Here is a 143,639-nt window from a genome sequence, read left to right as displayed (position 1 = left end):
TAGATGCTGATCAAGAATATATATGATTTGTGGGGTCGGAAATGGCTCCTTCACTTATTTTTAAGCTTCTAACTGAAGGTCCATTACCATTTTTATACCGAAATTAACAATATTTTTATATGCAATTTTTCGACAAATCAAAATTTAAAAATTTCATAACTCAGCTAAAAACGCATTAATTTCAATTCGGAAAGCGGCAGTACGTTTATTTTTAGCAGGTTAACAAAACTGCATACTCAATTTAAAATGTGAATTTTTGGCCGATTTTTGCAAATTTTCATGATGTAACCCCTTTCCTTTTTTCCGAAAAATGGGAAATTTCTGAAAAAATTTTTTTTCGGCCGGATAAAGCTAGAAAGAAAGGCCAGTAGATGCTGATCAAGAATATATATGATTTGTGGGGTCGGAAATGGCTCCTTCACTTATTTTTAAGCTTCTAACTGAAGGTCCATTACCATTTTTATACCGAAATTAACAATATTTTTATATGCAATTTTTCGACAAATCAAAATTTAAAAATTTCATAACTCAGCTAAAAAGGCATTAATTTCAATTCGGAAAGCGGCAGTATGTTAATTTTTAGCAGGTTAACAAAACTGCATACTCAATTTAAAATGTGAATTTTTGGCCGATTTTTGCAAATTTTCATGATGTAACCCCTTTCCTTTTTTCCGAAAAATGGGAAATTTCTGAACAAATTTTTTTTCGGCCGGATAAAGCTAGAAAGAAAGGCCTGTAGATGCTGATCAAGAATATATATGATTTGTGGGGTCGGAAATGGCTCCTTCACTTATTTTTAAGCTTCTAACTGAAGGTCCATTACCATTTTTATACCGAAATTAACAATATTTTTATATGCAATTTTTCGACAAATCAAAATTTAAAAATTTCATAACTCAGCTAAAAACGCATTAATTTCAATTCGGAAAGCGGCAGTACGTTTATTTTTAGCAGGTTAACAAAACTGCATACTCAATTTAAAATGTGAATTTTTGGCCGATTTTTGCAAATTTTCATGATGTAACCCCTTTCCTTTTTTCCGAAAAATGGGAAATTTCTGAAAAAAATTTTTTTCGGCCGGATAAAGCTAGAAAGAAAGGCCAGTAGATGCTGATCAAGAATATATATGATTTGTGGGGTCGGAAATGGCTCCTTCACTTATTTTTAAGCTTCTAACTGAAGGTCCATTACCATTTTTATACCGAAATTAACAATATTTTTATATGCAATTTTTCGACAAATCAAAATTTAAAAATTTCATAACTCAGCTAAAAACGCATTAATTTCAATTCGGAGAGCGGCAGTATGTTAATTTTTAGCAGGTTAACAAAACTGCATACTCAATTTAAAATGTGAATTTTTGGCCGATTTTTGCAAATTTTCATGATGTAACCCCTTTCCTTTTTTCCGAAAAATGGGAAATTTCTGAAAAAATTTTTTTTCGGCAGGATAAAGCTAGAAAGAAAGGCCTGTAGATGCTGATCAAGAATATATATGATTTGTGGGGTCGGAAATGGCTCCTTCACTTATTTTTAAGCTTCTAACTGAAGGTCCATTACCATTTTTATACCGAAATTAACAATATTTTTATATGCAATTTTTCGACAAATCAAAATTTAAAAATTTCATAACTCAGCTAAAAACGCATTAATTTCAATTCGGAAAGCGGCAGTACGTTTATTTTTAGCAGGTTAACAAAACTGCATACTCAATTTAAAATGTGAATTTTTGGCCGATTTTTGCAAATTTTCATGATGTAACCCCTTTCCTTTTTTCCGAAAAATGGGAAATTTCTGAAAAAATTTTTTTTCGGCCGGATAAAGCTAGAAAGAAAGGCCTGTAGATGCTGATCAAGAATATATATGATTTGTGGGGTCGGAAATGGCTCCTTCACTTATTTTTAAGCTTCTAACTGAAGGTCCATTACCATTTTTATACCGAAATTAACAATATTTTTATATGCAATTTTTCGACAAATCAAAATTTAAAAATTTCATAACTCAGCTAAAAACGCATTAATTTCAATTCGGAAAGCGGCAGTACGTTTATTTTTAGCAGGTTAACAAAACTGCATACTCAATTTAAAATGTGAATTTTTGGCCGATTTTTGCAAATTTTCATGATAACCCCTTTCCTTTTTTCCGAAAAATGGGAAATTTCTGAAAAAAAATTTTTTCGGCCGGATAAAGCTAGAAAGAAAGGCCTGTAGATGCTGATCAAGAATATATATGATTTGTGGGGTCGGAAATGGCTCCTTCACTTATTTTTAAGCTTCTAACTGAAGGTCCATTACCATTTTTATACCGAAATTAACAATATTTTTATATGCAATTTTTCGACAAATCAAAATTTAAAAATTTCATAACTAAGCCAATAACGCACTAATTTCAATTCGGAAAGCGGCAGTACGTTAATTTTTAGCAGGTTAACAAAACTGCATACTCAATTTAAAATGTGAATTTTTGGCCGATTTTTGCAAATTTTCATGATGTAACCCCTTTCCTTTTTTCCGAAAAATGGGAAATTTCTGAAAATTTTTTTTTCGGCCGGATAAAGCTAGAAAGAAAGGCCAGTAGATGCTGATCAAGAATATATATGATTTGTGGGGTCGGAAATGGCTCCTTCACTTATTTTTAAGCTTCTAACTGAAGGTCCATTACCATTTTTATACCGAAATTAACAATATTTTTATATGCAATTTTTCGACAAATCAAAATTTAAAAATTTCATAACTAAGCCAATAACGCACTAATTTCAATTCGGAAAGCGGCAGTACGTTAATTTTTAGCAGGTTAACAAAACTGCATACTCAATTTAAAATGTGAATTTTTGGCCGATTTTTGCAAATTTTCATGATGTAACCCCTTTCCTTTTTTCCGAAAAATGGGAAATTTCTGAAAATTTTTTTTTCGGCCGGATAAAGCTAGAAAGAAAGGCCTGTAGATGCTGATCAAGAATATATATGATTTGTGGGGTCGGAAATGGCTCCTTCACTTATTTTTAAGCTTCTAACTGAAGGTCCATTACCATTTTTATACCGAAATTAACAATATTTTTATATGCAATTTTTCGACAAATCAAAATTTAAAAATTTCATAACTCAGCTAAAAACGCATTAATTTCAATTCGGAAAGCGGCAGTATGTTAATTTTTAGCAGGTTAACAAAACTGCATACTCAATTTAAAATGTTAATTTTTGGCCGATTTTTGAAAATTTTCATGATGTAACCCCTTTCCTTTTTTCCGAAAAATGGGAAATTTCTGAAAAATTTTTTTTTCGGCCGGATAAAGCTAGAAAGAAAGGCCTTAGATGCTGATCAAGAATATATATGATTTGTGGGGTCGGAAATGGCTCCTTCACTTATTTTTAAGCTTCTAACTGAAGGTCCATTACCATTTTTATACCGAAATTAACAATATTTTTATATGAAATTTTTCGACAAATCAAAATTTAAAAATTTCATAACTCAGCTAAAAACGCATTAATTTCAATTCGGAAAGCGGCAGTACGTTTATTTTTAGCAGGTTAACAAAACTGCATACTCAATTTAAAATGTGAATTTTTGGCCGATTTTTGCAAATTTTCATGACCCTTTCCTTTTTTCCGAAAAATGGGAAATTTCTGAAAAAATTTTTTTTCGGCCGGATAAAGCTAGAAAGAAAGGCCTGTAGATGCTGATCAAGAATATATATGATTTGTGGGGTCGGAAATGGCTCCTTCACTTATTTTTAAGCTTCTAACTGAAGGTCCATTACCATTTTTATACCGAAATTAACAATATTTTTATATGCAATTTTTCGACAAATCAAAATTTAAAAATTTCATAACTCAGCTAAAAACGCATTAATTTCAATTCGGAAAGCGGCAGTACGTTTATTTTTAGCAGGTTAACAAAACTGCATACTCAATTTAAAATGTGAATTTTTGGCCGATTTTTGCAAATTTTCATGATAACCCCTTTCCTTTTTTCCGAAAAATGGGAAATTTCTGAAAAAAAATTTTTTCGGCCGGATAAAGCTAGAAAGAAAGGCCTGTAGATGCTGATCAAGAATATATATGATTTGTGGGGTCGGAAATGGCTCCTTCACTTATTTTTAAGCTTCTAACTGAAGGTCCATTACCATTTTTATACCGAAATTAACAATATTTTTATATGCAATTTTTCGACAAATCAAAATTTAAAAATTTCATAACTAAGCCAATAACGCACTAATTTCAATTCGGAAAGCGGCAGTACGTTAATTTTTAGCAGGTTAACAAAACTGCATACTCAATTTAAAATGTGAATTTTTGGCCGATTTTTGCAAATTTTCATGATGTAACCCCTTTCCTTTTTTCCGAAAAATGGGAAATTTCTGAAAATTTTTTTTTCGGCCGGATAAAGCTAGAAAGAAAGGCCAGTAGATGCTGATCAAGAATATATATGATTTGTGGGGTCGGAAATGGCTCCTTCACTTATTTTTAAGCTTCTAACTGAAGGTCCATTACCATTTTTATACCGAAATTAACAATATTTTTATATGCAATTTTTCGACAAATCAAAATTTAAAAATTTCATAACTAAGCCAATAACGCACTAATTTCAATTCGGAAAGCGGCAGTACGTTAATTTTTAGCAGGTTAACAAAACTGCATACTCAATTTAAAATGTGAATTTTTGGCCGATTTTTGCAAATTTTCATGATGTAACCCCTTTCCTTTTTTCCGAAAAATGGGAAATTTCTGAAAATTTTTTTTTCGGCCGGATAAAGCTAGAAAGAAAGGCCTGTAGATGCTGATCAAGAATATATATGATTTGTGGGGTCGGAAATGGCTCCTTCACTTATTTTTAAGCTTCTAACTGAAGGTCCATTACCATTTTTATACCGAAATTAACAATATTTTTATATGCAATTTTTCGACAAATCAAAATTTAAAAATTTCATAACTCAGCTAAAAACGCATTAATTTCAATTCGGAAAGCGGCAGTATGTTAATTTTTAGCAGGTTAACAAAACTGCATACTCAATTTAAAATGTTAATTTTTGGCCGATTTTTGAAAATTTTCATGATGTAACCCCTTTCCTTTTTTCCGAAAAATGGGAAATTTCTGAAAAATTTTTTTTTCGGCCGGATAAAGCTAGAAAGAAAGGCCTTAGATGCTGATCAAGAATATATATGATTTGTGGGGTCGGAAATGGCTCCTTCACTTATTTTTAAGCTTCTAACTGAAGGTCCATTACCATTTTTATACCGAAATTAACAATATTTTTATATGAAATTTTTCGACAAATCAAAATTTAAAAATTTCATAACTCAGCTAAAAACGCATTAATTTCAATTCGGAAAGCGGCAGTACGTTTATTTTTAGCAGGTTAACAAAACTGCATACTCAATTTAAAATGTGAATTTTTGGCCGATTTTTGCAAATTTTCATGATAACCCCTTTCCTTTTTTCCGAAAAATGGGAAATTTCTGAAAAAAAATTTTTTCGGCCGGATAAAGCTAGAAAGAAAGGCCTGTAGATGCTGATCAAGAATATATATGATTTGTGGGGTCGGAAATGGCTCCTTCACTTATTTTTAAGCTTCTAACTGAAGGTCCATTACCATTTTTATACCGAAATTAACAATATTTTTATATGCAATTTTTCGACAAATCAAAATTTAAAAATTTCATAACTAAGCCAATAACGCACTAATTTCAATTCGGAAAGCGGCAGTACGTTAATTTTTAGCAGGTTAACAAAACTGCATACTCAATTTAAAATGTGAATTTTTGGCCGATTTTTGCAAATTTTCATGATGTAACCCCTTTCCTTTTTTCCGAAAAATGGGAAATTTCTGAAAATTTTTTTTTCGGCCGGATAAAGCTAGAAAGAAAGGCCAGTAGATGCTGATCAAGAATATATATGATTTGTGGGGTCGGAAATGGCTCCTTCACTTATTTTTAAGCTTCTAACTGAAGGTCCATTACCATTTTTATACCGAAATTAACAATATTTTTATATGCAATTTTTCGACAAATCAAAATTTAAAAATTTCATAACTAAGCCAATAACGCACTAATTTCAATTCGGAAAGCGGCAGTACGTTAATTTTTAGCAGGTTAACAAAACTGCATACTCAATTTAAAATGTGAATTTTTGGCCGATTTTTGCAAATTTTCATGATGTAACCCCTTTCCTTTTTTCCGAAAAATGGGAAATTTCTGAAAATTTTTTTTTCGGCCGGATAAAGCTAGAAAGAAAGGCCTGTAGATGCTGATCAAGAATATATATGATTTGTGGGGTCGGAAATGGCTCCTTCACTTATTTTTAAGCTTCTAACTGAAGGTCCATTACCATTTTTATACCGAAATTAACAATATTTTTATATGCAATTTTTCGACAAATCAAAATTTAAAAATTTCATAACTCAGCTAAAAACGCATTAATTTCAATTCGGAAAGCGGCAGTATGTTAATTTTTAGCAGGTTAACAAAACTGCATACTCAATTTAAAATGTTAATTTTTGGCCGATTTTTGAAAATTTTCATGATGTAACCCCTTTCCTTTTTTCCGAAAAATGGGAAATTTCTGAAAAATTTTTTTTTCGGCCGGATAAAGCTAGAAAGAAAGGCCTGTAGATGCTGATCAAGAATATATATGATTTGTGGGGTCGGAAATGGCTCCTTCACTTATTTTTAAGCTTCTAACTGAAGGTCCATTACCATTTTTATACCGAAATTAACAATATTTTTATATGCAATTTTTCGACAAATCAAAATTTAAAAATTTCATAACTCAGCTAAAAACGCATTAATTTCAATTCGGAAAGCGGCAGTACGTTTATTTTTAGCAGGTTAACAAAACTGCATACTCAATTTAAAATGTGAATTTTTGGCCGATTTTTGCAAATTTTCATGATGTAACCCCTTTCCTTTTTTCCGAAAAATGGGAAATTTCTGAACAAATTTTTTTTCGGCCGGATAAAGCTAGAAAGAAAGGCCTGTAGATGCTGATCAAGAATATATATGATTTGTGGGGTCGGAAATGGCTCCTTCACTTATTTTTAAGCTTCTAACTGAAGGTCCATTACCATTTTTATACCGAAATTAACAATATTTTTATATGCAATTTTTCGACAAATCAAAATTTAAAAATTTCATAACTCAGCTAAAAACGCATTAATTTCAATTCGGAAAGCGGCAGTACGTTTATTTTTAGCAGGTTAACAAAACTGCATACTCAATTTAAAATGTGAATTTTTGGCCGATTTTTGCAAATTTTCATGATAACCCCTTTCCTTTTTTCCGAAAAATGGGAAATTTCTGAAAAAAAATTTTTTCGGCCGGATAAAGCTAGAAAGAAAGGCCTGTAGATGCTGATCAAGAATATATATGATTTGTGGGGTCGGAAATGGCTCCTTCACTTATTTTTAAGCTTCTAACTGAAGGTCCATTACGATTTTTATACCGAAATTAACAATATTTTTATATGCAATTTTTCGACAAATCAAAATTTAAAAATTTCATAACTAAGCCAATAACGCACTAATTTCAATTCGGAAAGCGGCAGTACGTTAATTTTTAGCAGGTTAACAAAACTGCATACTCAATTTAAAATGTGAATTTTTGGCCGATTTTTGCAAATTTTCATGATGTAACCCCTTTCCTTTTTTCCGAAAAATGGGAAATTTCTGAAAATTTTTTTTTCGGCCGGATAAAGCTAGAAAGAAAGGCCTGTAGATGCTGATCAAGAATATATATGATTTGTGGGGTCGGAAATGGCTCCTTCACTTATTTTTAAGCTTCTAACTGAAGGTCCATTACCATTTTTATACCGAAATTAACAATATTTTTATATGCAATTTTTCGACAAATCAAAATTTAAAAATTTCATAACTCAGCTAAAAACGCATTAATTTCAATTCGGAAAGCGGCAGTATGTTAATTTTTAGCAGGTTAACAAAACTGCATACTCAATTTAAAATGTTAATTTTTGGCCGATTTTTGCAAATTTTCATGATGTAACCCCTTTCCTTTTTTCCGAAAAATGGGAAATTTCTGAAAAAATTTTTTTTCGGCCGGATAAAGCTAGAAAGAAAGGCCTGTAGATGCTGATCAAGAATATATATGATTTGTGGGGTCGGAAATGGCTCCTTCACTTATTTTTAAGCTTCTAACTGAAGGTCCATTACCATTTTTATACCGAAATTAACAATATTTTTATATGCAATTTTTCGACAAATCAAAATTTAAAAATTTCATAACTCAGCTAAAAACGCATTAATTTCAATTCGGAAAGCGGCAGTACGTTTATTTTTAGCAGGTTAACAAAACTGCATACTCAATTTAAAATGTGAATTTTTGGCCGATTTTTGCAAATTTTCATGATGTAACCCCTTTCCTTTTTTCCGAAAAATGGGAAATTTCTGAAAAAATTTTTTTTCGGCCGGATAAAGCTAGAAAGAAAGGCCAGTAGATGCTGATCAAGAATATATATGATTTGTGGGGTCGGAAATGGCTCCTTCACTTATTTTTAAGCTTCTAACTGAAGGTCCATTACCATTTTTATACCGAAATTAACAATATTTTTATATGCAATTTTTCGACAAATCAAAATTTAAAAATTTCATAACTCAGCTAAAAACGCATTAATTTCAATTCGGAAAGCGGCAGTATGTTAATTTTTAGCAGGTTAACAAAACTGCATACTCAATTTAAAATGTTAATTTTTGGCCGATTTTTGCAAATTTTCATGATTTAACCCCTTTCCTTTTTTCCGAAAAATGGGAAATTTCTGAAAAAATTTTTTTTCGGCCGGATAAAGCTAGAAAGAAAGGCCTGTAGATGCTGATCAAGAATATATATGATTTGTGGGGTCGGAAATGGCTCCTTCACTTATTTTTAAGCTTCTAACTGAAGGTCCATTACCATTTTTATACCGAAATTAACAATATTTTTATATGCAATTTTTCGACAAATTAAAATTTAAAAATTTCATAACTCAGCTAAAAACGCATTAATTTCAATTCGGAAAGCGGCAGTACGTTAATTTTTAGCAGGTTAACAAAACTGCATACTCAATTTAAAATGTGAATTTTTGGCCGATTTTTGCAAATTTTCATGATGTAACCCCTTTCCTTTTTTCCGAAAAATGGGAAATTTCTGAAAAATTTTTTTTTCGGCCGGATAAAGCTAGAAAGAAAGGCCTGTAGATGCTGATCAAGAATATATATGATTTGTGGGGTCGGAAATGGCTCCTTCACTTATTTTTAAGCTTCTAACTGAAGGTCCATTACCATTTTTATACCGAAATTAACAATATTTTTATATGCAATTTTTCGACAAATCAAAATTTAAAAATTTCATAACTCAGCTAAAAACGCATTAATTTCAATTCGGAAAGCGGCAGTACGTTTATTTTTAGCAGGTTAACAAAACTGCATACTCAATTTAAAATGTGAATTTTTGGCCGATTTTTGCAAATTTTCATGATGTAACCCCTTTCCTTTTTTCCGAAAAATGGGAAATTTCTGAAAAACTTTTTTTTCGGCCGGATAAAGCTAGAAAGAAAGGCCTGTAGATGCCGATCAAGAATATATATGATTTGTGGGGTCGGAAATGGCTCCTTCACTTATTTTTAAGCTTCTAACTGAAGGTCCATTACCATTTTTATACCGAAATTAACAATATTTTTATATGCAATTTTTCGACAAATCAAAATTTAAAAATTTCATAACTCAGCTAAAAACGCATTAATTTCAATTCGGAAAGCGGCAGTACGTTAATTTTTAGCAGGTTAACAAAACTGCATACTCAATTTAAAATGTGAATTTTTGGCCGATTTTTGCAAATTTTCATGATGTAACCCCTTTCCTTTTTCCCGAAAAATGGGAAATTTCTGAAAAAATTTTTTTTCGGCCGGATAAAGCTAGAAAGAAAGGCCTGTAGATGCTGATCAAGAATATATATGATTTGTGGGGTCGGAAATGGCTCCTTCACTTATTTTTAAGCTTCTAACTGAAGGTCCATTACCATTTTTATACCGAAATTAACAATATTTTTATATGCAATTTTTCGACAAATCAAAATTTAAAAATTTCATAACTCAGCTAAAAACGCATTAATTTCAATTCAGAAAGCGGCAGTATGTTAATTTTTAGCAGGTTAACAAAACTGCATACTCAATTTAAAATGTGATCTTTTGGCCGATTTTTGCAAATTTTCATGATGTAACCCCTTTCCTTTTTTCCGAAAAATGGGAAATTTCTGAAAAAATTTTTTTTCGGCCGGATAAAGCTAGAAAGAAAGGCCTGTAGATGCTGATCAAGAATATATATGATTTGTGGGGTCGGAAATGGCTCCTTCACTTATTTTTAAGCTTCTAACTGAAGGTCCATTACCATTTTTATACCGAAATTAACAATATTTTTATATGCAATTTTTCGACAAATCAAAATTTAAAAATTTCATAACTCAGCTAAAAACGCATTAATTTCAATTCAGAAAGCGGCAGTATGTTAATTTTTAGCAGGTTAACAAAACTGCATACTCAATTTAAAATGTGATCTTTTGGCCGATTTTTGCAAATTTTCATGATGTAACCCCTTTCCTTTTTTCCGAAAAATGGGAAATTTCTGAAAAAATTTTTTTTCGGCCGGATAAAGCTAGAAAGAAAGGCCTGTAGATGCTGATCAAGAATATATATGATTTGTGGGGTCGGAAATGGCTCCTTCACTTATTTTTAAGCTTCTAACTGAAGGTCCATTACCATTTTTATACCGAAATTAACAATATTTTTATATGCAATTTTTCGACAAATCAAAATTTAAAAATTTCATAACTCAGCTAAAAACGCATTAATTTCAATTCGGAAAGCGGCAGTATGTTAATTTTTAGCAGGTTAACAAAACTGCATACTCAATTTAAAATGTTAATTTTTGGCCGATTTTTGCAAATTTTCATGATGTAACCCCTTTCCTTTTTTCCGAAAAATGGGAAATTTCTGAAAAATTTTTTTTTCGGCCGGATAAAGCTAGAAAGAAAGGCCTGTAGATGCTGATCAAGAATATATATGATTTGTGGGGTCGGAAATGGCTCCTTCACTTATTTTTAAGCTTCTAACTGAAGGTCCATTACCATTTTTATACCGAAATTAACAATATTTTTATATGCAATTTTTCGACAAATCAAAATTTAAAAATTTCATAACTCAGCTAAAAACGCATTAATTTCAATTCGGAAAGCGGCAGTATGTTAATTTTTAGCAGGTTAACAAAACTGCATACTCAATTTAAAATGTGAATTTTTGGCCGATTTTTGCAAATTTTCATGATGTAACCCCTTACCTTTTTTCCGAAAAATTGGAAATTTCGAAAAAAAAATTTTTTTTCGGCCGGATAAAGCTAGAAAGAAAGGCCTGTAGATGCTGATCAAGAATATATATGATTTGTGGGGTCGGAAATGGCTCCTTCACTTATTTTTAAGCTTCTAACTGAAGGTCCATTACCATTTTTATACCGAAATTAACAATATTTTTATATGCAATTTTTCGACAAATCAAAATTTAAAAATTTCATAACTCAGCTAAAAACGCATTAATTTCAATTCAGAAAGCGGCAGTATGTTAATTTTTAGCAGGTTAACAAAACTGCATACTCAATTTAAAATGTGATCTTTTGGCCGATTTTTGCAAATTTTCATGATGTAACCCCTTTCCTTTTTTCCGAAAAATGGGAAATTTCTGAAAAAATTTTTTTTCGGCCGGATAAAGCTAGAAAGAAAGGCCTGTAGATGCTGATCAAGAATATATATGATTTGTGGGGTCGGAAATGGCTCCTTCACTTATTTTTAAGCTTCTAACTGAAGGTCCATTACCATTTTTATACCGAAATTAACAATATTTTTATATGCAATTTTTCGACAAATCAAAATTTAAAAATTTCATAACTCAGCTAAAAACGCATTAATTTCAATTCGGAAAGCGGCAGTATGTTAATTTTTAGCAGGTTAACAAAACTGCATACTCAATTTAAAATGTTAATTTTTGGCCGATTTTTGCAAATTTTCATGATGTAACCCCTTTCCTTTTTTCCGAAAAATGGGAAATTTCTGAAAAAATTTTTTTTCGGCCGGATAAAGCTAGAAAGAAAGGCCTGTAGATGCTGATCAAGAATATATATGATTTGTGGGGTCGGAAATGGCTCCTTCACTTATTTTTAAGCTTCTAACTGAAGGTCCATTACCATTTTTATACCGAAATTAACAATATTTTTATATGCAATTTTTCGACAAATCAAAATTTAAAAATTTCATAACTCAGCTAAAAACGCATTAATTTCAATTCGGAAAGCGGCAGTACGTTAATTTTTAGCAGGTTAACAAAACTGCATACTCAATTTAAAATGTGAATTTTTGGCCGATTTTTGCAAATTTTCATGATGTAACCCCTTACCTTTTTTCCGAAAAATGGGAAATTTCTGAAAAAATTTTTTTTCGGCCGGATAAAGCTAGAAAGAAAGGCCTGTAGATGCTGATCAAGAATATATATGATTTGTGGGGTCGGAAATGGCTCCTTCACTTATTTTTAAGCTTCTAACTGAAGGTCCATTACCATTTTTATACCGAAATTAACAATATTTTTATATGCAATTTTTCGACAAATCAAAATTTAAAAATTTCATAACTCAGCTAAAAACGCATTAATTTCAATTCGGAAAGCGGCAGTATGTTAATTTTTAGCAGGTTAACAAAACTGCATACTCAATTTAAAATGTTAATTTTTGGCCGATTTTTGCAAATTTTCATGATGTAACCCCTTTCCTTTTTTCCGAAAAATGGGAAATTTCTGAAAAAATTTTTTTTCGGCCGGATAAAGCTAGAAAGAAAGGCCTGTAGATGCTGATCAAGAATATATATGATTTGTGGGGTCGGAAATGGCTCCTTCACTTATTTTTAAGCTTCTAACTGAAGGTCCATTACCATTTTTATACCGAAATTAACAATATTTTTATATGCAATTTTTCGACAAATCAAAATTTAAAAATTTCATAACTCAGCTAAAAACGCATTAATTTCAATTCAGAAAGCGGCAGTATGTTAATTTTTAGCAGGTTAACAAAACTGCATACTCAATTTAAAATGTGATCTTTTGGCCGATTTTTGCAAATTTTCATGATGTAACCCCTTTCCTTTTTTCCGAAAAATGGGAAATTTCTGAAAAAATTTTTTTTCGGCCGGATAAAGCTAGAAAGAAAGGCCTGTAGATGCTGATCAAGAATATATATGATTTGTGGGGTCGGAAATGGCTCCTTCACTTATTTTTAAGCTTCTAACTGAAGGTCCATTACCATTTTTATACCGAAATTAACAATATTTTTATATGCAATTTTACGACAAATCAAAATTTAAAAATTTCATAACTCAGCTAAAAACGCATTAATTTCAATTCGGAAAGCGGCAGTATGTTAATTTTTAGCAGGTTAACAAAACTGCATACTCAATTTAAAATGTTAATTTTTGGCCGATTTTTGCAAATTTTCATGATGTAACCCCTTTCCTTTTTTCCGAAAAATGGGAAATTTCTGAAAAAATTTTTTTTCGGCCGGATAAAGCTAGAAAGAAAGGCCTGTAGATGCTGATCAAGAATATATATGATTTGTGGGGTCGGAAATGGCTCCTTCACTTATTTTTAAGCTTCTAACTGAAGGTCCATTACCATTTTTATACCGAAATTAACAATATTTTTATATGCAATTTTTCGACAAATCAAAATTTAAAAATTTCATAACTCAGCTAAAAACGCATTAATTTCAATTCGGAAAGCGGCAGTACGTTAATTTTTAGCAGGTTAACAAAACTGCATACTCAATTTAAAATGTGAATTTTTGGCCGATTTTTGCAAATTTTCATGATGTAACCCCTTACCTTTTTTCCGAAAAATTGGAAATTTCGAAAAAAAAATTTTTTTTCGGCCGGATAAAGCTAGAAAGAAAGGCCTGTAGATGCTGATCAAGAATATATATGATTTGTGGGGTCGGAAATGGCTCCTTCACTTATTTTTAAGCTTCTAACTGAAGGTCCATTACCATTTTTATACCGAAATTAACAATATTTTTATATGCAATTTTTCGACAAATCAAAATTTAAAAATTTCATAACTCAGCTAAAAACGCATTAATTTCAATTCGGAAAGCGGCAGTACGTTAATTTTTAGCAGGTTAACAAAACTGCATACTCAATTTAAAATGTGAATTTTTGGCCGATTTTTGCAAATTTTCATGATGTAACCCCTTTCCTTTTTTCCGAAAAATGGGAAATTTCTGAAAATTTTTTTTTCGGCCGGATAAAGCTAGAAAGAAAGGCCTGTAGATGCTGATCAAGAATATATATGATTTGTGGGGTCGGAAATGGCTCCTTCACTTATTTTTAAGCTTCTAACTGAAGGTCCATTACCATTTTTATACCGAAATTAACAATATTTTTATATGCAATTTTTCGACAAATCAAAATTTAAAAATTTCATAACTCAGCTAAAAACGCATTAATTTCAATTCGGAAAGCGGCAGTATGTTAATTTTTAGCAGGTTAACAAAACTGCATACTCAATTTAAAATGTTAATTTTTGGCCGATTTTTGAAAATTTTCATGATGTAACCCCTTTCCTTTTTTCCGAAAAATGGGAAATTTCTGAAAAAATTTTTTTTCGGCCGGATAAAGCTAGAAAGAAAGGCCTGTAGATGCTGATCAAGAATATATATGATTTGTGGGGTCGGAAATGGCTCCTTCACTTATTTTTAAGCTTCTAACTGAAGGTCCATTACCATTTTTATACCGAAATTAACAATATTTTTATATGCAATTTTTCGACAAATCAAAATTTAAAAATTTCATAACTCAGCTAAAAACGCATTAATTTCAATTCAGAAAGCGGCAGTATGTTAATTTTTAGCAGGTTAACAAAACTGCATACTCAATTTAAAATGTGATCTTTTGGCCGATTTTTGCAAATTTTCATGATGTAACCCCTTTCCTTTTTTCCGAAAAATGGGAAATTTCTGAAAAAATTTTTTTTCGGCCGGATAAAGCTAGAAAGAAAGGCCTGTAGATGCTGATCAAGAATATATATGATTTGTGGGGTCGGAAATGGCTCCTTCACTTATTTTTAAGCTTCTAACTGAAGGTCCATTACCATTTTTATACCGAAATTAACAATATTTTTATATGCAATTTTACGACAAATCAAAATTTAAAAATTTCATAACTCAGCTAAAAACGCATTAATTTCAATTCGGAAAGCGGCAGTATGTTAATTTTTAGCAGGTTAACAAAACTGCATACTCAATTTAAAATGTTAATTTTTGGCCGATTTTTGCAAATTTTCAAAATTTCCTTTCAAAATTTCAAATTTTCCTTTTTTCCGAAAAATGGGAAATTTCTGAAAAAATTTTTTTTCGGCCGGATAAAGCTAGAAAGAAAGGCCTGTAGATGCTGATCAAGAATATATATGATTTGTGGGGTTGGAAATGGCTCCTTCACTTATTTTTAAGCTTCTAACTGAAGGTCCATTACCATTTTTATACCGAAATTAACAATATTTTTATATGCAATTTTTCGACAAATCAAAATTTAAAAATTTCATAACTCAGCTAAAAACGCATTAATTTCAATTCGGAAAGCGGCAGTACGTTAATTTTTAGCAGGTTAACAAAACTGCATACTCAATTTAAAATGTGAATTTTTGGCCGATTTTTGCAAATTTTCATGATGTAACCCCTTACCTTTTTTCCGAAAAATTGGAAATTTCTGAAAAAATTTTTTTTCGGCCGGATAAAGCTAGAAAGAAAGGCCTGTAGATGCTGATCAAGAATATATATGATTTGTGGGGTCGGAAATGGCTCCTTCACTTATTTTTAAGCTTCTAACTGAAGGTCCATTACCATTTTTATACCGAAATTAACAATATTTTTATATGCAATTTTTCGACAAATCAAAATTTAAAAATTTTATAACTCAGCTAAAAACGCATTAATTTCAATTCGGAAAGCGGCAGTATGTTAATTTTTAGCAGGTTAACAAAACTGCATACTCAATTTAAAATGTTAATTTTTGGCCGATTTTTGCAAATTTTCATGATGTAACCCCTTTCCTTTTTTCCGAAAAATGGGAAATTTCTGAAAAAATTTTTTTTCGGCCGGATAAAGCTAGAAAGAAAGGCCTGTAGATGCTGATCAAGAATGTATATGATTTGTGGGGTCGGAAATGGCTCCTTCACTTATTTTTAAGCTTCTAACTGAAGGTCCATTACCATTTTTATACCGAAATTAACAATATTTTTATATGCAATTTTTCGACAAATCAAAATTTAAAAATTTCATAACTCAGCTAAAAACGCATTAATTTCAATTCGGAAAGCGGCAGTACGTTAATTTTTAGCAGGTTAACAAAACTGCATACTCAATTTAAAATTTGAATTTTTGGCCGATTTTTGCAAATTTTCATGATGTAACCCCTTTCCTTTTTTCCGAAAAATGGGAAATTTCTGAAAAATTTTTTTTCGGCCGGATAAAGCTAGAAAGAAAGGCCTGTAGATGCTGATCAAGAATATATATGATTTGTGGGGTCGGAAATGGCTCCTTCACTTATTTTTAAGCTTCTAACTGAAGGTCCATTACCATTTTTATACCGAAATTAACAATATTTTTATATGCAATTTTTCGACAAATCAAAATTTAAAAATTTCATAACTCAGCTAAAAACGCATTAATTTCAATTCAGAAAGCGGCAGTATGTTAATTTTTAGCAGGTTAACAAAACTGCATACTCAATTTAAAATGTGAATTTTTGGCCGATTTTTGCAAATTTTCATGATGTAACCCCTTTCCTTTTTTCCGAAAAATGGGAAATTTCTGAAAATTTTTTTTTCGGCCGGATAAAGCTAGAAAGAAAGGCCTGTAGATGCTGATCAAGAATATATATGATTTGTGGGGTCGGAAATGGCTCCTTCACTTATTTTTAAGCTTCTAACTGAAGGTCCATTACCATTTTTATACCGAAATTAACAATATTTTTATATGCAATTTTTCGACAAATCAAAATTTAAAAATTTCATAACTAAGCCAAAAACGCATTAATTTCAATTCGGAAAGCAGCAGTATGTTAATTTTTAGCAGGTTAACAAAACTGCATACTCAATTTAAAATGTTAATTTTTGGCCGATTTTTGCAAATTTTCATGATGTAACCCCTTTCCTTTTTTCCGAAAAATGGGAAATTTCTGAAAAAAATTTTTTTCGGCCGGATAAAGCTAGAAAGAAAGGCCTGTAGATGCTGATCAAGAATATATATGATTTGTGGGGTCGGAAATGGCTCCTTCACTTATTTTTAAGCTTCTAACTGAAGGTCCATTACCATTTTTATACCGAAATTAACAATATTTTTATATGCAATTTTTCCACAAATCAAAATTTAAAAATTTCATAACTCAGCTAAAAACGCATTAATTTCAATTCAGAAAGCGGCAGTATGTTAATTTTTAGCAGGTTAACAAAACTGCATACTCAATTTAAAATGTGATCTTTTGGCCGATTTTTGCAAATTTTCATGATGTAACCCCTTTCCTTTTTTCCGAAAAATGGGAAATTTCTGAAAAAATTTTTTTTCGGCCGGATAAAGCTAGAAAGAAAGGCCTGTAGATGCTGATCAAGAATATATATGATTTGTGGGGTCGGAAATGGCTCCTTCACTTATTTTTAAGCTTCTAACTGAAGGTCCATTACCATTTTTATACCGAAATTAAGAATATTTTTATATGAAATTTTTCGACAAATCAAAATTTAAAAATTTCATAACTAAGCCAAAAACGCATTAATTTCAATTCGGAAAGCGGCAGTATGTTAACTTTTGCAGGTTAACAAAACTGCATACTCAATTTAAAATGTGAATTTTTGGCCGATTTTTGCAAATTTTCATGATGTAACCCCTTTCCTTTTTTCCGAAAAATGGGAAATTTCTGAAAAATTTTTTTTCGGCCGGATAAAGCTAGAAAGAAAGGCCTGTAGATGCTGATCAAGAATATATATGATTTGTGGGGTCGGAAATGGCTCCTTCACTTATTTTTAAGCTTCTAACTGAAGGTCCATTACCATTTTTATACCAAAATTAACAATATTTTTATATGCAATTTTTCGACAAATCAAAATTTAAAAATTTCATAACTCAGCTAAAAACGCATTAATTTCAATTCGGAAAGCGGCAGTACGTTAATTTTTATCAGGTTAACAAAACTGCATACTCAATTTAAAATGTTAATTTTTGGCCGATTTTTGCAAATTTTCATGATGTAACCCCTTTCCTTTTTTCCGAAAAATGGGAAATTTCTGAAAAAAAATTTTTTCGGCCGGATAAAGCTAGAAAGAAAGGCCTGTAGATGCTGATCAAGAATATATATGATTTGTGGGGTCGGAAATGGCTCCTTCACTTATTTTTAAGCTTCTAACTGAAGGTCCATTACCATTTTTATACCGAAATTAACAATATTTTTATATGCAATTTTTCCACAAATCAAAATTTAAAAATTTCATAACTCAGCTAAAAACGCATTAATTTCAATTCAGAAAGCGGCAGTATGTTAATTTTTAGCAGGTTAACAAAACTGCATACTCAATTTAAAATGTGATCTTTTGGCCGATTTTTGCAAATTTTCATGATGTAACCCCTTTCCTTTTTTCCGAAAAATGGGAAATTTCTGAAAAAATTTTTTTTCGGCCGGATAAAGCTAGAAAGAAAGGCCTGTAGATGCTGATCAAGAATATATATGATTTGTGGGGTCGGAAATGGCTCCTTCACTTATTTTTAAGCTTCTAACTGAAGGTCCATTACCATTTTTATACCGAAATTAAGAATATTTTTATATGAAATTTTTCGACAAATCAAAATTTAAAAATTTCATAACTAAGCCAAAAACGCATTAATTTCAATTCGGAAAGCGGCAGTATGTTAACTTTTGCAGGTTAACAAAACTGCATACTCAATTTAAAATGTGAATTTTTGGCCGATTTTTGCAAATTTTCATGATTTAACCCCTTTCCTTTTTTCCGAAAAATGGGAAATTTCTGAACAAATTTTTTTCGGCCGGATAAAGCTAGAAAGAAAGGCCTGTAGATGCTGATCAAGAATATATATGATTTGTGGGGTCGGAAATGGCTCCTTCACTTATTTTTAAGCTTCTAACTGAAGGTCCATTACCATTTTTATACCGAAATTAACAATATTTTTATATGCAATTTTTCGACAAATCAAAATTTAAAAATTTCATAACTCAGCTAAAAACGCATTAATTTCAATTCGGAAAGCGGCAGTATGTTAATTTTTAGCAGGTTAACAAAACTGCATACTCAATTTAAAATGTTAATTTTTGGCCGATTTTTGCAAATTTTCATGATGTAACCCCTTTCCTTTTTTCCGAAAAATGGGAAATTTCTGAAAAAATTTTTTTTCGGCCGGATAAAGCTAGAAAGAAAGGCCTGTAGATGCTGATCAAGAATGTATATGATTTGTGGGGTCGGAAATGGCTCCTTCACTTATTTTTAAGCTTCTAACTGAAGGTCCATTACCATTTTTATACCGAAATTAACAATATTTTTATATGCAATTTTTCGACAAATCAAAATTTAAAAATTTCATAACTCAGCTAAAAACGCATTAATTTCAATTCGGAAAGCGGCAGTACGTTAATTTTTAGCAGGTTAACAAAACTGCATACTCAATTTAAAATGTGAATTTTTGGCCGATTTTTGCAAATTTTCATGATGTAACCCCTTTCCTTTTTTCCGAAAAATGGGAAATTTCTGAAAAAATTTTTTTCGGCCGGATAAAGCTAGAAAGAAAGGCCTGTAGATGCTGATCAAGAATATATATGATTTGTGGGGTCGGAAATGGCTCCTTCACTTATTTTTAAGCTTCTAACTGAAGGTCCATTACCATTTTTATACCGAAATTAACAATATTTTTATATGCAATTTTTCGACAAATCAAAATTTAAAAATTTCATAACTCAGCTAAAAACGCATTAATTTCAATTCGGAAAGCGGCAGTACGTTAATTTTTAGCAGGTTAACAAAACTGCATACTCAATTTAAAATGTTAATTTTTGGCCGATTTTTGCAAATTTTCATGATGTAACCCCTTTCCTTTTTTCCGAAAAATGGGAAATTTCTGAAAAAATTTTTTTCGGCCGGATAAAGCTAGAAAGAAAGGCCTGTAGATGCTGATCAAGAATATATATGATTTGTGGGGTCGGAAATGGCTCCTTCACTTATTTTTAAGCTTCTAACTGAAGGTCCATTACCATTTTTATACCGAAATTAACAATATTTTTATATGCAATTTTTCGACAAATCAAAATTTAAAAATTTCATAACTCAGCTAAAAACGCATTAATTTCAATTCAGAAAGCGGCAGTACGTTAATTTTTAGCAGGTTAACAAAACTGCATACTCAATTTAAAATGTGAATTTTTGGCCGATTTTTGCAAATTTTCATGATGTAACCCCTTTCCTTTTTTCCGAAAAATGGGAAATTTCTGAAAAAATTTTTTTCGGCCGGATAAAGCTAGAAAGAAAGGCCTGTAGATGCTGATCAAGAATATATATGATTTGTGGGGTCGGAAATGGCTCCTTCACTTATTTTTAAGCTTCTAACTGAAGGTCCATTACCATTTTTATACCGAAATTAACAATATTTTTATATGCAATTTTTCGACAAATCAAAATTTAAAAATTTCATAACTCAGCTAAAAACGCATTAATTTCAATTCGGAAAGCGGCAGTACGTTAATTTTTAGCAGGTTAACAAAACTGCATACTCAATTTAAAATGTTAATTTTTGGCCGATTTTTGCAAATTTTCATGATGTAACCCCTTTCCTTTTTTCCGAAAAATGGGAAATTTCTGAAAAAATTTTTTTCGGCCGGATAAAGCTAGAAAGAAAGGCCTGTAGATGCTGATCAAGAATATATATGATTTGTGGGGTCGGAAATGGCTCCTTCACTTATTTTTAAGCTTCTAACTGAAGGTCCATTACCATTTTTATACCGAAATTAACAATATTTTTATATGCAATTTTTCGACAAATCAAAATTTAAAAATTTCATAACTCAGCTAAAAACGCATTAATTTCAATTCAGAAAGCGGCAGTATGTTAATTTTTAGCAGGTTAACAAAACTGCATACTCAATTTAAAATGTGAATTTTTGGCCGATTTTTGCAAATTTTCATGATTTAACCCCTTTCCTTTTTTCCGAAAAATGGGAAATTTCTGAACAAATTTTTTTCGGCCGGATAAAGCTAGAAAGAAAGGCCTGTAGATGCTGATCAAGAATATATATGATTTGTGGGGTCGGAAATGGCTCCTTCACTTATTTTTAAGCTTCTAACTGAAGGTCCATTACCATTTTTATACCGAAATTAACAATATTTTTATATGCAATTTTTCGACAAATCAAAATTTAAAAATTTCATAACTCAGCTAAAAACGCATTAATTTCAATTCGGAAAGCGGCAGTATGTTAATTTTTAGCAGGTTAACAAAACTGCATACTCAATTTAAAATGTTAATTTTTGGCCGATTTTTGCAAATTTTCATGATGTAACCCCTTTCCTTTTTTCCGAAAAATGGGAAATTTCTGAAAAAATTTTTTTTCGGCCGGATAAAGCTAGAAAGAAAGGCCTGTAGATGCTGATCAAGAATGTATATGATTTGTGGGGTCGGAAATGGCTCCTTCACTTATTTTTAAGCTTCTAACTGAAGGTCCATTACCATTTTTATACCGAAATTAACAATATTTTTATATGCAATTTTTCGACAAATCAAAATTTAAAAATTTCATAACTCAGCTAAAAACGCATTAATTTCAATTCGGAAAGCGGCAGTACGTTAATTTTTAGCAGGTTAACAAAACTGCATACTCAATTTAAAATGTGAATTTTTGGCCGATTTTTGCAAATTTTCATGATGTAACCCCTTTCCTTTTTTCCGAAAAATGGGAAATTTCTGAAAAAATTTTTTTTCGGCCGGATAAAGCTAGAAAGAAAGGCCTGTAGATGCTGATCAAGAATATATATGATTTGTGGGGTCGGAAATGGCTCCTTCACTTATTTTTAAGCTTCTAACTGAAGGTCCATTACCATTTTTATACCGAAATTAAGAATATTTTTATATGAAATTTTTCGACAAATCAAAATTTAAAAATTTCATAACTAAGCCAAAAACGCATTAATTTCAATTCGGAAAGCGGCAGTATGTTAACTTTTGCAGGTTAACAAAACTGCATACTCAATTTAAAATGTGAATTTTTGGCCGATTTTTGCAAATTTTCATGATGTAACCCCTTTCCTTTTTTCCGAAAAATGGGAAATTTCTAAAAAAATTTTTTTCGGCCGGATAAAGCTAGAAAGAAAGGCCTGTAGATGCTGATCAAGAATATATATGATTTGTGGGGTCGGAAATGGCTCCTTCACTTATTTTTAAGCTTCTAACTGAAGGTCCATTACCATTTTTATACCAAAATTAACAATATTTTTATATGCAATTTTTCGACAAATCAAAATTTAAAAATTTCATAACTCAGCTAAAAACGCATTAATTTCAATTCGGAAAGCGGCAGTACGTTAATTTTTATCAGGTTAACAAAACTGCATACTCAATTTAAAATGTTAATTTTTGGCCGATTTTTGCAAATTTTCATGATGTAACCCCTTTCCTTTTTTCCGAAAAATGGGAAATTTCTGAAAAAAAATTTTTTCGGCCGGATAAAGCTAGAAAGAAAGGCCTGTAGATGCTGATCAAGAATATATATGGATTGTGGGGTCGGAAATGGCTCCTTCACTTATTTTTAAGCTTCTAACTGAAGGTCCATTACCATTTTTATACCGAAATTAACAATATTTTTATATGCAATTTTTCGACAAATCAAAATTTAAAAATTTCATAACTCAGCTAAAAACGCATTAATTTCAATTCGGAAAGCGGCAGTACGTTAATTTTTAGCAGGTTAACAAAACTGCATACTCAATTTAAAATTTGAATTTTTGGCCGATTTTTGCAAATTTTCATGATGTAACCCCTTTCCTTTTTTCCGAAAAATGGGAAATTTCTGAAAAAAAATTTTTTCGGCCGGATAAAGCTAGAAAGAAAGGCCTGTAGATGCTGATCAAGAATATATATGATTTGTGGGGTCGGAAATGGCTCCTTCACTTATTTTTAAGCTTCTAACTGAAGGTCCATTACCATTTTTATACCGAAATTAATAATATTTTTATATGAAATTTTTCGACAAATCAAAATTTAAAAATTTCATAACTAAGCCAAAAACGCATTAATTTCAATTCGGAAAGCAGCAGTATGTTAATTTTTAGCAGGTTAACAAAACTGCATACTCAATTTAAAATGTGAATTTTTGGCCGATTTTTGCAAATTTTCATGATGTAACCCCTTTCCTTTTTTCCGAAAAATGGGAAATTTCTGAAAAAATTTTTTTTCGGCCGGATAAAGCTAGAAAGAAAGGCCTGTAGATGCTGATCAAGAATATATATGATTTGTGGGGTCGGAAATGGCTCCTTCACTTATTTTTAAGCTTCTAACTGAAGGTCCATTACCATTTTTATACCGAAATTAATAATATTTTTATATGAAATTTTTCGACAAATCAAAATTTAAAAATTTCATAACTAAGCCAAAAACGCATTAATTTCAATTCGGAAAGCAGCAGTATGTTAATTTTTAGCAGGTTAACAAAACTGCATACTCAATTTAAAATGTTAATTTTTGGCCGATTTTTGCAAATTTTCATGATGTAACCCCTTTCCTTTTTTCCGAAAAATGGGAAATTTCTGAAAAAATTTTTTTTCGGCCGGATAAAGCTAGAAAGAAAGGCCTGTAGATGCTGATCAAGAATATATATGATTTGTGGGGTCGGAAATGGCTCCTTCACTTATTTTTAAGCTTCTAACTGAAGGTCCATTACCATTTTTATACCGAAATTAACAATATTTTTATATGCAATTTTTCGACAAATCAAAATTTAAAAATTTCATAACTCAGCTAAAAACGCATTAATTTCAATTCGGAGAGCGGCAGTATGTTAATTTTTAGCAGGTTAACAAAACTGCATATTCAATTTAAAATGTGAATTTTTGGCCGATTTTTGCAAATTTTCATGATGTAACCCCTTTCCTTTTTTCCGAAAAATGGGAAATTTCTGAAAAAAAATTTTTTCGGCCGGATAAAGCTAGAAAGAAAGGCCTGTAGATGCTGATCAAGAATATATATGATTTGTGGGGTCGGAAATGGCTCCTTCACTTATTTTTAAGCTTCTAACTGAAGGTCCATTACCATTTTTATACCGAAATTAACAATATTTTTATATGCAATTTTTCGACAAATCAAAATTTAAAAATTTCATAACTCAGCTAAAAACGCATTAATTTCAATTCGGAAAGCGGCAGTATGTTAATTTTTAGCAGGTTAACAAAACTGCATACTCAATTTAAAATGTTAATTTTTGGCCGATTTTTGCAAATTTTCATGATGTAACCCCTTTCCTTTTTTCCGAAAAATGGAAAATTTCTGAAAAAAATTGTTTTCGGCCGGATAAAGCTAGAAAGAAAGGCCTGTAGATGCTGATCAAGAATATATATGATTTGTGGGGTCGGAAATGGCTCCTTCACTTATTTTTAAGCTTCTAACTGAAGGTCCATTACCATTTTTATACCGAAATTAACAATATTTTTATATGCAATTTTTCGACAAATCAAAATTTAAAAATTTCATAACTAAGCCAAAAACGCATTAATTTCAATTCGGAAAGCAGCAGTATGTTAATTTTTAGCAGGTTAACAAAACTGCATACTCAATTTAAAATGTTAATTTTTGGCCGATTTTTGCAAATTTTCATGATGTTACAAAAACGCATTAATTTCAATTCGGAAAGCAGCAGTATGTTAATTTTTATCAGGTTAACAAAACTGCATACTCAATTTAAAATGTTAATTTTTGGCCGATTTTTGCAAATTTTCATGATGTAACCCCTTTCCTTTTTTCCGAAAAATGGGAAATTTCTGAAAAAATTTTTTTTCGGCCGGATAAAGCTAGAAAGAAAGGCCTGTAGATGCTGATCAAGAATATATATGATTTGTGGGGTCGGAAATGGCTCCTTCACTTATTTTTAAGCTTCTAACTGAAGGTCCATTACCATTTTTATACCGAAATTAACAATATTTTTATATGCAATTTTTCGACAAATCAAAATTTAAAAATTTCATAACTCAGCTAAAAACGCATTAATTTCAATTCAGAAAGCGGCAGTATGTTAATTTTTAGCAGGTTAACAAAACTGCATACTCAATTTAAAATGTGATCTTTTAGCCGATTTTTGCAAATTTTCATGATGTAACCCCTTTCCTTTTTTCCGAAAAATGGGAAATTTCTGAAAAAATTTTTTTTCGGCCGGATAAAGCTAGAAAGAAAGGCCTGTAGATGCTGATCAAGAATATATATGATTTGTGGGGTCGGAAATGGCTCCTTCACTTATTTTTAAGCTTCTAACTGAAGGTCCATTACCATTTTTATACCGAAATTAACAATATTTTTATATGCAATTTTTCGACAAATCAAAATTTAAAAATTTCATAACTCAGCTAAAAACGCATTAATTTCAATTCGGAAAGCGGCAGTATGTTAATTTTTAGCAGGTTAACAAAACTGCATACTCAATTTAAAATGTTAATTTTTGGCCGATTTTTGCAAATTTTCATGATGTAACCCCTTTCCTTTTTTCCGAAAAATGGGAAATTTCTGAAAAAATTTTTTTTCGGCCGGATAAAGCTAGAAAGAAAGGCCTGTAGATGCTGATCAAGAATATATATGATTTGTGGGATCGGAAATGGCTCCTTCACTTATTTTTAAGCTTCTAACTGAAGGTCCATTACCATTTTTATACCGAAATTAACAATATTTTTATATGCAATTTTTCGACAAATCAAAATTTAAAAATTTCATAACTCAGCTAAAAACGCATTAATTTCAATTCGGAAAGCGGCAGTACGTTAATTTTTAGCAGGTTAACAAAACTGCATACTCAATTTAAAATTTGAATTTTTGGCCGATTTTTGCAAATTTTCATGATGTAACCCCTTTCCTTTTTTCCGAAAAATGGGAAATTTCTGAAAAAAATTTTTTTCGGCCGGATAAAGCTAGAAAGAAAGGCCTGTAGATGCTGATCAAGAATATATATGATTTGTGGGATCGGAAATGGCTCCTTCACTTATTTTTAAGCTTCTAACTGAAGGTCCATTACCATTTTTATACCGAAATTAACAATATTTTTATATGCAATTTTTCGACAAATCAAAATTTAAAAATTTCATAACTCAGCTAAAAACGCATTAATTTCAATTCGGAAAGCGGCAGTACGTTAATTTTTAGCAGGTTAACAAAACTGCATACTCAATTTAAAATTTGAATTTTTGGCCGATTTTTGCAAATTTTCATGATGTAACCCCTTTCCTTTTTTCCGAAAAATGGGAAATTTCTGAAAAAAATTTTTTTCGGCCGGATAAAGCTAGAAAGAAAGGCCTGTAGATGCTGATCAAGAATATATATGATTTGTGGGGTCGGAAATGGCTCCTTCACTTATTTTTAAGCTTCTAACTGAAGGTCCATTACCATTTTTATACCGAAATTAACAATATTTTTATATGCAATTTTTCGACAAATCAAAATTTAAAAATTTCATAACTCAGCTAAAAACGCATTAATTTCAATTCGGAAAGCGGCAGTATGTTAATTTTTAGCAGGTTAACAAAACTGCATACTCAATTTAAAATGTGAATTTTTGGCCGATTTTTGCAAATTTTCATGATGTAACCCCTTTCCTTTTTTCCGAAAAATGGGAAATTTCTGGAAAAATTTTTTTTCGGCCGGATAAAGCTAGAAAGAAAGGCCTGTAGATGCTGATCAAGAATATATATGATTTGTGGGGTCGGAAATGGCTCCTTCACTTATTTTTAAGCTTCTAACTGAAGGTCCATTACCATTTTTATACCGAAATTAACAATATTTTTATATGCAATTTTTCGACAAATCAAAATTTAAAAATTTCATAACTCAGCTAAAAACGCATTAATTTCAATTCGGAAAGCGGCAGTATGTTAATTTTTAGCAGGTTAACAAAACTGCATACTCAATTTAAAATGTGAATTTTTGGCCGATTTTTGCAAATTTTCATGATGTAACCCCTTTCCTTTTTTCCGAAAAATGGGAAATTTCTGAAAAAAATTTTTTTCGGCCGGATAAAGCTAGAAAGAAAGGCCTGTAGATGCTGATCAAGAATATGTATGATTTGTGGGATCGGAAATGGCTCCTTCACTTATTTTTAAGCTTCTAACTGAAGGTCCATTACCATTTTTATACCGAAATTAACAATATTTTTATATGCAATTTTTCGACAAATCAAAATTTAAAAATTTCATAACTCAGCTAAAAACGCATTAATTTCAATTCGGAAAGCGGCAGTATGTTAATTTTTAGCAGGTTAACAAAACTGCATACTCAATTTAAAATGTGAATTTTTGGCCGATTTTTGCAAATTTTCATGATGTAACCCCTTTCCTTTTTTCCGAAAAATGGGAAATTTCTGGAAAAATTTTTTTTCGGCCGGATAAAGCTAGAAAGAAAGGCCTGTAGATGCTGATCAAGAATATATATGATTTGTGGGGTCGGAAATGGCTCCTTCACTTATTTTTAAGCTTCTAACTGAAGGTCCATTACCATTTTTATACCGAAATTAACAATATTTTTATATGCAATTTTTCGACAAATCACAATTTAAAAATTTCATAACTCAGCTAAAAACGCATTAATTTCAATTCGGAAAGCGGCAGTACGTTAATTTTTAGCAGGTTAACAAAACTGCATACTCAATTTAAAATGTGAATTTTTGGCCGATTTTTGCAAATTTTCATGATGTAACCCCTTTCCTTTTTTCCGAAAAATGGGAAATTTCTGAAAAAAATTTTTTTCGGCAGGATAAAGCTAGAAAGAAAGGCCTGTAGATGCTGATCAAGAATATGTATGATTTGTGGGATCGGAAATGGCTCCTTCACTTATTTTTAAGCTTCTAACTGAAGGTCCATTACCATTTTTATACCGAAATTAACAATATTTTTATATGCAATTTTTCGACAAATCAAAATTTAAAAATTTCATAACTCAGCTAAAAACGCATTAATTTCAATTCGGAAAGCGGCAGTACGTTAATTTTTAGCAGGTTAACAAAACTGCATACTCAATTTAAAATGTGAATTTTTGGCCGATTTTTGCAAATTTTCATGATGTAACCCCTTTCCTTTTTTCCGAAAAATGGGAAATTTCTGAAAAAAATTTTTTTCGGCCGGATAAAGCTAGAAAGAAAGGCCTGTAGATGCTGATCAAGAATATATATGATTTGTGGGGTCGGAAATGGCTCCTTCACTTATTTTTAAGCTTCTAACTGAAGGTCCATTACCATTTTTATACCGAAATTAACAATATTTTTATATGCAATTTTTCGACAAATCACAATTTAAAAATTTCATAACTCAGCTAAAAACGCATTAATTTTAATTCGGAAAGCGGCAGTACGTTAATTTTTAGCAGGTTAACAAAACTGCATACTCAATTTAAAATGTGAATTTTTGGCCGATTTTTGCAAATTTTCATGATGTAACCCCTTTCCTTTTTTCCGAAAAATGGGAAATTTCTGAAAAAAATTTTTTTCGGCCGGATAAAGCTAGAAAGAAAGGCCTGTAGATGCTGATCAAGAATATGTATGATTTGTGGGATCGGAAATGGCTCCTTCACTTATTTTTAAGCTTCTAACTGAAGGTCCATTACCATTTTTATACCGAAATTAACAATATTTTTATATGCAATTTTTCGACAAATCAAAATTTAAAAATTTCATAACTCAGCTAAAAACGCATTAATTTCAATTCGGAAAGCGGCAGTACGTTAATTTTTAGCAGGTTAACAAAACTGCATACTCAATTTAAAATGTGAATTTTTGGCCGATTTTTGCAAATTTTCATGATGTAACCCCTTTCCTTTTTTCCGAAAAATGGGAAATTTCTGAAAAAAATTTTTTTCGGCCGGATAAAGCTAGAAAGAAAGGCCTGTAGATGCTGATCAAGAATATATATGATTTATAGGGTCGGAAATGTAACCCTTTATATTTTTCTACAAAAATGGCCAAAAAATATGTTTCTTTTTTTGTACCCAGAAAGATTCGCCTGTTTGTGCTGAACAAGAGTATATATATTGCATATAAACTAAACAATAATGTTGAGGAATGGCCAAAATGCGATTCGAAACTCATTCGAAATGGATTTGATATGCAGCACGCTTGAAGGACAATGGTGTCCTGCGCCAAACAAAAGCCGGAGAATCGTAAATTACTAATTGAAAACGTATTTGGGCCATTGTGCACTTTTCACACGTAAAGATCGTTGGACAATGGCTGTTTTTGTTTACCGAACTCGGGCATTGTCTTGGCCTGACCCCTATGCATTTTCCAGGGAAATGCCAACGCGTGTCAACCAGGCCAGGGAAATCAACAATATATGATCTTTATGGATTTTTAGGGGACTCTCTGTATATAGGGATTTCGAAGACTTTGTTCGCGCTTTTCCCTGGCATTTATTGGGGATTTTGTTTAGGGTTTCGGTTTTGCGCTGCTCCTGGCTCCTGGTTACCGGACATCCGGACATCCTGGCCCATGTATCTGCACAATTAAGTCTGCAGCCCAAGTTTGGTGGCTCCCTCGCCCTCGTGTGTGGGATCATGGCCATTGAGCAGACTCATCATTATGCCCATTCCCTCGATGTGGCTGACAATTCAATTATTTCTCATCTCGTGTTTTTATGTACATGTTCTGGCCGGAAACCCCGACAGCGGACTTCCTCGGGTCCTCAGGTCACTGCCTACTTATGCAATTCATGGTCGTGCATTGTCCTTTGAGCAGCATATGCTGCCTCAACTCCTGGCTTTGGTCCTGGTCCTGGTCAAGGACCACACACTGTCCGCCGCCACCTCCGCCTCGTTGCATCGCTCCTGCTGAGCGGAGAGAGAGAGTCCTTTGTGGCAGCAGCATCATAACCGAAACCCATTATGGTTCCCACAGAGGAAGCAGTGGCCTTTAATGATGATATATACAAAAAAATAAGCAAATAATATACGAATTAATATATTCAAATAACTTTCGATGGGAGTTATTTATTTAAAATATAGAATGTAACAATTGCTCCTGCTGTAAAATGAATCGATAAACGATAGTCTTTGGTTGTCGCACAAATTGTCAACACCATCGATAAGCCATCGATTGCCGGGGATGGAGCAGTGTGGAGTGGACTGGAGCCAATCAAGGCCTCCTCCCAATCCAGATCCAATCCTGCCCAGCTCCCTTTTTGTCGTGCTGAACTGGCATCAATTAAAGCCGCACCAATGTTTTCGCACCCGCAAATCGATTAATTCTGCGCCTAAATGCGATAAGACCGCCGCTTCCCCGGGGAGTGGGATTGGGATTGGGATTGGGATCGGGATCGGGATCGGTTTCGCCGAAGAAACTCTCCTCCAGCTTTGGGCTGGTCAGTCAATATTTAACTTTGAACTAATTATTTCAATGGAAAGGCAAATAAGTTGATTTCGCTGTTTGCAGAAGCCCTCAGCCGAAATCCAAGCCCAAGTCCAAATCCTCCGAAGTCGTCCTGGTGACGGGGGGCAGGTCTCCCCCCCTTCCCTCCATGCTCCTTGGGCATGTTTTTTTTAATTATAAGCAACACGCAGGCGGCCCAGGGACTTGGCCAGCGGACTCAAGACTTCATTCACTGGGCATGCGCGTGGTCACGTCGACGGTTTGCCCCATTCCATTGCCCATTATGCACGGCGAGAAATGAGAGTGTATTCCGTATTATTATTCGGGAATATATATTCGAGATGGGGATGCATTTATTTGCCAGTGTTTGGCCCATTCCAAAAGCAGATCGCCAAGCCCAAAGCCCTGGCTTGTCTTCGACTTGATGCGCGCGCGATTTTTGCCACTTAATAGCGCTTAAACACGAACATTTTGAATTGTGTGTTTGGAAAGGAGCGGGGCATCCGCAGCCGGGAGAGAGATCCCAAGGAGCTGGGAATCAAAGTGCAGCGCGTAATTGCAGCAGCAGCATCAGGAGCAGTGGGATAGAGATGGGTCCAGGGTCCAGATCGGGGATTGGGAATCGGGAGCAGCCGCAGAAACAAACAAACAAACAAACTGAGCTCTGTATATGGAGGACCCGGCACAAATTGCGGTGTGAACCAGCCAGGAATGCCATAATGAATGTCTGGGATATTTCGACCCAAGACATACCTGTTATCAATGCGACACCTAGCAGCGAATGTTCGATAATATCCAGAAGATATTAACGCTAGAAATATATCTAGTTTTGATACTAGATAAGAGGCACAACAATAATGAAGTAGGAATAATGGGGTAAAATAATAACATATAACAATATTTCCAGCAGAGATATATACAAATTAGAAGAAGCTTAGTTAGGATCAATTTCCGATTCGGTCCTTCAATTCGATTGCAATCTTGGGCTTTCCTTTCTGGTCTTAATAGAATCTTAGGGTACAATCTTCGCTGATCGAATTTCTGGCTAATCCCATGCGCACTGCCTCTTGCAAAGTACCTGCAGGATGCACTCAAGTTAGACTCGTGCACTTCTCTCCTGCTGGTGTTGAGCTCTTTAAGTGCGGCTCCATCGCAGGCTCACATAAATTAATTTGGGGGCATAATGCACCTTAGAGTCCTGGTCCTCGTCCGATCCGAGAACTTTGCGTGGCTGCAGAGCATTCATCACTAGGGTCTCGCATTTGTTTGCTGACAATGATTTGCACACTCTCCGGCGTTGGAGTTGGGAGTCCCCATCCTCGTTCTCGTCCAAATTAAAATTCAACTGGCGAACCGAATGCCTAATGAAGTGAGTCCCAGTTAGAGTTAGATGCGAGGCCCACATTCGAAATCGAAATTAATTCACAACCAGCAATAAGACCAATATATCAATGTGGGCAGTGACAACTGCGGCCACGCGACTCCGTCTCGGACTCCTGGCAGGATTTATGCTCCAGAGGAGATTGGGAGAACTGGATGCCACAGACCGCAGAGCACAGACCCAGGACAGGACAGGAGGGGAGAATGAGCCGCTCTAAAGCCCTGTGAAAGGTGCGCTCTATATAATTGCCCGTCATTATCGCTGATGAGCGAGCGAACACATCATGGAGCAGGATGGAGCCACTTCCTTGGCAACACGTGCACCATCACCATCAAATATCGCCTCCAAATCAAACACACTCCCAGTCCCAGTCCCAGTCCCAGTCCCAGTCCAAGTCCCAGTCAAAATTGTGTTTAATGAGTGAGTCGGGAGGGCAGGGCCCAGATTCCGCAGCAGATCGTGGAGATGTGTGGCGGCTGCTGAGGTAGCTTAGCCCATTATTCAGGCTTTATTTATTTTGCGGCCGTGGCGCTGGCTGGGATCCAGATCCTCGGACTCGCAGGTCCTCGGATGCCAAATTAAAAGTTCGGTGCGCCCAAGTCAAAAGTGCAAATTTTCGCAGCCGCATCAGACGTCATATTAGCGAGTCAACTGACAAAGCATATGAATATCAACACAGCGTTTGAACAAGTGGATTAAGGACGGATCGGATCTGATTCATAGCGACTACGAATGGCTCTCCAGCTTCAGACAGACGGGACTCAAGCCCGGATCCCACGTCTTTCAGCTGCTGCCGTTCTTTATAATTAAAACAGGAAAAAGGAGGCTTCTCTCCACGAAAGTGACTGAAGTATGGATACTCTACAGGGAGATGTTATTCTCAATGTTATTCTCAATTTATATAATATAGTATAGGGGGGATCAGACTTAATTTTCTCCACCTTTTATTCAATAAACTCATGTGGTTTTTTATTATTTCATTCACAGGGAACCTGGTAGTGATTGGACTCTCCTGCAAGAGGCCCCACTTAATGCTCTGAGCTGCAATTCCAGTTTTCGCTGGCAATCGGGTTTCGATGCGTTTCATTCATGGACTGCGACTTGGACTGCGACTTGGCGGTACCTAAGCCGCTTAAGTTCTCCAGACTCCCGACTCACGGCTCTTTAGCCGACTTTTGTGTATATATATATTTCTCTTTCCCTTTGACTAATGTGCAGCTTACACTTGACTGGCGCACAATCAACACCATCAACGGGAGCAGGAGATTCGCGCGGCTTTAGTTTTCGGTTTCTTGCTGCCATTTCGAGGCCCCATCACCACCATCATCATCATCAACATCAGTTGTGAACACACGGAAATAAATACTAAACAAATTCCATACATTACATTCCCTTAAAACTTAATTTAGAGCGTAATTCAGTTTACTATTTATATTTATATTTAGCAAGTCTATCCATTCGTCATGTTATTATATATATTTTTGTACATTTTATGTAATATATTAATATATTAAATGTCTGAAAACAGCACAAGTTAAATGTTTTTCTCTCTATGCCCCGAAACGATCCACCTCGATTACTCGTATTAAGGGAACGCGTGTTGCCGCAGCGTAAAAATTCACAAATTTGCTGATCCCTCTGTCGATAGCCGATGATCTCTGTCTGATGGCAGTCACTCTTCCCTGGAGACGGACGGATCCTCCTTCCTGCGGGGCATCTTGCTGGGCACAGGTACCGTTTGCTTTATTTGACTTTGACTACGCCCAGGCCGAGCCAGGAGAAGGCCCCCAGGAAATATCAGGTTTGAGGGGCTTCCTTGGGCCTAACGGCGCTTTAGATTTGCCATCGCTTCCCCGGGCTTCCCAGGAAAATCATTAACTGGACAGGGGGAGAGGGCCAGCCGTAAGAAAGCCAAATTGAAGCTACCGTTTTGGCCATATCGCGATCAACGGAAATGAAGTGCACATTGGTGGGGGCCAGGGCAAACAGTAGCTCATGCTTATCTAGGGATAAATGCTAGAGGAAATTTCCTTTCAGGAGTTCCATCTCCATCCAACTAACCATAATGAATACCTGAATTTGCTGAATTTGTACGCAATATAAAGTGAAAAGAACAGAATTGAAATGGAATGAAGGAATATAACCTGCAACGGAAGCCACTGGACATTCCCCGTCGTGAACGCAAGTTGACCATCCCGAGACCATTATGTTAATGATATAATCGAACAGTCGCCTCTCTGGAGAGTTCTTGTGGCTTGAACTTCGATTTGAATTGGCCAAAAAAAAACAACGGAGAAACCAACTGGAGCCACAATCGATTGAACCAATTTAAAAGCCATTAGCCAAATGACACTAAATGCTCGCCATGGGGTAGACTCTGGCGGAGATTCTGGGATTTGAAGAGACCATTTCCCCAAAGGGAAGGCATTTGCAGCTCGTAAATTAAAACATTAAAGGAGACGAAGGAGCTGCAACAGGCAGACGGGAGTCAGTTGATCAAATGCAAATTGAAAAGTCCTTGTAGTCCTCCACGACGACAGCACTTAGCCAAGTATTCGCCCGCAGTAACTATTTAAATACGCCAAGGACCTCAATCGCTCCCCTCTCTCTCCTTTTCGGGATAATTGCGAAGGGGCACCAGCATAAATGCGCATTGGGACAGGACCAATGGGGGGTTTCCTGCTCGTCTCTTCGGTGTGTGGAGAAGGGTCTTGGGGCATGGGCTTGGGAACCAGTGGAAAATGGCAAGGCACAGGAGGAGGAGGAGCACAGAGGAGGCACACGCAATAAGATGACAACGTCATTATTCACTGCGGGTAGATTGGGATTTTGGTTAGATTAACAAAATCTGAGAGATTTGTGAGGTAAGTAGATTACTTGCAAATAGCTTAGTTGTAGATAAGCAGCTGAACAGGATATAAAATCAACTTAGAGAAGGCAAAGTCAATCATAACTAAATTTAACACATTTTCTAAATAGATATTTATCAATAATTTTATGTAACAATTTGTCAGACAAACCAAAGCTTAAAAACGCATAGCTAAGCCAAAAATGTATTCATTTTGACACAGAATCCAGTTCTGTGATAGTTTTGATAAGGTTAATAAATCTGCATACTCAGTTAAAAATGTACAAAATTAAAATTTTTATCAATTTTTTGAAATTTTTAATGATGTAACCCCTTATAATTTTCTGAAAAAATGGCCAAAAAATGTATTTCTTTTTTTATACCCAGAAAGATTCGCCTGTTTGTGCTGATCAATAATAATCGTTTCAATGCTCTGACTAAACCTATAATACCAATCTTTTAGCCGAAATTTATTTACATTTTTATGTGCAAATTTATATTGACAAATTAAAATTTAAAGAACTCATAACTAAGTAATAAAAGCATTTATTTTAATTCGGAAATCGTTCCATGTCAGTTTCCTTCAGAATAAATAAATCTGCATAGCCAACGACTGGCCTTAATTTAATCTTAAATTTCACAATTTAACGTTTATGATATACCAGGCAAACAGAATCGGTTGGCAGCAGCTCAGCAGCACAACACCAAGCGTTATAACGGGGCTTTTCAGCATTCCAAATTCTAATGGCCGATCTTTAAATTGACCAATCAGAGACTTTCTTCAAATTCAAGTTGGTCTAAGATCCGTTACTTAGGACTTTAAAATTAATGGCCGCCCTTTGTTTACATCTGATTAGACCAATCAGGGACTTTCTTCAAGTTCGTCTCATCTAAGATCCGTTACTTAAGTCTTTGAAATTAATGGCCACCCTTTACTTACATCTAATTAGACCAATCAGAGATTATCTTCACATTCCCATATTTTAAAAACAGTTACTTTGGAGCATTTGCATCAGCGGGTTAGCTGCTTGCTGAATATTCTGTTTGCCTGGTGCATAAAGTCAAGTTTTTATTAAATTTGTATGGCGAATTTCGTTAATTCAGTGTGTATGTTGTTGGATTTGTTGTTATTTGTAATAAATGTGGGCTTTAAATCGGTTTAATTTAACAATTCCACGACTTTGGTATACCAGGCAAACATAATCGGCTGGCAGCAACTCAGCAGCACAACACCAAGCGTTATAACGGAGCTTTTCAGAATTCCAAATCCTAATGGCCGATCTTTAAATTGACCAATCAGAGACTTTCTTCAAATTCAAGTTGGTCTAAGATCCGTTACTTAGGACTTTGAAATTAATGGCCGCCCTTTGTTTACATCTGATTAGACCAATCAGGGACTTTCTTCAAGTTCGTGTCATCTAAGATCCGTTACTTAGAACTTTGAAACTAATGGCCGCCCTTTGCTTACATCTGATTAGACCAATCAAAGATAATCTTTAAGTTCCCATCTTTTAAGAACCGTTACTTTGGAGCATTTGCATCAGCGGGTTAGCTGCTTGCTGAATATTCTGTTTGCCTGGTGCATAAAGTCAAGTTTTTATTAAATTTGTATGGCGAATTTCGTTAATTCAGTGTGTATGTTGTTGGATTTGTTGTTATTTGTAATAAATGTGGGCTTTAAATCGGTTTAATTTCACAATTCCACGACTTTGGTACACCAGGCAAACAGAATCGGCTGGTAGCAACTCAGCAGCACAACACCAAGCGTTATAACGGAGCTTTTCAGAATTCCAAATCCTAATGGCCGCTCTTTAAATTGACCAATCAGAGACTTTCTTCAAGTTCAAGTTGGTCTAAGATCCGTTACTTAGGACTTTGAATTAATGGCCGCCCTTTGTTTACATCTGATTAGACCAATCAGGTACATTCTTCAAGTTCGTCTCATCTAAGATCCGTTACTTAGAACTTTGAAATTAATGGCTGCCCTTTACTTACATTTAATTAGACCAATCAGATATATTATCTTCACGTTCCCATCTTTTAAGAACAGTTACTTTGGAGCATTTGCATCAGCGGGTTAGCTGCTTTCTGAATATTCTGTTTGCCGGGTGCATAAAGTCAAGTATTTATTAAATTTGTTTGGCGAATTTCGTTAATTCAGTGTGTATGTTGTTGGATTTGTTGTTATTTGTAATAAATGTGGGCTTTAAATCGGTTTAATTTCACAATTCCACGACTTTGGTACACCAGGCAAACATAATCGGCTGGTAGCAACTCAGCAGCACAACACCAAGCGTTATAACGGAGCTTTTCAGAATTCCAAATCCTAATGGCCGCTCTTTAAATTGACCAATCAGAGACTTTCTTCAAGTTCAAGTTGGTCTAAGATCCGTTACTTAGGACTTTGTATTAATGGCCGCCCTTTGTTTACATCTGATTAGACCAATCAGGGACTTTCTTCAAGTTCGTCTCATCTAAGATCCGTTACTTAGGTCTTTGAAATTAATGGCCGCGCTTTACTTACATCTAATTAGACCAATCAGAGACGATCTTCAAGTTCTCATCTTTTAAGAACCGTTACTTTGGAGCATTTGCATCAGGGGAATAGCTGCTTGCTGAATGTTCTGTTCGCCTGGTGCATAAAATCAAGTATTTTAGGAATTTGTATGGAGAGTTCGCTAAATTGGATTTGTTGTTTGTTGTTGGAGTTGTTATTTTCCAAAGTTAAGCTTCATATTTTGTGGAATTCATTTCTTCAAATTTAAATACATTGCATGGTAAAAATAAACAGTTGAACTTGAAATCCGATGAAACCCTTCGCAAAACCTATTAAAATATTTTAATTTATTATTTTGTATATATTTATAAATATTAATTTCTTAATTATATTTTGAATTCCTTGAAAACATAAATTGTAAGCGATAGTTGCTCTCTTTCCCATCTTTTGTACTTCCCTCATTTTTTTAAAAACCTTTTTTGTTTTATTTCGCTTCCTTAGTTTTTGCTGTTCTTTTATTTTTAAATTTGCAGGCAGACGAGAGCAAATACGACAGCGTTGATGATCATGTTAATGAGGGGCAGGTCCCAGTCCCAGTCCCAGTCCCAGTCCCAGTCCCAGTATGAGGAGCAGGAGCAGGAGCCGCTCTGAACCCGTTGATGTTGCCTGTTCCTGTCGCTGCTGGTGTTTGGGATCGGCGCTGTCCATATGCAAAACGTCAGCGTTGACGCAAAATCAAAAGATCACACAGGATCAATTACAATTAATGATATGGAGACGAGGCTGCCTGCCATCCGAGCGAGCTCAGGGAGTTGGAGTTGGAGCTGGAGTTGGAGTGGGATGTGGAGCTGGAGCTGGAGCTGGATGTGGCTTGACTTGGCTGCGTCAACGAGCTGACAGCTGAGATGACGTCGCCGCCGCCGTCGCATGCGGGACCCGGAGCTGGGGAGGAGCCTTGCTCTGAGTGTGCTAACAAGTTGCACTCCAGCTGAAATTGCCCAATTGATGGGGACTGGGACTGGGACTTGCACTGGGCACCGAGAGCACACAGTGGGGGCTAGTGAAATAAGGTCTACTTGAATTAAAATAAGATTAAATACAAGTATGCAATTGACGTTAGATCGAAAGTCTTAACAAGGAAACAGGTGATAAGTCCTGGAGCAAGACCTGCCTCTGGCTTCCTGCTGAAGCAGTTGTCTGTCCGAGGCTCCTATGGGTGTAGTCGCAACTGTCCAAGGGAGCGGAGGGGGACCATTTGGGGGCCCTTCATCATGTCGCATCGTTGTCACCTCATGCCAAAAATTGCCCAATGAACCGAGGCTCTTCTCCTTACTGCGGCGGCATAATTAAACTAATTGTTCTGATAGCCGCCATCCGTTTGATGTTCCTTAGCTGGACGCGGTCAATGATCTTGGACTTGGACTTGGACTGGGCCCGGGAGCCGGCATCTGGAGAGGCTGTGGCGGAATCCAATCCAATTCCAACTGCGATTCCAATTCCCAGTGGTCAATGATTCAAGTTCACCACTTGCACTTTGAAATGTAAAAATTATTGACGACGGCAGTCGCACACCAGTTATGTCATCAATGTGGCATTTCGAGCAGAGCAATCAATCAGGGATGGGGCAAGTTAAGTAATCAAAGGGCTTGATTGAGCTCCACCCGATCCATCCAACGTTGCTACCCTGCAATCGAAGCCTAGCAAGGCAATGATGCACTTTGATTCAGTGTCCAGTTTTCGCAAAATCCAGAGGAAATCCCAAGGAATCCAGAGACAGCATCTTTCTGTATCGTGAGAGTAATAAGGGAATCGCTGAATTGATGGAACAATTTGCCTTGCATTGCTATTTTTCACATGTTTTTATTTATAATTGTAGTTTATACGATTTAATATTTGGTCATTGCAAACATTAAAAGGTATCCTTTGTTCGAATTGAGGTCTTCTCTAATCATTTCCCAACCTCCACTTTCTGTGCTCGTCTACCTTTTTGTGTTTGTCATCTCTCCCTGGATGCAGTGTCTCTCTACAGCTTGGAAGTTGGGAGTTTCGTAGCGAAAATGATAATAAATAAATATGCCGAAACACTAATAACACGCTTAAAAGATTGGCGCAAGTCGGCGCTTCCTGTCTGTCGACCGTTCAACCTCGGCTTCCATCTCGTTCGCTACCTCATGCCGTCTGGTTTCCCTGGTCATCTCTACATCCACATGTATGTATGTATATATGAATGAATGAATATATATATATATATATTCTCCCCCGACTTGGCCATATCCGCCTGCATTTGCTTCTGCTTTTCTTTTCTCTTCTGCCTTGGCTTCTTGTTGTGTGTGTGTGTCGGATGCGATTTAATACAATAAAATATCACAATAGTCCTCGGGTCATTTAGTTAGACTAGCAGCTTATCATCCACACACACACACTATACTGGGGATCCCCCCTTTGAATCCGAATCCGAATCCGAATCCGAGACTTAATCCCTATCCCAATCCAACAAGCCTCCTTTCAGTCTGATCTGCAAGATTGATGTTAACGGAAAGCGTCGTTTCTTTCCACGTTCAACGTCTGATCCCGCTGTTTCTGTATCTTCTGGATGGCATCTCCACTTCTGGGGTTCAGGAGGCAAAAGTACCACAGAAGGTATCAGAAAATATATATATTAGAGAAATAAATTATAAATGATATTTGCTAATGAAGGTTTTCCTCTTCCCAACAAATTCTACTCTCAAATAAGGCACTTTGGGTACACACTATATAGAAATATATATTATCTCGACAACTCGTACTATTTTGTGTGGTGCACAAAAGTTGGCTTTGGAGCTGGGTCTTGGTCCGAAAGACGTTGTTTTGGCCTTTGTGGCTTATGCAAGCGGCAGTACGCGGTTCAAGTGCAGCGTAATTGCTGTTGTTATTGTTGCAGCTAGTGTAATTTTTATTGCATTTCAATTTGGCAAGCGGACCCCAGCGATTTCCCCCTTTTCATCAGATCTCTCCGGAAAACGAACTCATTTTTGTGATTTCCGCTCGATGTCGAATCGAGCAGCTGGAAATTGCATAATAAACACGCGCAGACGTCACATATCCCGAGTGGGTGAGGTTATTAAAAAATATGACATGATATGACATCGAAAGCGATATATATATATATATATATTATACCCAACTAAAACTAGTTCTGAAAACTATGAAAAGTCTAGCTAAATATAATTGTATCTATCAATATGAAACGGTCATGAAATGCAGTTTAAATTGAGCTCGAACAGAGGGAATACTACGAAACTTGGTTGGTATTTCATGTGAAGAATATTAATCAATAGTCGGAAGTTAATATACTCTTTCCCTTCCCGAATCGGGACAGTCGGGGATTATGCAAATTAGGTGGAGCGATAAGTATCGGGCACACGCTCGCTGCCTCCATCTCGCTTTCACTTCATTAGGTCCTCGACTCTATCAACATTTCCCCCTCCGTCTGGCTCCCTCCGCGGGGTCTTCCCTTCCTTGGCACACGCGCACCTGTAGCAGGAGCAGCTGCTCCGGTCGCGAGAGGATGCACCAGCACCAGGATCGTCGCGCTCCCTTTGTGGGGCAGGTGCAACATTTACCGTTTACCTCGGCCGCGGGCCAAAAGTGAGCAGAGAGGGGAGAGGAGAGAGTAAGGACTCAGGAGCTCGCTCAGGGGATCCTTTTTCGAATCATTAGGGGAAGTACTGGAGCAGCCTGGGGTTGCCCCGTTTAATTACGGAGACCTTGAACACTTGTAATAACTAAAGTAATTTTAATTAGAATATAGAATGGAGTTTAACATTAATTAACTTGAATTATAAAGTTTTCCATCAATATCTTCTTGAACTAAATGATTTAGCTATATTAAATAATAACTAATGCTGCTTTACATAGATTATGAATGTGATTCCCTTTCATTAACAAATCCCTCAATATGAAAACCATTTTTCCCTTTAACTGCTTTATATTAAATTTACCGACATCGTACAAGAGTTTCCACTTCAACAGCATCGAAGTATGAAGGAAATTTGTAATTTATGTTACAAAATATTTTCATTAAGGAGGCTGGATGCGGAGATGGAGATGGAGATGGAGATGGTGAGATCAGTCGTAAAGGACCCCATTGCATCCCGCTGCGACGATGACAATAATAACATTAACATAGCGATGATTTTATGGGCCCCTTGGAGGCATCTAGGGACATCTAGCTGGATTCTAATTAACCCGAAGATCGCTGAGATACGGCTCAGGTAGCACTTGTAATACCTGTAATGCCGTTGTCAAAGCCTACTGTCTCCGTGTCCCTCGAGGAGCGCAGGTGTGTGCTGGCAGGGACTGAGGGAGAATCCGAACAGTAGGTGGTTCCCGGACCATGCTTCTTGATTTATAAGAGCAGTTTATAGAGCTGGTTGCTGCGGGGGCGTTTTATTGTGCAATCAGTAGCCAAAATAGATGGAAATCTCCCGGATAGGGTTTCACTTTCGCTAGGGCAAGAGCAACGATCGAAATTGATATGTTGACATCGATAGCCGATAGTCGAAGGCGGACATTCCGGGAAGGAACATTAAGCGATTTGGGGAAACCGATCCAGCGATTCCCATGTCTGCAGACACCTGTGCGTATCCTTTGGCTGCCTGATTAATTGAGCTGCCTTGTCATCGGCTCTCCGAGTTGCAAATAACACAAGCAAAGAGCCCAGAAACAAAGGAGGGGATTTACAGGTGGTCCTCTTCTCTTTCGGCTGCCGGCCAAATCAATTAGCCTAACAAGACAGCCGAAATGGAAGCGGAATGCGTGGCATCCTCTTCTAACTGCCAAAGGAGTCGGAGGCATGAAGGATGTCTGCGGCTGTTCTCGTCCTTCCTTCCTTCCTTCCCTCTCTGCTCACTCACCTCCAGCGGCTAAATGTGTGGTCTATGCCAATCATGCACTTTACGCGCTGCCTTCATTAGCCGCCAACAATCTTGGCCAGTTTATCGCACGCCTCAGCCTCAGCCTCAGCCTCCTTCCCTGGTCCAAGGGGTTCCCAGATAGCGCCGAACACATCAAACGATGCAACCGAACCACCACAAAGGCCACGATCCGCGCTCTTGGCCCATTATAAAACTGATTTGCGAACGCGCAGGCTGCATTTGAATGCACAGTTTATGCAGCCGCCTTCTTAAGGCAACTCCTAGAGCATCCCAGGCACTTGGAAAAAGGATTGGGAACATTACATATTCAATACAATATTTGAATTTATTCCAAAATATAATTTAAAACTAAACTTATTCATTGTATTTACGGTCTTAAACTAATGAGATTGATGGATTAAAAGTGTATGTTTTGTTAATACCTTTTGGAATATATTTTTTAAATCTATTTTAGAGATAGATAGAGAGATTGAAAAAGCAAAAATATGAGATAAAAACTAAATCTAGTAAACAACATTCAATTCAACTTATTTAACACTCATCCGATATAGTTTTTTCCCCAGTGTGCTCCTGTTTTTTCGCTGTCCATGTAACGAGCTGGCAAAATGACTTAATTAGTGGCCTCTACTGGTGCTCTCCTGATGGCTGGCTAAATGCTTCAGACCCGGTCCCCAGCTCCCGGCTCCAGACAGAACATCTCACTCAGCATTAACAATCCAGTCGGGATTTAGACGGGATCAGCCGGCGGCGACCTGCGGCGGCCTGCTGGGTCGCATGTAGATCTCCAGATGGGACTCAGGAGGCAGCTCTCCTCGGAGGACTCTTATCTAAATAGGCGCGTCCCGAAGTACAAATGGTCAAGTGGATAGATAGAGCCCCGTTCCGGGGAGTCTAATTTGTGAACAGTTAAATAAACAAACATCGAAGTGATCCAGAGCCCACTTGTCGGCGGCACTTTCCTCTGAAGAGACACCGAGCTGCTCCTGCTCCTGCTCCTGCTCCTGCGCTTCTCTTTGAGCAACAAGCCGCCGCCTTGATAAGGACTCCGACTCCTATCGAGTCTCAAGTGTCGGCGAGACACACGCGACATGGGACACAGGACACAGGACACGGGACAGGACCTTGGACCCTATATCGGAAGTGCTCTAGTAATTCAAGTAATCTCAAAACTCGGAAACGGAATTCAATGCTTGAGCAGATGGAAATATTAGAAATAACAAAAAAATAAATGAAACTAACTACGGAAGACGATGTTATTATTATAGAATAGTATCGGAAATCAATAATAACTAACATAACGTATCAATGATTTAATATGAAATAACTCCTTAACAACGTTTCAAGAGTCTGACTAAAACTATATTACCAATCTTGTAGTCGCTAATTATTTAAATTTGTATATGCAAATTTATATTGACAAAATAAAGTTTAAGGAACTCATAACTAAATAATAAATACATTTATTTTAATTCGGAAATCGTTCCATGTCAGTTTCCTTCAGAATAAATAAATCTGCATAGCACCCCGACTGCGCTTTTTTTAATCAGCCTGATTCTTAAATTTCACAATTTCACGTTTATGATATACCAGGCGAACAGAATCGGAAAGAGATGGCAGCAATCCAGCAGCACAAGTGATTTACACGGCAAGGGTATTGAGATAACGCCAAAGTAAAACGGAGCTTTTCAGCATTCCAAATCCTAATGGCCGTCCTTTGTTTACATCTGATTAGACCAATTAGAGACAATCTTCAAGTTCGTCTCATCTAAGATCCGTTACTTTGGACATTGAAATTAATGGCCGCCCTTTGTTTACATCTGATTAGACCAATTAGATACGATCTTTACGTTTCCAACTTTTAAGAACCGTTACTTTGGAGCATTTGCATCAGGGGAATAGCTGCTTGCTGAATGTTCTGTTCGCCTGGTAGATAAAATCAAGTATTTTAGGAATTTGTATGGGGAGTTCGCTAAATTGGATTTGTTGTTTGTTGTTGGAGTTGTTATTTCACAAAGTTAAGGGGAACATTTTGTTGAATTTGTTTGTTGACCTGTTTTATTCTATATTGATTAAAATTTTGTTTGCATATAGAAAGATTCGCTGCGTCGCAAGTTCTGGCCGAAAGTATAGTATCCTGCAAGGATATTTAAACACAAGTCCTTAGACAAGTGATTAGGTCACAGGATTAACCTCTCCGTTTAAAAAGTATATTGTACATATATAGATGAATACATGGAACACTGGAAATATTGTGAAGATTGATAAAAAATAAACCCTCTTTCAGGGATAAATAAGCTGAATGTTCGTTAAAAAAGGGTTCTCTTTTAATCCTTTCGCAATTCTCAGAAGAGGCTGTAAGCCGGCAAGAAAGAAAATTGCATAAAAAACGACCAGCATTGGAAAATGCTACAAGATCGCAACATTCGATCGAACATCACGCACTGAGCACCGAGTTTTGGCTGTGGAAAAACCTTTTCGCAAAGCAAACGTGAGAGAATTGATAGGACGAAATGGATTCCCAGAAGCTGTGACTCTCTCTCTCTTTCTCTGCGTTCCATTTTTGTGGCTTGACCCACGACAATGCCAAAAAGGACGATATATCTTATTGACACAGACGGGCATGGTGCAATATTTGCGCAATACTCCTGATCCTGGGAGCTGCAGCTAAGAAAATGTTTTGGCTGCTTTTCAAAAAGGATTAGGCAGAGGTTGAATGAATAGAACAGAAGTCCTGAACGTAAACATTACGACTGTCCTGCGAACAATTGCCCAAAGGCCAAGATGAACAGGAAAAGATTGCAATTAAGTCGAGGAGTAAATGATCGACTTAAAAATACCCTGCTCATGGGTTTTTTATCATATTGAGTTAATTGTAATGACGGGTCTCACGGAATATATATTTTATGCTTTTAAAATTCGTCCAAAAATTAATAATATTTTTCTAGAATTTCTTCGATATTTTTTAGCATGTATGTCAGGAATCTGAACCAATCCTTTAAGTTCAAACCTAATATATAAAATAGGAGGAAAATTATAGTGAAAATTGCATCCAGTTAGCTCTAAAAGTGGGGAAATAGTTTCTTATTCTAGTTTCCAAACATCGACTTGGCTGCAAAGGGTATTACAGAGTGCGAATCAAGAATGGTCGAATGATCCGTATTTTGCCAAAATGAAATTTCCGTGAAAAGCGCATAATGGCCAAGAATGGAGACCGAGGAAATTGCACAACAATGCACAATTCTCCCCGGTTTTCCACAGTGCCTGCCTGGCAGGACAAACACACAGCATGTGAGCGCATTCAGGCGACCGATCGATCCCGGCAGGACATGCCAGGCAAAGTCAACACAGACCCGAGGATTGAGCAAGGGAAAAGCAAATATCACGAACTACTGTGAATAAGCAGTGGATGGAACAATGCTGCCAAGGATCCCAAGGATCCCATTTTTAATTGATCAGAAATACAAACAAGTGCAAAAAAAAGCAAAATAATAAAGGACACAGGGGCAGAGGCGTTTGTCCTGTGTTCCTTTCTATTCCCACTTTGTTTGGTCATGTTCTGTGTAAACACTGCGCCCCCATGGAACAGGCATCACTCCCTGCTCTCAATTGATTCCTGATTTCATAAAAAACGAAACAACCGAAATCGAAATTCCATGAAATTGTCTAACAAAAGATCATTTCTGATCAATCACAGGTCTTTCAGGATAAAAGTAGCAAATATCATTTACTAAAAGAAACTATAGTATGTCCCTTTTTGTGTTAACAATTTGTCAGCTAGTTTGTCAGATCCCCAGGCATTGTCCCAATAAAAATGTATTAAGCTTGAAGAAAAGGATCTACACGAATAAAACAAAATTAATATTTGTACAAAAATATTTCCCGTAATGGATGAATATGAAAACATTTTATGAATCCTAGATCGGCGACAGCTGCTGGTCTCGCAATCTTATCAGGAGAGTCATAATTTGTACCTCGACAGGCTGGAGAAGGCCAGTACTCGTCCTCGCACTCGTATCTTATCAGCGGGTAGATGCAGGCAGGAGTCCTTAGAGTCCTTGGCCTCATGCCTGAAGTAAGAAGTTAACGGAATGGAATCGTCTCGAGAAATTACTCCAGTCAGCGCGGCGGTGGCAATGTCGGTGGACTTCAATTGCCGGCTAATCCCCGAGCTGCAATTCACTTTTAACGCATTCCCGAGGTCCCTGTGTGCTCCGAGAGGATCATTCAAGTGCATTTAAATCCTCGTCGGAGCCGAGATCCTGTCTAACCGCAGCTTGCAGGCTGCCAGAACAACAGACAAAGGACATGGAAACGAGAAGGGTTCAGCGGTGCGTAAATTTCGTATTCCTCTTTTGGCAAGCAAAATTGGGCAGGATATCAACGCTTGACATAGAAATCAGGAATCAATAAAGCAGCATTATTTTCCCTGCCAAGCGGGGGTGCGTTTTCAAACAAAGGGAAAAAACTGCAAAAGGGTGAACATTTATGTAGCGGCAAACCTTTGCTAATTGATTTCGCTGATTTGGAAAAATAGACAATTCAGCGAGCCAAGGATACATTCAAGGATCCTGCATTGGAGACGACCAAGTTCCTTGATTTACTTGCTATTGTCCGGACATTTTGGCACAGTTCGTGCCCAAGTACTTGTAAGATCTTAAGAACTTTAGCCAAAAGGATGCCAATTTCTTAAGCCAAATGCTATTTTAACAAACATTTATGCCTTTAACAACAATATACAAAGGGGTTTAACAAGAATGTAAACTAAATTAGGGACTTTTCCAGCCTTAGATATCGAAAGGGAATATTCAAGCAGTAAATACTATTAAGTAAATAAAATAATATATCTGTTACGAAGAAATCGTCCTTAAATTAGCATTTCCTTCGCTTTCTGCTTTAATATAACTTAGCCAAAAATGCATTAATATCGATACGGAAGTCAGTTCTGTGCTAGTTTTGAACAGGTTAACAAATCTGCATACTCAGTTTAAAATGTAAAAAAATTTAAATTATTATCAATTTTAGCTAATTTTAACGATGTAACTCCTTGTAATTTTTTCTAAAAAATGGCCAACAAATTAGTTTCTCTATTTTATACCCAGAAAGATCCGCCTGTTTGTGCTGATCAAGAATATATATAGTTTATTGGGTCGGAAATGACTCCTTCACAATGTTTCAAGACTCTGACTAAAACTATATTACCAATCTTTTAGCCGATATTTATTTACATTTTTATATGCAAATTTATTTTGACAAATTAAAATTGAAAGAACTTATAACTAACCCATAAAAGCATTTATTTTAATTCGGAAATCGTTCCATGTCAGTTTCCTTCAGAATAAATAAATCTGCATTGCCCCCGACTGGCCTTAATTTAATCAGCCTGATTCTTAAATTTCACAATTTCACGTTTATGATATACCAGGCGAACAGAATCGGAAAGAGATGGCAGCAATCCAGCAGCACAAGTGATTTACACGGCAAGGGTATTGAGATAACGCCAAAGTAAAACGGAGCTTTTCAGCATTCCAAATTCTAATGGCCGTCCTTTGTTTACATCTGATTAGACCAATCAGAGCCTTTCTTCAAGTTCATCTCTTCTAAGATCCGTTACTTAGTACTTTGAATTAATGGCCGCCCTTTGTTTACATCTGATTAGACCAATTAGAGATGATCTTTACGTTCCCAACTTTTAAGAACCGTTACTTTGGAGCATTTGCATCAGCGGAATAGCTGCTTGCTGAATGTTCTGTTTGACTGGTAGATAAAATCAAGTATTTTAGGAATTTGTATGGGGAGTTCGCTAAATTGGATTTGTTGTTTGTTGTTGGAGTTGTTATTTCTTAGAGTAGTAATTAGAAAGATTAGCTTTTGATGCTGATCATGAATTAAAATGGTTTTTGGTGACGGATATGAGTATATCAATCCTTATCAAGCTTCTGACTAATACTTAATACTTAATACGCTGCGAAGGTGTAAAAGGGAGAAAAAAAACTAAATATTAAGTATGTTTAAAATATTAAAAAGTTAAAGTTTGTGAATATATGTATACTTTTTGTAATACATTTTTGGTGGCATACAAAGCAGAGTGTTTGCCTTCGGCTTTTTGCCAAAGTGTGTTCAGGTAATTTGCATAATTTGCATTGCGACCGGCTCAGTCCTGGGCCCTGAGTCCTTTGATCAAGGACCCTCTGCGGCGCCACCCCATTTGCAGCCACGCACCCAGGGCAACAAGTTTCGTGTCCTTTGTGCAGGAAAGCTTTTGTATTTCCCCTTCCAAAGTAATCATTTATTCAAATAGATTTCATTTCAGTCCCGATTATTCGCTATTGTCCTGTTGCTGCCCCTGCTCACCCGTTGAGTCCTGCCGACTCAACCGACCGTCGATCATAGTCATTGGGTTGGAACTTTGATTTCCACCTTCGACGGGGGTTGATAATGAAGTTTGCCGTAGACCCGACATACCGATGCCCTTCTACACTTTACTAAAATAAGTAATTTATAATGATTATAAACTATCTGAAATGATTTTTTTAGGTTTTACCCGCTGGCGACACACCTAAAAAAGAATACATAAATCTAATCTATCCATTTTTAGATCCATTAAATACCTCGACTCAATAAACCTTTAGTAACCAAAATGAAAGAGAAACCATAGGGCCAGACTGAAATATAAAGGCACATGCCTATGAAAAGGACATTAAATTCTGCATGGAAATCCAGGGAATCGCAAGGGCACTCCCACTTCCCCTTCTGATTTTCCTTTCCTGCAGCCTTTTGGCTTCTGACCAGATCCGTAGAGCAAACACCCCCCCAACCCAGGCATACCTACATATGAGTGCGTGCTAATCCTGTTCCTGTCGGAACACCGCCAGGACCAGGATCAGGACCAGGACCTACGTGGACATTGTAATTGACAAACTGCCGAGGGTTGTTCGGGCGCCTGCTAGCCAGAGCAGGAGAGGGGGCGACTACTGAGCGATTCCTGCAGCAGGAGCAGATGTTTTTCGCGGCAGGACGATGATGACGATGACGATGAGGATGATGACGATCAGGATGATGAGGATGACGTTGGCGATCAGCGACCCCAGCACGGGGCACAAAACAAGGACCTTAAGAACAACAACAAATGAGCGCGAGCGGGAAAGGAAGATAGAGACAGAACTAGGGGAGAGCTAAGGTGGGGGAGATCCTTGAGCCTCGTTCCAAACCGGTCGCTGTATTATGGCCAAAAACTCCGAGCACAGAGAGAATTTTTCACTTAAAACTGATAATAAATAATATATTTTAGGTAATTATTAGGAATTGTATAATTCTGTGAGTTCACAATATTTAGAAATTTCTTCCAGCACGCTGTGAATTCGAAATCTCTCTAAGTGAGGTCCAAAGGTATGCTACAAAAAGTCAGATACTCAGTCCACAGGATACCACCATCCTTCTCTAGGTAATTTTATAACACCAGCAGCGATTTCCAATTCGCCAATTTTGAATGGTGTTTTATTAAAAAAGTTACCGCTTTTATGCACATATTCGCCTGCAGCGTTATATGCCCAGATTGGATCAGGATCAGGATCGGGATCGGGAGCAGGATCTGCTGTCAAAGCTGCGGGAGAGAGAGAGAGAGAGTGAGCGAGGGTGAGAGTAATTTATAGTTGCTTGTCAACCCCCGAAAAGCGCGCCAAGGGGCCCAGCTCTCGATGCCAGGTCCCTATATAGTATACACATATGTATGTACATATATACTCGTCCTGCCAGAGTCCTGTTTCCAGGTAGAGCACGATCCCCTATGTGCAGACACAATGGCATAGTACATTATGTACAGGACGAGGCACGTGCGCACGATCCAACGCACCCCAACGCTGGAAGCATTTCCAACTATTTTACAGCTGCGTCCGACTTTTTAGGAAAATGCACAGTTTTCACAATGTAATGGAATCGAAACCGCAACTGAAACACACTTTTGGCACATGCCAAACATCATAGATCAAGAGATCCATCCATACACTTTACATACAACTTAAATTAAATTAAATATATCCCATTGAGGTAATTGTTAACTTCTTGCAGATCTAGCTGATGATTGCTTCCACAAAAATTATTAAATAAATGAATCCGATATTCCTCGCTTATTTATATTCCCCAGAATTTCGCCACCTTTCGTTTTGCTTCCATAAGTATCCTCGCCAAGAGTGATCCTTTCACTTATCCCCCGTGAGCTGCTACTGCCTGATCGCTGAAGTTATTTCGAGGACTTCCACAGCAAGAGGTCCTTTCGCCTTCAAGTTTCCGCCGCGCCACTCATAAATCCGAGGATGTAAAATACATAAAATATATGAATGGAGGAAAAACAAGAACAGAAACGATTTACGAGCGCACAACTGCGCACAGATGTCGCACGAAGGAAGACAGGATCCTGACGACGGATCGGGGCACTTGAGTCGACGACAAGTACACAGGACTCGGGACTCAGGACTCAGGATTCAGGACTCAGGACCCCTACTCAGTCAATCGGCGCCTGCCCCCGGTTACAGGGGAAATATGGAAAGGAAAAGCCAAGCCAAAGTCAAACTCTGGAAGAACGGCTGATTGATTTACGAGCAAGAAGAGAATGTAAGGTTCCCAGGTTCCCGGCAGGACTCCTGTTTGCTCATCGCTTTCACTCCCATTTCAAATTTCACTCATTATCTATATTCATATTTATACCCTTGCAGGGTATGTTAACTTTGAGTCAGAAGACTCTGAGATATTTCCTACTATATAAAGTATATAAGTTGTTGATCAGCATTAACAACCTTCGTCTGTCCTTCTGTATACTCTCACAAGTACAAGTTTTTAAAATATATAACATACAATTTATATTGTAGTAATTATTAGTGGTCTTATAGCAATCTTCAAGGGTATACAAACTTCGGCATACCGAAGCTAACTGGCTTCCTTTCTCGTTTTCCCTTCATATTTTTTCGTTCCCATTGAAATCGATGCGTTCTGGAAATGCAAATAAATCGGGGGAAACCATTGAAGCGATGCCAATCCCAAGATAGAAGGAAATTAGTTTTTGTTTGCCCAAATTGTTTTATTTTCTCAGACCGCCGCCAGAGATGAAAGTCAGAAGAAAGTAGAGGGAGAAAAGGACAAAAGAAAGCCAAGATTTGAACACAGGAAGTAGGCCAAGCCAAAGGTACATATATCCTGAAGGGAGGCTAAAGATGCCAGGAGCTTTAAATCAAATTAAGAAAGTGTTTTCTTCGTACACAATTTAACACCTAAATTCCAACTCTGAGAACTTTAATAACTTGACAGATTCTTCTATATACATCTATGTATATAATTTGTATATACTTTATTTCTTCCTATATATGTACTATGTGCTTGTGAGAGAACAAGGGAATTATCCGCGATCCGAGTTCTAAAAGAGAGCTGCATTCAACACACTTTCAACCCCCTGATGGAATCAGAGAAATTATAATTCCATCGGGGGTTGCCTTAGGGTTCCAAAAAAGTATTATTATTATTATGATTATACAACTTTTAATTATTATAATTTTTAATTACTAAAACATCCAGAGTTTTGGGCTGCACAAAGGTGAGCTATTGTAATTTTTCTAAAAAATGGCCAAAAAATTAGTTTCTCTTTTTTATACCCAGAAAGATTCGCCTGTTGATGCTGATCAAGAATATATATGGTTTATAGTGTCGGAAATGATTCCTTCGCAGTGTTCTGAGCTTTTGACCATAATTAGAATACACCGAAAATGTAATTAATTTTGGAAATTAATTCAGGATTGCATCTTTTTGTCACATTCTAGACTAAATTATCGGAAGTCTCGCCGTGCCGTGTAGGGCGTGTCAAGTCGTTGCGAGTCGCATCGTCAAAGTGGGACGCAACCGAGTCAAAGTCTCGAGGACAACAAAGGACTCGCAGTGGTTGTACTCACAGCTCACAACGCAGAACTCAGAACTCACAACTGTTGACTCCTTTTCTCGACGAGCAGGGAGCAGATCCTCGGGGATCGAAAAGAAACCGGTAGTCGGTAGTCCTCGTTTCCTTGAACCCTTCAAGTGGACTCAAGTTTATAAATTGTGCAGCAAGTACACACAAAGGCGACTCCGTTCGCAGTATGTGCGCCGAAAAAGGGCTCGGACTGGAGCTGGGACTCAGCCTCAGGTCTGGTGGAAACTACCTGAAGGGCTGAGTCTAAAAACTTTATTGTGGCAACGAAACAAGTTTTCACACAGCCTCGTTTTCAGACTGCCAAGCTTAAAACAACTAGGAAGGAGTCTAGGTAAAAATACTTTCCCACACCAGCTCCTTGAGGATCCTTTTCTCGCTCTCCGTCGGAGGCTGCAGTTTCTCACCCCTGGCATCTTGTCAATTTTAATTAGGATTTATGGCCGAACAAATTCCAAAGGATCATCGGTTCTCGCCTTTAATTCCCTTAATTAGCTCGACAATTGGCAAATGATTTTGCACAAAGCCGAGGCCTTGATTGTTTTCGATTGGATTGGGAAAGGAGGAAAAGCCCTCATGTATGTCTAGGAAATGCCACAGGACATGGGCTAGATGGTCCTCGGTAATCATAGATAGTTCTGGATACCAACTGGGAACTGATAAAGGATTAATTGAGGGAGCTACCAGAGACAACCTTTTTTGGAATTTTCATCCTTAGAGCATAGACCTTCAAGGCCGTGTGTGGGAATCCAAGGTGCTGGCTGCCCCTGCCTCGGGTACTCAGGTATTCAAGGTATTCAGGTACCAGGGCTGCCAAAGCTCCCTCTGCTCTCACCTCATATTATGCACACGTATGGTATGTATAAGGAGGGGCGGTATATAAACACAGGGCCATATAAATAAAGTCCATGTACAGCGACAGGGAGAGAGAGACTGAGACCGAGACACATTCCACCCTTATGCCAATCGATCAGATGTTAGTTTTCCCAAAAGCCGCACTTCCAAACTGAGGTGTGTGTGCTGTGTGTGTGAGTGCGTGCGAGCGAGTGAGTGTGATCCCCGGGAAGGATCGCAGGGAAGGACACCCCAGTCTAGGGGATGAAAAGTCAGCGAGCGAACGTTTTACATAAGGACGCAGGCGGCAGGACCTTCAGCAGTCAGCGAAGTCACTTCCGTTGAGCCATCGAGTCCATCGAGTCAGCCGCAGTTCGAGTTCGGAGTTCGGGGCACGCGACACACAACGCCAGCAGCTGTCCTGAAGCAAGGACTTTGGAAGCCAGTCAGTCCCAACAACCATCGCTCAGCCAGATAAGTCACAGGAGCCAACGGAGCCAAAGGAAACCAGAAGCGTCGAGTTACCATGGCCGCCTTGCCCTCGCCGCCCACCAATGCAGATGCCGAAGCCCATGCCAATGCCAGTGAGAGCAAGGAGAACCCCCAAGGACAGGGACCAGGACTCAAGGCCACTCTCAAGCCCTTCGGCAAGATCACCGTGCACAATGTCCTCAGCGAGAGCGGTGCCAATGCCCTGCAGCAGCATATTGCCAATCAGAACACGATCATCCGCAAGATCCGTGACTTTGGCATGCTCGGAGCTGTCCAGAGTGCGGCGGCGGCCCAAGCGCAGGCAGCGTCCTCGGCGAATGGCAACGGTGGCTGCACTCCCCTGTCCAGGAAGCGCCCCCTTGGGGAGTCCAAGCAGAATCAGCAGAATCAGCAAAACCAGCAACAAAAGCCGCTGCCCGCCGCCAAGAGGAGCAAGTCCGCGCTGAAGAAACTGCAGGCCGAGAAGACGCCAAAGACGACGCCCCAAAGGGGCTTGACCAAGGTGCAGCGGCAGGTGGAGCAGCGGCTTGTGCCAGAGCAGGAGCACCAGGGATCGGGGATGTTGGTGGCGGCAGTGGGAGGAACGCCCGGCCGGAAGGGCCTGCCCCTGCCGCAGGCCGTGGCGCGAAGGAATGCCCGGGAGCGAAACCGCGTCAAGCAGGTGAACAACGGATTCGCCCTGCTCCGCGAGAAGATACCCGAGGAGGTGTCCGAGGCCTTCGAGGCCCAGGGCGCCGGGCGGGGGGCCAGCAAGAAGCTGTCCAAGGTGGAGACCCTGCGCATGGCCGTGGAGTATATCCGGAGTCTGGAGAAGCTGCTGGGCTTCGATTTCCCGCCGCTGGGACGCTGCGCCAACAGCTCCGGCTCCGGCGACGACAGCTTCATGTTCATCAAGGACGAGTTCGATGGGTTGGACGAGCACTTTGATGACTCCCTCAGCAACTACGACATGGAGGAGCCCCAGCAGCACCAACCGCCGCAGCAGCAGCAGCAGCTCCGACCTGCCGTGGAGACGGAGCCCAGTCCCTGCGCCGGTTCTGGTTCGGGTTCCGGGTCGAGTATGGATGTGCTGCCCAGCCTGACCACCCTCAATGGGATGCAGTACATCCGGATACCGGGCACCAACACCTACCAGCTGCTCACAGCCGAGCTGCTGGGTGAACTGAGCCAGGAAGCAGGAGCCGGAGTGGCGTCGGTGCCCGTCAGCAGTCCCTGCTCCTCGCCACCTGCCGTCGTGGCCGAGGAGCTGCTTTTCAAGCAGGAATCCCCGCCAGGAATCCCCGTTGCCTACAGCCAGCAAGGACAGCAACAGCAGCCACAGATTCTGGGATCCTCGCCCATTCTACCCGCTTTCTACGACCAGGAGCCGGTCAGCTTCTACGACAACGTAGTGCTGCCCGGCTTCAAGAAGGAGTTCAGCGACATCCTGCAGCACCAGGATCAGGCCGGACCCGGCGCCTCCGGCGGCGGCTGCCTCTCGGATGAGAGCATGATCGATGCCATCGATTGGTGGGAGGCGCACACCCCCAAGTCGGACGGCGGTCCCGTTTCCACTTCCAATCTCACCAACGGCGACACCTCCGCCGTGCTTCTATAAAAGTCAAACTCTTCTTATATATTTAAATTTATATATATTTATATTAATATTTTTTTTTGCAAGCAAACCCAAGCCTTGACCGAGTCATTGTGTAAATGTAAATAGCCGAGATAGATAGAGCGAGAGAATCATCTAGTGAGAATCTTCTTCCTGACCTCCACTGTCCTCCCCCAAATAGTTGACCTAATAAAGAGCTAAATGTTGAGCCAGTCCTAGTTCGTAGTCGTCCTTGTTCCCCCATTAGTAGTGGCAGCTCCTCCGCCTAGTTAAGGTTACAACTTTTTTTTTCATAGACCTAATTGTGCGAATGTTTAATTGATTTAAGGTAATATATACTATATACTATGTACTATATATAAATATATGCAAAGTGCTAAAAAATCAAATCAAAATCAGTGTTCATTGGTGTGAAAAGTTCTATCTATTATTATATTTATTTTTGGGGCAAGAAGCCGTAGTTTGTAATTAAATAATTGATCATAACTAAACTTAAAATATTTGCATATTTTGATTCGATATTTCAATATTTTTATCCGGAAAATCAAAGTCTAAAAATCTTATAACTAAGTAATAAAATCATTTATTTTAATTCGGGAATCGTTCCATGTCAGTTTTCATTAAAATAAACAAATCTGCATAGCCCCCCACAGGTTTTCATTTAATCAGCCTGATTCTTAAATTTCTCACATTACACCAGGCAATCATAATCGGCTGGCAGCAGCTCAGCAGCACAACACCAAGCGTTGCTTATAACGGTGTTTTGGCGTTTTCCAGTTTGGTTTCCAGTGATTTACACGGCAAGGGTATTGAGATAATGCCATTTTATAACGGCGCTTTTCAACTTTCCAAATGCAAATAATTGACCAATCAGAGCCTTTTTTCAAGTTCATCTCTTCTAAGATCCGTTACTTAGTACTTTGAATTAATGGCCGCCCTTTGTTTACATCTGATTAGACCAATCAGACACGATCTTTACGTTCCCAACTTTTAAGAACCGTTACTTTGGAGCATTTGCATCAGGGGAATAGCTGCTTGCTGAATGTTCTGTTCGCCTGGTAGATAAAATCAAGTATTTTAGGAATTTGTATGGGGAACTCGCTAAATTGGATTTATTGTTTGTTGTTGGAGTTGTTATTTCTTGGAGTTGTCGTTGCATTGCATAGAAATTCCTAGATAAAATTTGCCTACGATATGAAAACATAATGCGAAGGCAAGTTCTTGCCAAATTGAAACCATGTATTAAGGCAGCCAATTATTAAGTCTATGCTTTAAATATATTATTATATTTGGATTTAAAGATCTCTATTTAAAAATAGGTTTAAGTTCCCTTATAAAGATTGATCCGATAATGTGTCAATTGATATTTTTACGTTCCTATAAATCGAAATATAGGAGAATAATTGAAACACTTAGCTTTAAACACGTTCTTAATGGGGAAAAATACATGTAAATTAAATAATGTATTTCTGAACGATTCTATTAAATGCAACATTTACGATATTTAAAATTTGTATATGTTTTCCCATACCTTACCTTTGATCTCTGATATCCTTACGGTTTTGCACACCATTTATACATACATATGTACATATATAAGAACATATATTGAGTTTCGACTAATGGCTTCCAAACATGCACACTCATCGGTTCGGATCTGATCTGAATAAAAACGAAAAAAATAACCGAAAACAGAGGACTAACAGCAGCAAGCAAGGGAATCGGCGTATCATATTCATTTTCGTAAGCGTCCAAGCATGCAAGGGATAGGATAGAGATCGTATGGTATATGGTATGGTATGGTATATGTTTTATGGATTTGCATACGGGACTGGGAAAGGTCCTGCGAGGCACTCCGCTTCACTGCCTGATATTCAAATAAGCCTCATGTCCGTGTCCTGATAAATACCAGTGCGCCCAAGGGGGAAGAGAGAACGGAAAAACGGAGACGGAAAATACAGGATCACTATGTTATGTATGTAACCCTGTAACGTGGGAATGGAAAAACCGGATCGGAATTATGCTGCTGCAAGTGCCGACCTCCTAATGACAGAACTAATTAAAAATGCAGCAAAGGAGGCAGAGTATTTAGAGATTTAGAAAGGGGTAACCGCAGAGCAAACGGATGACTGAGGTGTCCTTCTCCGACAAATCCTTGATCGATTAGTTCAAATAAAAGTGTTGAAATTTGCATTAAAGGGTTTTGAAAATGGGTATGGAATATTTATGTATATATATATATATTAATTAATTTTATTTTGCATTCATCTCACTCGTCTGTTGATGCTGATAAAGAATATATATATCCTTGACTGCATTACAAAGTTCTAGCCAACATTATGATACATACACTGCAAGGGCATAATAAATATAAAACTAGCAATAATCTCTTGCATTCTTTTATTTCATTCTCTTTTTAATTTTCTAGAATATTTCTTTCCTTTTCATTTAAAAATAGATCCTTAAGATCTAGGTATATAAGCCTAGGTATTGGCATTAAAAGTTGGCAACAAAAAAGAAAATATTGACTCCCATTATTTAGAGGCTCTTTTCTCACCCTCACGCTGGCTTGGCGCTAGAATCTCTTGGCTAATTGTATGCAGGACCTTATTGTCCTGTGCCAACGTGTCTCTTCCCCCTCTCACGTCACCCTCTCTGCCGATTTGGACAGCTGCAAGGAGACAGGACAGAAATGGGAAGAAACCCGAGAAAAACGCGCCAATCCAAAGAGAATAAAAATGATGCAAAATTATCCAAGACGAGGACGATGCGGAAAAAAAATAAATACAATGGGAAAATCAATTGAAAATCGTTTGGCCATTAACAGGAGAGATGGCCTGTGCCAAACGGGATCTGTCGGAAAAGTGCATCTGCGGATCCCAGACGTTGAGTAATACGAGTGTGTCCCTCGACCGATCCTACACACAAAGAAAAAAGGACCACTAAAATGCAATAAGTAATAAATTAAAATAACAGATTGAAACATACATATATATATGTGTATTATGATTAAATCACTAATTTAAGAAATTTCCAAACTTCTGACTAATATTGGAATACCAAGTAGCTGCGTATTTTTAGCAATATAACAATCTCGGTAACAACGTTTTCCTTTCTACTAATTAAAATATAAAACCTCATTCTTTTTTTTCTCCGTGCACCAATGCCTGTCCTTCGGCAGTTTCCCATTTCTTGATCCAGGTGCAAAGGTGCGTTTTCCTACCTTCTTTTTTATTTTCTTCTTTTTGTGGTGGGTGCCCCGTTCTTCGTTAGCAGTGAAAATGTGCTCGAAACACCGTTATGATTATTAAATATATATGTATATATAATCCTAGTGCGATCGATCGAATTTCGGACTGAAGACCCGTTGCGATTTAGCGGTAGGAAAGGCTTGAGCAGCAGATGAAATCCCCTTTCGCTGGTCTTTGGATCCTTGTCCGGGTTCGGGTTCGGGTTCGGTTTCGCTCTTTGATTCCCTTTCCCGTTATGCCCCTTTGCGGGCACATGTCACTCTCTTGAATATTCATAAATCATTGGGTGTAATAACTCATTATTAGTGCAACGGGACATAACAGAGAGCGTGTGCGCATGCGCATGGGTCGGGGGTTTCCCTGATCCTGATTCGGCTTCCGATCCGATTACCAATATTCAGCCACGAACTCAGTCTTCCAGGATACAAATAATATCATCTGGAACTCGACGAGATTTTATCACAAATTTAGGTTACTTATTTTCCGAATTCATTCAAGTTCTTAGTTTTCAAAGGATTCAATCAGTTTATCTTAGTTTCTATACCTTTAAGACTACTCATTCAGCTTACCATAGTTAAGGATTTAAAGGATTTGAGCACATTCTCGAGTGCCTGCAGATTCGCCGATTCAGGATCTTGGGTTCATTCAGGTTTCGTGCTCTGATTCCTAACCCAGTTTTAGAAAGTCCCTTGACCTCAACAAAAGCCGCAGGATCTCTATTTGAACTTAAGCAGTTTTTCTGGTCAGCATTTTCAAGAGATTTGTACTTTGATTGTTGTCTGAAGTGGACCCACTTTAGGCCACAATAAAGGCACTTAAGTGTCCGCGTTGTGGCTAAGACGGTTAAGCACTTAATCCTGGACTACACTCTCTGAGTAACACTTTCTGGAAGCGTAAGACCCCCGCCCCTTGTCCGGAGATGATCCTGCGGCTGACAGACCCGAGTTAATTTCATTCAGGACTCGCGACCTGCTGCCATATTGCGTCCTTGAGTAAAATGAAAACATAATAGCAATTCTCCGGCGAGTGCAGCAGCTCCAAATGAAAGGCATAAGGACGACATGTGTTGGCTGCCTAGGCTTTCCCTAATTGAAAGTGCTCCAACAAGGACTGTCTGCACATGTTTTCCAGGACACCGTCACCGGCTGCCTCCACGAGGGTCCACAACATGCAGTTCCTGAATATATGTATATAGAATAATACCCTGTATTCCCCGTAGCCCTGTGTTTTGACTCCTGGCACTCCAGGGTGGCCACGTGCATCTATTTCTATTTGTGTCTCAGGACTCCTTTTGGGATCAAGAGCACCAGGCACCATTGAGTCATCATCGATTGTGTGACTCGCACAATTTTGACAGGCTCTGTTGGCCAAAGGCCTGGAGAGATCTCCAGGAAGCCCAGTTCCAGTTTTGCATTGAATTGATTGAGATGTCCTCTCTGTTTGGCCCAACAATACTCCGAGCTCTTTGAACTTGAGCCTGACAATAATGCTGCAAGGTGTGGGGTCCGTTTACTAGAAGGACATCCCGGAAACAGCTCAATAATCAATGCAAGAAGGCCTTTTTACAGAGCACTGAAGAGTTTCCCCTAGAAAAATGATTGCCAAATAAAAGTAACTTAACCAACTTAGTAAACATGTTTAAAGTCCCGCAAAAGTCCCTTCTACCTAGCACATGCCAAATAAATGGTAATTCGATGCTCGCCTCTATTGACAAAGAAAACGTCTTATAAAAACCACAATTTTATGGGCGAGATCAGTGGGAGATGCGGTCGGCGGTGGTCATCAAAGGGCCACAATGAGGCCCGAGTGTCACGCATGAAGGACATACGCATGTCCTTGCTACAAAATTCACAATGCCGAAAGGATTCCGCCATAAAAAGCGGAATGAATGTGCACAAACATCCGGAATAGATAGTTAGCCCCGAGACGCTGGATTGGATTACCGCCGACGAGGATGTTGGCCCAAGATCCAGGCAGGTAGAAGGTCGTAAAAAAAACTCAGCTATTTGCCTAGAGCGAAAAATAAAAGACAATGGCCAAAACAGAGCCGAGGTGCATGCTCTTTTCCCTTGGTTTTCTCTCCTCCGAACGGGTTCATTAATCGTGTTTGGCAACAGGATACGCACCGCGAAGGAAAACGAAAGGACTTCCGTTCCGTAATCGGATGCTTGTTAATCGAACGGAAAATCGAGAGGAAAATCGAACGGAAAATTGCATTACATTGCCGAAAAAAAGACCAAAAGTGAAAGCCGACTCCCAATGCCAAAAAAAGGCACAAACACTAAAAGAGCTGCCGAAACCCAAGAAAGGAGTGAGGCATGACGGGGCGAGAATTCCTCCATTATTCCGCGATGAACTGCCAGTGATTCTGGCACAATAGCATTTGCATTTGTCACGGCCTCGGTCCGAACCAAAATCCGATTAATCGCAATACAAATCGACCAGCGAAATGAGGTGTCGACTTAAGTGATCAGAGCAGGGCGAGGGTCAGCGATCGCCTCCGATCAGCATAATGCTAACAAATACGAACAGCTTATACACAGGGATAAAACACCACATACCAAAATATCGTTGTAAAGAATTAAAATAAAACCCCACAACTAGGTGCCTTTAGAAGATTGAATACTCTTGCAGGGTATTACAAAATTTAGCCATCTTGCCACGCAGTAGAGCCATTCATTTAAATCCACAACTTGTAAAGAATCTACTGAGAAGGCTTCTGCAAAGACGTAAGAGCTTTAATTCCAATTTTAGTAATGTCGCTGATTTTCTCTCTCTGTAAGTAACTTATGCCTCATACCTTTTACCATCCCCCAAGGACAGAGAGGTCGCTGCATCAATATTTTGACATTGCCCACATTTTGGTTTTCGCAAAAACTGCCGATTGCAACGCATTAGCGCATTTACCAGAAGGAGGATCAGGATCCACCTTGGTTATTCCGGTGATCATGAAGCACGTATCGAATTTTAAGTTTATAATACAAATACCACCTTTTTTGAGGCTTCCAAAATCCGCACCAATATGTCATAATTTAACAAGAAATCTAATCAACTTCGGAAGGCCAAAATTATATCCTTTCAGTTTGCAATCGGTTTACAGGATTGTATCGTAAATCTATCATAACAAAGCTTGGTTTCTTTCCACGTACCTAGAAAGATTTGTTTGATGATGACCAGTATGAAACTACAATCAGTAGATATGAATTAATATTAAGTAACTCTGAACCCTAAGTATCTATGAACAGTAAGTAACGATGGTCAGTAATTAACTTTAATCAGTAATTCTCTATGACCAGTAAGTATGTATGTATGATCAGTTACTAACTTCGAACACTAATAAACAATGACTTGCAACTTTTGAAACACAACACATACCTGAGACGTGGCCGGCAGCAGTCACTTCGTTCCGGGGAGGTTAGAAGCAGTTGGGAATCATAAACATGTGCGAGATTTGTTTTGGAACAAATTTAAAACAAGCTATTTAAATGAAACTATGGAGTTATTTTTCTATAAAATTGTATCTTTATATAAATCGGAGCATGGTGAATCGGTGGACTATATATACATATATATATAGCTGCCATAGGAACAATCGGACGACTTATCGAAGTAAGATCAGTAATTAGCTATGACCAGTAATTAACTATGAGCATTAAGTAACTCTGAACACTAAGTAACTATGTTCAATAAGTAACTATGATCAGTAAGTATCAATGAACACTAAGTATCTATGACCAGTGAGTAACTATGATCAGTAAGCATCTATGACCAGTAAGTATGTATGTATGTATGATCAGTTAGTAACATTGAACACTAATAAACAATGACTTGCAACTTTTGAAACACAACACATACCTGAGACGTGGCCGGCAGCAGTCACTTCGTTCCGGGGAGGTTAGAAACAGTTGGGAATCATAAACATGTGCGAGATTTGTTTTGGAACAAATTTAAAACAAGCTATTTAAATGAAACTATGGAGTTATTTTTCTATAAAATTGTACTAGTATATAAATCGGAGCATGGAGAATTGGTGGACTATATATATACATATATATAGCTGCCATAGGAACAATCGGACGATTTATAAAACTAAGATCAGTAATTAGCTATGACCAGTAATTAACTATGAGCAGTAAGTAACTCTGAACCCTAAGTATCTATGAACAGTAAGTAACGATGGTCAGTAATTAACTTTAATCAGTAATTCTCTGTGACCAGTAAGTATGTATGTATGATCAGTTACTAACTTCGAACACTAATAAACAATGACTTGCAACTTTTGAAACACAACACATACCTGAGACGTGGCCGGCAGCAGTCACTTCGTTCCGGGGAGGTTAGAAGCAGTTGGGAATCATAAACATGTGCGAGATTTGTTTTGGAACAAATTTAAAACAAGCTATTTAAATGAAACTATGGAGTTATTTTTCTATAAAATTGTACTAGTATATAAATCGGAGCATGGAGAATTGGTGGACTATATATATACATATATATAGCTGCCATAGGAACAATCGGACGATTTATAAAACTAAGATCAGTAATTAGCTATGACCAGTAATTAACTATGAGCAGTAAGTAACTCTGAACCCTAAGTATCTATGAACAGTAAGTAACGATGGTCAGTAATTAACTTTAATCAGTAATTCTCTATGACCAGTAAGTATGTATGTATGATCAGTTACTAACTTCGAACACTAATAAACAATGACTTGCAACTTTTGAAACACAACACATACCTGAGACGTGGCCGGCAGCAGTCACTTCGTTCCGGGGAGGTTAGAAGCAGTTGGGAATCATAAACATGTGCGAGATTTGTTTTGGAACAAATTTAAAACAAGCTATTTAAATGAAACTATGGAGTTATTTTTCTATAAAATTGTATCTTTATATAAATCGGAGCATGGTGAATCGGTGGACTATATATACATATATATATAGCTGCCATAGGAACAATCGGACGACTTATCGAAGTAAGATCAGTAATTAGCTATGACCAGTAATTAACTATGAGCATTAAGTAACTCTGAACACTAAGTAACTATGTTCAATAAGTAACTATGATCAGTAAGTATAAATGAACACTAAGTATCTATGACCAGTGAGTAACTATGATCAGTAAGCATCTATGACCAGTAAGTATGTATGTATGTATGATCAGTTAGTAACATTGAACACTAATAAACAATGACTTGCAACTTTTGAAACACAACACATACCTGAGACGTGGCCGGCAGCAGTCACTTCGTTCCGGGGAGGTTAGAAGCAGTTGGGAATCATAAACATGTGCGAGATTTGTTTTGGAACAAATTTAAAGCTATTTAAATGAAACTATGGAGTTATTTTTCTATAAAATTGTACTAGTATATAAATCGGAGCATGGAGAATTGGTGGACTATATATATACATATATATAGCTGCCATAGGAACAATCGGACGATTTATAAAACTAAGATCAGTAATTAGCTATGACCAGTAATTAACTATGAGCAGTAAGTAACTCTGAACCCTAAGTATCTATGAACAGTAAGTAACGATGGTCAGTAATTAACTTTAATCAGTAATTCTCTATGACCAGTAAGTATGTATGTATGATCAGTTACTAACTTCGAACACTAATAAACAATGACTTGCAACTTTTGAAACACAACACATACCTGAGACGTGGCCGGCAGCAGTCACTTCGTTCCGGGGAGGTTAGAAGCAGTTGGGAATCATAAACATGTGCGAGATTTGTTTTGGAACAAATTTAAAACAAGCTATTTAAATGAAACTATGGAGTTATTTTTCTATAAAATTGTATCTTTATATAAATCGGAGCATGGTGAATCGGTGGACTATATATACATATATATATAGCTGCCATAGGAACAATCGGACGATTTATCGAAGTAAGATCAGTAATTAGCTATGACCAGTAATTAACTATGAGCATTAAGTAACTCTGAACACTAAGTAACTATGTTCAATAAGTAACTATGATCAGTAAGTATCAATGAACACTAAGTATCTATGACCAGTGAGTAACTATGATCAGTAAGCATCTATGACCAGTAAGTATGTATGTATGTATGATCAGTTAGTAACATTGAACACTAATAAACAATGACTTGCAACTTTTGAAACACAACACATACCTGAGACGTGGCCGGCAGCAGTCACTTCGTTCCGGGGAGGTTAGAAGCAGTTGGGAATCATAAACATGTGCGAGATTTGTTTTGGAACAAATTTAAAACAAGCTATTTAAATGAAACTATGGAGTTATTTTTCTATAAAATTGTACTAGTATATAAATCGGAGCATGGAGAATTGGTGGACTATATATATACATATATAGCTGCCATAGGAACAATCGGACGATTTATAAAACTAAGATCAGTAATTACCTATGACCAGTAATTATCTGAACCCTAAGTATCTATGAACAGTAAGTAACGATGGTCAGTAATTAACTTTAATCAGTAATTCTCTATGACCAGTAAGTATGTATGTATGATCAGTTACTAACTTCGAACACTAATAAACAATGACTTGCAACTTTTGAAACACAACACATACCTGAGACGTGGCCGGCAGCAGTCACTTCGTTCCGGGGAGGTTAGAAGCAGTTGGGAATCATAAACATGTGCGAGATTTGTTTTGGAACAAATTTAAAACAAGCTATTTAAATGAAACTATGGAGTTATTTTTCTATAAAATTGTATCTTTATATAAATCGGAGCATGGTGAATCGGTGGACTATATATACATATATATATAGCTGCCATAGGAACAATCGGACGACTTATCGAAGTAAGATCAGTAATTAGCTATGACCAGTAATTAACTATGAGCATTAAGTAACTCTGAACACTAAGTAACTATGTTCAATAAGTAACTATGATCAGTAAGTATCAATGAACACTAAGTATCTATGACCAGTGAGTAACTATGATCAGTAAGCATCTATGACCATTAAGTATGTATGTATGTATGATCACTTACTAACATTGAACACTAATAAACAATGACTTGCAACTTTTGAAACACAACACATACCTGAGACGTGGCCGGCAGCAGTCACTTCGTTCCGGGGAGGTTAGAAGCAGTTGGGAATCATAAACATGTGCGAGATTTGTTTTGGAACAAATTTAAAACAAGCTATTTAAATGAAACTATGGAGTTATTTTTCTATAAAATTGTATCTTTATATAAATCGGAGCATGGTGAATCGGTGGACTATATATACATATATATATAGCTGCCATAGGAACAATCGGACGATTTATCGAAGTAAGATCAGTAATTAGCTATGACCAGTAATTAACTATGAGCATTAAGTAACTCTGAACACTAAGTAACTATGTTCAATAAGTAACTATGATCAGTAAGTATCAATGAACACTAAGTATCTATGACCAGTGAGTAACTATGATCAGTAAGCATCTATGACCAGTAAGTATGTATGTATGTATGATCATTTACTAACATTGAACACTAATAAACAATGACTTGCAACTTTTGAAACACAACACATACCTGAGACGTGGCCGGCAGCAGTCACTTCGTTCCGGGGAGGTTAGAAGCAGTTGGGAATCATAAACATGTGCGAGATTTGTTTTGGAACAAATTTAAAACAAGCTATTTAAATGAAACTATGGAGTTATTTTTCTATAAAATTGTATCTTTATATAAATCGGAGCATGGTGAATCGGTGGACTATATATACATATATATATAGCTGCCATAGGAACAATCGGACGATTTATCGAAGTAAGATCAGTAATTAGCTATGACCAGTAATTAACTATGAGCATTAAGTAACTCTGAACACTAAGTAACTATGTTCAATAAGTAACTATGATCAGTAAGTATCAATGAACACTAAGTATCTATGACCAGTGAGTAACTATGATCAGTAAGCATCTATGACCAGTAAGTATGTATGTATGTATGATCAGTTAGTAACATTGAACACTAGTAAACAATGACTTGCAACTTTTGAAACACAACACATACCTGAGACGTGGCCGGCAGCAGTCACTTCGTTCCGGGGAGGTTAGAAGCAGTTGGGAATCATAAACATGTGCGAGATTTGTTTTGGAACAAATTTAAAGCTATTTAAATGAAACTATGGAGTTATTTTTCTATAAAATTGTACTAGTATATAAATCGGAGCATGGAGAATTGGTAGACTATATATATACATATATATAGCTGCCATAGGAACAATCGGACGATTTATAAAACTAAGATCAGTAATTAGCTATGACCAGTAATTAACTATGAGCAGTAAGTAACTCTGAACCCTAAGTATCTATGAACAGTAAGTAACGATGGTCAGTAATTAACTTTAATCAGTAATTCTCTATGACCAGTAAGTATGTATGTATGATCAGTTACTAACTTCGAACACTAATAAACAATGACTTGCAACTTTTGAAACACAACACATACCTGAGACGTGGCCGGCAGCAGTCACTTCGTTCCGGGGAGGTTAGAAGCAGTTGGGAATCATAAACATGTGCGAGATTTGTTTTGGAACAAATTTAAAACAAGCTATTTAAATGAAACTATGGAGGTATTTTTCTATAAAATTGTACTAGTATATAAATCGGAGCATGGAGAATCGGTGGACTATATATATACATATATATAGCTGCCATAGGAACAATCGGACGATTTATAATACTAAGATCAGTAATTAGCTATGACCAGTAATTAACTATGAGCAGTAAGTAACTCTGAACCCTAAGTATCTATAAACAGTAAGTAACGATGGTCAGTTATTAACTTTAATCAGTAATTCTCTATGACCAGTAAGTATGTATGTATGATCAGCTACTAACTTCGAACACTAATAAACAATGACTTGCAACTTTTGAAACACAACACATATCTGAGACGTGGCCGGTAGCAGTCACTTCGTTCCGGGGATGTTAGAACCAGTTGAGAATCATAAACATGTGTGAGATTTGTTTTGGAACAAATTTAAGAGCAAGCTATTTCAATGAAACTATGGAGTTAATCTTCTATATCATTTTACTAGCGTGTATATATGTGGGAGCATGGCGAATCGGTGGACTATATATACACATGTATTTAACTGCCATTGGAACTATATAGAATCAATAAGTATATTTCAGCAATAAGTACGTAAGTAAGTAAGTAAGTATCTATTACCCAGTAACTATTATTTAAAAAAAAAAATGCCAAAAAATATTGTTTCTCTATTTTATACTCAGAAAGATTCGCCTGTTTGTGCTGATCAAGAAAATATATATGGTTTATAGGGTCGGAAATAACTCTTTCACAATGTTTTAAGCTTCAGACTGAAATGATAATACCCTGTTTATTCGCATTTCTTGATTCAATATTTATCTTTATTTTTAAGGCAATTTTTTGTAAAACCCAAAGCTTAAAAAATTCCTAACTAAGCCAAAAATGCCTCAATTTCAATACGGAAGCCAGTTCTGAACTAGTTTTGAAATGGTTTATAAATCTGCATACTCAGTTAAAAATGTACAAAATTTTTAATTTTTATCAAATTTTGCTAATTTTAATGATGTAACCCCTTATAATTTTCTGAAAAAAATGGCCAAAAAATGTGTTTCTTTTTTTGTACCCAGAAAGATTCGCCAGTTTGTGCTGATCAAGAATATATATAGTTTATAGGGTCGAAAATGACTCCTTCACAACGTTTGAAGACTCTGACTAAAACTACATTACCAATATTTATGCCGATATTTATTTACATTTTTATATGCAAATTTATATTGACAAATTAAAATTTAAAGAACTCAACTAACCCATAAAAGCATTTATTTTAATTCGGAAATCGTTCCATGTCAGTTTCCTTCAGAATAAATAAATCTGCATTGCCCCCGACTGGCCTTAATTTAATCAGCCCGATTCTTAAATTTCACAATTTCACGTTTATGATATACCAGGCGAACAGAATCGGAAAGAGATGGCAGCAATCCAGCAGCACAAGTGATTTACACGGCAAGGGTATTGAGATAATGCCAAAGTAAAACGGAGCTTTTCAGCATTCCAAATTCTAATGGCCGTCCTTTGTTTACATCTGATTAGACCAATCAGAGACTTTCTTCAAGTTTGTCTCATCTAAGATCCGTTACTTTGGACTTTAAAATTAATGGCCGCCCTTTGTTTACATCTGATTAGACCAATCAGAGACTTTCTTTAAGTTCGTCTCATCTAAGATCCGTTACTTTGGACTTTAAAATTAATGGCAGCCTTTTGTTTACGTCTGATTAGACCAATCGGACACGATCTTTACGTTCCCAACTTTTAAGAACCGTTACTTTGGAGCATTTGCATCAGGGGAATAGCTGCTTGCTGAATGTTATGTTCGCCTGGTAGATAAAATCAAGTATTTTAGGAATTTGTATGGGGAGTTCGCTAAATTGAATTTGTTGTTTGTTGTTGGAGTTGTTATTTCTTGGAGTTGTCGTTGCATTGCATAGAAATTCCTAGTTAAAATTTGCCTACGATATGAAAACATAATGCGAAGGCAAGTTCTTGCCAAATTGAAACCATGTATTAAGGCAGCCAATTAGTTAGTCTATGCTTTAAAGATATTATTATATTTGCATTTCAAAACCTCTATTTAAAACTAGTTTCAAGTTCCCTAATTTTCCCAAGGATTTAGACAACTCTTTTATTTACAGTTTTTGCAGCTTCATTGGCTGCGCGTGCTTTTTCGTATATATTTCATATATTTTTTATATTTTTTGGGTTTCATTCAAACCATGTGACTTAATAAATACTAGAATAGAGGAAAAAAAAAATCACACTACAGGCTAGGGAAAAAAGAATAGGATAGGATATAGGCGTAGGACATAGGCATTGGGAGAGTATTAGAACAGTTGAGTAAATTCAAGGAGAAAAAGAAGATAAGATATAAGATATATGTATATAGGATATTGGGGTACCACCCGTTAAGGACCAACAAAAAGAAAGAAAATAGAAAAGTAATAAAGAACGAAAAAAAATATGGAAAATTGGTTGACTCTCTGGCTGGCTTGTTGGCTTTCTCGGTTCGGTTCGGATCGGTTCGGTTCGTCTTGGCTACTGGTTCGTCGTCATCGGATCTATGTACAGGACTCTCAGGACTCAGGGATCGGAATCGGACCTAGGCGCTGGCATTGGCATACTGACGCTTCTCCAGCGAGATGTTAAAGCCGTTCTCCAGCTTCAGGATGATGTCGGCCTGCAGCTTGAAGTCCGCCTCCGTGTCGGTGGAGTGGACGATGTAGTTCCTCACTATGGTGGACAGGAGGACCTTCAGCTTGAGCATGGCGTACTTGCGGCCCACGCAGCTCCTGGGGCCGGCGCTGAACGGAATGAAGGCATAGTAGTGCCTGTTGGCCATGCGCTCCGGCAGGAAGTTGTCCGGGTCGAACTTGGTCGGGTTGGGATAGATGTCGGGGCGACGGTGGACACTGTACTGCAGCACGATGCAGGTGGTGCCCTTGGGCACGGTGTAGGGACCACTGGCCAGCTTCAGGTCAAAGTCCAGGCGGCGGGCAATCAGAGGTACTGGTGGGTACAACCTCAGAGTCTCGAGGATCACGCGCTCCAGGTACTTCATCTCCATGGTGTCGGCGAAGGTGCAGTCGCGCAGCATGTTGTCGCCGAAGATGGCCTTCTGCTCGGCAAAGACCTTGGCCTGGATGTCCTTGTGGATGCCCATCATGCAGAGGGCGAAGCTGGAGCCCGCCGAGGTGGTGTCGTGGCCCTCGAACATAATGGTGTTCACCTCATCGATGATGTCCTTCTCGTTCCACTCGATGTCCGGGTTCTTGGCCATCTCCACCATGGCGTCAAGCAGGGCTAGGCGCCTCTTGGCGCCCACATCGTTCTCATCGATGTCGTCCAGATCGTCACGAAGGCCCTCCTTCTTGGCCACCGGGGAGCTGCTGCTGGGAGCGATCTCCTCAATGATGGCCCGCGACTCCTCTTGGAAGTTCTCCTTGCGGTCCCGCACCACCTTGCTGGTCATGCCCAAGATGATGTCCATCATCCGGTCGCCCTTCTCGCGCAGCTTGGTGAATTTGTAGATCGAGTCCAAGCGGTACAGGAGCTTCACCTGACGCTTGTGGATGATGTCGCACATGTCGACGACGGCCTGGGCGTACTCAAAGCTCTTGTTGCCCTCCGGCAGCTTCTTCACGCCCATCGCCGTGGACAGCAGGATGTCGACGGTGGTCGTGGACATGTAGTCGTGCACGTCGAAGGACTTGCCCGCCTCGAGGGCCATGCGACCCACCACGCTCTTGGAGTGGTCAACGAACGTCGGCACGAAGCTCTTGAGGATGCTCTGGTGGAAGGTGGGGGCGATCATCTTGCGGTGGTGGCGCCAATGGTGGCCGTTGCTGATCAGCAGGCCGTTTCCGAACCAGGGCTTGAAGTAGCGGTACTCCTCCGCCTTGGTCAAGTGCTGGTGGCCGCCCAGGATCAGCTCGATGTCCTTGGGGTTGGTGAGGAAGACCAGCAGGACGTTGCCCAGCCAGGCCTTCATCGTCTCGCCGTACTTGTTGAGGTAGCCCAGGCCGACGGCCAGGATCTCGGCATTGCTCAGCCCGGCTGCCATGTGAGCCTGTCCCAGGATGGGCAGCTCCGGCGGCGACGGTATGTTGGCCACCATGCGGTACTCGCGGCTGTTGCGGCGCCAGTACTCGTACAGGGCCATGGCCACCAGGGTGCCCACTAGGGTGGTCAGCATGGGGCTGAATCCCAGCAACGAGCCGCCGCCACCAGCTGCAGCCTGCTGCAGCGTCTCCTGCACTGTTTCCACTGCCATGATTGCTTCCACTCTCGCTGTCTCTCTCTCGGTCTCTCACTTATCCACTGGTGGTCCTCCTTAGATCCTTTTGCTTAGGTGGCACTGTTGCTATTCCAGCCGCCAGCGCTCAACTGTGCCTTAACCACCGCACAGTCCACAATTTTATACGGACCGGCCCTGGAGGTGGTGGGGTCTTGGGGCCAATCCAGGTGTCAAGTGTATGCCAGGCCACCCAGACCAGCCAGTCCCAGTCGCAGTCCCCGGTGGTGATTTGCAAACCAAATCCGAGTCACGTAGTCGTCCGACCGAGCGCACTTTGGAGCCGCTCCACTGCGTCATTCCATTTCCGATTGCGATCGGAGCCACCATCGTCAGTCCGCCATTAAGTGACTGTGGACACAGTTTGTGTCATGGGGTTCCTGGTCTCTCTATCCTAGTCCAGTGCGATCCACCGTTCGCCTCTCGCCACCTTGGGGAACAATCAAGACTTGAAAGTGGTTCTACCAAAGTATTTTTCCAAGGTTTCCTAGTTTTCAATTTTATAGTACACTGCAAAGGATATTTCGAATTAAGGAGTTTTAAGGAGTATCTAATGACTACTTATTAATTGGCTGTTTTGTTATCAAAATACTAAAGGAAAGTGAGTGTGGGTTCTGGCAGCATACCTCTTCTCTCTCCCTCCCTCACGTTGTCCTGCTTCCTGCGGAAGTGCACAGGACACAAGTTGATCCCTGAAGGTTGATCGGAATGAGGGGATCAGGTATGCAAAGTGCTAATACCTGTGCGCGATCACTTGCAGAATGATTTACCTGCCGACAAGCGGAAGTCGGTGAGAGCAGATCCTCTCCATTTCCATTTCCATATCCATCTCCGTCCTCGTCTCCGCTTTCGCTTTTCATTAAACTCAATTTCGCCGCCTTTGTCCCCGGGACACCTGAGCAGCGACGGTGCACGGGGCCATGCAAAAAAGGGAAAAGCGAATAAAATAAGGTAAATAAACAATAAAAATGAGTAGAGCGCAGACAAAGGAGAGGAAGCTGTCGCTTTTATGATCTTCCTCCTCCGCATCATTCATCATCGCTCTGGCCTCCGATTTATAATTCGAAATATCCTTTATACAAATTATTATTTGTAAATGGATTATTTGGGGAGCGCGTGTTCAAAGCGTGGTACTATCCACAAGGATCTGTAGATACACAAGCATTCATTTGTATTGTTTTCACTATATTTCTATACCAAAATTAAATCTACGACCATACTATGTTCATTATAAATAATCGAAAGCACTTACTCTCATTCTTTGGAACTCGTAGACTGTTGTTCCTGCTTTGCTTGTGCGTTGCAGGCAATTTTTCAGCTCCTTCCCAAAAACAAAAAAGGATATAAACATAAGGAAACTGAAAAGCCTCAAGAGAGTGAAAGTTATTTAAAAAGTGGCGAAAAGAACGCTTATCCCCGACCGAAACCCCCTCTTGAAGGATCTGGTAGAGAATAGTTTGCAACGCATTAATTAAAATTGGTAAAAATAGATTTTATTGAGTTTCTGATTGAAGGGACTTAAGCAATTCGAATTCAAATCATAGCAACAAAATTGAATCGATGTTCTTTTTCGCAGAATAAATTACATGAATGTGTGGCATTTACTCAATATACTTTTCGCTTACAACGTAACTGATTTACATATGGATATATGCTAATTAATTTATGCGTATATATGTTTTAGACGCTAAGTAGATATATGGGTATGACTTTTATCGATTCGCGAAGCGTGAACGTTATGTAATGTTTAATAAAAGTAAGGATTTATGTTTCCGAATACGTATAATACGTTCCAACGTATGTGGTTTATCTTTCTTTTCGCAACTACGAACTAACAATGTCTTTTAGCTTTATCGAATGAATGAAAAGAACACAGGCACGCACTTGATGTACACTTGATGGGGAGAGGGAGCAAGGAACAAAACGCAATGTGTCGAGGATCTGGACAGGGGACAAGGGACAGTGGAGCAATGACACACATAGTCACCAAGTATATATGGCATACAATAGGAAGGCGCACGCGTACAAAGTACATAAAACAAACAAAAAGGTATTTACATGTAAGCACTTTACACACGTCACAATGTCAAACGAGAAGGGGAGAATGATATGGGACTGGGGCTTAGCTTGGAGGTTGGGTTACTGGAATTCCATCCGGGTTCCTACGCCGTCTCATTGAGATGCGCACAGTGGGCGTCCTGCATGAGCTGCGTGAGCTTCTGCGTGAACGTTGGAATGTCCTGCAAGCCGAGAAAATGTACTCTTCAATAGCCCCGCCTTCGCCTTGCTTATACTCACACTTGTCTGGCAGATCTCCTCCAGCGCCGTCTGGGCCACTGGCAGCGAGGCCTGCGCCAAGCTTTCGAGCAGCTGCCGTCGATCCACTTGGCCCATCGCATACAGTGCCTGGGCAATCATATCGAAGTGCAGCCCGCCCTCACCGCTCAGCAGCAGATTGAGCAGGGCCCGTTGGAAGGAGGCCAGCAGCTGCTCCTTGAACAGCGCCCGCTGATACAGCCGGCTGCGCTCGTTCACATTCTGCATGGAGAGAAGAACGCTGCGCACGTTGCTCGGATCAGTGCCGCTGACCAGCATCTGGCCATAGGCATTCAGAATGGCCATAAAGTGAGCAGGATGCAGGTTGTCGCTGCAGTTGAAGTTGCCGCCGGCGGCGCCGGTGTGGCCGTTGGAGAGTTGGTTCTTGTAGAAGAACTGCCACTTGCATGTTAGTACACTTTAAGAACGTATAATAAATATGCATTTAAGTTTAAGGTATTTCTAGAGGTGCTTTTTAAGGCCTCTCACCTGTCGAAGAGGGCATACAGCAGGCTGGTTATCTCGCTGTTATCCGTCGCCGTATTCTGCTGCTGCAGCAGCGGCAGAATCTGCTGAGTGCCAAAGTCCAGAATGGAGGGCAGCAGGCCGAGGGAGGCACTGCCCGGCTGCTCCACAATCAGCTTGAACATCTGCAGCACCTTCTCCATGACGGCAAGTCGGCTGAGGGTAAGCTGCTCCCTGAAAAGGAAAGAGAGAACCAAGAGGAGTTACACATCGGAATTGAAAACGAGCGAGAGGGAAGTAGATGAATATCGAAAGAAAATACATTGTTCTGCCGATTACTTTATGCACATACATATATCGAAACGATAAAGCATCGTTAATTAAGGCTATACTTTACAGGGATAATGCAAGAGACGAACCTGCTGCTGACATTGATGAACAGCGTGATCATCTCCTTGATGAACTGACCGCCCAGATGCGTGGGCAACGTTCGGAGCATGCTGAGACTGAATTCGGCCACCGTAATGGCCATGGCTATGCTGCTGAGTCCGAAGCTATTGAAGATCATCAAAGCCTTGGTCAAAATGGGCTGCAAGGGTTATAGAGATATTGAAGAAACGTCTTTAAATTTCATTGAAATAAACACAAACCTTGAAGGTGCTGGCGAGCATGTCCTTGGCATTGCCTCCAGTTGCCTTGAAGTACTCGATTAGCGCCGTAAAGGTGCCCAGCAGACTCAGCGTGGTGGCCGCCACCTTGCTCTCATTAGCCTGACCCACATCCAGATCCAGGAAGTTCTGCGCCAGCCCCTGAATGTACTCACGCAGCATCCAAAGTCGGCGCTGGTAGTCCTGCTGCTGCTCGGGCACACACTTCCAGGGCAACACCATGTAGCTGACCAGCGCAATGTGCACATTGATGCACACCTGGCGCGGCAGCTGGGCGCCAAGGCGGGAGCCCGCCTGCAACAGGCTCTGGATCTGCGGGATCTCCAGCAGGCACTTGGGCCGTATCACAGTCGAGATGAAGAGCAGCAGCTCGCTGGCCGCTTGCTGGACGATGGGCGAGACGGCGGCCAGAGAGCCGCTGCAGGCGAAGATGCTGCCCAGTATGGCGAACAGTCGATGCAACAGCTCCTCGCCCACCATGGCCTTCGAGAGCGGGAAGATGCTGCGCATGGCCAGCAGGACTTGAGCATACCTAAAGGCTTCAATTAGGACAGGAATATGAAGGAATTATCTTCTCTTGGCACTTACAGGTTGTCCAGGTCCATCTGGAACGTGGCCTTGTCCATCTCATTGCCGCCCTGCAGGCGATTGCTCGCCAACAGCTGCAGCGTCTGCAGCAGACTGTCGGACAGCATCTGCAGCTGGCACTCCATCTCATCGGCCACGGCCGGCGCTGCCGTGGCAGTGTCCATTAGCGGCGCCAGACGCACCACCGCCTGGCAAACGGTGGCAAAGTCTCGCAATATCTCACCCACATTGGCCGTTTTGAGCTTGCGGGCCGCCTCGTAGCTGCGACTACTGCCATGGTCCAAAGCGTGCTCCAGCGACATCAAATACATCTGCGGCCTCGACCAGTGGGCGAAGACTTGTGCGAAAACCACGTGGGCACCACGGGTACTAGCCAGCAGGGCCAGGGACTCGAAGCATTGGTCCAGGAACTGCTGCCACTCGGTGGCGGAGGTCTGAAGGAGAGAAGGAAACCACAAGTAAGCAACTCGCACATTCCACACAAAGCCAGCTCAATTCACATCATCCTCCATCAGCTCATTGTCCAGCACCTCCAGCTCGGGCTTGTTGGCCTCGAACTGCGTACGCCGCATGATCTCGTCCACCAGCTGGGTGAGCACCTGGTTGAAGCGCGCCACTTTGGCCGGCTGCTGGGCAATGCCCTTGATGATGGGCGTCCATATCTCAAGCTTCTCTGTGAAGTCCAAGGCGCCGTGCACTGAATGGGACAATAAAGAAACTGTTAGTTCAATTTCCACTCCATGCCAGGTGTCATCCATGCCACTTACATTCCGTGGTGCAGCCGTAGAGCAGGTTGAGAAAGGTCTCGAGCAGCTCCGGCTCCTGCATCAACTTGCCGGCATACTTGGTGGTATAGAGACGCAACAGCTCCCGGAACTTGTCGCTATACATTTCGCTCTGCCGCCGATTGTTATTGTGCTGCTCCAGGAGACTGCTGACGCCACCCATTAGCGTGCCCGCATAGGGCAGCGGCTTCTGCAGGTAGAGGAGTTCATTCAGAACCGACAGGGCGGCCAGGGAGATGGGCTCGTGGGCAGGACGCCATTGGGAGAGGTCGAGTATGCTCATGAGGAAGTACTCCGAGATCAGTTCAGTCCGAATCCAGGAGACCAAGTGCTGCACACAGCCGAGCAGCTCCAAAATGGAGGAACTGTGGGCGTCAGAAGAGGAATTAGCAACCCGCAAGGCTTACAGTTTTACAATCAATCTTGGCTCTGCACCCACCTTAGGTGATTGTCATTTGGCAGCGCTGAGGTTAGACTAAAGTCCATGAGTGTGTTTGGTATGGTCGCTTGGATGTCTTTGCCATTGATGTGACACACGGCGATTAGTAGATACTTGGTGACCAGGTCCATCACATCGGGTATACACATGGAGATGCTACACGCGGCACAGGGGGACACAGAGGGGGTTAGGATTAGGATTATGGAGGCTCTTTTCACAAGCAAAATAAAATATTACACATATCGGTTTCGTAATTGGTATTAAAGAAAACAAAAAACTAAGAACTCTCTCAAATTAATAAGAACTTTTTTTAAACAGATGGTAAAACTTAAATAACAAGTAAATGCATTTACAAATCATTTGAAAAACAAAAGGAAACTGATTAGAGACAAGAAATTGATCTGAAACATATTTCTGATAGGGATTTCTATAGGTTTTTATCACAATAAGCTTGGTAAGCAGTAAATGCAGCATCAACAGCTATCAAATATCTGCAGAGTTTTAATCAGACAGCTTTAAAACTAAGGAATTATATGGATTCGGCTTTTGATGCTGATTAAGAGTAATATATGTATACATAATGAGTCTGAAATATCTCCTTCACTGCGTTGCAAACTTATGACAAAAACCATAATACCCTAAATGGGTATGCTAAACAAATCCGATAAGGGACTTCTACACTCAAGAAAGGGGAACAGGAGACAAGCTTAGGTCTCCACATAAAGAGAGCAATTTGGTTGGGGAGGTTAAAATCGCATCCAGGTTGCAAAACTACTCACCAGGAGTAGAAGTACTGCTTCCATTCGGTGGTCAAATCGCCGCGATTGCTTACCACCTCCTCGGAGGTGACGCGCAGCAGATTGATGCCCAGCTGGAAGCGTGTTTTGGTCAGCTCCATGCAGTGCTGCATGTAATTGGGATCCTGCTCAGGGAACTCTCGTTTCCCCATCAACGCTATCAGCTGCGCCAGCGTATCCCGGTGCCGCCTGGCCGCTCCCGGTGCCCCCAGCTGGGCATATGTGTTCCACAGTGCCTCGCGCAACAATGTCTTATCCGCCGCATTCAGCTGTGTCCATCGCCGGGTGATTGTGTGCTCCAGCGTCGAGGTGCTGAAGAACCAAAGGAACTGATTCTCTGTGCCCTCCGGCGCGGTGGCCACGCGCAGGCACAGCTGCCACGCCTCCGGCTGCGACTTAAAGGCCAGCAGATTCGTCTCGATCTCGCGCTTGCGGGCATTCGATGTGGAGGGCTGGTAGAACTCCTGCAGCAGTCCCTCCACCGTCGTCATGGATGCGGCGTGCTGTGTGCGGGCGGAGCGAGATAAGGAATTAGTGTGGGTGGAAGCCTCTGCTGGGACGCGGCTGATTCAGCAGCAAGAGTGGGCGGAACGCCACGGGAACCGAAGAAGAAGAAAAGGAGCGTAGCAGCACTCACCATTTTCCCCCCTGGCTGTTCGCTCGCTCGTCCGCTGGCTGGGATGGATGGATGTGTGTGTGGCGTGCCGTGCCGTGTGTGGGGCGTGTGTGTGCGCCGCAGCAGCTGCAGCTCTTCCTGGGCTGGCTGTCCTCCCGTTCTGGTTTCACTTTGCGTCAGCAGCTGGTCGCTGGCAATTTCATGTTTTTCTTTGTGTGTACACGAAGGTGGCCAAAAAAAAATTTAGTCTGAATCTCTGAAACTCTGCAGCGGACGGCCTGGCAACTCTGGCAGCGCAACGTCGCGGTGTTAGCCAGCACAGACTGCAGAAGGAAAGCCTATCGATCTATCGATAGTTCAAATTTAAAAAAACTTGCTCTAAAATTTTGAATAACTTCAGAACAGAATGTTAGCTTGTATAATATAAGATATGACTTTTCTCCAATTGTAGACAAACATAGTTGCATTGAATGTACTTATTTCTGCATTTTGGTGAATATAAGCCTGGTGACTATTAGAAAACTGCAAGCGCTTGCCAGCACTTGGCCATGGCGCTGACCAATACTGTCACCGGCAACAGGTAATGGAGTCGCCTTTAAAGCCCAATTTGTAAGTCGCGGACATTTAATATTCCCTTAATCCATGGAGCACAAGGCCGCTAAACGTTCGCGTTCGATTGACGGCCACGACGATGACGCCAACAACAATCCCATACAGAGGAAGGTCTGGGTCAGCCAGAAGATGAGCGACGCCCGCGACCCCGCAAAGATGCGGGAGGTTCATGGTGAGTATGTGAGGGGCGTAGTTAAGGATTATGTTTATACTTTTAAGTATCTTCCCGGTTTTGTATTGTTATTCGAAGATAATTGAGTTGGGTTGGCTTTGCTTTAAAAGCTTAAATAACTTACATATGACGACGGCAACTTGCTAGTTTATTTTCAAAATTATCGGTCAGCATCAAAATTTTTTGTGTACTAGGAAAATAAATCGTATGTAAGTCGTGATTTTGTTCTGCTGGCACTGGTACTTTTAAAACTAACACTTAAAGTGGCCCACCTCTCGATGTCAATGTCCTTTCGACCAAATAAGTTATCGGTCTTTTGCCACATCTAATGATAACTTTCTTTTCATCATAACTTTTGCAGAGAGAACAACCAAGATGCTCTTCGAGGGTGCTGCCGCTAACCAGGAACGTCCTGAGGAACATACTGCCTTGCACGAGCACTACTTCCTGCTCGGCGACGGGAGCATTCTGCTGCGCGACATGCGTCCGGACTCCGAGAATCCGGCCCTGGAGCGCCGCAAGTCGCGCTGCTGCCAGCGCCAAACACTCATTCACGGCACTTGCATCAACTGCGACATGGACCTCTGCGAGGAGTGCGGTTATTCGTGCTCCGAGTGCAGCGAGTTTATTTGCCGCAGCTGTGTCACCGTATTGTAAGTAGAGATTCAATCAAAGTCCTCCAAACGCTAATGCCTCTTTCCTACTCCAGTGATGACTGCCCGGAGAGTCCACTCTGCGAACGCTGCCAGATGTTCCATACCTGAGGGGGCTTCCCAGTCTACAGCCAAATAACTCGCTGTGTTCATTAGAATTTAAGGCTTTTGGTCTCATTTTCTTCCACATTTGTATTTTTAGAATAATGCAAATAAAAACATAAATAGCTAGAACACCAATCAAAAAACACCTAAACTTTTCCTCTGAACTTGTGGTACTTGTCGTGCTCCTTCACCAGTCCCTCGTACAGGCGTGCGCCCGCCTCGCTGCTGGAACGCAGTATAAAGTGGCCGACACGGTGGTCACAGATGCCAATCAGCTCGTGGCACACACGCACTATATGCACCTTGACCTGGAACGGGATTACGGGTTAATGAGTTTAAATACGCATTACTTCAACGTGACGCACCTTTTCAAACAACGTGGTGGGCCGCTCGGTGGCCACCATCTGGCGGATGGTGAAGATGAGCAGGAAGGGCGCTACGCGCTTGACGGCCAAGGCCTGGGTCCCTGCCACCGTTGCCATAACCGTGGCCAGCTTCAGGCCCAAATCCGCCAGGCCGTCTAGCTCAGTTTCGCTCAGATCCTGGGCCTGCTTCCGCTCCGCCCGATAGCCAACGATGCCCTGCACCAGGTCCTGACACAACGCACTCAACTGGGCGGCCCTGTCGGCCATTAGGTTTCCGTGCTGCTTCAGCAGCACCAACAGATTCTCCGTAATGGCCCCGTACAAATCCACAAAGTCCTGCCACGTGCCGCGACCCATTAAGTGCTTGATGTCTACGTCCAGCATGGCGCCGAGCAAACAATCCAGCGTCTCACCGGTCAGCGGCACGGTGCGGTTGCCGGCCAGGTTGCGTTGGGCATCCAGCAGACGGAGGGCATGGTCGCGATACGTCGCATCGTGCGGCTCGGGCAGGCGCAAGGCTACGCTCACGCTAATCAGTTCAAAGTGCTCGTTGAGCATCTGGGAAAGAGAGAAGATGCATCAAGTCCCTGACAGGAATATTGGTGTCTGTCTACTCACCGCTGCCTTGACGCTGCTCAGCGAACACTTGGCGAACAGCGCGAGAAGCGTCAGCACATTCCGGAGGGCCGTGTGCTGCACCGGGGTCTCTGGGCGTGGCATCTGCTCCACTTGACTGGAGAGGCGGCGCAGGATCAGCAGGAAGTCCTCGTTGGTCTTGTAGCCGATGATCAGCCGGATGGCGGGCTCCAGGCACTCCAGGGAACTGATGTCGCCGCCCGCCTCGATGTCCGCGTTCAGTTGGCGCCAGTAGCTGCTCAACACGAACTCGATCTCATCCGGATCCAGATGGAGTAGCTGCCGATGGGTGAGGGCCACGTTCAGCAGGCGGATGGCATGAGCGTTGCGATAGTTAAGCTAAAGGGCGGATAGTGTTAGGACTTTAAGGAAACCACAGCACGCTACCAAGCTTACCGAGTGACCAATGTAGATCTTGCAGATGCGTCGGAAGTTGTCATCAATGGGCTGCACCGTGGCCATGGCCTGTTGATCCTGCTCCTGCTCAGCCTTGGCCTTCTTATTTCGCTTGCCAGCTGGTGGCTCTTCTTCCGCAACCGTCTCCTTTTTGGCCCGCTGTTCGGTCGCCCGCTCCTGTCGTGCCAAGCTATTGATGCAGCTGCTCACATACGTCGCATAACCGGCCAGTGTGTTGTCCACAAACTTCTTGTAGGCAGCCGCCTCCTTACTCTTCTTCGAACGGAACTTGTGGTTCACCATCTCGCCGTAGATCTCAACCAGTGGCTGGAGCTGCCGCTGCATCTTCCTGCCCTGCACACCCGTCACGCTCGACAGCGTTTCGATTGCCAGCAGTAGGAGGCGGCACTGATCCGCTTGGAGCTTTCCGTTGGCAGCCAATTCCGTCCGCAGAAACTCCGTGCAGCTGGCCAGGAATGGTTCATAGCCCGCGCTCTGTCGTCGGATGCAGCGGGCAAAGAGCGTTTCGTAGAAGCTCCAGGAAGCCGCCGAGTTGGTGGGGATCAGCTCGAGCAAATCGCTGAGCTGCCCGAAGTATGAGCAGAGGGGCAGCGGTTGACCAAAGTGCATTAAATCTGTTTTGACGAATGGGAGTAATGAGTTTCTTCGTTATACTCGAATAAGTGACTTGCAGTAAGATCCTTACCTATCAGAAGCTCCAGGACCAGGTGGACCACCTCCTCCGGCTGGTCGGAGCAGCTGAGGTCGCGGTAGAGCGCGAAGATCACCAGCCAAAGGCGAGAACGTATGGAGCTGGGCAACTGAGCCAGGGGGAGGCGCTGCAGGGACTCCAGCAGCTGTCGGGCACAGGGCAACTGCAGCTGCCTCTGGGTCTTTTCCTTGATGAAGCCAATCAGGACGGCCTCTTCTAGTGGTTCCTTCTCCTCCAGGGACAGCTTGGCCAGCAGTGAGCCCTTGGCCTTCTTCACTGCCTTGGCATAAGTGCTGAGCAGCTGCAAGGCGAGCAGCTCCACGCACTGCGCATCTTCCAGGTTATCCTCCTCCCTGTCCTGATCTGACCGTAATCTCAGGCGCAGCTGCTTCTGGCTCCGGGTGAGCCGGAACAGCTGCTGCGGCCCCAATGCCTCAGCCAAGGCGTCCGAACAGCTTGCTTTGCGCTGGTTCTCTTGCAGAAGCCAGCCACTCTCCGCCAGCTGTAACTCTAAACGCTGCAGGCGCTGTCGGCACGAGCTCTTGCCGAAGTTGTGCACCCTCTGTTGGATCAGTGTCCACTCCGCGGGTGGGAGGAAGCTTCTCAGCTGGAGCTTTCGCTGTCTGGAGGCGTGGCCGTCGGGCCAATAGTAGGCCAGGAGCAGCTCCAGGCCACTGGCACGCTCGGTGCACTCGAGGAAGGCGTTCATCAGGCGGCGGTTGTGCTCCTGGCTGAGCAGGCGGCGACCAAACTGCTCCAGCACCTGGGCGGTGTGCTGCAGCTGCTGCTCTATCTCCGTCTGGTGGAGGTGCAGCTGTTCGGCCAGCCGAGTCCCACTTAAATACTGGCACAGCAGGGCCGCATGGAGTTCGCGGGCAAAGTCCAGGTTACCAGGCAGCGTCTGCTGCTGCTCTTGCTGCAGCAATTCCACAAACGAGTGGAGCAGGGTCCTCCAAATCACCAGCGAGGGCTTGGTCATCAGGTGACTGACCAGGCGCGTGAAGGCCACCCCGGCAGAGTGGCTGGGCCAGGTCTGGGCGAGCTGCTTAAAGGCATCATGCGACGAGGGAGTTGCCGCCGCCTCAGCAGAGGATGATCCCGCAAAGATCTCACGCAAATAGTGCTGTCCCTCGGCGTCCGTTGCCTTCGTAGATTCAGATTCAGAATCCTGAAGACGGCGCTTCTTAGCCTCACCATGGATGGCATTGGGCAACTGATAGACTGATAGCCACTCCTTTAGTGACTTCAGGAGATTCATGACAAATCTCTCGGCCCGACTTAGACGGCGAAACATGTCCAGCAGCAGGACGAGATACTCCGAGTAAAGCCGCTCCTCCTCGGCCGTTTCCTTGTGGGCTGTTAGCAGCCAAACGGTGATCTGGTAGACGCTCTGATCTAGCAGCAGGGGATTCAGCCGCAGGGCAGAGCACAGTAGGACAAGCAGCTCCTTTAAATGCGTTTTTCGGTGCTGGCGCGCCAATTGAAGCAGTTGCTCGGCGATAAAATCGAAGGCGCTTAAGGCTTTCACTTTGATCTCGGTGTCCTCCGCCTCCGCCTCCGCCTCCTCCAGCACTTTGCTTTTCTTACTGTCCTCCTTAGCCCGATTTTTCTTTCTCTCCCGGTTCATGTTGAACTGCAGGGATATGTCATATTTGCGCAGCGACATCAGCAGATAGGCGGCCAGGGGCAGTGAGGTCTCGTTCTTCGAGAAGACGGCACGCACAATAACCGCCAGCTGAAGGGGCTCGTAACGATTGTTGAAGACGGCGGCCTCCAGGAGGAGCAGGGTGACATGCAGCGGCTGGCTGACGCTGCGGTTTTGGTCAAATGTGTCCTTCATCTGCTTCTCCAGCTCGGCCAGCTCCTCTACCAGACTGGCAGACTTTAGAGTGAGCAAGAGCTCGGTCAACGGACGCACAGTTCTGGCATTGTAGCATTCGCGTAACTCGGGGAGCTTCTGGGAGCGTCGAGCAAACTCCGCCAGCTGCTTGATCACCGGCACAAGGAACTCGGCATGGGAGGATGTCGTCAGCTGTTTTTGTTGCTTCACGCACTGCTGGTGGCACCGGAACAGGCTGGCGTAGCACTCGCACAGCAGCTCGTAGTCCGCACGCAGGGCGTCCTGAAGCAGCTCACAGTCCAGCAGACTGGGCAGCAGCTCGAGGACAGCCACATTTGCTTGCTCGTCGCGGGAGACAATGGATAGAAGCGCTCTAATCAGCAGCGTCTTGCACTCCTGACCGACCAGTCCGGGTTGGGCACGCAGCGCAAAGAGATCCTTCAGTTGCTGCATGGGCAAGGGCTCCTTCTTCCTGCAGTTGGGCAGAGATTCACCCAGCCATCGGATAATGATATCGTACTTGTCGGGATAGGGAAACTCCACGGATTGCCAGACTCGTAGGGCAAAGTCAACACGTGCCGCGAAGGGCTTGCTCTTCTCCAGCAGCCAGGACCTCAGCTCTGCGGGTGCAAGTGCGGTTATTTACGGTCACTCTGGTCAAGGGGATTCTCTTCTTACCTTCGCCGGTATCCATTTTCGGCTCCTACAGGTGGGATTAACGATGCCAGACAAGAAATTTCAAATTCCGCACGTGTTATTGTTGCGGGTGTCAGTGATGTAAAACCATCGGTAGTGCTGTGTATGCTGGCTATTATCAAGCCAAATCTAGCTAATTAAATGACAGAAGCTTAAAAATAAGTGAAGGAGTCATTTCCGACCCTATAATCCATATATATTCTTGATCAGCATAAACAGGCGAATCTTTCTAGCCATTAAAAATAAAACAAAATTTTTTAAAATTATTTCCACAATTTTTTAGTCGGTTTTTTCATTGTTAACATATTGAAAAATCGACAAAATTTGGAATAGCTTAAAAATTTAATTTGAGTATGCAGATTTAATAACCTATTTAAAACTAGAACGGAACAGCTTTCCGAGTCGAAATTAATGAATTTTTGGCATAGTTATGATTTTTTTAAGCTTTGATTTGTAAAATAAAAAATCATATTAAAATATCAAAATATCGCCTCAAGAATTGTATTCAGATTTCAGTCAGAAGCTTAAAAATAAGTGAAAGAGTCATTTCCGACCCCATAATCCATATATATTCTTGATCAGCATAAACAGGCGAATCTTTCTAGCCATTAAAAATAAAACAAAATTTTTAAAAAATTTTTCCACAATTTTTTAGTCGTTTTTTCATTGTTAACATATTGAAAAATCGACAAAATTTGGAATAGCTTAAAAATTTAATTTGAGTATGCAGATTTAATAACCTATTTAAAACTAGAACAGAACAGCTTTCCGAGTCGAAATTAATGAATTTTTGGCATAGTTATGATTTTTTTAAGCTTTGATTTGTAAAATAAAAAATCATATTAAAATATCAAAATATCGCCTCAAGAATTGTATTCAGATTTCAGTCAGAAGCTTAAAAATAAGTGAAAGAGTCATTTCCGACCCCATAATCCATATATATTCTTGATCAGCATAAACATGCGAATCTTTCTAGCCATTAAAAAGAAAACAAAATTTTTTAAAATTATTTCCACAATTTTTTAGTCGTTTTTTTCATTGTTAACATATTGAAAAATCGACAATATTTAGAATAGCTGAAAAATTTAATTTTAGAATGCAGATTTAATAAACTATTTAAAACTAGAACAGAACAGCTTTCCGAATCGAAATTAATGCATTTTTGGCATAGTTATGATTTTTTTAAACTTTGATTTGTAAAATAAAAAATCATATCAAAATATCGCCTCAAAAATTGTATTCAGATTTCAGTCAGAAGCTTAAAAATAAGTGAAAGAGTCATTTCCGACCCCATAATCCATATATATTCTTGATCAGCATAAACATGCGAATCTTTCTAGCCATTAAAAAGAAAACAAAATTTTTTAAAATTTTTCCACAATTTTTTAGTCGTTTTTTCATTGTTAACATATTGAAAAATCGACAAAATTTGGAATAGCTTAAAAATGTAATTTGAGTATGCAGATTTAATAACCTATTTCAAACTAGAACAGAACAGCTTTCCGAATCGAAATTAATGCATTTTTGGCATAGTTATGATTTTTTTAAGCTTTGATTTGTAAAATAAAAAATCATATCAAAATATCGCCTCAAGAATTGTATTCAGATTTCAGTCAGAAGCTTAAAAATAAGTGAAAGAGTCATTTCCGACCCCATAATCCATATATATTCTTGATCAGCATAAACATGCGAATCTTTCTAGCCATTAAAAAGAAAACAAAATTTTTTAAAATTATTTCCACAATTTTTTAGTCGGTTTTTTCATTGTTAACATATTGAAAAATCGACAAAATTTGGAATAGCTTAAAAATTTAATTTGAATATGCAGATTTAATAAACGATTTAAAACTAGAACAGAACAGCTTTCCGAATCGAAATTAATGCATTTTTGGCATAGTTATGATTTTTTTAAGCTTTGATTTGTAAAATAAAAAATCATATTAAAATATCAAAATATCGCCTCAAGAATTGTATTCAGATTTCAGTCAGAAGCTTAAAAAGAAGTGAAGGAGTCATTTGCGACCCTATATTCCATAGATATTCTTGATCAGCATAAACATGCGAATCTTTCTATCCATTAAAAAGAAAACAAAATTTTTTAAAATTATTTCCACAATTTTTTAGTCGTTTTTTTCATTGTTAACATATTGAAAAATCGACAAAAATTCGAATGGTTTATAGGTGTAATTTAGGTATGCAGATTTATTAACCTATTAAAATCTAGAACAGAACAACTTTCCGAATCGAAATTAATGCATTTTTGGCATAGGTATAAGTTTTTTAACTTTGATTTGTAGAATAAAAAATTAAATAAAAATATAAATAAATATAGACAAAGAAAGCAGTAACTTAATATGATCGGAGAAGACTTTTTCATCCTGCATTGGTATAAAAAAGAGGTAAATGTTAATTATTTTACGAAATACTAAGATTGTTATAATCGAATATTGAAAATAAAAATATAAGGGAAGTTTCGAGAGGATACGTGAGAAATAATTATAACAATATCAAGAGTAATACAAAAATAAACTATATTATAATAAAAATATGAATACTCTTAATATATATATATATATAAATGAGTTTTACCCGAAACTATGATAAATAAACCTCTAGTTTTTCATACAGCTCTATTTTTCTATATATGTGTGTACATACGTAGCTTAAATCCCATCAAAAACAGTCTTACTTCAGATAAAATTTCAATTATTTTATTATATATCATTTGATAAACTAAGTAAATGTATATCTTATTTATATATAAATCTGCCACGATCCACGCAACGTCCCACTTTCTATCGTAAAAGAGAACCATTCTTGGGGGGATTTGCCTCACGGTCTTACCTAACAGGGTCTAGTCCAGAGAATAACGATTAGTCCAGGTTTAGTGTCCACATTGTATACATATATATTTAATTATTCATTGTGTATATTTAATAAGGGGGGATGGTTCGTTAACCGATCTGCATCTGAGTCCGAATTCAACGGGGGAGCGAGCACGTTGGAGCCTCCATTAATTTTGCCCCACGAAAGGACCTAATTTTAATTTCCTCGTGCTTTCTTCCATTTCTCTTCTTGTTATGTTATTTGTTATCACAGTCGCCCTAGAGCGCATTCCTCTCCACCCGAGGGCTTGGTTTCCATGGTGTTTTGCTCGGTTTCTTCTTGTTGGTGGTGGACATGAAATTATCAGCGAACTGGGAGATACAGATGGGCGGGTGCTCTCTCTCTCTTTCTCCTCCGGGGAGCTCTGTTCCAAGTCCAGCTCCAGATGCTGCCAACACTCCAGATCTCCTTCAGATTCTTCTTGTGGCTTGTGTGTGTTTTTCGGTTGTAAATAACTGCTGCTTAAGGCTTGGCGGTTTGGGCCTGGCCAGTGGCTATTCCATCGCCAGCTGGACTGGCTTCGGCACCCTCTGGTTCCATGGCCATGGTCTTGTTGAGGATTCGGTGAAAGTGTTCGCCGAAAACGGCATGATTGTAGGAAACCAAACGCCGGAACGAAGCGATAAATGCAACTAGCTCCTCCTGGTAATCCACAAATCCGGCAGGTGGGGGCGGTATGCTGCCATTCGAGCGCAAGGCAACGCGCACATAGCCATCCAGGCGCTTGGCTAAAATATGGGATATGCATTATAGGGGAAGACATAGATAGGCAAGATGCAAGCACTCACCCATTAAACTAGGCACCGGCGAGGCCTTGTTGCCCAGCTTTAGCACCTGATTCTTGAGCGCCGCCTGGTCGGCATCGTTCATGGCCGGCAGTTGCTCCTTCTGTAAGGCCTGGTTGACAAAGGCGCGTATCTGCTCGTAGCAGGCGTCAATGGCAGTGGCTACTTGCCTGCAAATACCACCACAGTTAATCTTTGAAATAAAAAGACTTCAAGTAGATGCTCACTCTTGGTTCTTGACATCCTGCACGATAATGTCCAGCTGCTTAGAAAGCTCGAGACGATTCTCGCGACGCTGCGAAATAATGGGCGTGCTCTGGGCAATGGAGATGAGCGAGGCGCATAAGATCAGGCGCTGGGCGCGCCAACTGAGGCCGGCAAAGCGATCCTTGTCAATGCGCAGCAGTTCGGGGAACTCCTTGTCCGCCGGATAATCGATGAGCTGTATGTAGGCATTGTATATAGTCTCGTCCGCATTGCTGCCGGCACGATTGCGCTGCAGCCAGTCCTCGGTGGCCGGAAAGCTATAGCCTGAAATAGGGAATATAAGATTTAAAATGCAGTTCAATCAGAAGATCGACTTAAGGCTCTATCTTACCATTCCCCATGTACTCGCGCATATACTTGCTGAACTTCTGCTTTTCATATTCCACCGAATTGGCTGCTATCTCCTTGCGCGCCAGCGTCAGCATAAAGTTGGCCATGTCCAGCTTCATCAGGCTCATCAGCTCGAGGATGCTGCGAAAGGTGTCCACCACATCTTCGATTTCCCGTATCTTGGCCACGGCCTCATCCCTCGCCGGGCAGCAGGAGCGCGAAAGGATGTTGATCACAAAGTTGGCATACGCGCGAAAGTCCAGCACTCCTCGCTCTGCCTGCTGCTGAATGACGGTTTCGTCCAGCACCTCGTTGATGTGGGCCACGGTCCGCTCATTGTTTGGGGACAGCAGCTGGGGGAAGATCTCCTTGATCTCGGCCAGCAGGCGAATGGCCTGGTCGTAGGAGGGCGGCTGCCGCTCCAGCTGCTCGCGAAGCAATTCCCAGAAAGCCTTGTGCACACTCCGCTTGATAGCACCCTCCAGGCTGTTCGACGGCGGCTCATACTGCTGCAGCTTAAAGTCCGGGTTGAGGGCTATCTCGTGGGCCAGCTCCATGTTGCGCAGGTCCTTGAACATGCTGGACACCTCGTCCAGGGTCACTATTTTCGGCGGCGAACCGTCCAGGCTGGGCAGCACAAAGCGCGTCAAACTATCCACAGAGCTCTCGCTGTCCGTGCGGATGCGATGTTCGTCCTTCGCCTGCGGCTGTCCCCTGTTCTCCTGGGCATCCATGCTAGCGGCTTGTTCTCTTTGTTGCCAGGTAAAGGCGGAAATGCGACGTAGATCTAAGATCTTAGCAACTGGTTTTGAGCCAAAGCCAAATTTGGTTACCACCGGTTCGAGGTGGTTTTATTTATTTATTATTATTTTTTTTTTGTGCCAGCAATTGCAATTGCGCTGTGCTTTCTTTGTTCCTTTGTTCGAGGTCTTCGTCGAAGCTCCACTGGGGGTTACTGGTTCGCCTGGTAAGAGTACGAAATGAGGGACTTAAATACAGTGGCTATTGGGTATATAACACAGAAGGGTATACCTTTAATTTATCAGATAATATAATAAGTTGAGGACAAATTTTTATAAAAACTGCATGTAAAATTGAGAATGAATTTAATGTAAAACTATTTTGTCTATTTTTCAAAATAGTATTTAGCAATACCACAAACACCTCTGTATACAAGTGTACACATTTTTTCCTAGAAATGGCTCAATACAAATTGTGCAATAAAAAATGAAATAATAAATATAAATAAATAATTTTGAAATTTTGTGTGTTTTCTATTTTTGTTTTGACGGCCACAACAATCAGTTCGAAACGAAACAAAGTTCCAATAAGAACTAGTGTCTTCAGGGTAAAGTATATTACAATAAAATATATTCGAAGCAAATATTTATAAGCTCAAATCAGATTTACTTTTCCATGGTAAAATCGCAATATTTCGAAACCGTTAAAAGCAATGTTGTTAACCAATTCCCACTGTAAGCAGCCAAGCTGGGAAAGCCGTTAAACGTGACTAACACACACACACAGAGAGCCCAAGCTGGTGTGAGCATGTGTGTGTTTAACAAAGAAACGAACAGCAGCAGCAAAGCAAAACAAAAACAGATAGATTCAAGAGTGTAACCGAAAAATCTCGAATCAATTCGAATATTCTAGAAGCAGCTAGAAAATGCAATTCGACATAGTTTCCAAAATTAAATGCAGAGAATTAGAGCACAAATTGCACAACGCCAGCGAGCGAAAGGGGAGACGTAAACAAACGGCGCAATAAAGCAGCCAGCGAAAACAGAGAAGCGATTAAAAGTCTCGTGTGTATTTGTTTTTTCCCCCTCTTCGCTGCTGCCTATTGCGCAGCATTCTCAGCTGGGGGAAAATTGGGAAATGGACACAAGGCCGTCGCTTAATGGGGCGAAAGGGGGTGGTTGGTTGATCAACTCTCCAAACTTACCAGTCGAGAAAACAATAGAAGCTTCCAGACTACTGCAATTACGTGCATCAATCGGGGGGCTGCACTGTTTTTTTATTCACCTTTTCAATCACTTACAAATTTAGGAATTAATTTGCTCTCCTCCCTAATTTCTTTGCACTTTTTGCATGCCGAGTTGCCGAGTGTTACAACCTATCACAAACGGTGACCAATTTCCAAATAAAAACTTTTCAAACCGACGTTTGCGTCGCCAGCTTTGTTTGTTGTGTCTGCCTTATGTTTTCGTTTCCCTCTTCCTCTTACTTTTGCCATTCCCCTGCCCCCACACAAAATTTCGCAGCTGTGCTGGCCTATCGCTTATCGATAGGCAGACATTATCTATAGGCGGACTTCGTCTTTGCCTTTTGCTGTTACATGAGAGCTGTGGCGTAACCAAACACATTTACTTATCTCACATATATATATTTTTTCACATGTTGGGAAAAGAAAAGTAGGATTTGCCTAAATTAGTTACTACGGCGCCACCTACTGTTGAATGTTCAGTTGATATCGTACATTAATCGGTAGCGTAGCCATATCGCCATGGGTGCACACTGTCCTCAGGGTGGCAACCTCTAGGCGAGGAGCAGACACAAAATTTTCATTTTCAATCAAAAATTCTAGTGTTTCCGTTTGGGAATTTGTTGTTTTGCCCAAAAAGACAATATTGCCATATTTTCTACACGCAGCGGATCTCCCGGACTGGAGGAGTCCATGCTGTAGACGTGCCTCCAGTGTCTTTAATTGGCACTTTTTGCAACCCCCCAAAAAGCGAGGAGGAGACGGGCACAGGGCAGGATCAGGAATCAAATGGAGAGCGAAAAGATTCTAATGGCCGCCGGAGTGACGGTGGCCGCCGTTGTGGGAGCGTTTGTCTTCTGGGGGCCCTCGGGTGAGTGTCAAATGCCTTTTATTTGCTTCCTTAACTTCATGGACTCCTCTGGCAGGTTCCCGCTTGCGCCAGCGACGCGGTCAAATCGCCGGACTGCACAACTTTGGGCGCACTTGCTTCCTAAACACCCTGCTCCAGGCTTTGGCGGCCTGTCCGCAGTTCATCGCCTGGCTGCAGCTGTACAACGGTGCCTCCCCCGACCGCCGGAGCCTGATTAGCTCGATGCTGAACACATTGGAGGTGGTGAACGGCACACATGCCACGCTGCGCGGTGATCCCCACTCACCGGGGGCTGTGCTGCGCGCCCTGAACGCGTTGGGCTGGGTGATACCGCAGGAGGAGCACGATGCCCACGAGTTGTTCCATGTTTTGCTCTCCTCCCTAGAGGAGGAGGCCATACGGCCGCAGCCCCTAGGCTGTTTGTCGGACGCCCTGCCACAAGGCCCGGGCACGGACAACGATGACGCGAGTAGCAGCATTGGCCTGGGTACCGCCACGCCCGTCGGTGGATTCCGACCCATAAGCGCCATGGCTGCCGGACCAAGCGCCAGCCAGCGGGGCATTGGAGAACAGCCCAATCGGCCCTCGAGCGCCATGCTGACCGACTTCCTCAACATGGAGTATGACGAAAGCACCAGTCTCACGCGGCTGGTGCGCTCCGAGGCCCACACACCGGATTCGCCGGCCTCCGTTTGCGAGCGCGAGGGCTCGGATCGTTTGGGTTCCCTGCTGCTGGATGCAGTGTCGCCCGGAACGCCGTTTGGCTTTCCGCTGGCCAGCGAAGTGGATGCGTTGACCACGCCAACGCCTACTCTGGGCGGCGAGCGGCTGTCGCGACCAAGGCAACCGCAATCCCAGGAAATGGGCGAGGGCCTTAATCGTCGGGTGTCCAGCTCGTGCCGGTCGCTGGAGCGCTTGCATCGTGGCCCAGGCCGTGTATCCATCTGGTCGAATATGATGCCCAGCCAGGTGGCGCATCCCTTCCAGGGCGCCATGGGCGCCCAGATCGTTTGCAACGGATGTGGCTCCAAGTCGGCGGTGCGCTACGATAAGTTCGACAGCATCACATTGAATTTGCCGCCGCAGCGGCGGAGTGGACAGAGCTTGGGCCACTTGCTCAGCGATTACATCACGTCCGAGGATCTCAGCGACGTCAAGTGCGATTCCTGCAATGAGACGACTACGCACACCAAGTCAGTGACGTTTGCCAAGCTGCCGGCATGCCTGTGCATTCATGTGGCGCGCACGGTCTGGCTGCCCACCGGGCAGGTTTGCAAGCGTCAGGACTTTGTTCACTTCCCCGAGAGCCTGTCCATGGCACCGTATAGCTTCGTGCAGCCGCATCTCAATAGTCAGGTGAGAATATATAAAGAATTTCATCCAGAGAACAGCAGATAGCAATTATCTTTCTCTTTCTATTTTGTGCGATTGAACTTAAAACATTTAACATATATTTGTATTACCTTTCCAGGCTGGCACTCCTTGGGGCTCGACCATGTCGCTGTTTTCCACCAGCCTGCCGATGAACAATGGCCTGGGTGGTGGCGAGGGCTTCGGCACCATGTTCCCCAAGAACCTGTACCGCCTGCTGGCCGTGGTGGTGCACTCGGGCGAGGCGAACAGCGGTCACTTTGTGACCTATCGTCGCGGCTCCCTGCGGAATGCCCATCGGTGAGTCTCCCCTTGTTATTTGTTCTACCGAACCCCATAGTGACATTGAGTCTCTCCCTTTTTCAGCTGGTTCTACACATCGGACACCATTGTGCGGGAGGTGAGCATCGATGAGGTGCTCAGCGTGCCGGCATATCTGCTCTTTTACGACCGGGGACAGCACCGACAGTTGCCCCTGCGCTAGTCAGCCGGCGGAGGAAGAGATGCGAACCCGGACGGGGTTCACTAGTCAGCCGGAGAACAATTGATGTGATGGAATATCCAAATCTTAATCCTTACTCGACACACGTCGGACAGTGGCCATAGGAGACCGCGCATCGTAGACGACTTACCCACATATATGTATATTGATATATGAACATAGCTATATGTACGGAGCCCGCGATCTGACGTATACTCAGCCGAGGACAATGCAATGGTCTCTGCATCCTGCATGCATCATCTCCTCTTCATTTGTTATTGATGCATTTACGATTTTCTAAGAATTAAGAATTCCAAATTCATAATGTGCTTTTAGCTGTCTGTATTTAGCAATTTATACTTATAAATCTACCGATAATTGTTTGCGCGTTATTTCCGTAGGATAGCTGTTCAATAAAAATTTCCGACAAATATTTGAAACGTCTTTGGTTTAACAAATAGATCATTTGGTTTGGAGCACATATATTGCCAGACAGGACGAAATCCCTATAATTTAAACTAATAAACATGGATAATAAAATCCTACGGAAAATAAATTAAAAACATATTCGAGAGAACCTTTCCATATATATTTTTACCATTAGAAGGATTTAATAAAGGAAATGTTAATAAATCTTATACAAAGGAGACAAAAGCGTTATAATGCAATATATAAATTATAAAAATAATAAATAATTGAAAGAAAATGTTTTATTCAATGATTTGAAAATGCAAGTGAGAGCGTAGATAAATTCAATAGATTTACCAGGACTATCAATATGAATTTCCTATAAAAGTATTTAAAAAATACAAGAAACTTAACTTTTGCCACAAAAAAAAAAAATTTTCTTTAACTTTTAACAGCCATAATTGTAAAAAATATTATTTAAATATATTTAAAAAGTTCGTTATCGTAAAGTGCGCGGAAGAGATTCTTATCGATATTTTAGTTTATGAAAAGTATCGCAGAAACTATTTAAATGTATGCGATATTTTATCCAAAGAGTAACAGACCAAAAACAAAAAAAAAAATAGATAACAAAGCTGGAAAATAATTAATTCACACATACGCACACAAGACCGCAACTTGGCTTACGTTAAATGATAACGTTTTTGGACAGATATCTTAAGAACATTTTTAAAAAGTTCATGAAAATTCTAGAAATAACATCGATAACTCTGCATATCGACAGAGTGCCATCACATCCGTCAAGCGTTTTGCATTTTCTTTCGTCGAAAAAAAGGCGCAATTTCCAATTGATTTTCGAGTAAATAAGAAAGCAGCATGTCCGACGCCGAGCTCGAACAGACGCGCGTTGGCCACGTGGAGGAGCAGCAGCAGCACCAGCAGCAGCGGCAGCTCGACGAGGAGAAGGAACAAGAGCCGGAGCAGCCGTCGGAGGAGGGCTCTAGGTATGTTTACTCAATGGACGCGGGACCGCCGCGGACGCCGGTTCAGGATGCGGCGGCTGAGTTGACCGCCAGCCTAGATGTCAGCGGCTCCGATCAGTCGGCGGATCAGTCCCTGGACCTCAGCAACAACACACAAACGACGGAGACGTCCGCCGAGGGCGAGCCGCCCAGCAAGCGGGAACGACGCGACACCAGTCCCAGCAATACCTCCAGTTCATCCAGCGGCGGCGGCGGCAGTAGTTCACGCTATGATGACATCAGTGAGGTGGAGGAGGGCGAGCAGGAGACGCCACAGCAGCAGAGGCCACCGGAGCCGCTGGAGGAACCGCTGCAAGAGCAAATAATAGAGCAGGAGCCGCCGGAACAGGAACAGACATTGGAGCAGAAAGGATTAATGGAGCAGGAACAAATAATGGAGCCGGGGCACGAACAAGAACTGCAGCCCGAGCCAGAGCCCGAGCCGGAGCCAGAGCAGGAGGCGGAACTGACGGAAACTCAAGAGGAGGAACAAGTGCCGGAGCCGGAGCAAGGAGAGGAAGTAATGCAGGAACCAAATCACGCAGAGGAACAGGAGCCAGAGGCTGAAGTCGAGGTGGGACACGACATGGAAACCGACGACGAGCCCTCCTCGAGTACGGTGATTCATGTGGCGGCCACCGGCTACACTGTCGATCCCGATGCCCCCACCAAAGCCATTGTCACCGAGGTGGTCACCATACCGGCGCCGCTGGGCTTCAAGGCGCTGGGCAAACTGCCAACGGAGGTCCCCGAGACTCCCGACTCGCCGACGGACGATGGTGGCGAAGAGCCGCCGCCGTACCTGCAGGCACAGGTGCAACAGGCCCTCATGCCGCTTCGCCTGGCATTGCGAGATCCCCGCCAGCGCAACATGCCGCCGCCCATTCAGCCACCACCGCCACCTCCGTCCGCGTCGTCATCCGCGTCGCTGCCCAACCGGACGGCGCTCGGGGCCAATGTCGAGACCATTTCGAGCGACAGCAGCGAGGAGACTTGCAGTGACGAGGACGAGGAGGAGGAAGTGGAGGACGAGGAGGACGAGGATGAGGACGGCATGACCGTGGAGCACGACAGTACCACCTCGGAGACCATGACCACAGTGATAAGCGGCGATCCCATGATGCAGAAGATAGATGTAAGTGAGGACCCCGAGAAGATCTACTACATAAGGCGGGATGACGGCACCGTCCACCGTGGCCAGGTGCTGCAGTCGCGGACGACGGAGAACGCGGCCACGCCGTACGAGTACTATGTGCACTATGTCGGCCTAAATCGGCGCCTGGATGGCTGGGTGGGCAGGCATCGCATATCGGACAATGCCGACGATTTGGGTGGCATTACGGTGATGCCACAGCCACCGCTGGCCTCGGACCAGCCCAGCACCAGCCGGGAGATGCTGCAGCAACAGCAGCAGGCAGTGGCAGCGGCGGCAAGCAGTGCCGGCTCCGCCCAGCGGCCGAACCGGTCGGGACTCAACCGGGACTACTATCTGTCGCCGTGCGAGAATAATCGGTATGATTACAGCGACCGGAAGATGACGCGCTACCAGAAGCGGCGCTACGACGAGATCAACCACGTCCAGAAGAGCCATGCCGAGCTGACGGCCACCCAGGCGGCGGCGGAGAAGGAGCACGAATCTATCACCAAGATCAAGTACATTGACAAGCTGCAGTTCGGCAACTACGAGATCGACACCTGGTACTTCAGTCCCTTCCCCGAGGAGTTTGGCAAGTCGCGGACGCTGTACGTGTGCGAGTATTGCCTGAAGTACATGCGGTACCGCCAGAGCTATGCCTACCACCTCTACCAGTGCGACCGCCGGCGTCCGCCGGGCAGGGAGATCTACCGCAAGGGCCAGATATCCATATTCGAGGTGAACGGGAAGGAGGAGCCGCTCTACTGCCAGCTGCTCTGCCTGATGGCCAAGCTCTTTCTGGACCACAAGGTTCTGTATTTCGACATGGACCCGTTCTACTTTTACATCCTCTGCGAAACGGACCGAGAGGGCAGCCACATTGTCGGCTACTTTTCCAAGGAGAAGAAGTCTATGGACAACTACAATGTGGCCTGCATCCTGGTCCTGCCGCCGCATCAGCGCAAGGGATTCGGTAAGCTGCTAATAGCTTTCAGCTACGAGCTGTCCCGCAAGGAGGGCGTCATCGGTAGCCCGGAGAAGCCACTGTCGGATCTGGGACGCCTGAGCTACCGCAGCTACTGGGCGTACACGCTGCTGGAGCTGATGAAGAACCGCTGCTCGCCGGAGCAGACGACAATCAAGGAGCTGAGCGAGATGAGCGGCATCACGCAGGAGGACATCATCTATACGCTGCAATCGATGAAGATGATCAAGTACTGGAAGGGCCAGAATGTGATCTGTGTGACGGCCAAGACCATCCACGATCACCTCCAGCAGCCGCAGTTCAAGCAGCCGAAGCTGACCATCGATCTGGATCGGCTGGACTGGAAGCCGCACAGCGCCTATGTGTCGCGGATAATGCCGGGCGTTACCTTCTAGTATCCGGCGCGGGATCCGATCCCGCAGCAGTGTTCCGAAGTTATATTGATCGAGTAATCCATTTTTTTTTCTAGCTTGTAAGCACCTTAAATTACCTTAACTAGATGTGCAAAAAATGCGTATGTAGATCAAATATCTATATATCCATCCACTGCAGGATCCCATCAGAGATTTTCAGAGAGCAATAGTTGAATATTCTCAAGAGCTAAAAACACGTTTATAATTTAAATTGAATACCTTATTTTTTGTAGCCCCTGAACGCTAAAATGTTAATTTCAGCCTAGTCACTATTGTTCTTTACAAAAATCAGCAAAAACTAAAAAAATATATGTACACATATGTATCTTAAAGATTTCCACTGTGTTGTCTGGAGGTCTATGGGAAGTTTGCTTTTGTAAATATTCCGCATTTCTGTATATTACAAATTCTTCGTTACATTAACGTCGTACATCTCTTTATAAACAAGTGTATATCCCTGGAAATTGGGATATATATATATTTATATACTCTTTTTTTTGTGTGTTTAATAAATGTTAATAAAATTAAGTAAAAACAGTACAACTTTCTGAAGTTTTGAATTTTTTAAGTGTATACACTTTGAAGCCAAGAAGTAATACTACAAAGTAAAATTTACAAAGCTATTCGGTTAAAAACATCAAATACTGTATTGTTAATAAATTATATACCTTGTGGATAACAAATTTTAATTATTTAATGTTTTTTAAATAATTTATCATACATTTCGGTTATTTGATATACGCGAAAATTGTGCATACAAAGTAAAATTTACAAAGCTATTCGGTTAAAAACATCAAATACTGTATTGTAAATAAATTATATACCTTGTGGATAACAAATTTTAATTATTTAATGTTTTTTAAATAATTTATCATACATATACGCGAAAATTGTGCATATAAAGTAAAATTTACAAAGCTATTCGGTTAAAAACATCAAATACTGTATTGTATATACCTTGTGGATAACAAATTTTAATTATTTAATGTTTTTTAAATAATTTATCATACATTTCGGTTATTTGATATACGCGAAAATTGTGCATTTCAATAATATATCGGCGAAATATTTATAAGACAAGTGAACGACGTCGGTTGCTATATTTTCAAGCGGATATAATATCTCTTGTATTCCTTTTGATATATACGTAATTTAAACTTTTGTGACTATAACTTAACATTGATTTTTACAAAAGAATTTATTTATTTATTAGGAGCGTTAGAACTATCGCAAGAAGGCTCCCTGGCCATCTCTAGCAGCAGGCGCTGTTATCGATAGCACCCGCATCGATAGACCTGAATTTCAGCCGGCTGGATTTCCGTCCTATTTACTGTTGCTTTTGTATCGCCGCTGTCATTCCAGGATATTCAGGATATAGGATATAGCGTTGTAGACACGGGCTAGAAAATGGGCCTGCTGTCCGATCCATCGATATCAACGCAGAGCAAGCTGGTGGACGCCCTGGCGCGCCATGTCCGCAAGGTGTGCTCCGTCTTGTATGTGGCGGGTGTGGCCTGGTTCTTCTGCCTGGCCCTGCCGGAGTTCAACCACGGCACGTACCTCTCGGAGAATGCCCTGTCGCCGGGATTAGTGTACCCGGAGATACGGGTGGATGCCAATCGCCTGGCCATCCAGCTGCTGGAGGAGCTGCAGCGCGAGCGCAAGGATCACCTGTCGACGACGCCGCATGCCTGGATTGCGGCCAAGATGAACGAGTTCGGGCTGGAGACGCACACGCACAACTACACGCTGCGCTATCCCTTTGGCGGCGGCAAGGAGTATCATGGCAAGAATATCTACGGCATTCTGCGTGCTCCTCGCATTGCCTCCACGGAGGGCATCGTGTTCACGGCTCCCTACCGCGCCGCCAGCTCCGTGCACACGGACATCTCGCCCAGCGTGCCGCTACTGCTGGCCTTTGCCGATTTCGCCCGACGGAAGAACTACTGGGCGAAGGATCTGATCTTTCTGGTCACCGAGCAGGAGCAGCTGGGCATGCAGGCCTGGCTGGAGGCCTATCATGATGGCGACCGTGACCTGGACGTAAGCAAGGCCTATCTGCGGCCTGGGAATTTGCCGGCGCGAGCGGGTTCCCTCCAGGCCGCGCTGAATATCGAAGTTCAGGATCTGGAAATTGGTGAGTTGTTCTGGGAAGCTATTTCAGTCAGAAAGTTATAATTCCTTCAACAGACTACGTGGACGTGCGGATTGAGGGACTAAATGGCAAGCTGCCGAATCTGGACATGTTTAACCTAGTGCAGCGCATCATGGCCCGGGAGGGCATTGCCTCCGGCTACAAGCAGTCGCCGCGCAAGAAGCGCCGGCACAGCAAGTCCCTCTTCGAGACCAATCTCCGCCAGATGCTCGCCATGCTGGCCACCCAGTCGTCAGGCGTGCCCAATGGCAATCATGGTCTGTTCCATCGCTACCGCATAGATGCCTTGACCATTGCCGCCCATCGGAGGGCTACGCATGCCACGCTAAAGGGCCAGCCTGGCTCGGCGGCAGTTCCGCTGCTGAAGGCCATCGAGGGCATAGCCAGGAGCCTGAACAATCTACTTGAACGCTTCCACCAGAGCTTCTTTTTCTATGTGATTGTCAACAACGATCGGTACATCTCCATCGGGGATTATATGCCGGCCTTGGTGGCCCTGGTGGCCTGTGCGTTTGTGAAGGCCTACCTAATGTGGTCCACGCTGCCGGCTGTTGAAGGTGGTGAGCAGGAAACTGAGGAGAAGGATGCGGAAACGGATGTGGAGCCAGAGAAATTCGAACTGCCATATGGCTCCGTGCTCATCTACCTCACCGCTACGCTGCTCATAGGCTTCCTGTGCAACGTGCTGCCCCTGCAACAGTATTTCCTGGAGATACCCATGGGCGCCGCCCCGTTAACCACCTCCGTGCTGAGTTTCCTCTCCCTCATTGGGTTTATCCTGCCCTTCGTGGTGGTCTTGCCGCCCGGTGGCTTGGAGCTGCTGCACGTGGCCTTCCTGCTCATCTACGGCTGCTCCCTGATCGTCATTGGGCTGCTTAACTTTGCCTTGGGATTCTTTGTCGCCGTGCTTACGGTGCCACTGGTGATTGCCTTGGAGACCAAGGAGGACACCAGCAACAGCACGCTGAGGAACTCGATCCGCCTGCTCACGCTGACCCTCAACCCCATGATGATCGTGTACGTTATTGTGCTGGCCATGACCTTCTATCAGTTCCCCGAGCTGCCGCTTCAGAAGATCATGCTGCGGGCTGCAACGGCGGCCATGGATGCCTCGGCTTATGGTCTCATTGATTCGGTGGTGAGTTGGTTTCCACATTTCCACAAATTAGAACTTTAACTCGAACTTGAACTTTATATTTCTCTCTCTTTGTCCCCAGTTGTATGGCAACTTCTTGTACTTTGTTATATCCACCGTCCTGCTGCCGCTGTGGATCATCTGCTGGACCCTGGCTCTGTCCAAGCGAAGAGACTACGCCGACTATGTGGAGTTTGAGGAGTCGCCAGCGCCATCGCCATCTCCCCAGCCGCAGTCGCAGTCGCAAACGAAGGTAAAAACCAGTTGAGTCCTTTAGTCCTTTGAATGTCTACATATATCATCGGGAAAGTGATCCTAAGATTAAGTGTGATAAACCCCAAGAGAAATGCGGGTGTAATTCCATAAAGAAAACGTTATATTCGATTAAATGTCTGAATAAAAGAATTGTATTTATTAGTTGCAACTACTTCTGTGTGTGTTTTTCCACAGTTTAAATTCAAGCAAGGCGGCTCGTATTCCAGGAGCGCAGTGGACTACGTGTATCTTCGCCTTCCTTTGAATAAGTGGAAAACTTTTCGACTATGACACGCAACTTAATTTAAACTTTTCACGACGCTGGCAATTAGTTATGAGCCTGGATTTGGCTCAATCATGGACGGATGCATGATGACGCTGGGTGGGTGGTCTGCCAGGGAGCAGGGAGCTGTGCACTTGCCGAGCCATGTTTACCGGCGCCATTCAATCTGCAACTTAACAAGAAAACTTTCCTCCACACACACACACACACACACATACACACACACATACACACACACACATACACACACACATACACACACAGCTCCAAAGGAGACACAAAGTTGCATCGATACAGTGGTGTCTGTCCGAGGAAAATAAGTTTGAATTAAGCTTCTAATCTGAAATCTTGCCATCCAGTTAGCCTTGAGCTCGTTGTGTCAATCTAAAAGTCTAGCTCCCAAACCCTGTTCCTAGGAATTTTCAGTATAATCCCATTCGTCAAACTAGCAAGACCTTTAGTAATTATTTTTAAATTATTTGTATCCCAAAAAACTTTTCAAAATTTTTTAAATTTCAACAAATTTCCAAAAAGTTCAAAGGTTTGTACTTTCAATAGGATAACAAATCGTTTCAGAATTTTAAATACTATCAGTAATTTCCAAATTTGTTTTAGAAATTATGCAGAAGTGCACGTGTTCAGAGCCAAGTAACTCCAAGAAAAAATGTCTAGCCTGCGGAGACCAGCAAAGCATTGTTAAGAACGTGCCAAAGGATGTCGTGCCCCAGCGTTGCAGAAAGACTTTTCGATTTTATCCCGAAAATTACGTAGTCTTTGAGCATTTTTCAACATACGTACGGATTTACCCATATAAGAATCTTAATAAAATGCAGGAGTAGGAGCAGCTCCTTTATCCTTCACTCCACCTCAAGGCGACAGCTGCTTGTCCTGCAAGTAAATTGTTGTATAGTGATGCATTGTCTCCTTGGGCATTTTCTGCCTTCTGAACCACTGTACCTTGGCTTTCACCCTCTACTTGTTATCCGTTTGCTCATCCAAGAGGAGAGAGACGGAGGGGGCAGGATATCAGGCAGGTGGAAGTGCAAGGGAGTGGGCCAAAAATTGGCAAGTTGATGTCGCATAATTGCCCCTCGAGCGCTCATCTTAATTATTGTGCTTGCTGACTTTTTGTTGCCCGACTTAATTCCCCGTTAAAGCCAACACACACAGAGCCTGCGGCATCCCGCAGGACCTCGCCTCTGGATTACTCCTTGCTGCTGCCGCTGCTGCGTGTGGCATGGAAATAATTAAAATTGTTCGAGGTTCCAGCGCAGCAGCAAATGGTGTTGCACTCCAAGCAGGAAGAGCAGGAGAAGATATGCAGGATATATAGTATATATATTTACACGACAGTAAACAAAAGGACAAAAGGAGCAAAGCTGAAAGCCAAGCCAAACTTAAATGCTAATGTATCATAAGGGCGAGAGATGCTATAATGGTTTCCAGTTTTGTAGAAGCAAGTTGCGATCTCTTACTATTTATAAATTCAATGTAACCCAAAAACATTAAGCCCCATTAATAAAGTATTCAAATTGGCGCGCCCCCGGCTGAAAATGGAAGTTTGATTTGGAAGTGGACAGCTGATATTGGCAACACTGCCGTATTCCCCCCCCCCCTCATTGGATAAAAGCAGATCTGTACACTAAATTTACTTTCTACATGCGAATTTGACGCCGTGTATGAGAATTATACCCCAAAAGGTGAGCAATCTACCTGATGTTTCTGTAAACATGTAAAATTTTTCTGTACATGAGTAAAATGTTAATCTAAACATGGCGATGTCAAATTCCAGGACATTGCTAACAAAACGGGCGAAAAGAACAGACGCGAAAATGTCGCTCCGCATGGAGATCGGTGAAAAATATAGAATCTGGGCAAGTCACGGCGGAAAAAAAGTGGCAAGTGTGAAAAACAGTGAGCCCCGGCAGTGAAAAGTGTTAGTGAAGTGGGGGCAAGGCCGGAAAAGCCCAAAAATCAAAGCCGCAACGCTGCCGTGTTATTTTTTGTAGTCGCTTAGCCAAACCACGTACACACATACATATATGAGTGCATTTCAAGATGGCTGTGTATGCATAAAGCTAAGATCAGTGCGTTTTAGATCAAGTGCGAATAATTGGAGTGTGCAAGGTGTTTTTTGCACTTTTGTGTGTGCGTCTTCGTTTGCTAATTCGATCTGCAGCCATCAGAATTGATGGAGTGGAAAGTTTTATTCCCCTTTTTGTCTGTGCCTTCGTTCGCTAATTCACCGTTGGGATCCGCAGCAACAAGCCGTGTAAACGAGTGAGTGAAACAACGCTATTTTCTTTTTGCTTTTTTTCTCGCCTACCGTTTTATTCGCCCGCGCATATTTTTCTTGTCTCTTGTCCTGGCACTTGTATTTGTAGCAAGTGCCGTTACTGGCCTTGGTGGTGCTCGCTCTGGCAAGTGGAAGCTAAGAGCGAGAGAGCAACTTAAGAGTACGATCCTCTCTTGGGGGTGTCAATTTTAACAGTTGGAAAGCTGCTGCCTTTGTTTACCTTTTTTCTTCTAAGCAATTTGTGAATTTGGGAATGTAGAAAAAAAGGAAGTCTGCAAGCGAAAATTAGTAAAAGGAAAATAAGTTATTTGCTTCAAGCATTATTTTACTATAAACCACTATAACTAGTATTATTATAAGGTATATTTTTTACGATTTCAATTGAAATGACGTTTTGTATCTTAAAAAGAGAGAATTTTGTATCATATATATTAATAAATTATATTTTTCCTGTTCCTATTTTCGTATTATCAATATGGATCCGAATGGAATAAATGAACTTATAAAAATATCGAAATATTGGTTAAGAAATGGTATTGTGATTTCAGTCAGAAGCTAAAAAAAAGTGAAGGAGTCATTTGCGACCCTATATTCCATAGATATTATTGATCAGCATCAACAGGCGAATCTTTCTGGGTATAAAGGAGGGAAACTAATTTTTGAAAATTTTTTTCAATATTTTTTCAGCCGTTTTTACATCATTAACAATCTGAAAAATCGACAAAATTTGGAATAGTTTGTAGGTGATATTTTGGTATGCAGATTTATTAACCTATTGAAAACTAGAACAAAACAGCTTTCCGAATCGATTTTAATGCATTTTTGGCAAAGTTATGAGTTTCTTAGACTTTGATTCGCAGAATAAAATATCATATAAAAATATCTAAATATTGGTTAAAAAATGGTATTGCGATTTCAGTCAGAAGCTTAAAAAGAAGTGAAGGAGTCATTTGCGACCCTATATTCCATATATATTATTGATCAGCATCAACAGGCGAATCTTTCCGGCCAAAAAGAAGGGAACAAAATTTTTGAAAAATTTTTTCCACAATTTTTTAGACGTTTTTTCATAGTTAACATATTGAAAAATCGGCGAAATTTGGAATAGTTTGTAGGTGATATTTTGGTATGCAGATTTATTAACCTATTGAAAACTAGAACAAAACAGCTTTCCGAATCGATTTTAATGCATTTTTGGCAAAGTTATGAGTTTCTTAGACTTTGATTCGCAGAATAAAATATCATATAAAAATATCTAAATATTGGTTAAAAAATGGTATTGTGATTTCAGTCAGAAGCTTAAAAAGAAGTGAAAGAGTCATTTGTGACCCTATATTCCATATACATTATTGATCAGCATCAACAGGCGAATCTTTCTGGCCAAAAAGAAGGGAACAAAATTTTTGAAAAATTTTTTCCACAATTTTTTAGACGTTTTTTCATAGTTAACATATTGAAAAATCGGCGAAATTTGGAATAGTTTGTAGGTGATATTTTGGTATGCAGATTTATTAACCTATTGAAAACTAGAACAAAACAGCTTTCCGAATCGATTTTAATGCATTTTTGGCAAAGTTATGAGTTTCTTAGACTTTGATTCGCAGAATAAAATATCATATAAAAATATCTAAATATTGGTTAAAAAATGGTATTGTGATTTCAGTCAGAAGCTTAAAAAGAAGTGAAGGAGTCATTTGCGACCCTATATTCCATATATATTATTGATCAGCATCAACAGGCGAATCCTTCTGGCCAAAAAGAAGGGAACAAAATTTTTGAAAAATGTTTTCCACAATTTTTTAGACGTTTTTTCATAGTTAACATATTGAAAAATCGGCAAAATTTGGAATAGTTTGTAGGTGATATTTTGGTATGCAGATTTATTAACCTATTGAAAACTAGAACAAAACAGCTTTCCGAATCGATTTTAATGCATTTTTGGCAAAGTTATGAGTTTCTTAGACTTTGATTCGCAGAATAAAATATCATATAAAAATATCTAAATATTGGTTAAAAAATGGTATTGTGATTTCAGTCAGAAGCTTAAAAAGAAGTGAAGGAGTCATTTGCGACCCTATATTCCATATATATTATTGATCAGCATCAACAGGCGAATCTTTCTGGCCAAAAAGAAGGGAACAAAATTTTTGAAAAAATTTTTCCACAATTTTTTAGACGATTTTTTCATAGTTAACATATTGAAAAATCGACAAAATTTGGAATAGTTTGTAGGTGATATTTTGGTATGCAGATTTATTAACCTATTGAAAACTAGAACAGAACAGCTTTCCGAATCAATTTTAATGCATTTTTGGCAAAGTTATGAGTTTTTTAGACGTTGATTCGCAGAATAAAATATCATATAAAAATATCTAAATATTGGTTAAAAAATGGTATTGTGATTTCAGTCAGAAGCTTAAAAAGAAGTGAAGGAGTCATTTGCGACCCTATATTCCATATACATTATTGATCAGCATCAACAGGCGAATCTTTCTGGCCAAAAAGAAGGGAACAAAATTTTTGAAAAAATTTTTCCACAATTTTTTAGACGTTTTTTTCATAGTTAACATATTGAAAAATCGAAAAAATTTTAAATAGTTTAAAAGTGTAATTTAGGTATGCAGTTTTATTTACCTATTAAAAACTAGAACAGAACAGCTTTCCGAATCGAAACGAATGCATTTTTCGCTTAGTTGTGATCGGTTTCCCATGCGATCGCTTGGTCCAATAGCAAATTTTGGGCAACTATAATAGTTATTTTTTAATTTTTTTAATCCGAAATTGTATTTTGCTTCATATTTTTGAATAAAAAATGGAAAGTGCCAAAACAAAAGGGGACTATAGGGGAAAATAGCCGCAGAGAGAGGTTTAAATTTTCTGCCCTTGCCGCCCATTGTTTGCTTTGGATTCTATTTCTCTTTTTTTACGGGCTTTACTTTCGAAGAGAATTGAAACTTTGACAGTTATTTGTGTGTTTTGTCCGCCCTGTCGAAACAATGCAAAACTGCGAATTCACACACTCACCTAGCACACCCACCCACACACACACACACATCACGTTGCACTCCATTTTTTTTTGTAAACAAAAAATTGCGCAGGTGAAATGGAAAACAAGCGCATAGAAATGTAGGCATACAGAAAACAAGCAGTGGGGGAAAATGGTGATTACACTTTAAAATTTCGGTGGCTAAGATTCGGATATTCATAGGAAATAACCTTGGAGTTCTCAAGTGATCATTCAGCAAGGTTAAATGTGGAGACTTAAATGAACTCTATTCGTTCGTTTCTTATTAAATTGAAATTATAGGAAGGATATTAATATTAATAAATTAATTAATATTAAACGAGCATGCATTGATGTATTGATTTAGATTTTCCTGTGTGTCCTGCAGGGTTTTCTTTAGACTTTAAATAATATTCATAATGAAACCTGAAAAAGAAAAAATGATGGGGAAATAATGGAATCAGACTTTGCGCTGCTTTTGTTGCAGTGCAGAAACTGACAAAACAAAGGACTCGCCGTGGAGTGGAAGTGAACAAATAACGAAATAATATTGCATACGAATAAAAATGCCGTCAAAACTGCCAATTTCTCTCAATTTGTAAAGTTTGCTGAATCCAGTATTGCAAGTACCTTTTTTTTTTGTTACTGCTGTTTGCCTCTGATATCCTTGTGTGTGCAGATTTTCGTGACGTTGAAAGTTTCAACTAGTTGAAGGGGATTTTCCCTCTTCTTTTATTTTTTTGTGTTAGTAGGGGCTGTGTTGTTAGTCCTGCCTTCTTAAAATTTCATTTGAGTTTACTTTCTCAATACTTTGACGCTCTGTTCTTAATCAAAGTTTGCACAGCGCCAATAAAACTCACGATTTTATTTACAAACAATCAGAGCCTACGACAGGACCTCCTGCCCTGTTCCTGCTCTCCTTCAGTTTGTAGGATTCTTTTCCCTCATTGTTTTTTTCAGTTCCAGGGAATTGGAAACAAAGCAAAGACAATGGCAAACCGGAGAAAAGGACGACGACGACGAGGGCTGTTAGATGAATGACAAACGAGGCTCGAGTAGGCAAACTAGAAATGAGTGGAGTGCATGAGGGAATTTGCCAAATTGAGCGAGAAGAGGACACAGGACACAGGACTCAGTAGATGGGATTTGCAGAGGAGACTGTCCATAAGGGATTTCTGGTTTCCTTTCTTTTGGCTTTTTCCCTAAACTGTGGCTGTGTCCTGACAGGATATTTTGGTACTAAAAGTAGAAATATTAATTCAATTGAGAATTGCTTCATTTTCATAGCCTTCTTTTAAGTGCGGATTCCCCAACCAGGACAATCTTTTAATCTTGCTACTTCTCTGCCATTATCTACAATAATGAATACTTTTTAACGAGGTTTGACTGTGTTTATGTTTGGGTGTGTGCGTGAAAGAGGGAGTAAGAGCGGGAGTGGAAATGGCGAAGGGGAGAAGTGAAAGCAGTGATAGAGAAAGAGCGAGTACAAAGCAACAGCTACCCGCATGATGTTTTTTTATTGCGGGAAGCTCTCGACGTGCTCCACACACACACACACACACACACACACTCACACACAGAGAGAGAAAGAGACGCAAACATATGGAGACACTCTTTTCTTAGTCCTTAAATTTTAGGTGGAATTCAATTCCTTTCCCCTCTTGAGCAGTTGTTTAGCACATTAAGCCACTAAAACAACTAGCTGTTGGGGCAGAGCAGGAGAAAGTAGGCGTGTGAAGAAGCGGAGAAAGGAGGAGATAACAGAGGAGAAAGGCGGATAAAGGCAAAGGCGGTGAAGTGCCGTAACACATCGCTCTTCTGCTCCGAGTTGTCAGCTGTTTTACGGCCAAGTTATGACGTGCCTCACTCACGGGCTTAAGTATGTACAAAAAAAAGAAGTAAAAACACAAAAAGAACAAAAAATAAGATAAGAAATAAAAATAAAATGAAAACAAGCCATAAAGTGTAAACTCAAAAGAACGGCTTATATAATACTCTACAAGGAACGTTTTTCAATTAAAAAAAATTGAGATACAAAGAGCTCAGAAAGGTTCAAAGGTGTTAGATCTTTAAATATATATAACTTACATATTTAATTCTTTCATCTTTTGTGGAACACAAAAAAGCAACCAAATGTTCGAAAGAGCTCCGAAATCTAGACAATGAATTTTTTCCTTTGCAAAAAAGTCTTCTTGTATCTTTAGTATGGAAATCTTTGTAAAACATTAAACAATTTATTGGTATATTAGTTTAATTTTCTTTTAAAACTAAACACGAATGCCATATACCCTTTCTGAATGCAACAAAAAACTTTATTAGCTGAGAGAGTGCCTTTTTTTCGTTTGTTGGTTTGTTTGTTTTCTGTACTTTAACCGAATAGAAAAGTACCCTTTGTGAGGGCATACACGTACATACATACAAGTATATGAAAAGGAAAAGCAAAGAAAGGAGCATCATGTTGGTCGGGCCAGAAAGGTAAGGAAAAGCCAGGGAACAGGAAAACTTTTATGCGCCGCTGTCGCTGGCGAACACAAGTTTTGCCTTTTATGTCCTTGTCCCGTGTCGTTGTCGTCTCCTATCAGTGGGTACATGTATATGAATATATATACATACATCCTATCTGTGCCGAGAGTGTGTGTGTGCGTGTCTGTGTGCTTATGGCGTTTTGTGTGACATTTATTGTCATTTAACTGTGACAAAGTTTAGGGATAAGCGTACACGGAGCCATCTGCAAGGCATCACGGGCATCATCATCCCAGGCAATGACTGTAGGCGTGGCTGAGGGGGAGGTACGAAACTTCAAATTCAATCGACATGGAAATCCAGTGGAAATTCGCTTACAGGTATTAAAATCTTATTTCCCCGATTCTCTATAGCAATCCTTTTCTCTTGCTAAAGAGCTCTAGGGATGCCTTAGTAGATGTTATACCCTTAAACCAGAGGGGAGGCTGTCTTCTTGGAGTATTTTGAGCAGGGTTTCCTGAGCAAGATCTTTGATAATAAGTCACAATTAGTATTCAGCTTCTTGAAGTTAGCTTTCTGTCGTGTTCCTGGTTAAAACTGGAAATTTAAGACGCATTTCCTCTTTGACCTGAGACATTTTGGCTGCTTTTATTCGATTTATTGATGACTCATCAGCAAAAAGGAAACGCACTTGGTATGCCGGCCGGGTTATGGCCGGATTTTACGAGCCAAGTGGGGAAACGTTTTCGATTTACACCAGAAACAGGCGCCAGAAGGGCAGAAGAAGGATGTGTCCGTAGTTGGGGGAAAATTGATTGATAATTGACGGCCTGAAAAGACATGGTCGGGAAATAATATTTGGGATAATATTTAAGAAATTTCTTAAGCGAAAACCATAAGATATTGTTTGAAAATATCATACTTCTGAAGATTTGAGGATCGTCCTTCCTATACTTAGATACATTTACTCCTCTTTACCTCTTGTGCAGTCAAAGTTGCTTTGAATTTATACAAGAAGAAATTTCAGGACTCTGAGCACTCACTCATTCTCGCTCGTTAACTGGCCAGCTTTGTGGCGAATCCCAAGTCAGTCGATGTGGAAATGGACCGAGTTCCTGATATGCCTGTCCTCGGGCTCGTCGCCCATTGATTTCGGTGGGGGGGAAAAGCAGGGCAGTGTCCTGATTTTTGGTTCGTTCTACGGCAATTTATGTTGGCAGATGCTTGGTCGCATATACAGATTAAGTTGGAAGCAGATCATGTCCATGGAGGAGGAGCAGGAGCACGACCTAGGGTTGGACCAGAACCAGGACTACAGAGATGGAGATGGAGACGGAAGTGGGGCAAACTAAACTGTTGTTGGCTTGTTAGGCAGATGGCAGACATATCCCGGCCGGATGTGCGCCAAGGATATGCTTACAAGGCAAACAAATTTACCCATAATGCTGTCAGATGCATATCGGACTGGCTCTTCTCCCAGCCTCCCCCCAAAATCCGTTGCGATGGCATCCATTATTTGTATACTCTACTCTCGGATGGCAGGAACTCTTGGCTATTATAGCCTTTCAGACAAAGGCCAGGGAAAAGAAAGGGTATGGCAGCAAAGAGTAATGCAGCTTGCAACTTGGGCCTAAGCTGGCGATGCTCTGCTGGCTTTCTTGTTAGCCTGAAAAATTTGTTGATTTTCCTGCTGCTGCTGCAGCCAGGACAGGACGGAACAGGACACGGGGACAGCGGGACACCAGAGCGGTTACAGATGCAGCTTGCAGTTTGTTCTCTTCAATGCACTGGGAAGAATTTCATGCAGATATATTAAATAACCTCTCTTTTTACAAAAGAAAGTATTACAAATAAAGCGCTCAATAATTTGAAGTATAAAGTTAAAACATAATGGAGAGCACTCGGCGTATGAGTGATTTTTCTTATTTATTAGTTAGTTAACGTTTTCCTTCACTCGTTACCAAATTGTCACATTATGTTCCCTGGCTCATGGATAGCCTTAAGTTGCTCTCATTTCTCCAAGTGCAGCTCCTTGGGCTGCTGCAATTTTTGAAATATTCACAAAGCAAAGAGGAGAGAGATGTCCTGGAAATTGGTTTCCCGCTGGGATCCGTATCCTGTTTGGCTATTGTTGTTGGTGTTGGTCGCCGGTTGCTGGTTTCTGGCTGCTGGCTGCTCCTTGTTGTTGCGGTGATAGTGCCCACCAGATGGTGGGCCGCCCTCGGTGGGCACCAATCCCCGCCAGAACCAGCAGCACGTTCCCTCGTTGTCCTTTGGGGCATAGACTTCTTGTGAATCTTATGCCGCTGGCGTTTCTTTCACGGCTTGCAGCTTTTTTCGGTCCTGGCAGATGAATGATGCTACGGCTTCTTTGGCGCCCAGTTCCGGATGAGGCCCAGAGCCGGAGCCGGAGCCAGAGCCGGACCCGGGAGTGGGGACCATCATTTGTGTATTTGCAGACAAATTGGATTTCAACTGCGGCCTGCTCTTCTCGCTCGCCAGCCGGTTTGCTCAATTAACTTTGTTGCCCGGACCCAAACAGGCCATTTCTCAGACTTTCCGGTTCTGCTTTCTCCGCTCTCTGCTCCTTGTTTTTCTTCGTCCTTTTCCTTTCTCCTGTCGCTCCTCTCTTCGCTTTCTGTCTTGTGATTCTCTCCCGTTGTCTGTTTGTTGTGACTTCTTGCAGCTGCTACTGCTCCTGTTGCTGTTGCTGCTGTTTCTTTCGTTCTTTATGTCCTGTGGCCACCAGTATCCTTTAGCCAAAGTGTTGTAAGTTTCCTCCCGCACACTCTCATACACACAACACACACATCCGAGTCAGAATCGGAATCGCAAGCCGGAGTGCATGCTTGATAAATGGCCTGTGATTATGCCACGCCCCCGGGAAGTGGACGAGGCCAGCTCTTGGCAGGATTAGTGATGTAAGCCGCAAATGCACATCGATTAGCATCGCCAAATGGCAGGGCGAATAAATCGAAGCGAGACCCGAGATCGATGGTTATTTATCGAAGGTTATTTATCGATTGTTTTGGCATCGCTTTCGCTTAAAGGATTAAGGTTTATATATATATGACTTAAGGAAACGAGGTTTATATTTATATATGCTAATTTTTTGTAAATTAAAGTTTTTCAAATATCGTAACTAAGCCAAAAATTCATTAATTTCGATTCGGAAAGCTGTTCTGCTCTAATTTGTAATAGTTTAAGAAATCTGCATACTTAAACTAAACTTTTAAACTACTTAAAATTTAGTCGATTTTTCAATATGTTAACAATAAAAAAAAGTCTAAAAAATTATAAAAAAAAAATTTTCAAAAATGTTGTTCCCTACTGTATGGCTAGAAAGATTTGCCTGTTTATGCCGATCAAGAATATATATGGAACATAGTGTCGCAAATGACTCCTTCACTTATTTTTAAGCTTCTGACTGAAATAACAATCCCATTTTTTAACCAATATTTCGATATTTTTATAAGTTAATTTATTCTACAAGTCAAGGCTTAAAAAACTCATAACTATGTCAAAAATGCATTAATTTCGATTCGGAAAGCTGTTCTGTTCTAGTTTTGAATAGGTTAATAAATCTGCATACCCAAATTACACTTTTAAACTATTCTAAATTTTGTCGATTTTTCAATATGTTAACAATGAAAAAAACGTCTAAAAAAATTTGGAAAAAATTTTTCAAAAATTTTGTTCCCTTCTTTTTGGCCAGAAAGATTCGCCTGTTGATGCTGATCAATAATATATATGGATTATAGGGTCGGAAATGACTCCTTCACTTCATTTTAGGCTTCTGGGTGAAATTATAATACCCCGAAAATGGTATAAAAGTGTAACAAAAGTCAAAGTCAGGGTCAGTTTTGTAATAAACGTATACTTTTCCAGATACACTTAGTACAAATTGCTGTATCACTAAAGATTAAATTAAGTAATAGGAACCATGGAAGTATGGGAATTAATTGGAAAATAAATAAATAGCTAGCACAGTTGATTCAAGATCCCTCCTATAGCATCTACATATATGTATAAATGATATAATTGTTATAGTTAGGACTTACTGCAGTAGAGAAAATTATCGAAGTTAGCTTCTTCCTGGTTATCCAGATGTATAGCATCGTTCAGGTGATATTATTGTAGTCCAAGAGCAATCACTATCACAATCACTATCACTTTTACCATCGATGTAAACACTGCGGAGGCCACGAACAGAATGAGGTGAGTGAGAGGGCTGTGCGGCTATTTATAGTCTTTGGAGCAAAGAGAACAACAGAGAAAGTGAGTGCGAGAGAGCGAGAGAGAAAGGGGTTTCTCTAGAGAAAGGCATAGAGAGATGGAGAGGGATAGAGAATGATACAAAGGAAGAGTTATCTACAGATACAGAAAAAGAGAGAGAGAGAGAGAGATCGACATACAGACATACGATCGTTTCTATGGCAGTTAGGAAAATTAATTAAATTCGTGTTCAAAATCTATCAGCATTTATATTATTTATTGTTAATTTGTAACTAAATAATTCAATGTACTTTCTAGCCTAAACAAAGTTTTCTATATTTGAATAATTACATTTTCTAATTTAGTGATGGATCAGGAGCAAAGCTCGTATTGGCTAAATGTAAAATGCTCTATATATGTATTTTATAAATATATTTATTTATCCGAGACACGTGAAATAGACAGACAGCCCCGGGCGTTAAATGTTTAAATAAACAACCGCAAAAATAAGTGAAGGCAGATGAAATGGTACTTAGTGGGCAAACCGAAGTTAGATAAAGCGTAATAATAATATAAATAACATATATATGTATATCGAGGAAATGTTTATAAAATAACTTTTATCCAAGAAAAATATATATTAAACATTATAAACTAAGCAATCTACATTAGATTCGACTATGAAACTATCTATCTTTCTTATACAATCTAAAAAGAGGATATACGTATTAAAAAGATACAAGTACTATATCTATTTTATATAGTTAATTATAAAGGTGTAAAAAAATAGAGTAAGGCTATATAAACATAATATAGATTACTACTTTGAAAGAGCCCTAAGTTGTTGCCATTTAAATATATAGATTAATATTTTAGGCATAGCTCTTTGCAGTTACATTATGCAAGTATTATTTAATGACATTGTGGGACAACTAAAAATTGAAATAATGAACCAATTTAATGGGATTATGGAACTGTTTGTTAACAGTTCGAGCACTGACTGTGTGAGTGTTGCTGTTTTCGGATAGTGAAGCGATGACAGCAACGCGATAATGATTTCCGTTTTCACACCTCGTCGCGACACACACACACACAAAGGCTGTCAGAATGGGAAAAACTGCAAGGACGGGGCGTGGGCGGAAGCGGGCGGAGAAGCGGGCCAGCGGGGAAATAGGGGAAAACGGGCGAAACCCGAAGCGTGGGCGCAAAAAGGAGAAGCGGAAGTGCAGCATTTGCACATTTCCGGCGCTGCTCACTCAGCCCGTGCATAATCGATTAACTGGCGCGCATAAACATGACCGCAAATAAGCAAATGCTCGGCGAAGAGGCCAGGATAAAGCGGGAAAAATGGGGGCAAAGTGATAGGTGGCTCAGAGAGAGAGAGAGAGAGAGAGAGAGACAGACAGAGAGAGAGAGGGGAATAGCTTGCGGGCCTGTCGACATGCATAAATGCAAATGCCATAGCAATACATATGCAAATTACTTTTCACACACTCCGCTTCACAGAAAAATGCACCGCAATCCGGACGGATGCGAGTCCCGGATACGGGTAGAGCAGTAGCACGCCACGGATCCGGTGGGGCAAGTGGGGCAGGTGGGGCAGGTGGCGTATCTGGTTATAGTCTGCCACTAATTTTGTGTTTTCTCTGCGGGCTGGCAGCCACTAAACTAATTGCAAAGTGAGTCCTCGCCTATGCACATATATTTCCATTTGGCATTTCCCAGGGAAATTGCTGGGAAATCTGTGCTGGATGCTGATGATATGGCATATCGAATAGCACGGGAAATATGCGGGGGAGGGGGCCCTGGAAGTACATGGAATATAATCATTGGAATGTTTGGAATGTTAATGTACAAGTTATGGCAAAAAGGCATCAACTAATTATATATATTTAAACTGTTATTTTTTATTTTAAATGTATTTATGTATTTAAACTGTTAAAAAATACAGGAAGTATTATAAATTCCCATTTACCCATTATACAAAATGTTCAAACTCAGCTACATACTCTCAAATTACATTGAAAATCAATCATAATTTATGTGTTAGCTTTCATCTCGTTAAAAAAGCAGCCATTGAATTTAAACTCAGTTCATGTAGGAAACTAGATTCAAATGTTTTACTGTCCTTTACGTTTTCAAGATCCTTTTCGTAGGGGACGTGGGTGTGGGCAAAGTCTACGATAATACATCGAGATAAGCAGCTCTCTCCTCCATCGAGGCATCGGCAAAGAGTGGTCCCAGACATACAATAAAAAAACGCTATACTTTTTACTTTACGGGAACTCTGAGATTGTATTGTTGCGGATCTTTAAGTATAAAATTAGTACCGTGCTGATGCATTTACAAAATACACAACACCAGATGGATCCCGCATTTCCGGTGGAACTCTTCATGAGGAGACAATGCAATACGATACACCATACCATACTTTCTGGAAGACCTTGATTAATCTCTGGAAACGTGTCGTAATCCTGCAGGACCAGCTAGGAGCAGCTCTGGCAGATATGGAAAGGCATTCCCGAGGAGGAGTCCATGAGGTGGAGTGGACGAAGGAGCAGCTCCTACTTGTTACCTTATTAGGCTTCTTCCTTGGATACTGGACGTCATGATCTTCGTTAAAAAGGCGACTTGCCTTGTTGCTCTGCTGGGGCTCGATGCATTTACAAAATACACAACACCAGATTGATCCCGCATTTCCAGTGGAAACTATTCAAAAGTAGACAATGCATCACAATACAACAATTTATCTGTAGGACAAGCATCTGTCGCCTTGAGGTGGAGTGGAAGAAGGAGCAGCTCCTACTTGTTCCTTTTTAGGCTTCTTCCTTGGATACTGGACGTCATGATCTTCGTTATAAAGGCGACTTGTCTTGTTGCTCTGCTGGGGCTCGATGCATTTACAAAATACACAACACCAGATTGATCCCGCATTTCCAGTGGAAACTATTCAAAAGTAGACAATGCATCACAATACAACAATTTATCTGTAGGACAAGCATCTGTCGCCTTGAGGTGGAGTGGATGAAGGGGCAGCTCCTACTTGTTCCTTTTTAGGCTTCTTCCTTGGATACTGGACGTCATGATCTTCGTTATAAAGGCGACTTGTCTTGTTGCTCTGCTGGGGCTCGATGCATTTACAAAATACACAACACCAGATTGATCCCGCATTTCCAGTGGAAACTATTCAAAAGTAGACAATGCATCACAATACAACAATTTATCTGTAGGACAAGCATCTGGCGCCTTGAGGTGGAGCGGATGAAGGAGCAGCTCCTACTTCTGATACTTTTTAGGCTTCTTCCTTGGATACTGGACGTCATGATCTTCGTTATAAAGGCGACTTGTCTTGTTGCTCTGCTGGGGCTCGATGCATTTACAAAATACACAACACCAGATTGATCCCGCATTTCCAGTGGAAACTATTCAAAAGTAGACAATGCATCACAATACAACAATTTATCTGTAGGACAAGCATCTGTCGCCTTGAGGTGGTGTGGCTGAAGGGGCAGCATCCAATTTCTGCTACTTTTTATTAGGCTTCTTCCTGGGATATATCCGTACGTATGATGACAAACACTGGACATCTTCATGATCAACGTGATAACGGCGCCCTGTCTTGTTGCTCTGCTGAGGCTCGACATCCTTTGGTTCGGTCTTAACACTGCTTCGCTGGTCTCCGCAGGCTAGACATCTTTGCTTAGACGTACTTGGCTCAAAACACGTGCACTTATGCATGATTTCTAGAATGAATTTGGAAATTACTGTAGTCCTTTTAGAAGGAAACACTAAAAACGAACACACACCTCTGAACTTTTCTGAAATTTGTTGAAATTTACAAAATTTGGAAAATCTTGTCGGATACAAATAATTTAAAAATATTTACTAAAGATGTTGCCGGTTCAAGGAATGGGATTATACTGAAAATTACTAGCAACAAGGTTTGGGAGCTAGACTTTTGGGTTGACAGAACGAGCTCAAGGCTAACTAGATGGCAAGATTTATGTTTTTGGAATTACCGAATTAAAACATTTCTTAACATGCACAAGTCTTTATTAATCACCTTAAAAACCCGAAATAAAATCAAAAAGAAAGTAGATTAAGTCAGGAAATCAACATAAACTATATTCTATCTATTTCAACATACATAGAACTTGTTTGAAATATATTTATATTAGCATAAAACAAATAAATGCAGCAATTAATGCATCGTGTTCATTCTTTTAGGGCTTTAAATACAAATTGACCCACCTGGAAGCCCCAATAATTAACCACATAAATCCCCAAAAAATAAAACCAAGTAGGCCTGGCAATAATGAAAGGGGGAAGAAAACTTTCGTCCAATTCCCAGCTGTGCCATCGATCTGGCCTGGGGGTCAGCCACTCCTGGCACCTCCTTGCTTCCTCCTCGTATTTCCCTCGAATTCCCCAGGTCAGGACATCCACACGGCTGTCTCCTGTTTGCCTTCGAATTACTTTGAATTGACAAAAGGGCTCTCGGACGAGGACGAGGACGACGACTCGACTCTCGGACTGAGGAGCCAAATCCCAATGAAATTTATGACCCTGTCCGCCCAGGACCAAACAAAGTAAAGGATATTCAAATGGGTAGGGAGTCTGAGAGTAAATCAGAGAGCAAAAATGGCGCAAAACTTTCGCCCTGATTTTTGGCAAATTAATTTTAGTTAAATTTCAACACGTTTACTTTGTGTGTAGGTGAGTTTTTCCGGGAGGGGGCAGGCAAGGGCACAGGACGAAGGACAAAGGGGCAGGGAAACCAGACAACTTATGTATGTAAGCCGAGGCGGGGGTTGTTTCAGGGATATCCTAGCAAAAGTTGAGTTGCCTCGGAACTTTTGCCGTATTGTTTGGTGGGAAAATTGAAAAGAGGAGTTTGGGGCTTTCAAGTAGAAATGGGAGGGACTGGTAATGGTGTAATTTTCCCCAGTTTTCCAAGTACACAATGCCATTTTCAGCGATGCTTCTCAGCCGCCCCTAAATTTTCCATCTAAACTGACTCATTTCAGAAAATGCAGAATATTCAATAACACTGCTATCCGTCAAATGTATAAATCAAATCTGTATAGTGTATGAATTTCTCATCAGAAATTGTTCAGATAACTTGAAAGAAATCTCACTTTGTTTAATTTTCTTAGTGCATCCCTTGTTTTTACTCAAAGGCAAAGCAAGCCAAGTTAAAGTGTCTTCAACTTTACATCTTCAATGAATATTTTTTTCTAGCGGCATTGTCATTATGGCCACGCCCCCGAGTCTTCCTGTTTTTTCCCTCCTCCTTAGATATCGCATCTGCCATCTGCTGGCCCAGGAAGGGGCAGAAGGAACTGAAGGAACAGGTCCTTTCCGACTGTTGTTGTCGGTTTTCTTGATTCCTAATCAGAAACGTGTTTGCATGCACAAGGCCAGGAGACGAGGGAGGGCGGGAGGCTAGTGTCCTTCAGGGGATGCTTGGTGGAAGGTGGGAGGAAGAAAGGGGGTGTGGTGGGTGGAGAAAAGTAGGAAAAGCATAGGGCCACCCGTTGCTGTCGCTTGAGTAATGGCTGCAATAGGCAACGTGATGTCTTCTCCAATGGTCGGAAAAGTGCGAAAGAGCTGTGGAAAATAGTGCCAAGGGAGGGGGGAAAACGAACAGGGGGAACTGGGAACAAAAAAATATAATAAATATAATGATATAGGAATACTCATACTAATTTAAATATTTAAACAAAACTTGTCAAACATATCCTGTTCTTTAAACGTATTTCCGCAAAGATCTCCCAATGGTAAATGAAATATTTAAGTATTCCCTTTTTCTCACACTGTATAAAAACTAATGTGCAAGAGGGGAGAAGAGGGGCGAGAGGGGGAAGCTGTCCTCGACTCCAGAGACAACTGGCAGACAGAAGGAGACAAGTGCCGCAGAGAAACCGCGGAGTAGAGGAGCGTACACAATGTGTTTGGCTGCGTGCATGGTTCCATTCTCAGTTTCCTTCATGTCGCCGCCATCTTGCCCTGGCGCCTGTTTCCGGTTCCTTTCTGTACACTTAAGAAATGGGAATCTTCTTAATAAGTTTATAAAATTAAAAATTAAACTATGGAAGGACTAAGTGAAGGAGAAACAAATAAATCGAAATATCGATTAGGGAGATCAAATCGATAATAATTTTTGCAATTCAACATTCGACATCTAAAAAATTTTTAATTTTTAGAGAAAAGTATTTACATTTTAATTAAAACTTCGATGTTGTAGCGAATAAATCGATAACTACGATAGTTTAAATACGCTTTCTTTTAGGAATGCATTTTTTTTAGTATGATTGATTTTTATTTTTATTTTAAACAATATTTTTTGTCGATATTTCATTTAATTTAATACTGTGACTTATTTTTTTGCGTGCTAAAGCAGGACACGAAGAAAGTGGGGTGTTGCAACATGGATTCGACAATCAAGAGGCTGCAAGTCAAAAGGCGAAACTTTATTTGTACCCAAAACACCGAATTCCGACTGCCCTAGGATGAATTTAAATGGAAAACAAAAGCCGAGAGAAAACAGATCTGGGAAATGTAAATAATGACATTGAGGGGATTGCGGGAGTGCGAAAGCCAAAGAATTGAAATCGAAATGGAAATCGAAATCGAAATCGAGCAATCCATTCACTTATTCATGACCTTAGTTTCTGGCGCACGACATCTTTGTCCTCAATCACCCTCCAAATCGCCCCCCCTCAATCACCGTCCATGGCAATCTCAATTTTTAACCCTCTGCTGCCACTCACTCCCACTGTCTCCCCGCTGCCCCTCCGCATGCAAAGCGAATGCAGATGGCACCGAAAGTTATGCTAAAAATGTACCTAAATGAATCTTCGGGGTTGAGGATGAGCAAGGATTTATTAGAATAAAAGCAACATTAATTTTTTGCACATTTTATTCGAACCTAATACTTGAAAGTTGAAGAAAATGTACTGAATTCCTCTTTAAATATTTGTTTGTGCATTGTTAAAATATTTAATTTTAAATTGCACGCAAAATGAATAGTATTTAGCCAGTGTTTTTGTTTACTCTTTGGTTTGGCAGATTGAAATAAGATAAAGTGGCAGCTGATTCAACTAATCGTTATATTCCTCACTCGAATACACTTTACTCAACGACCCTTGACAAGGACATGGCCGCTCTTAGTCCTCTCTCTTTCTCTTTGTGTTTGTGTCTATCCCCCTTCTTGTTTGCTTTATCCTTTGTCTTTATTGTTTAGGCACTGAAAGAAAATTGTACACAACTTTGTCTACACTTTGCTCATCGGGTCTACAGGGCGGCTGAGTGATATTTACTTTCAAATTAAGAGGATATATCCTCAAGTTATATAATTATGTATAATATATATTAATTTTATATATATACAAGCTAGTTTCTCTCAGTGCTGGCCCTGGCCAACGTGGCGGCTGCTTGATATGTCGCTGTCCTGGCACACAAAGCACTCAAGAGACGAAAGAACACGCAGTTGAAGATGGCGAAGGCGAGGAATTTCATAAATTTTCAGATGTGAACAGCAAAAACAAAATGGCAGCTGCAGCTGCTGCTGCTGCTCCTGCTACTCCAGGATCTCAAGGATTGAGCATGATTTCCCGAAATTCCTTCGGTTTCGGTAACCCCGGCACATCCTAACGATGTGCTGAGTGGTCAATTGTCTGTCCACACACACACTTACCCTTGCTCTTCCCTATCGCATTTTCCATTTCCCATTTTCCGTATTTTCCCGCACTTCCTCCCGCTTTGCGTAAAATTGTTTTTTATGCATCATCAAGTAAGTTATCGAGTATGTGTATATATATTTCACTACACTCCCATTTTGGGCCGGCTAATTGTTGTTTTTGGCCAAATAAATCCATGTGCCTGGCACGGCGATAAATCAATATAATATACGTGCCATATGCCAGCATCCAGCAACCAGAGTGCAAATATATATACACGAATATACGTATATGGAGAGCCCAATCAACGCTCGAATTAATCCATTGAGAAATCAAATCGTTTCGTTTGTTAATCAATAGAAATTCAATTGCGGATTGCCGGTGGGAGGAGGAGGAGGAGGAGGAGGAGGTTTCACGCATTTCCTGGTCTTTGAGGGGTTTTTGGGGGGCTTTCAAGGGGGCTTCAGGGTTTCCCGCTTTCGAGGGGCGTGGCAGCTCTGCCTAATCTGAATTTCAAATCCTGCAGCTGCTCATTAAGTCGATTTTAGCTTGATTTTTATTTACATTTCTCGGCGCTTAAGCCTTAATTAATTTTCAGTCCGCATTTAAGCTAAACACTCGGGGCCGGAAATGAGTTGAGATTAATATTTTGGTAGCAGAAGGGGAACTTTCATTTCCTAATCTATATAGAAATATATAGTTTATTGTTTATGCTCATGTTTTATGCAATTGCAACTCCTCTTTCTCATTCATTTATAAAATAAAAAAGCCAGAAGACTGTTTAAAATACTCACCCAAAGTTCCAGAAATGTAAATTCTTCTTCTTATGAAGCCCAAATGGAAACAGAGTTTGGTGAATAGTAAACAAGTGGAAGTGATTGCAATGATTTTTCAATCCAGTGATGCCACTCAATGGCGATGAAGGTCCTCCGCCAGCAGGAGGCTGTGGAAAAATGCAGTGAACCATCGATACCTGTACCACGAAAATATCGATAATGTAGCGACATTTCCAACGAATGGTTCGATTTAAAAGCAATATCATTATTATGTTTTATGCATTAGATATCTACAAATTTATATTATTGATATTTTAACGTTTAGTGCGATACATTTCGATATTTTAGATTTCTATATACCAAAGTTGATGATTTTGAGTGCGACTATAATCGATACAAAATGAAAAACAGTTAGTTCGTTCTCTAAACCCAACGATACACATTCGTCGCGCACTGTACTTGGTGGCATTTGCCTTAGGAAGCTATTTCCACAAGCATCTGACTTTCTGGCTTTCCGCTACGAGACCGCAGCCGTAAAAGACATAATAATCGTAATAAGCCGAGGTCCAAGAAAAGCTGCTAACTAAAGGAAGTTATTTTGGGGAGGAGGAAATCAAGGAAGGAAAACTTCAGAAATTGAGAAGAGGAAAAGTCAGCATATGGCAAGCTATGCTTTTTCAAGATCGTTTTGGGATGGAAAATCTAGTAATATAAAAGTAAGAGATCTTCTATATCATTTTCAATTTAATAAATATTTTATAGAGAGTCGAAAAAAATGAACAAAACATTAATATTTTCTTCGCTCTTACGAGAATCCTTTTGAAAATGCTCATACGCAGTGTGGGCCCTAGCAGACATTTTTCCTTAAATAAATCATTATGAATTAATTACTTTAGCTGCTATAAAATAGATGTTAGTTCTGGGGGAAAAACAAAACGAAATCTGAGTTTTCTGAACAATTTTCCCACAGCTGTGTCAAGAGTTAGGCAAACAAATTCAGGATTATGGGCCGAATCCCATGTTTAATCAAGTTCACAAAAATTACATTCACTTCGTTTTTTTCTGCCCTGAAAATCGCATAATAAATGCGGGACGGAGAGAGAGATAGAGAGCTGAAGAAATACAAAATTTCAATTATTGAAATGCAAATGGAATACAAATATTTGCATAAACACAAGCGAAGCGAAAAAAAAGATGAAAAACCCCAACGCTTTTCCTCCCAACGCAACGGAAATATGGAAAAATCAGAAATGAAATGAATGCGAGGGCGGTAAAAATGGCAAATCCGGTCGTTTTGTTTCCCGCAATTAGAACTCGGAGTATAAATAATAAAAACGCCAAGCAATGATTTTTAAATAAATAATATTCAATGATTAATAATATGATTTATAACCCAGCAAACTTTATGGCTAGGTTTTGAACTGCTGAAAAATGCAATGAGTTTTACCAGGAGCCTGATCAGGGTTTCCATGGCTATGCTATGATACCCCCTTCTTGGGGGCAAGTACTTGTTGCATGCCCCTTGCCCCCTTGCAAACTGTTAATTAAGAGCTGCGAGCGTGCCTTTCAAATATTTTGGCAGCTCCCCGGGTATGATATATGGGGGAGGAATTCAAATTGAAAAATATTTGATGCTCCTGCTCCTGCTTCTGGATTTTCCCAGCTGCAGCTGGGGGGGGGGGGGGGGGGGGGGGGGGGCGGAAAATAATGGTTGCAAAAAGCGGTGGGACCGTCAGGTGAACTATGAAAGGAAGGTGGCTCCCTGGCTGGACTCCTCGTCCAATCAATATGTAAAGCACTTGAAGAGCATGATTCATATTCAACACGCGCCGGGTTCGGGTTCGGGTTCGAGTTCGAGTTCGAGTTCTCGCTGAAGCATTAAGAGCTTCAAATGAAATGGAACGAAATAAAATGAAATGAGCAGCCAGGGCAGAAAAGTACATAGGAAGAAATTCAATATTTAATTGTTAACAAATTTATCTTATGCTTTATGCTTTAATGTACACATCCTACGATTTATTCCCCACCATCAGATGCTTTTAAGGAAGTATTTGTAGGCACTTAGTCCAGAAATACTATTCTATATTATATATATATATTATAGTATTTTCCCAGTGCAATTTGGATCAGCTTTTGAAAGGAAATTAAGTACACATTGTTTTGGATGATGATTGTTAGATGGCGCGGGCGCACTCGCGGGGTGCTGGGTGCCGCCGCCATTTCATTTTCATGTCGGTTTCGGGAAATTACGGATGACTGGCCATGGATGACTAAGACTGGCCCGGGGACGGGGCTGTCGAGCAGGGACCAGAAGTAGAACCAGTACCCAGAATCCAGGATGAGGAGGAGTCCGGGGTCCGGACAAGCCAATGCAATCAGCGCCATGCAAAAATCTATTTGAAATTTATAGCAATCGAGGGAAGGAAGGAAGGGACTCTGAGTGCTCGTTGAGTCGTTCAATATTGTTAGTATGTATTCTAAATGCGAATAAATGAACAATAAATTGTGAGCTAGCAGTGCCAGATTGTCCTTATTTCATGGTCCCGCAGTATTTGTTGCTTGTGTACTCGAATGAGTGCTTAATGTGAAAGTCCCTCACCCATGTCCTTGCCTTGGTCCTTGCCCACCTCCTCGCTGATTGTTTTTGCCACTCGAGAAAGCATCTTCGTGTCGCCAGCAAAGCCGCAATTTATTGTCGCAACACCTAACGCCTTGCGAATGGAACGGAGAATTCCCAGAACCATCTTTGCACAAGCCCCAAGCTCCTGTTTCTTTTCCTGTTTTTACTTTTGCTTTAGCTTAATCTCATTCAACTTCCCTTTCCACTCATCTCATTTCTCCGATTTTACTGATTTTTGGCTTTAGTTATACTTTCCAGATGCAAAAGAGAAGGCAAGCAACGATTCTCTATTTAAAACAACCTTACCATATATGCTATTTCGATTAAATGTTGTATCTGAGATACCAATAAGTATCCATTATCCTTCGCATGCTTATGCTAATCCAACCAGGAAATCTCGCTGATGAGCTGGTAATGCGATCCCCTCTCCATTTCGATGCCGATTGAGATCCCTGCGGGTCTTACCATCCATCGCAGCATCCGTCAATCCATCCGCTCGCTCCATCAGTTCATTTATCAATCTATCCATCATTATCAGGCCAGAAGCAGGAAGCTCCTGTTCGGTGTCTCCGCGGACCTCGTAATTGACAGGCAACGCAGCTTGATTAGTGACAGACGATGCGGGAAAGTGTGCTGCTAAAGGGGTGGAAATGTGGGGGGGGGGGGATGGGTAAAGAGGTTGGAAAATTGCAGGGGCAGTGGCAGTAGCATCATTGGCAGTGACAGCGTCCCGCTGAAAGTTTAACCCTGTTCCCGCTGACATTTTTGTGGAGCAGCCGCACGCAAAATGCAACGCTTAATTAAGCCGCCATTAAAATGCGTTGCCAACCCACGCACAGCTGAAAAAGTGTGTGATTACACTGGTCAAAAAAGGGTATCTGCTTGGTCAAAAAATCAAATAGTATATTATAGAAGAAAACAAATTAATTCTCTTAATTCTGTACCCTGGAGGCACCTCTCTCTCTCCTATTGCTTTTGGGTTTATCTTGTATCTTGTATCTTTATCTTGTATCTGGTATCTTATTCCCTGTATCTTGTATCTTGTATCTTATTCCCTGTATCTCTCAGTGTACTGGCACCCAGGGACCAGTGACAATGTTGTTTGACGTCGCATATCGCGGCAGTGGCTATATACATATGTACGTAGATAGATATATATCCTCCAAGTGGGTACTATGTATATGCCACAGAGGAGAATACCGAGAAGGGTGCCGCCTGTCGCCCGCAACAATGTTGTTGCTGGTCGCGTCGCCCGAAAGCAGTGCATGTTGCATGTTGCATATTGCATATTGCATATTGATGTGGCTCCTGTTGCATAATTCATTTTAGGCAGCTTATCAACTGCGGACAGGCAGGAAAAGGGATGCCACAGAATAGCATATACATATATCCATAGAATGCATGTAGGTACATACATATATTCTCTACAGGATCAACTGTCAAACCTAATCGAGAGGGAAACGCCTTCCTTTCTTCGCTCGAAATCAAAAGTCGGTTAGGAAAACATTTTCCGATGCTCCGATGTTATTTGAGGAGCTTTTAACGAGATTACATTCTGCTCACCGGCAGGGAAAGAGGAATGACAGGCGAGTGACGTTGCATATTTGTGAAAGTAAATAGACACTCAAAGAGGGGATTCCGATGATAAGGATAACAGGATAACAGGGACAGGGAACAGGGGGAAGAAAACACCTAGCCTAGCCAAGTTTTGGAATTTTTAACATGGAGACAAGTCTCTGGGGAAAATAAAATGAATAAAATGATTTTAAATTGTCAAAGGTTGTGTTTTTAAAGAAACATTATTTTGCTATATTTTGGGTATTTATTTTTATTCACTCACATTATTTTCATGTATTTCTTTTGGTAAACTTATATTATTGCTTTTATTTTGTGTGAAACTATAATTGGTTGAGAAATTGAGTTTGTGAAACAGTTTTTATACTCTTTCAGGTTATTTTAATTTAAGTTAGTCCCTAGATTTAGTTCCTTCGAAGCTCATTGATGGACTTCTTAGAAAAAATCCCCTCGATAGGTAAAAGGGAAAAGCAATAGGTCTCTTCTGCAGTCTAAAATCACAAACTCTTTATACATTTATTATTATTTCCTGTGTTATTTGTAGCACAAAATGAAATTAAACTGCAAAAATTGTGTGTTGTTTACAAATTTGTTATTTTTCGACGCCATTTCTGCCTCGTCTGCCATGTTGGTTTTTGGTGCTGCTTTTACCGTTGCTGTGTTGCTGTTAACAGTTACCAACATACCAAAAATGGCCAACATAATGCCGCTGGCATTTCATAATGCCGCTGCTTATGTTTCTCCAAATAAGTGGAGGGCCAGGCGGGGTGAGGGGAGAGTGCTGCTCTACACTGTACAAAATATATATTTCTATATCAATACTATATTTCAATGCATAACTCTGTAGTTTCTCCTTGTGTAATAGAAGGGCAAAAGGAACGAAACTGCTGCGGCTGGCGGGGAATTACACAATAAGACAATAAAAAGGCCAATTTCTGTGGCGGCGACGGTGCAGCTGGGCCATTCGCTGTGTTTAAGCCAACATGGAAAATTCGCTTGAGCTTTTGCCATTAACAAACAGCCGGCGGGAAGAAGCCAAAGTCGAGACAACTGGCTTGGCTGGAAAGACTAAATATAATATATAAAATAATGTATAATTCTGGCCCCCTCGTTACACATCTTTTTCATTATCCTACGCGGGGTATATTGAGCTTAACAAAAAGAGATTAAGTAATTAATTTAACTGTTTATCATAACTTTTTGGTAAATACAAGTCTATTAAAATCTTTTGAAAGGTAATGATAATGAAATTGAATTTTCATTAATTTTTTATACAACAAAATAATTATCTAGAAATTGATGACTAATTCTAAACTTTATATTATATTTTTACTTTAAAAAATCCCCTTTTCCTATACAAAACCAAAGGCAAAGCGCCATCCCAAAGTCTCTATCGCCGCCTCAAAATTCTTTCACTTATTTTTCAGCCTGCTTTTCGTGCAGTTTCCCTCTTATTTTTTTCATTTTTTTCGCCAAGGGCATTCAATTAAGCGGCTCGTTGGGCCCACCCCCACTCAGTCTCCTCAGCATCCTGCTGCCACCCAACATTAACCCCAGAAATCGCCCGGAGCGGTCAGCTATTAGTTTGCTACATTGTACGGCGACTATAACAAATGCTGATGCTGATCCTGATCCTGATGCCCGATGGCCGATTCCCGGTTAGCCGGTTAGCGGAATGGCCTCGTCCTACGTAATTAAATGCAGCGCCCGAAAACTTTGTAATTGCTGCCACGCAAGATGGCGCCGCTGGCGGAAATCGGAAGTGAATAAATCGGGATGGGGGCGGAGGTTACCAGGATATCGGTGGGCGGGGCTGGTTACAAAGTACAAACTCGTGTCATCGCCATAACACCTCTCGTTGGGGGTTTTCCTGGATTGTGGTCAACGATTTTTAAACCGATTGAATGTGATAAATGGTTGAGTTCATGGAGTTATGGTTTAAAGGGGGACAGTTAAGGCAATACAAAGTGATATTTAAGCCAATGAATATATGGGAGAAAGAGAGGTTTGGTTCAATTTTAAAACATTTATCGTACTGATGACCAGCCTGGTGCTTGTCTTGGTTGGGACCCTTTTTAAAACTGTCTTTAAACGCCAATATATATTTAGATAATACCAAATTCACAAGATATCGCATTCTATTACGTTATCTAAATGAACTGAAAGAACCTCAAGATTAATTGTAGTAATTAAAATACCATGGAAACCCCTGCTCATTCTGTGGATCTAAGATCTTTAGTTATTTGCTCACCCAAGTTGATTTCTATTTTCTATTTTCGGGGGTTCGGGTGTCTAAGAGGCAAAAAGGAAAAGCCTGCCGCAAATGTCCTTTGTAACATGTGGATTTAAGTGTCGCTATATCGCTGAACTCTGGTTGCTTTTGCGGCTGGCCTGGTTTATTATCATCCGTATCCGCTTTCCCATTCCATTTTCCTCTTTTTCCTTTTTCTTTTCCCTTGCTTTTTGTTGTTGATGTTCCTTGGCATTTGTTAATATCGCTAGCTTAACTAAGTCCCAATGACTTTTATATGATTTTCGGTCCAACCCCGTGCCAGTGTCTGTACAAGCTTTTGGATTGCCATTACGAAGCTGAAATGGTCGTAAAAATACCGCAGCAACTTGTGCTTGTTCTTACCATGCCAAGGTCCTTGTTTGCCTCCTTGTTCCTTGTGTGTGTGTGTGTGTGGCCACCGCCGCTTTTGATGTTCCTTTTGGCTGCCATTCAGCTTCCTTTGGCTCACAAGAACACCCTTGCTCCACCGAAAGTCCTCCCACCGTCACCACTACCACCCCGTCAATGTAATGAAAAGCGCGTTAAACCGCAATGCGTGCCGTTGTCTATGCCACACACACACACAAACACACTTACACACACGCAACCCCAAGAGTTTTACACTGAGAAAGACAAGTTACTAGAGAGTTCACGGAATAGTCATTAAATTCAACGAAAAACATACATTTTGATTTTACAAAACCTTTAAAAAAATGTATGACATAATATATATACATGTTGTTGCAGTAAGCAACTCTGAACACTAAGTAATTAAGTAAGTAATCGTAAGTATCAATGAACATTAAGTATCTATGACCAGTAAGTATGATGATCAGTAAGTAACTATGATGAGTAATTAACTATGATCTGTAAGTATCAATAAACATAAAGTATCTTTACCCAGTAAGTAACTATGATAAGTAAGTAACTATGATCAATAAGTATTTATGAACATTAAGTTACTCTGAACACTAAGTAACTATGATCTGTAAGTATCTTTGACTAGTAAGTAACTATGATCACTAAGTATCTATATCCAGTAAGTATGTATGTATGATCAGTTACTAACTTTGAACACTAGTAAACAATGACTTGCAATTTTTGAAACACAACACATATCTGAGACGTGGCCGGTAGCAGTCACTTCGTTCCGGGGAGGTTAGAACCAGTTGGGAATCATAAACATGTGTGAGATTTGTTTTGGAACAAATTTAAGAGCAAGCTATTTCAATGAAACTATGGAGTTGTTCTTCTATATAATTTTACTAGTATATATGTTGAAGCATGGCGAATCGGTGGACTATATGTACATATATATATAGTTGCCATAGGAACAATCGGACGATTTATCGAACTAAGATCAGTAATTAGCTATGACCAGTAATTAACTATGAGCATTAAGTAACTCTGAACACTAAGTAACTATGTTCAATAAGTAACTATGATCAGTAAGTATCAATAAACACTAAGTATCTATGACCAGTGAGTAACTATGATCACTAAGTATCTATATCCAGTAAGTATGTATGTATGATCAGTTACTAACTTTGAACACTAATAAACAATGACTTGCAACTTTTGAAACAATACACATACCTGAGACGTGGCCGGTAGCAGTCACTTCGTTCCGGGGATGTTAGAACCAGTTGAGAATCATAAACATGTGCGAGATTTGTTTTCGAACAAGTTTAAAGCAAGCTATTTAAATGAAACTATGGAGTTATTTTTCTATATAATTGTACTAGTATATAAATCGGACCATGACGAATCGGTGGACTATATACATTCATATATATTTAGCTGTCATAGGAAAGATCGCAAAATTTAAAGAAAAAAATTATAACTCTTCCAGTTTTCAACATATTTTCATCAAATTTGATATATAGCCATTATATATTAATCTAGAATTTTCTGTAAAATGTTATGAAAATCGGGCTACTATATCATATAGCTGCCATATAAACAATCGTTTTAAATGCAAAACAGTGAATGTAAAACTGTTTATATAAAATGTATAGGCATTACATTATTGTTTTTCAATATAAATATATATAATTTATAATGTATTCGTTCCTAGTGATCGAATTGCAATCTGCAAGGATATATATTCGGCGTGACAAAGTTAGCTTCCTTTCTTGTTTAATAATTATTTACAAGAATTACAAAATACAAAGAAAAGTATCGATTTTTTCCCCTCAGTGTCCACACTCATATATTCCCGCATACACATATGTGCGTGTGTGGAGTGTGTGTGTGTGTGTTGTTCCGGAGGTTAGTCCTGCCACGCCCTCCTACATCAGCGAAGTAAATTGCTAGCCCGGCATTTAATTTGATCTTTTGTTTGATTGTGCGCGTCTCGCTTTAATTGAATTTTATGATGATGCTGCAACACACACACACACACTCAGCCACACACCAAGGCACACACGCACCTCCAAACACACACTTACATATGCGAACATGGGAACGAAAAAGCTTAGAGTGCGAAAATGAATGAATGATGTTGTATGTTTTTAAACTAAAATAAATATAATTATTTACATAAGGTCAGGCTTGATTTTCTAAAAAGCCAAAGGTTATTTCAACAAACAAAAAGGTAGAATAATAGTAAATAAATATAATTTAAAAGATATTTAAAGCATTTGAAAGGCTAATTATATAGTATAGTATATTATGTAGAGAAGTATGCACAAATTTGAACATCTTTCTTACAAAAGACTGTCAACGTCCACGCTGCGTATGAGTAATTTTTTATGTGAACACATTGCGTATACGCATAGGTGTCATTGTGATAAAGGGTTATTTTGGGGTTCATTAAAAGTTAGTTAGCTTATATTAAATAAAACTATACTAGTTCAAGTAATATTCTTATATTAATAGTCTTCTAACTCCGGAAATTAAATCATGGTATGATTTCTTCATACCATATATCGTAATAATACGATTTCACTCGATTTCCGTTCTGGTTTTTCCTGGCTTCTGTGTTTAATACCTTTTTTTTTGTGGTCCAGCGGACCCGCTGTCCTGACAATGTGGCCTCATTGCCAAGGCAGGCCAAAAGCAGCCATCAACATCCCCATCAACGTCAACTGGGACGCAGCAACCGCAGTCGAGTCAACAACAAAAGTGTCAACTGCTCATGCGACCACACAATAATACATCCGCAGAAATGCAACAAACATTTCATTTACACAACAAAAAAGAGATGATAAAAACACAAAAAGTGAAGTCGGGAAGCGATTGCAGAACAACTGCCGACTGCCCGAATGACATTGCCGGACATTATGAAATTTTCAACGCAACTGCATTATTAATAAAATAAATAATAAATGCGGGACAAAGCGGTAGCGAGCTGTAACAACTGCGAGCAAAAACCAAAGAGCCAAACACCAGTGATGCAACAAAACAGTATATATATATCCATATATACATATAGTAAATCGATGGGACAAAACACTGATTTCAAAAGTCCCTGAAATAAAATGAAATGCCAGTATAGTTTTTACAACTCTCCAGGTGTGAACTGGATGTAGATATGGACAGATCCCATAAAAACGATCGGGAAATTAAGAGGAAAATGTAAAACTTCAAATATAATAAGTAAAGTATATATAATTCTTGTTATATATATCATTCTTGTTAACTTTTCTTTTAATTTGATCAAATTAGATTAATACCTAATTGAGTATACAAACTTTCAAACAAAATACGTATACGCACAGACGTATACCATTGTAGGGTATTGTATTTTCAGTCAGAAGCTTAAAAAGAAGTGAAGGAGTCATTTGCGACCCTATATTCCATATATATTATTGATCAGCATCAACAGGCGAATCTTTCTGGCCAAAAAGAAGGGAACAAAATTTTTGAAAAATTTTTTCCATATTTTTTTAGACGTTTTTTTCATAGTTAACATATTGAAAAATCGACAAAATTTGGAATAGTTTGTAGGTGATATTTTGGTATGCAGATTTATTAACCTATTGAAAACTAGAACAGAACAGCTTTCCGAATCGAAACTAATGCATTTTTGGCAAAGTTATGAGTTTTTTAGACTTTGATGCGCAGAATAAAATATCATATAAAAATATCTAAATATTGGTTAAAAAATGGTATTGTGATTTCAGTCAGAAGCTTAAAAAGAAGTGAAGGAGTCATTTGCGACCCTATACTCCTTATATATTATTGATCAGCATCAACAGGCGAATTTTTCTGGCCAAAAAGAAGGGAACAAAAAATTTGAAAAATTTTTTCCACAATTTTTAGACGTTTTTTTCATAGTTAACATATTGAAAAATCGACAAAATTTTGAATACTTTGTAGGTGATATTTTGGTATGCAGATTTATTAACCTATTGAAAACTAGAACAAAACAGCTTTCCGAATCGATTTTAATGCATATTTGGCAAAGTTATGAGTTTTTTAGACTTTGATGCGCAGAATAAAATATCATATAAAAATATCTAAATATTGGTTAAAAAATGGTATTGTGATTTCAGTCAAAAGCTTAAAAATAAGTGAAGGAGTCATTTGCAACCCTATACTCCTTATATATTATTGATCAGCATCAACAGCCGAATCTTTCTGGCCAAAAAGAAGGGAACAAAATTTTTGAAAAATTTTTTCCATATTTTTTTAGACGTTTTTTTCATAGTTAACATATTGAAAAATCGACAAAATTTTGAATACTTTGTAGGTGATATTTTGGTATGCAGATTTATAAACCTATTAAAAACTAGAACAGAACAGCTTTCCGAATCGAAATTAATGCATTTTTGGCAAAGTTATGAGTTTTTTAGACTTTGATTCGCAGAATAAAATATCATATAAAAATATCTAAATATTGGTTAAAAAATGGTATTGTGATTTCAGTCAGAAGCTTAAAAAGAAGTGAAGGAGTCATTTGCGACCCTATACTCCTTATATATTATTGATCAGCATCAACAGCCGAATCTTTCTGGCCAAAAAGAAGGGAACAAAATTTTTGAAAAATTTTTTCCATATTTTTTTAGACGTTTTTTTTCATAGTTAACATATTGAAAAATCGACAAAATTTTGAATACTTTGTAGGTGATATTTTGGTATGCAGATTTATTAACCTATTGAAAACTAGAACAAAACAGCTTTCCGAATCGATTTTAATGCACATTTGGCAAAGTTATGAGTTTTTTAGACTTTGATTCGCAGAATAAAATATCATATAAAAATATCTAAATATTGGTTAAGAAATGGTATTGTGATTTCAGTCAGAAGCTTAAAAAGAACTGAAGGAGTCATTTGCGACCCTATATTCCATATATATTATTGATCAGGATCAACAGGCGAATCTTTCTGGCCAAAAAGAAGGGAACAAAATTTTTGAAAAAATTTTTCCACAATTTTTTAGACGATTTTTTCATAGTTAACATATTGAAAAATCGACAAAATTTGGAATAGTTTGTAGGTGATATTTTGGTATGCAGATTTATAAACCTATTAAAAACTAGAACAGAACAGCTTTCCGAATCGAAATTAATGCATTTTTGGCAAAGTTATGAGTTTTTTAGACTTTGATTCGCAGAATAAAATATCATATAAAAATATCTAAATATTGGTTAAAAAATGGTATTGTGATTTCAGTCAGAAGCTTAAAAAGAACTGAAAGAGTCATTTGCGACCCTATATTCCATATATATTATTGATCAGGATCAACAGGCGAATCTTTCTGGCCAAAAAGAAGGGAACAAAATTTTTGAAAAATTTTTTCCACAATTTTTTAGACGATTTTTTCATAGTTAACATATTGAAAAATCGACAAAATTTGGAATAGTTTGTAGGTGATATTTTGGTATGCAGATTTATTAACCTATTGAAAACTAGAACAAAACAGCTTTCCGAATCGATTTTAATGCATATTTGGCAAAGTTATAAGTTTTTTAGATTTTGATTCGCAGAATAAAATATCATATAAAAATATCTAAATATTGGTTAAAAAATGGTATTGTGGTTTCAGTCAGAAGCTTAAAAAGAAGTGAAGGAGTCATTTGCGACCCTATACTCCTTATATATTATTGATCAGCATCAACAGCCGAATCTTTCTGGCCAAAAAGAAGGGAACAAAATTTTTGAAAAATTTTTTCCATATTTTTTTAGACGTTTTTTTCATAGTTAACATATTGAAAAATCGACAAAATTTTGAATACTTTGTAGGTGATATTTTGGTATGCAGATTTATTAACCTATTGAAAACTAGAACAGAACAGCTTTCCGAATCGAAATTAATGCATTTTTGGCAAAGTTATGAGTTTTTTAGACTTTGATTCGCAGAATAAAATATCATATAAAAATATCTAAATATTGGTTAAAAAATGGTATTGTGATTTCAGTCAGAAGCTTAAAAAGAAGTGAAGGAGTCATTTGCAACCCTATACTCCTTATATATTATTGATCAGCATCAACAGCCGAATCTTTCTGGCCAAAAAGAAGGGAACAAAATTTTTGAAAAATTTTTTCCATATTTTTTTAGACGTTTTTTTCATAGTTAACATATTGAAAAATCGACAAAATTTTGAATACTTTGTAGGTGATATTTTGGTATGCAGATTTATTAACCTATTGAAAACTAGAACAGAACAGCTTTCCGAATCGAAATTAATGCATTTTTGGCAAAGTTATGAGTTTTTTAGACTTTGATTCGCAGAATAAAATATCATATAAAAATATCTAAATATTGGTTAAAAAATGGTATTGTGGTTTCAGTCAGAAGCTTAAAAAGAAGTGAAGGAGTCATTTGCGACCCTATATTCCATATATATTATTGATCAGGATCAACAGGCGAATCTTTCTGGCCAAAAAGAAGGGAACAAAATTTTTGAAAAAAATTTTCCACAATTTTTTAGACGATTTTTTCATAGTTAACATATTGAAAAATCGACAAAATTTGGAATAGTTTGTAGGTGATATTTTGGTATGCAGATTTATTAACCTATTGAAAACTAGAACAAAACAGCTTTCCGAATCGATTTTAATGCATATTTGGCAAAGTTATGAGTTTTTTAGATTTTGATTCGCAGAATAAAATATCATATAAAAATATCTAAATATTGGTTAAAAAATGATATTGTGATTTCAGTCAGAAGCTTAAAAAGAAGTGAAGGAGTCATTTGCGACCCTATATTCCATATATATTATTGATCAGGATCAACAGGCGAATCTTTCTGGCCAAAAAGAAGGGAACAAAATTTTTGAAAAAAATTTTCCACAATTTTTTAGACGATTTTTTCATAGTTAACATATTGAAAAATCGACAAAATTTGGAATAGTTTGTAGGTGATATTTTGGTATGCAGATTTATAAACCTATTAAAAACTAGAACAGAACAGCTTTCCGAATCGAAATTAATGCATTTTTGGCAAAGTTATGAGTTTTTTAGACTTTGATTCGCAGAATAAAATATCATATAAAAATATCTAAATATTGGTTAAAAAATGGTATTGTGGTTTCAGTCAGAAGCTTAAAAAGAAGTGAAGGAGTCATTTGCGACCCTATACTCCTTATATATTATTGATCAGCATCAACAGCCGAATCTTTCTGGCCAAAAAGAAGGGAACAAAATTTTTGAAAAATTTTTTCCACAATTTTTTAGACGATTTTTTCATAGTTAACATATTGAAAAATCGACAAAATTTGGAATAGTTTGTAGGTGATATTTTGGTATGCAGATTTATAAACCTATTAAAAACTAGAACAGAACAGCTTTCCGAATCGAAATTAATGCATTTTTGGCAAAGTTATGAGTTTTTTAGACTTTGATTCGCAGAATAAAATATCATATAAAAATATCTAAATATTGGTTAAAAAATGGTATTGTGGTTTCAGTCAGAAGCTTAAAAAGAAGTGAAGGAGTCATTTGCGACCCTATACTCCTTATATATTATTGATCAGCATCAACAGCCGAATCTTTCTGGCCAAAAAGAAGGGAACAAAATTTTTGAAAAATTTTTTCCATATTTTTTTAGACGTTTTTTTCATAGTTAACATATTGAAAAATCGACAAAATTTTGAATACTTTGTAGGTGATATTTTGGTATGCAGATTTATTAACCTATTGAAAACTAGAACAAAACAGCTTTCCGAATCGATTTTAATGCATATTTGGCAAAGTTATGAGTTTTTTAGATTTTGATTCGCAGAATAAAATATCATATAAAAATATCTAAATATTGGTTAAAAAATGGTATTGTGATTTCAGTCAGAAGCTTAAAAAGAAGTGAAGGAGTCATTTGCGACCCTATATTCCATATATATTATTGATCAGGATCAACAGGCGAATCTTTCTGGCCAAAAAGAAGGGAACAAAATTTTTGAAAAAAATTTTCCACAATTTTTTAGACGATTTTTTCATAGTTAACATATTGAAAAATCGACAAAATTTGGAATAGTTTGTAGGTGATATTTTGGTATGCAGATTTATAAACCTATTAAAAACTAGAACAGAACAGCTTTCCGAATCGAAATTAATGCATTTTTGGCAAAGTTATGAGTTTTTTAGACTTTGATTCGCAGAATAAAATATCATATAAAAATATCTAAATATTGGTTAAAAAATGGTATTGTGGTTTCAGTCAGAAGCTTAAAAAGAAGTGAAGGAGTCATTTGCGACCCTATACTCCTTATATATTATTGATCAGCATCAACAGCCGAATCTTTCTGGCCAAAAAGAAGGGAACAAAATTTTTGAAAAATTTTTTCCACAATTTTTTAGACGATTTTTTCATAGTTAACATATTGAAAAATCGACAAAATTTGGAATAGTTTGTAGGTGATATTTTGGTATGCAGATTTATAAACCTATTAAAAACTAGAACAGAACAGCTTTCCGAATCGAAATTAATGCATTTTTGGCAAAGTTATGAGTTTTTTAGACTTTGATTCGCAGAATAAAATATCATATAAAAATATCTAAATATTGGTTAAAAAATGGTATTGTGATTTCAGTCAGAAGCTTAAAAAGAAGTGAAGGAGTCATTTGCGACCCTATACTCCTTATATATTATTGATCAGCATCAACAGCCGAATCTTTCTGGCCAAAAAGAAGGGAACAAAATTTTTGAAAAATTTTTTCCATATTTTTTTAGACGTTTTTTTCATAGTTAACATATTGAAAAATCGACAAAATTTTGAATACTTTGTAGGTGATATTTTGGTATGCAGATTTATTAACCTATTGAAAACTAGAACAAAACAGCTTTCCGAATCGATTTTAATGCATATTTGGCAAAGTTATGAGTTTTTTAGATTTTGATTCGCAGAATAAAATATCATATAAAAATATCTAAATATTGGTTAAAAAATGGTATTGTGATTTCAGTCAGAAGCTTAAAAAGAAGTGAAGGAGTCATTTGCGACCCTATATTCCATATATATTATTGATCAGGATCAACAGGCGAATCTTTCTGGCCAAAAAGAAGGGAACAAAATTTTTGAAAAAAATTTTCCACAATTTTTTAGACGATTTTTTCATAGTTAACATATTGAAAAATCGACAAAATTTGGAATAGTTTGTAGGTGATATTTTGGTATGCAGATTTATAAACCTATTAAAAACTAGAACAGAACAGCTTTCCGAATCGAAATTAATGCATTTTTGGCAAAGTTATGAGTTTTTTAGACTTTGATTCGCAGAATAAAATATCATATAAAAATATCTAAATATTGGTTAAAAAATGGTATTGTGGTTTCAGTCAGAAGCTTAAAAAGAAGTGAAGGAGTCATTTGCGACCCTATACTCCTTATATATTATTGATCAGCATCAACAGCCGAATCTTTCTGGCCAAAAAGAAGGGAACAAAATTTTTGAAAAATTTTTTCCACAATTTTTTAGACGATTTTTTCATAGTTAACATATTGAAAAATCGACAAAATTTGGAATAGTTTGTAGGTGATATTTTGGTATGCAGATTTATAAACCTATTAAAAACTAGAACAGAACAGCTTTCCGAATCGAAATTAATGCATTTTTGGCAAAGTTATGAGTTTTTTAGACTTTGATTCGCAGAATAAAATATCATATAAAAATATCTAAATATTGGTTAAAAAATGGTATTGTGATTTCAGTCAGAAGCTTAAAAAGAAGTGAAGGAGTCATTTGCAACCCTATACTCCTTATATATTATTGATCAGCATCAACAGCCGAATCTTTCTGGCCAAAAAGAAGGGAACAAAATTTTTGAAAAATTTTTTCCATATTTTTTTAGACGTTTTTTTCATAGTTAACATATTGAAAAATCGACAAAATTTTGAATACTTTGTAGGTGATATTTTGGTATGCAGATTTATTAACCTATTGAAAACTAGAACAGAACAGCTTTCCGAATCGAAATTAATGCATTTTTGGCAAAGTTATGAGTTTTTTAGACTTTGATTCGCAGAATAAAATATCATATAAAAATATCTAAATATTGGTTAAAAAATGGTATTGTGGTTTCAGTCAGAAGCTTAAAAAGAAGTGAAGGAGTCATTTGCGACCCTATATTCCATATATATTATTGATCAGGATCAACAGGCGAATCTTTCTGGCCAAAAAGAAGGGAACAAAATTTTTGAAAAAAATTTTCCACAATTTTTTAGACGATTTTTTCATAGTTAACATATTGAAAAATCGACAAAATTTGGAATAGTTTGTAGGTGATATTTTGGTATGCAGATTTATTAACCTATTGAAAACTAGAACAGAACAGCTTTCCGAATCGAAATTAATGCATTTTTGGCAAAGTTATGAGTTTTTTAGACTTTGATTCGCAGAATAAAATATCATATAAAAATATCTAAATATTGGTTAAAAAATGGTATTGTGGTTTCAGTCAGAAGCTTAAAAAGAAGTGAAGGAGTCATTTGCGACCCTATACTCCTTATATATTATTGATCAGCATCAACAGCCGAATCTTTCTGGCCAAAAAGAAGGGAACAAAATTTTTGAAAAATTTTTTCCACAATTTTTTAGACGATTTTTTCATAGTTAACATATTGAAAAATCGACAAAATTTGGAATAGTTTGTAGGTGATATTTTGGTATGCAGATTTATAAACCTATTAAAAACTAGAACAGAACAGCTTTCCGAATCGAAATTAATGCATTTTTGGCAAAGTTATGAGTTTTTTAGACTTTGATTCGCAGAATAAAATATCATATAAAAATATCTAAATATTGGTTAAAAAATGGTATTGTGATTTCAGTCAGAAGCTTAAAAAGAAGTGAAGGAGTCATTTGCGACCCTATACTCCTTATATATTATTGATCAGCATCAACAGCCGAATCTTTCTGGCCAAAAAGAAGGGAACAAAATTTTTGAAAAATTTTTTCCATATTTTTTTAGACGTTTTTTTCATAGTTAACATATTGAAAAATCGACAAAATTTTGAATACTTTGTAGGTGATATTTTGGTATGCAGATTTATTAACCTATTGAAAACTAGAACAAAACAGCTTTCCGAATCGATTTTAATGCATATTTGGCAAAGTTATGAGTTTTTTAGATTTTGATTCGCAGAATAAAATATCATATAAAAATATCTAAATATTGGTTAAAAAATGGTATTGTGATTTCAGTCAGAAGCTTAAAAAGAAGTGAAGGAGTCATTTGCGACCCTATATTCCATATATATTATTGATCAGGATCAACAGGCGAATCTTTCTGGCCAAAAAGAAGGGAACAAAATTTTTGAAAAAAATTTTCCACAATTTTTTAGACGATTTTTTCATAGTTAACATATTGAAAAATCGACAAAATTTGGAATAGTTTGTAGGTGATATTTTGGTATGCAGATTTATAAACCTATTAAAAACTAGAACAGAACAGCTTTCCGAATCGAAATTAATGCATTTTTGGCAAAGTTATGAGTTTTTTAGACTTTGATTCGCAGAATAAAATATCATATAAAAATATCTAAATATTGGTTAAAAAATGGTATTGTGGTTTCAGTCAGAAGCTTAAAAAGAAGTGAAGGAGTCATTTGCGACCCTATACTCCTTATATATTATTGATCAGCATCAACAGCCGAATCTTTCTGGCCAAAAAGAAGGGAACAAAATTTTTGAAAAATTTTTTCCACAATTTTTTAGACGATTTTTTCATAGTTAACATATTGAAAAATCGACAAAATTTGGAATAGTTTGTAGGTGATATTTTGGTATGCAGATTTATAAACCTATTAAAAACTAGAACAGAACAGCTTTCCGAATCGAAATTAATGCATTTTTGGCAAAGTTATGAGTTTTTTAGACTTTGATTCGCAGAATAAAATATCATATAAAAATATCTAAATATTGGTTAAAAAATGGTATTGTGATTTCAGTCAGAAGCTTAAAAAGAAGTGAAGGAGTCATTTGCGACCCTATACTCCTTATATATTATTGATCAGCATCAACAGCCGAATCTTTCTGGCCAAAAAGAAGGGAACAAAATTTTTGAAAAATTTTTTCCATATTTTTTTAGACGTTTTTTTCATAGTTAACATATTGAAAAATCGACAAAATTTTGAATACTTTGTAGGTGATATTTTGGTATGCAGATTTATTAACCTATTGAAAACTAGAACAAAACAGCTTTCCGAATCGATTTTAATGCATATTTGGCAAAGTTATGAGTTTTTTAGATTTTGATTCGCAGAATAAAATATCATATAAAAATATCTAAATATTGGTTAAAAAATGGTATTGTGATTTCAGTCAGAAGCTTAAAAAGAAGTGAAGGAGTCATTTGCGACCCTATATTCCATATATATTATTGATCAGGATCAACAGGCGAATCTTTCTGGCCAAAAAGAAGGGAACAAAATTTTTGAAAAAAATTTTCCACAATTTTTTAGACGATTTTTTCATAGTTAACATATTGAAAAATCGACAAAATTTGGAATAGTTTGTAGGTGATATTTTGGTATGCAGATTTATAAACCTATTAAAAACTAGAACAGAACAGCTTTCCGAATCGAAATTAATGCATTTTTGGCAAAGTTATGAGTTTTTTAGACTTTGATTCGCAGAATAAAATATCATATAAAAATATCTAAATATTGGTTAAAAAATGGTATTGTGGTTTCAGTCAGAAGCTTAAAAAGAAGTGAAGGAGTCATTTGCGACCCTATACTCCTTATATATTATTGATCAGCATCAACAGCCGAATCTTTCTGGCCAAAAAGAAGGGAACAAAATTTTTGAAAAATTTTTTCCACAATTTTTTAGACGATTTTTTCATAGTTAACATATTGAAAAATCGACAAAATTTGGAATAGTTTGTAGGTGATATTTTGGTATGCAGATTTATTAACCTATTGAAAACTAGAACAAAACAGCTTTCCGAATCGATTTTAATGCATATTTGGCAAAGTTATAAGTTTTTTAGATTTTGATTCGCAGAATAAAATATCATATAAAAATATCTAAATATTGGTTAAAAAATGGTATTGTGGTTTCAGTCAGAAGCTTAAAAAGAAGTGAAGGAGTCATTTGCGACCCTATATTCCATATATATTATTGATCAGGATCAACAGGCGAATCTTTCTGGCCAAAAAGAAGGGAACAAAATTTTTGAAAAAAATTTTCCACAATTTTTTAGACGATTTTTTCATAGTTAACATATTGAAAAATCGACAAAATTTGGAATAGTTTGTAGGTGATATTTTGGTATGCAGATTTATAAACCTATTAAAAACTAGAACAGAACAGCTTTCCGAATCGAAATTAATGCATTTTTGGCAAAGTTATGAGTTTTTTAGACTTTGATTCGCAGAATAAAATATCATATAAAAATATCTAAATATTGGTTAAAAAATGGTATTGTGGTTTCAGTCAGAAGCTTAAAAAGAAGTGAAGGAGTCATTTGCGACCCTATACTCCTTATATATTATTGATCAGCATCAACAGCCGAATCTTTCTGGCCAAAAAGAAGGGAACAAAATTTTTGAAAAATTTTTTCCACAATTTTTTAGACGATTTTTTCATAGTTAACATATTGAAAAATCGACAAAATTTGGAATAGTTTGTAGGTGATATTTTGGTATGCAGATTTATAAACCTATTAAAAACTAGAACAGAACAGCTTTCCGAATCGAAATTAATGCATTTTTGGCAAAGTTATGAGTTTTTTAGACTTTGATTCGCAGAATAAAATATCATATAAAAATATCTAAATATTGGTTAAAAAATGGTATTGTGATTTCAGTCAGAAGCTTAAAAAGAAGTGAAGGAGTCATTTGCGACCCTATACTCCTTATATATTATTGATCAGCATCAACAGCCGAATCTTTCTGGCCAAAAAGAAGGGAACAAAATTTTTGAAAAATTTTTTCCACAATTTTTTAGACGATTTTTTCATAGTTAACATATTGAAAAATCGACAAAATTTGGAATAGTTTGTAGGTGATATTTTGGTATGCAGATTTATTAACCTATTGAAAACTAGAACAAAACAGCTTTCCGAATCGATTTTAATGCATATTTGGCAAAGTTATAAGTTTTTTAGATTTTGATTCGCAGAATAAAATATCATATAAAAATATCTAAATATTGGTTAAAAAATGGTATTGTGGTTTCAGTCAGAAGCTTAAAAAGAAGTGAAGGAGTCATTTGCGACCCTATACTCCTTATATATTATTGATCAGCATCAACAGCCGAATCTTTCTGGCCAAAAAGAAGGGAACAAAATTTTTGAAAAATTTTTTCCACAATTTTTTAGACGATTTTTTCATAGTTAACATATTGAAAAATCGACAAAATTTGGAATAGTTTGTAGGTGATATTTTGGTATGCAGATTTATAAACCTATTAAAAACTAGAACAGAACAGCTTTCCGAATCGAAATTAATGCATTTTTGGCAAAGTTATGAGTTTTTTAGACTTTGATTCGCAGAATAAAATATCATATAAAAATATCTAAATATTGGTTAAAAAATGGTATTGTGATTTCAGTCAGAAGCTTAAAAAGAAGTGAAGGAGTCATTTGCGACCCTATACTCCTTATATATTATTGATCAGCATCAACAGCCGAATCTTTCTGGCCAAAAAGAAGGGAACAAAATTTTTGAAAAATTTTTTCCATATTTTTTTAGACGTTTTTTTCATAGTTAACATATTGAAAAATCGACAAAATTTTGAATACTTTGTAGGTGATATTTTGGTATGCAGATTTATTAACCTATTGAAAACTAGAACAAAACAGCTTTCCGAATCGATTTTAATGCACATTTGGCAAAGTTATGAGTTTTTTAGACTTTGATTCGCAGAATAAAATATCATATAAAAATATCTAAATATTGGTTAAAAAATGGTATTGTGATTTCAGTCAGAAGCTTAAAAAGAAGTGAAGGAGTCATTTGCGACCCTATACTCCTTATATATTATTGATCAGCATCAACAGACGAATCTTTCTGGCCAAAAAGAAGGGAACAAAATTTTTGAAAAATTTTTTCCATATTTTTTTAGACGATTTTTTCATAGTTAACATATTGAAAAATCGACAAAATTTGGAATAGTTTGTAGGTGATATTTTGGTATGCAGATTTATAAACCTATTAAAAACTAGAACAGAACAGCTTTCCGAATCGAAATTAATGCATTTTTGGCAAAGTTATGAGTTTTTTAGACTTTGATTCGCAGAATAAAATATCATATAAAAATATCTAAATATTGGTTAAAAAATGGTATTGTGATTTCAGTCAGAAGCTTAAAAAGAAGTGAAGGAGTCATTTGCGACCCTATATTCCATATATATTATTGATCAGGATCAACAGGCGAATCTTTCTGGCCAAAAAGAAGGGAACAAAATTTTTGAAAAATTTTTTCCATATTTTTTTAGACGTTTTTTTCATAGTTAACATATTGAAAAATCGACAAAATTTTG

The 143,639-nt window shown here is 39.2% G+C and overlaps 9 protein-coding genes and 2 long non-coding RNA genes across 13 annotated transcripts; 6 read left to right on the top strand and 5 right to left on the bottom strand.

The window, feature by feature from the left end:
- The first annotated feature begins 53,597 nt into the window (after positions 1-53,597).
- On the top strand, positions 53,598-55,160 carry ase (achaete-scute-like protein asense). The gene has a single exon (XM_020950977.2). It carries the CDS (start codon positions 53,598-53,600, stop codon positions 55,158-55,160), a length of 1,563 nt encoding a protein of 520 aa, XP_020806636.2.
- A 13,906-nt stretch (positions 55,161-69,066) lies between these two features.
- Cyp4g1 (Cytochrome P450 4g1) lies at positions 69,067-71,213 on the bottom strand. Its single transcript, XM_020950967.2, has one exon. The coding sequence runs from the start codon at positions 71,211-71,213 to the stop codon at positions 69,543-69,545; it is 1,671 nt and encodes a 556-aa protein (XP_020806626.1). The 3' UTR covers positions 69,067-69,542.
- ebo (exportin ellipsoid body open) lies at positions 69,067-78,331 on the bottom strand. The gene is made up of 13 exons (XM_020950966.2): positions 77,930-78,331; positions 77,275-77,795; positions 76,496-76,651; positions 76,039-76,421; positions 75,772-75,968; positions 75,272-75,705; positions 74,666-75,215; positions 74,435-74,604; positions 74,040-74,249; positions 73,533-73,968; positions 72,487-73,474; positions 71,861-72,129; positions 69,067-71,744 (listed from the first exon to the last, which is right to left on the bottom strand). The coding sequence occupies exons 1-11, from the start codon at positions 77,930-77,932 to the stop codon at positions 73,397-73,399; spliced, it is 3,138 nt and encodes a 1,045-aa protein (XP_020806625.1). The 5' UTR covers positions 77,933-78,331; the 3' UTR covers positions 69,067-71,744; positions 71,861-72,129; positions 72,487-73,396.
- Positions 78,332-78,421: 90 nt separating this feature from the next.
- On the top strand, positions 78,422-79,614 carry LOC110182835 (uncharacterized). 3 transcript variants are annotated; one of them, XM_020950968.2, is made up of 3 exons: positions 78,422-78,692; positions 79,054-79,345; positions 79,402-79,614. In XM_020950968.2, exons 1-3 carry the CDS (start codon positions 78,551-78,553, stop codon positions 79,454-79,456), a joined length of 489 nt encoding a protein of 162 aa, XP_020806627.1. In that variant the 5' UTR covers positions 78,422-78,550; the 3' UTR covers positions 79,457-79,614. The 3 variants fall into 3 exon arrangements, with proteins under 3 accessions (XP_020806627.1, XP_020806628.1, XP_086696013.1); XM_020950969.2 differs by lacking the exon at positions 78,422-78,692 and adding an exon at positions 78,695-78,901; XM_086839887.1 differs by lacking the exon at positions 78,422-78,692 and adding an exon at positions 78,833-78,996.
- Positions 79,518-84,246, bottom strand: LOC110182832 (uncharacterized). The gene is made up of 6 exons (XM_020950965.2): positions 84,078-84,246; positions 81,554-84,019; positions 80,848-81,482; positions 80,434-80,790; positions 79,816-80,373; positions 79,518-79,758 (listed from the first exon to the last, which is right to left on the bottom strand). The coding sequence occupies exons 1-6, from the start codon at positions 84,091-84,093 to the stop codon at positions 79,597-79,599; spliced, it is 4,194 nt and encodes a 1,397-aa protein (XP_020806624.2). The 5' UTR covers positions 84,094-84,246; the 3' UTR covers positions 79,518-79,596.
- A 2,538-nt stretch (positions 84,247-86,784) lies between these two features.
- LOC110182829 (T-complex protein 11-like protein 1) lies at positions 86,785-90,804 on the bottom strand. Its single transcript, XM_020950962.2, has 5 exons — positions 90,309-90,804; positions 88,365-89,327; positions 87,994-88,297; positions 87,770-87,936; positions 86,785-87,709 (listed from the first exon to the last, which is right to left on the bottom strand). Exons 2-5 carry the CDS (start codon positions 89,095-89,097, stop codon positions 87,444-87,446), a joined length of 1,470 nt encoding a protein of 489 aa, XP_020806621.2. The 5' UTR covers positions 89,098-89,327; positions 90,309-90,804; the 3' UTR covers positions 86,785-87,443.
- A 6-nt stretch (positions 90,805-90,810) lies between these two features.
- On the top strand, positions 90,811-93,503 carry Usp30 (ubiquitin specific protease 30). Its single transcript, XM_020950970.2, has 4 exons — positions 90,811-91,218; positions 91,274-92,574; positions 92,690-92,889; positions 92,956-93,503. The coding sequence occupies exons 1-4, from the start codon at positions 91,137-91,139 to the stop codon at positions 93,071-93,073; spliced, it is 1,701 nt and encodes a 566-aa protein (XP_020806629.2). The 5' UTR covers positions 90,811-91,136; the 3' UTR covers positions 93,074-93,503.
- A 733-nt stretch (positions 93,504-94,236) lies between these two features.
- On the top strand, positions 94,237-97,573 carry mof (males absent on the first). Its single transcript, XM_020950964.2, has one exon. The coding sequence runs from the start codon at positions 94,355-94,357 to the stop codon at positions 97,013-97,015; it is 2,661 nt and encodes an 886-aa protein (XP_020806623.2). The 5' UTR covers positions 94,237-94,354; the 3' UTR covers positions 97,016-97,573.
- Positions 97,574-98,283: 710 nt separating this feature from the next.
- GAA1 (glycosylphosphatidylinositol anchor attachment 1) lies at positions 98,284-100,747 on the top strand. The gene is made up of 3 exons (XM_020950971.2): positions 98,284-99,170; positions 99,224-100,326; positions 100,406-100,747. The coding sequence occupies exons 1-3, from the start codon at positions 98,441-98,443 to the stop codon at positions 100,589-100,591; spliced, it is 2,019 nt and encodes a 672-aa protein (XP_020806630.1). The 5' UTR covers positions 98,284-98,440; the 3' UTR covers positions 100,592-100,747.
- Positions 100,748-100,955: 208 nt separating this feature from the next.
- Positions 100,956-101,732, top strand: LOC110182842 (uncharacterized). Its single transcript, XR_002319589.2, has 2 exons — positions 100,956-101,402; positions 101,477-101,732. It is a non-coding gene; the product is annotated as an uncharacterized LOC110182842 (long non-coding RNA).
- A 14,178-nt stretch (positions 101,733-115,910) lies between these two features.
- On the bottom strand, positions 115,911-116,787 carry LOC110182840 (uncharacterized). The gene is made up of 2 exons (XR_002319588.2): positions 116,646-116,787; positions 115,911-116,582 (listed from the first exon to the last, which is right to left on the bottom strand). It is a non-coding gene; the product is annotated as an uncharacterized LOC110182840 (long non-coding RNA).
- Between the last annotated feature and the right edge of the window lie 26,852 nt (positions 116,788-143,639).

Source organism: Drosophila serrata, unplaced genomic scaffold, assembly GCF_035046125.1.
Source record: "Drosophila serrata isolate PLE 108 unplaced genomic scaffold, ASM3504612v1 contig_378, whole genome shotgun sequence".
NCBI lineage: Eukaryota > Metazoa > Arthropoda > Insecta > Diptera > Drosophilidae > Drosophila > Drosophila serrata.
Note: the sequence above shows the minus strand (reverse complement) of the source record. Positions and strands in the feature narration are given on the sequence as shown.

What these genes read in the sequence shown, in the direction of transcription:
- Usp30 (XM_020950970.2), top strand. Translation starts at nt 91,137, where the DNA reads ATGGAGAGCGAAAAGATTCTAATGGCCGCCGGAGTGACGGTGGCCGCC. An exon ending in TGTCTTCTGGGGGCCCTCGG is followed by an intron (nt 91,219 to 91,273) that starts GTGAGTGTCAAA and finishes CTCCTCTGGCAG; the next exon opens with GTTCCCGCTTGCGCCAGCGA. An exon ending in TCCCTGCGGAATGCCCATCG is followed by an intron (nt 92,890 to 92,955) that starts GTGAGTCTCCCC and finishes TCCCTTTTTCAG; the next exon opens with CTGGTTCTACACATCGGACA.
- LOC110182829 (XM_020950962.2), bottom strand. Translation starts at nt 89,097, where the DNA reads ATGGATGCCCAGGAGAACAGGGGACAGCCGCAGGCGAAGGACGAACAT. An exon ending in GCGCGAGTACATGGGGAATG is followed by an intron (nt 88,298 to 88,364) that starts GTAAGATAGAGC and finishes TCCCTATTTCAG; the next exon opens with GCTATAGCTTTCCGGCCACC. An exon ending in GCCGGTGCCTAGTTTAATGG is followed by an intron (nt 87,710 to 87,769) that starts GTGAGTGCTTGC and finishes CCCATATTTTAG; the next exon opens with CCAAGCGCCTGGATGGCTAT.
- ase (XM_020950977.2), top strand. Translation starts at nt 53,598, where the DNA reads ATGGCCGCCTTGCCCTCGCCGCCCACCAATGCAGATGCCGAAGCCCAT.
- ebo (XM_020950966.2), bottom strand. An exon ending in CCAAATGACAATCACCTAAG is followed by an intron (nt 76,422 to 76,495) that starts GTGGGTGCAGAG and finishes TGACGCCCACAG; the next exon opens with TTCCTCCATTTTGGAGCTGC. An exon ending in CTACGGCTGCACCACGGAAT is followed by an intron (nt 75,969 to 76,038) that starts GTAAGTGGCATG and finishes TGTCCCATTCAG; the next exon opens with TGCACGGCGCCTTGGACTTC.
- GAA1 (XM_020950971.2), top strand. Translation starts at nt 98,441, where the DNA reads ATGGGCCTGCTGTCCGATCCATCGATATCAACGCAGAGCAAGCTGGTG. An exon ending in AGTTCAGGATCTGGAAATTG is followed by an intron (nt 99,171 to 99,223) that starts GTGAGTTGTTCT and finishes TTCCTTCAACAG; the next exon opens with ACTACGTGGACGTGCGGATT. An exon ending in ATGGTCTCATTGATTCGGTG is followed by an intron (nt 100,327 to 100,405) that starts GTGAGTTGGTTT and finishes CTTTGTCCCCAG; the next exon opens with TTGTATGGCAACTTCTTGTA.
- LOC110182832 (XM_020950965.2), bottom strand. An exon ending in GGTCCTGGAGCTTCTGATAG is followed by an intron (nt 81,483 to 81,553) that starts GTAAGGATCTTA and finishes TCGTCAAAACAG; the next exon opens with ATTTAATGCACTTTGGTCAA. An exon ending in TGAGCAGCGTCAAGGCAGCG is followed by an intron (nt 80,374 to 80,433) that starts GTGAGTAGACAG and finishes TCTCTTTCCCAG; the next exon opens with ATGCTCAACGAGCACTTTGA.
- LOC110182835 (XM_020950968.2), top strand. Translation starts at nt 78,551, where the DNA reads ATGGAGCACAAGGCCGCTAAACGTTCGCGTTCGATTGACGGCCACGAC. An exon ending in AAAGATGCGGGAGGTTCATG is followed by an intron (nt 78,693 to 79,053) that starts GTGAGTATGTGA and finishes TAACTTTTGCAG; the next exon opens with AGAGAACAACCAAGATGCTC. An exon ending in CGCAGCTGTGTCACCGTATT is followed by an intron (nt 79,346 to 79,401) that starts GTAAGTAGAGAT and finishes TTCCTACTCCAG; the next exon opens with TGATGACTGCCCGGAGAGTC.
- mof (XM_020950964.2), top strand. Translation starts at nt 94,355, where the DNA reads ATGTCCGACGCCGAGCTCGAACAGACGCGCGTTGGCCACGTGGAGGAG.
- Cyp4g1 (XM_020950967.2), bottom strand. Translation starts at nt 71,213, where the DNA reads ATGGCAGTGGAAACAGTGCAGGAGACGCTGCAGCAGGCTGCAGCTGGT.